This window comes from Bufo gargarizans, chromosome 10 (assembly GCF_014858855.1).
Source record: "Bufo gargarizans isolate SCDJY-AF-19 chromosome 10, ASM1485885v1, whole genome shotgun sequence".
Taxonomy (NCBI): domain Eukaryota; kingdom Metazoa; phylum Chordata; class Amphibia; order Anura; family Bufonidae; genus Bufo; species Bufo gargarizans.
Genome location: NC_058089.1, coordinates 111,963,731 through 112,092,845, shown reverse-complemented (window position 1 = coordinate 112,092,845; position 129,115 = coordinate 111,963,731). Strand labels below are relative to the sequence as shown.

Below are 129,115 nucleotides of genomic sequence, written 5' to 3'. Positions count from 1 at the left end.
GAAAATTGCATTAGGAATAGTATCATGCGTAGGTTCCTATAGTATTATAGTATTAAATGATTTATTTATACACATAGGTATCAATTTATGAGGTAGATATACAATATATAGTTATCCAGAGAATATCAGATATTCAACAACAGGGACCAAGTTACAATTGGATCCCTATAGTGGATATCCCAGATGTTCTTTGTGGAACACTTGATCAGTAACGTTTAAATCCGTATATGGTGCAATCCATCCAACAATTATTACAAAGTTACGTCTAAAAATTCTAAAAATACTCCTGTATATATTATTAATAGGTGACATTGGCGTCCAAAGACACTAAATATTGTGCAAAAAATTAAAGTTCATCCCACAAATTGGTGCAGCAATTAAAGACCACAATAGGTGTATGAATTAAATGAAATATGACAAAAACTAGTGAAAAAATAGTCCATCCAATAAACAATTCACTTCAGGCCTACACTGGTTCAGGCCGTGTGAGATACTCCCTCTACATACAGGGGTTTGATTCTGGGATTTGAAATACAGCCATTTTGGGCAAAGAAATACTTACTTCAGGCCTACACTGGTTGAGACCATGTGAGATACTCCCTCTACATACAGAGGTTTGATGCAGGTATTTGAAACACAGCCATTTGGAATACAGCCATTTTCGGCAAAGAAATATTTAACAGTGACCTCCACAGGGCCGTCCCTTTAACAGTAGCATCCACAGCGCCCTCCCCTTTAACAGTGACCTCCACAGCGGCCGCCCCTTTATTAGAGACCTCCACAGTACCCTGTCTTGTTAACAGTGATTTCCACAATAACCTGCCCCCTTAACAGTGACCTCCACAGAGCTCCGTTCCCTTAAAATGTGACATCCACAACACCCCGCCCCCTTAACAGTGACATCTACAACACCCAGCCACTTAACACTGACCTCCATAGCGGACCGTCCCCTTAACTGTGACGTCCACCGTTCCCTGCCCCTTAATAGAGACCTCCACAGTGACCACCCCCTTAACAGTGACCTCCACAGCAGCCCGCCCCTTTAACAGTGACCTCCACAGCATCCCACCTTCTTAAGAGTGACCTCCACAGCAGCCTGCCCTCTTAATAGTGACCTCCACAGCGGCCACCCTTTTATTAGTGACCTCCACAGTACCCCATCTCCTTAACAGTGATTTCCACAGCACCTCGCCCTCGTGATCTCCAGGCATTATTTTCTTGATTGCGAAAAATTTGCATAAAAACCGAATATTTACGAATATATTTTGTGATATTCTAAATATTCGCAAATTCTTGAAGTGCCTATATTAGCAATTAAAATTTGCAATTCGAATATTCGTGATCAACACTAGTGGGAAGGACCATACAGCAGTTTAACAAGACAGGTTCCAATCAGAACAGGCCTCGCCATGGTCTACCAAAGAAGTTGAGTGGACGTGCTCAGTGCCATAACCAGAGGTTGTCTTTTCAAAATAGATGTATGAGTGCTGCCAGCATTGCTCCAGAGGTTAAAGGGGTGGGGGGTCAGCCTGTTAGTGCTCAGACCATACAGCGCATCAAATTGGTCTGCATGACCAGAAGGAAGCCTCTTCTAAAGATGATGCACAAGAAAGCCCCCAGTTTGCTGAAGACAAGCAGACTAAGGACATGTGGTCTGATAAGATCAAGATAAACTTATTTAGTTCAGATGGTGTCAAGCGTGTATGGTGGCAACTAGGTGAGGAGTACAAAGACATGTGTGTCTTGCCTACAGTCAAGCATGGTGGTGGGAGTGTCATGGTTTGGGACTGCATGAGTGCTGCTTGATGTGGGGAGCTACAGTTCATTGAGGGAACCATGAATTCCAACACATACTGTGACATTCTGAAGCAGAGCATGATCCCCTCCCTGGGCTGCAGGGCAGTATTCCAAGATGATAACAACCCCAAACACACCTCCAAGACAACCACTGCCTTACTAAAGAAACTGAGGGTAAAGGTGCTGGACTGGCCAACATATCTCCAGACCTAAACCCTATTGAGCATCTGTGGGGCATTCTCAAACGGATAATGGAGAAGCGCAAGGTCTCCAACATCCACCAGCTCCGTGACGTCATCATGGAGGAGTGGAAGAGAATTCCAGTGAGAATCTGTGACGCTCTAGTGAACACCATGCCCAAGTGAGTTAAGGCAGTGCTGGAAAATAATGGTGGCCACATACAGTCAGGTCCATAAATATTGGGATACCGACACAATTCTAACATTTTTGGCTCTATACTCCACCACAATGGATTTGAAATAAAAAACAAACAAGATGTGCTTTACCTGCACACTGTCAGCTTTAACCCCTTACGGACACATGACGTACTGGTACGGTACAGTATTACTCATACAGCCAATGCATTCCAATACAGAAGTATTGGAATGCATTGTAAAGGAATATACCCCCAAAAGTTCAAGTCCCAAAGTGGGACACAAAATAAAGTGAAAAAAAAAGTTGAAAAAATAAAGCCCCCCCCCCCAAAAATGAAAAGTTTCAAGTAAAAATAAACAAAAACGTCATTTTCCCCAAATAAAGTAAAAAAAAAGGTAAAAAATAGGGGGGGGGGGAGTATACATATTAGGTATCGCCGTGTCCATATCGACCAGCTCTATAAACATATCACATGAACACCGTAAAAAATAAAAACTGTGCTAAATAAACAATTTTTTTGTAACCTTACATCACAAAAAGTACAACAGCAAGTGATCAAAAAGGCGTTTTCCCACCAAAATAGTACCAATCTAACCGTCACCTCATCCCGCAAAAAATGAGCCCCTACCAGAGACAATCACCCAAAAAATATAAAAATATGGCTCAGAATATGGAGACACTGAAACATCGTTTTTTTTTGTTTGAAAAAAGCTCTTATTGTGTCAAACTTACATAAATAAAAAAATGTATACATATTTGGTATCGCCGCGTTCGCATCAACAGGGTATATAAAAATATCACATGACCTAACCTCTCAGATGAACACTGTAAAAAATAAAAAATAAAAACTGTGCTAAATAAACCATTTCTTGTCACCTTACATCACAAAAAGTGTAATAGCAAGCGATCAAAAAGTCATCTGCACCCCAAAATAGTGCCACTCAAACCGTCATCTCATGCCTCAAAAAATGAGACCCTACCTAAGATAATCGCCCAAAAAATGAAAAAACTATGGCTCTCAGAATATGGAGACACAAAGGCTGGGTTCAGACCTGAGCGTCCTGACCTGAGCGCTGTGTATGCTCGATTCTCCGGCGTCTCACATACGCGGCTCCGGTAGTATGCGAACGCCCATTGTCGCACGTTCCCGGAAGTCTATGTACGGGAACGCGCGACAAGACGCCCTAAAGAAGCTCCTGTACTTCTTGGGGCGTCGGGCGTTTTACAGCGTGATCGTACGCGCTGTAAAACGCTCAGGTGAGAACCATTCCCATAGGGAATCATTGGTTCTTGCCTGTTGAGCGTTTTACAGCGCGTAGGAACGCGCTGTAAAACGCTCAGGTCTGAACCCAGCCTAAAACATGATTTCTTTTTTTGTTTCAAAATTATATTATTGTGTAAAACTTACATAAATAAATAAAAAAGTATACATATTAGGTATCGCTGCATCCATATCTGCCGGCTCTATAAAAATATCACATGACTCTTAGATGAACACCGTAAAAAATAAAAACTGTGCTAAATAAACCATTTTTTTGTCACCTTACATCACAAAAAGTGTAATAGCAAGCGATCAAAAAGTCACACCCACACCAAAATAGTGCCAATAAAACCGTCATCTCCTCCCGCAAAAATCATACCCTACCCAAGGTAATCGCCCAACAACTGAAAAAATTATAACTCTCAGACTATGGAAACACTAAAACATAAATTTTTTTTGCTTCAAAAATGAAATCATTGTGTAAAATTTACATAAATAAAAATAAAGTATACACATTAGGTATCGCCGCGTCCGTGACAACCTGGTCTATAAAAATATCACATGATTTAACCTGTCAGATGAATGTTGTAAATAACAAAAAATTAAAACGGTGCCAAAACAGCTATTTCTTGTTATCTTGCCTCACAAAAAGTGTAATATAGAGCAACCAAAAATCATATGTACCCTAAACTAGTACCAACAATACTGCCAACTATCCTGTAGTTTCTAAAATGGGGCCACTTTTTTGGAGTTTCTACTCTGGGGGTGCATCAGGGGGGCTTCAAAAAATCTGCCTTCCAAAAACCGTATGGCGTTCCTTTCCTTCTGCGCCCTGCAGTGTGCCCGTACAGCAGTTTACGACCAAATATGGGGTGTTTTTGTAAACTACAGAATCAGGTCCATAAATATTGAGTTTTATTTGGCTGTTAACCCTTGCTTTGTTACTGGGAAAAATGTATTAAAATGAAGAATTAGCAAAAAAACTGAAATTCTGAAATTTCATCTCCATTTGCCAATAACTCTTGTGGAACACCTAAAGGGTTAACGATGTTTGTAAAATCTGTTTTGAATTCCTTGAGGGGTGTAGTTTCTTAGATGGGGGTCTCTTTTATGGAGTTTCTACTCTAGGGGTGCATCAGGGGGGCTTCAAATGGGACATGGTGTCCAAAAAAAACAGTCCAGCAAAACCTGCCTTCCAAAAACCGTATGACCGTACGACGTTTGTAAAATCAGTTTTGAATACCTGGAGGGGTGTAGTTTATAGAATGGGGTCATTTTTGGGTGGTTTCTATTATGTAAGCCTCGCAAAGTGACTTCAGACCTGAACTGGTCCCTAAAAATTGGGTTTTTTGCTTCTAAACTTCTAAGCCTTGTAACATCCCCAAAAAATAAAATATCATTCCCAAAATGATCCAAACATGAAGTAGACATATGGGGAATGTAAAGTAATAACTACTTTTGGAGGTATTACTATGTATTATAGAAGTAGAGAAATTGAAACTTAGAAATTTGCTATTTTTTCTAAATGCTTGGTAAATTTGGTATTTTTGTATAAATAAATAAAAAAAATTGACTTCATTTTACCAGTGTCATGAAGTACAATATGTGATGAAAAAACAATCTCAGAATGGCCTGGATAAGTCAAAGTGTTTTAAAGTTATCAGAACTTAAATTGACACTGGTCAGATTTGCAAAAAATGGCCTGGTCCTTAAGGTGAAATAGGGCTGAGTCCTTAAGGGGTTAATTTGAGGGCATTTACATCCAAATCAGGTGAACGGGGCAGGAATTACAACAGTTTGCATATCTGCATCCCACTTGTTAAGGGACCAAAAGTAATGGGACAGAATAATCATAAATCAAACTTTCACTTTTTAATACTTGGCTGCAAATCCTTTGCAGTCAATCACAGCCTGAAGTCTGGAACGCATAGACATCACCAGACGCTGGGTTTCATCCCTGGTGATTCTCTGCCAGGCCTCTACTGCAACTGTCTTCAGTTCCTGCTTGTTCTTGGGGCATTTTCCCTTCAGATTTGTCTTCAGCAAGTGAAATGCAGCTCAATCGGATTCAGGTTGTCATGGTCTTACCTTCTCACTGTTCTCCTTCGTTTGACATGTGCTGGCGGCCATCTTGGTTTCTGGGTTTCTTGTAGCCTCCCACCCTGCGGCTTCTCCTTCCCACTGGGAGGAGCTGGATGCCTAGCTCATATATATAGGAGGTCTGTGGCTTCAGTTCCTTGCTTGGTCCTCCTGTGTTCACATGCTTCTAAGACTGCTGCTGCTTCTGGTTCCTGATCCTGGCCTCGTCTGACTACCCCGTTGGTTCCTGATCCTGGCTTCGTCTGACTACCCTGCTGGTTCCTGATCCAGGCTTCGTCTGACTACCCTCCTGGTTCCTGACCTCTGTCTACGCAAGACCCTGCTTCGGTTTAGCCATCCGTTTGGACTTTTGCTTACAGCTTGATTTTTCAATAAAGCCTTCTTAGTTCCACTTATCTCTTGTTGTACGTCTGGTTCATGGTACCATGACACAGGTCTGGTGATTGACTCGGCCATTGCATAACATTCCACTCCTTTCCCTTTAAAAAAACTCTCTGGATGCTTTTGCAGTATGCTTTGGGTCATTGTCCATCTGCACTGTGAAGCGCCGTCCAATGAGTTCTGAAGCATTTGGCTGAATATGAGCAGATAATACTGCCCGTAACACTTCAGAATTCGTTCTGCTGCTTTTGTCAGCTAGATGTCATCTATGTAACGTTTCCACGTGACAACGTGGTTTCAGAAAAGTGGATTAGTATATAAATATGTATTTTCAAAATGATCCATGTTGCAATTTGCATAAGGGGGGCGTCACGTTGGACCCCCATCGTGGTTTCCTGTATCTGTATTTAGAAATCGTCCTGAAATAAGCAGAAATTGTTGGACAGTACTAGTTGCAGTAATTGTAAACAGAGGTTGACTACCTCAGTGGAGTGTAATAGTCTTTCTACTGCTTGTATACCCTTATAATGTTGTATTGAGGTGTAGAGGCTTGTGATAGGGGTGGTAGATTATTTATAATGGTTAAAAAGGCTGATGTGTCTAGCAGAAATTATTTTGTCTGTTTGACAAGTGGTGTCAGGATTTTTTCTAGAAAGATAGACAGTGGTGAGAGAACAGAGTTTGTGGTGGCCACTATGGGATGTTTTGGGGAATTTTCCAAGTTTTTATGTATAATAGGTAGTACATAGAACACTGGTGTGATTGGATTAGAATTGGTGAATAAAATTACTGTGATTACCCCTTTAGACTTGTAGTTTAGAATTGGTGATTTGTCGTGTGGGGTTCTGAAACAATTTTTGATAAACCTGGGAATCACATAGTTGTCGCTTTATTTCTGCATTGTACTTGCTTTTATCTATAAGAACCAAAGCACCTCCCTTGTCAGCTGTTTTTATTGACCAGATTTCTTTTGTGCCTAAGTGCATTTAGGGCTTGTCGATCTGAGCTGTTAAGGTTATGAGAGAATTTATATTTGCCCCTTCCTGAATTTCTCCATATCCCTCTGAAAAAGGTTGATAAATGTTTCCACCGTTTCCTCCACTTCCCCTTTTTAAACTGACAGGTGCTCTACTACAAATAGACGCTTTCCTTCATACATGTGGTCACACATTCTACTTATTACTGCGTCTTTCCTTCTCTTCCTTCAGCACTGCGGCATAGGTAAGTACTCCAAATCAGATGTTACTGAAAGCATTGTAGGGCATGTTATCTCTCCATTTTGGATATTCCTTCCTTATATTACATACAGAGCCTAACTTAGACTGAAACGAAACAATTGTAAGAGGAATGGGGCCGACTCTAGAACCTTCATCAGATGGTGTCAATAATATGAGTATTTTCCTTGTATATCTTTATCGTGGAGCCAAAGAAATTGTTTTGTTTTATAATCGAGCAATGTGATATTTTGAACATAATCACAGAATGAAGTGGCCTAAATGGGAGGAAGTGCTCAAAACCCCAAACACTTTAGCGTGTTTATACCCGGGGGAGCAATCCCTCCGCATGTGATCCGCTGCTAACGGCAATCCCCAGCAAAAATGCATACGATGGAGGATGTCGGCAACGCCACCACATGCACCACAAAAACATCCTACACAAAATGGAATAATGTGTGGATGAAAATATAAAAATCTATAAAAAATCCATAAAACTGAGACTTTGGCCAATGTATTTCAGCACTTCCTCCCATTTAGGCCACTTCATTCTGTGATTTGTTTCTTGATATATATGGAATGTGCCATATTGAGGGTTTGGCCAGTATTGTCAGTAGCATATTATCGTGGTGCACCTTTTGTAGTGATTTATGGATATTTTGAACATAGCCAATAGCTCATACAAGTATTAAGATCGTGATATATTTTCATGTAAATAGTATTATATTATACGAATAACATACTTTCTTATTTTTCTTAATATTTTTCTCCTTATTTTTCGTTATAATTTGGTGTGTTTAATTGACATATACATATTTATATGCGTACTCTGGTCAGTTTTATACTTACCTCTTCTCTCGCTGTTATGGGCAATGTCTGAAGAATGCCTGCGTGCCGAAACGTAACATATGAATATTGCCGCATGTTAAAAATAAAAATTCTCTACTATTAAGATCATAAAGTCTAATGCTTTGGCTGTATTAATTATTAGAAGCATTATAGTAGTTATTAGAGATGAGCGAATCGAAGCTGACGAATTTCAGGAAAACTTCGATTCGCAACGAATGTGAATTTCCTTGCGCTTTGTGGTAACGAATCGTAAAATGGCGGCTACATATGTGAGGACATGGGGCAAGGAACTCTGGGAAGACGGGATGACCCATAATGCCATGCATGCAGCCAATCAGCAGCCAGCCCTGTGATGTCACAGCCCTATAAATACGGTGGCCATCTTGGAATCAGACATTTATGTTCTGAGTGCAGGGACAGATGTGAGAAGGTGTTAGGGACAGCAATAGGAAAAACCTCATTGTGAAAAAAAACCCTGAAAAAACTATTTATAAGTGCAGGGAAAGGATAGGGAGGAATCATTGCACAGCATCTTAGTGCAGTGAGAGACGTTAGAAGGCGCTAGGGGCAGCCATAGGAAAAAACCTCATTGTGAAAAAAAAACAACAACTGAAAAAACTATTTAAAAGTGCAGGGAAAGGATAGAGAGGAATCATTGCACAGCATCTTAGTGCAGGGAGAGACATTAGAAGGCGCTAGGAGCAGTCATAGGAAAAACCTCATTGTGAAAAAAAAGCGATTTACAAGTGCAGGGAAAGATTTTTTGGGGATCCAAATAGCCATTAGACAGCTCTGTCATTCCAGCAATTTGTTCTTGGGATGCAAGTGCTATGTTGAAAAGCCTTTAGTGTCTTATATCTGTGGAAAAATAAAAATATATACATAGTTCACTTCTGCAGTTATATGTGGTGAAAGCGTTTAGTGGCGTATTTCAGTACAAAAAGAAAAATATATATATGCAATTCACTTCTGCAGCTATAAGTGGTGAAAGCAATTAGTGGCCTATTTAATTCCCAAAAATATATATATACGCAGTTTATTTCTGCAGTTATATGTGGTTGTCATGATGGGGAGTGGGGGAAACCCCCCACCATACAATGTAAAAAGGATAACAGTAGCAACTAGGCCAGGAAGCAAGGAAAAGGGAAGCAGGTCACCTCCTATTGCGTCCCTAATCCTCTCCCTAACTCCTAACCGTATGAGCGGACCCTGATGGTGGGACGGCTCATACCCTGGATACCTAATATCCTGAGTCGCCCTGGAAATCCCTCACATAGGAGCAGGGGAGAGATAACCTGTTCATCCACAACACGGAGGAACAGGAGTCTCTAAAGGCCTAGAAGCAGGGAAAGGGAGAGGCCATACACAGCTAGAGGATCGGCAGGTAAGAACAACAAGACAACTCACTCACCTGACGAAGCCTCCACAACTGGAACCCGTGCATCAGTACAGGAGCCCGAACACACAGCAGGTCACAGTACAAACAACCCACACAGGAATCCAGCATACAACAACAGCCCAGACATGTAACAACCATGAAGATGTATAACACACCCTGAACATAAACCTACACCAAAAGAGCTCCATCACCAAACAAGCTTGAAGATTAACACCTAGCTAACCAAACAGCAGGGAGGCACACCTTAAAGGGGAATTGCACGTGCAAACCAAAAACTCCACGTTGCCACCAGCAACAAGTCTGCATGGCAAACTCGTCACAGTCAAACACCAATAAGACTGTGATAGTGGTAAAAGTGTTTAGTGACGTATTTCAGTACTAAAAGAAAAATATATATACAGTTCACCATTGCAGCTATATGTGGTGAAAGCGTTTAGTGGCGTATTTCAGTACAAGAAGAAAAATATATATGCAGTTCACTGTTGCAGCTATATGTGGTGAAAGCGTTTTGTGTCGTATTTCAGTACAAGAAGAAAAATATATACGCAGTTCACTGTTGCAATTATTTGTGGTAAAAGCATTTAGCAGCGTATTTCAGTACTAAAAGATAAATATATTCTCAGTTTACTTCTGCAGTTATATGTGATGTAAGCGTTTAGTGGCGTATTTCAGTACAAGAAGAAAAATATATACGCAGTTCATTGTTGCAGTTATTTGTTGTAAAAGCATTTTGTGGAGTATTTCAGTACAAAAAGAAAAATATATACAAGGTTCACTGTTGCAGTTATTTGCGGTAAAATTATTTAGTGGCCTATTTCAGTACAAGAAGAAAAATATATTGTCAGTTCACTTCTGCAGTTATATGTGGTAAAAAAACTTATTGGCGTATTTCAGTACAAAAAGAAAAATATGTTCTCAATTCACTTCTGCAGTTATATGTGGTAAAACATTTAGTGGCATATTTAAGTTCAAGAAGAAAAATATATTCTCTGTTCATTTCTGCAGTTATATGTGGTGAAAGTGTTCAGTGACGTATTTCAGTACAAAGAAATATATATATGCAGTTCACTGCTGCAGTTATTTGCTGTAAAAGCGTTTAGTGACATATTTCAGTACTAAAAGAAAAATATATACGCAGTTCACTGTTGCAATTATTTGTGGTAAAAGCATTTAGCAGCGTATTTCAGTACTAAAAGATAAATATATTCTCAGTTTACTTCTGCAGTTATATGTGATGTAAGCGTTTAGTGGCGTATTTCAGTACAAGAAGAAAAATATATACGCAGTTCATTGTTGCAGTTATTTGTTGTAAAAGCATTTTGTGGAGTATTTCAGTACAAAAAGAAAAATATATACAAGGTTCACTGTTGCAGTTATTTGCGGTAAAATTATTTAGTGGCCTATTTCAGTACAAGAAGAAAAATATATTGTCAGTTCACTTCTGCAGTTATATGTGGTAAAAAAATTTATTGGCGTATTTCAGTACAAAAAGAAAAATATGTTCTCAATTCACTTCTGCAGTTATATGTGGTAAAAGCATTTAGTGGCATATTTAAGTTCAAGAAGAAAAATATATTCTCTGTTCATTTCTGCAGTTATATGTGGTGAAAGTGTTCAGTGACATATTTCAGTACTAAAAGAAAAATATATACGCAGTTCACTGTTGCAGTTATTTGCGGTAAAAGCGTTTAGTGGCCTATTTCAGTATCACGGATCAGCGGATGTGAACCCTCTGTGCTACTGACTGGCTGTACCCTGGAGGGGCGGGACTAAGCAACTACCTGGTTTTCGCTAGAGCCGATGATGGTGAGGATAGACTTGAGCCGTTAGGGTAGTTGCCAGGTGCCACTCCAGACAGTCCCAGAGCCAGTAGAAGCTGGTCCAGGCAGACCAAAAGATACCTGAGATAGATACCAGCAGTACAGGTGTGGTAGACAGGCAGGGTCGTTACTAGAAGCAATAAAGCAGAAACCAAAGGATGAGGCAGAGGCATAGCCAGACAGGCAGAAGGTCAGGGCAGGTGCCACAGGTACAGGTCAGGCAATCCTAGTCGGCAACGGGAGAGACAAAGCAAGCAGGCAGGGATCAGACAATAAGCGGAGTCCATGGATGAAGTATAGGTCAGGAACACAAGTGGTTATCAAGCTCTTTAGCAACAGACTAGGACCTTGACACTCAGGCATCTGCGAAAAGGGCTGAGCCTCTTAAGTATGTGTAGGAGAGCCAGGGTTGGTCAATGAGGTCACCTGACTCAACCTAGCCCAGCCCAGGGAGTGATGCATACCGCCCTTAGAGCAGTGACACATGAAACCAGCCGAACTCATGCTGTGTCCAGGGCTAAATGGAAACTGGGGAGCAGTACAAAAAGTACAAAAAGAAAAAAATATACGCAGTTCACTGTTGCAGTTATTTGGGGTAAAAGAGTTTAGTGGCCTATTTCAATGCAAAAAGAAAAATATATACGCAGTTCACTGTTGCAGTTATTTGCGGTAAAAGCATTTAGTGACGTATTTCAGTAATAAAAGAAAAATATATTCTCAGTTCACTTCTGCAGTTATATGTGATGAAAACATTTAGTGGCGTATTTCAGTACAAGAAGAACAATATATACGCAGTTAACTGTTGCTGTTATTTGTGGTAAAAGCGTTTAGTGGCGTATTTCAGAACTAAAAGAAAAAAATATTTTGAGTTCACCTCTGCAGTAATATGTGGTAAAAGCGTTTATTGGCGTATTTCCGTACAAGAAGAAAATTTATTCTCAATTCACTTTTGCAGTTATATGTGGTAAAAGTGTTTAATAGCCTATTTAAGTACAAGAAGAAAAATATATTCTCAGTTCACTTCTGAAGTTATATGTGGTAAAAGCCTATTCCATACAAGGAGAAAAAATATTCTCAGTTCTCTGTTGCAGTTATTTGTGGTAAAAGCGTTTAGCAGCGTATTTCAATACTAAAAGAAGAATATATTCTCAGTTCACTTCTGCAGTTATATGTGGTGAAAGCATTTAGTGGCCTATTTCAGTACAAAAAGAAAAATATATTCTCAGTTCACTTCTGCAGCTATATGTGGTGAAAGCGTTTATCGGCGTATTTCAGTACAAAAAGAAAACTATATTTGGCGCTTTTAGGGGTGTTTAAATTTCATGTTTATTTATTTAGTTCAGCTTACAGTATGTCAGACAGAGAAGTGCCAGACCCTGCACAGGGGAGTGGCAGAGGCCTAAATGTTTCTGGCGCAGGCAGAGGTCGCAGCAGAGTAAGGGGGCGTAGCAGCAGGAGTCGCAGCAAAAGGTCTAAGCTCTGGGTGTCATCTAGTGGTCGTGTCTTGACCAGCAACCCAGTGGTTCTTGATTGGTTAACTCTGTCATCCACTTCATCCCAAATGACATCAGACACCCCAACCAACAGTCGGTGGGTTCATCAGACACAACCCTTAGTTGGTATGGCCCGGGAGCAGGCCCTGTGCCCTCACCTGTCCTCAACCTGCCTCTGACCTTTGCTGTTTCCTCATCCACAGAAGTATTGTATGCTGTGGGCTCAGCTCCACTATATAGCGAGGACGAGCTACTAGAAGACAGTCAGCAGCTACTGCCCAGCCAAGATCTGGAGGAGACATCCGCCACTTACTCCACTAGGTGGGCAAGTAGTGTTGAGGAGAGTGGCGTGGGAGGTGGTGTTGTGAGAACACAGGCTCCTGACCCAGAGACCGTTGAGGAGGACATCCATGACGTGCAGACACTACTCAATGATGATGAAGCCAATTCCACTTGGGAGCCGGGTGCAGAAGGGGCTTCATCATCATCAGGAGAAGAGGGTGGCAGCTTGCCCGTGAGGCAGCAGCTAAGCCAGCAAGGTGGTAGCATGGCTGGGAGTCAGCAGGGTGGCAGCAGTGGGAGGTCAGGAGCCAAACGTGCCCCGGGTAGACCACATGCCCGGGAAGGGGTTCACGGAGGTAGCGGTGGTAGCAGTCAGTCAATGCAGACTGTTGGGGGGAAAATCACCTACTCGGCGGTGTGGCAATTTTTTGTTAAGCCGCCGTAGGAGGTGAACGTGGCCATATGTAGAATCTCTGGGCAGAAGGTGAAGCGTGGCCAGGATGCCAATGTTGGCACTACAGCCCTGCGTCAACAAATGCAGCGTCGCCATACAGTGGCCTGGAAGAACCGTGGCTCCGATGTGGTGGTCCAGCCTGCTGCAGCAACTGCTGCATCACCCAGCGGCATGAACCCGGTTTCAGGCAGTCAAGGCTCCACCACCTCAGCCAAAGGGAGCTGTCTGTCATTCCCATCATCTGCTGATCCCGATGCTCCTACTCCTCCTACTCCTCGTCAGTCATTCCGTCAGCAATCGATAACCGAAGCGATTGCCATGAGACAGCAGTATGCGTCATCCAACAGTGCAGAAGCTGAATGTGCTCCTGTCCAAGATGCTGGTGCTGCAGTCCCTCCCTTTCCAAGTGGTGGACTCTGCACCTTTCAGAGATCTGATAGCTTGTGCCGAGCCAATGTGGAGAGCCCCAAGGCGTCATTTCTTTGCGAAAAAGGCAGTACCAGCCCTGCACACTTATGTAGAACAGAAGGTGGGCCAGACCTTGAGTCTGTCGGTGCCAAAGTTCACAGCAGCGTCGACATGTGGAGCTGTAACTATGGTCAGGGACAATACATTTTACAGCCCACTGGGTGAATGTGGTTCCTGCACAGCCACACCAGCAACTTGGCCAGGTCACGCCGCTTCTGCCTCCAAGTTGTCTCGTTGTTGGTCCTGCAACAATGTCCGCCTCTGCCTCCTCATCCTCCACCATGTCCTCAGCTGGGACAAGTCACATCCTCCACCATACCACATGTGCAGGGCACGGTGGTGTCACACTCTTCTGCACCTGGTTTGCCTTGGCGAACGGAGTCACACAGGGGAGGAACTGCTTTGTGTGATTCATCAGGAAATCGAATCCTGGCTTTCTCGGCGACAACAGAAAATCAGAACCATGGTGGCCGACAATGGGAAGAACATGGTGTCGGCGCTGCGTCAAGGAAGGCAGAGCCATGCACCCTGCATGGCACATGCGTTCAATTTGGTTGTCAAGCGGTTCCTGAAGTCTTCCACTCATCTGCAAGACATCCTAAAAATGGCTAGGAAACTTTGCATGCATTTCAGCTACTCGTACACCGCAAAGCACACCCTCCTTGAGCTGCAGCGGCAGAACGGCATCCCCCAACATAGGCTGATATGCGACGCTTCCACCCGTTGGAATTCCACCCTCCATATGTTGGACCGCCTATATGAACAGAGAAAGGCCATAAATGATCTCTTGATGTCCAAAGGGATAGGAGTACTCCCCTGTGTAACTTTAATGTCAGCCAGTGGCAGCTCATGTGTGACACTTGCCTTTTGCTTAGGCCCTTTGAGGATGCCACATTATTTGTCAGTCGCCAGGACTACGGGATGAACGACATCATTCCACTGCATCATGTCCTGGAACAGATGCTGGTAACAATGGCTGGTCAGGGAACAGGTGACGTGGCGCCTAGATCTCATGGCCACATGAGCCCTGTGGGGGCTGAACTGGAAGAGGAGGGGAGGAGAACATTGGAGCACAGGCAATGTGTAGCGAAATGGGTGGTTTTTCTACTCGGGGGACAGGAGAGGAGGAGCAGGAGCAGCCAGAGGAGCTACAGGGCGATGAGGAAGATGAGACAGAGGACCCAGACAGTGGCAGTATGCAGTGGAGATGGAGGCAGGGAGTCCCTCCAGGTCACTTGCACAAATGGTCTGCTGCATGCTCACTTGCTTGCGTAGTGACAGCAGAATTTTTACCATTTGGCAGAGGCATGACTTCTGGCTCTCCACCTTGTTGGACCCTCGCTACCGGTCCAAAATGGGGGCCTTTTTTAAACCCACTGAGAGGGAGGACAAACTAACCTGCTACAGAGACATCCTATGTAGTCAGTTGGCCGCTGCCTATCTGCACCATCGTCCATTCTCCCGCAGTCTGACCGGGGTGGCCCTCTGCGCTCACGTTCCACTGCCATGGCTGCTGGGGAGGGGTGGGGTGGCAAGAGCAGAACCAGCTCTATCAGCAGGAGCCTGAGTCTACAGTCGCTGATGAGTAGCTTTCTTCACCCGCATAGTGAAGAAACTACTCACAGCAGCAGCAGGTAGACCTGGAGCAGGACCTGAACCAGCAGGTGGTGGCATACTTGGACAGTATCCTGCAAGCCGTCATTGAAGATCTGGGCAGCCAAAGTGGATTTGTGGCCGCAACTGGCCGAGTTTTCCCTGGAAAAGCTGTTCTGCCCAGCCAGTAGTGTACTGGCAGAGATAAACGTCCCACGGCGCAAAGACCAACCACAGGTCACCAGGATCAGGAATCAAAGTAATTTATTGCAGCAATAAAACACGTTTCGGGGGGGATTTGAAAATGAGCGCATTATGAGCAGATTGTATTCCACATTACACTATGGCTGGAATAAAATAATCAAACATATTAAATACTAATCATTTATGTTATCCAGAAATTGTTTGGTGCACTTAATGCCTAACTCATGATTGATATTTGAGTACAGGGCCGTGACATCCAAGGCTATACAGGCTTACGTTTTTTCCCATGTTATTCCCTTTAGTGACTGACTATCAGGGAAGTGGAGTCTTTAAGATATGAAGGTAGGTGGATAAAGTACTTCTGCAGCAGAATATCCAAGTAGTGGGACAGATTGCAAGTCAAAGAAGATATCCCCGAAATAATCGGGCAGCCAGGGGGATTTATAATCTTTTTATGAATTTTAGGCAACTGATAAAAGATTACCATAACTGGATCAAAATTGCAGTATTCTCCTGTAAACTTTGGAATTACAATTCAAAATTGGTTTCTGATGGATAGATCGAAAGTCATCCATCACTAGACTGTAAAAAGTGTCTATGAAATTACCCCTCTGATGAGTGGGATAGAAAGTCGAAGGAGGATGTGTATACATATATGTATGATCTGATATATCCAATTTAGACCTTTCGAGGTCTTCCAGGCGTTATGAATTATTTTATTTATGAATCATGTTTTATTTATCTTTACGCATTTTCAAATGTTTAATTAACTAATATCCATTTACTTATTTAATTTGATCATTAATTGGATCTCACATCGCATGTTACCATAGGCGTCATATTTATATATTTTATTTATTTATACATTTATTTATTTTGTGCATTAGTTGTATGTCTTGCGCTATTTTTAATTATTTCCCCCCTTTTTAGCTAGCTTTTGATTATTTAATAACGTTTTTAACCATTTTTCTATTATTTATTATTCATCATATATTAGTATTTAATATGTCTTATTATATTATTCCAGCCATAGTGTAATGTGGAATACAATCTGCTCATAATGCGCTCATTTTCAAATGCCCCCTTATGTTTTCATATCCACTATGGGTTCAGGCGCCTTTTCACGCAGCGCCGAAGCCCGACATATGCTGACTCCCCTTACTAAAAGCCGCTTCAAGCGTCCTTGTTTCCTGGCAACGGCCGCCAGGTGTGGCCGGCTGCTCCCGTGCTATCAGAGCGTCCCTGTTGCGTGGTGACGGCCGTCACATGTGCCAGCCGCTCCCACATGATCGGAACCTTGATCACATGCCCCCTTACGTCACTGTGCGCTCCCGATCGCCCGGTATGGACGATTGCAGGTGCAGGCCTCCCCCAGGTGACGTGCTATCACGTGATTTCAACTACCATCGCTATATTTTATATACAGCTCTTGTATTTTTATTGCATGATCCAATTATGGTCAGTCCCTCAAATATAGTGTCCCTATACACATATACTTCTGAAACAAGTATTGGGGGGACATCAATTGTTCCAGAGGTTACTCCCCCTCACCCCCTGACCCCAAACAGGCAGTTCTTTTGTGTATAAATGTTTGTAGCTTATGTCTTTTGCATGTGTGCAGCCTTGTGTACCTGATGAAGGGGAGTGATTCCCCGAAACGCGCTGTATTTCTGCAATAAATTACTTTGATTCCTGGATCCTGGAGACCTGTGGTTGGTCTTTGCGCCAAGGGACGTTTATCTCTGCCAGTATGCACCTTCTCCGATAAGAAGACTATTTACCTGTGGCTGCAGACTACCACCCTCCGGGTTCTCAGGACCTATTTTGATGAGCATTCAATAGAGTTGTGCCTATCTTTAGCACAACCCAACAAGGTGAGCCTTGTATTTTATTATACACCACTCTGTATATGCAGAATTACCCTATGGGGCGCACATCTGTTTAATTACAGCATGTATCAAGCCTGTCTACTGAATCGGCCAGTAGTGTGGCATCAGAGAGGGTGTTTATTGCAGCGGGAGCCATAGTTACCCCAAGGAGAACTCGCCTGTCCACCCAAAATGTGGAGAGACTGACCTTTGTCAAGATTAATCAGGCGTGGATCAGCCTGGATTTCCACCCACCAATGCCTGATGCATCTGATTACATCATCCATACCGCCTCACCCAAACCTTGACAAAAGAGACTGGTTTCTTCTGGCTACCTGCCTCAGCTACTACTCTGATGCTGCCACCCTCCTGATGCCACACATCTGATGCCAAGTGCTCCTTCTTTCACCCACCTTCATCAGCAGGTACTGGTATTGCCACCCACCACCCCACTCTGTCACTGGGTCACTTTGTGGTCTCCTGATGCTGCTGCTGCCATCTCCACACTTGGTCACCTTGCCACTCTGTGGTCTCCTGATGCTGCTGCTGCTGCCATCTCCACACTTGGTCACCTTGCCACTCTGTGGTATCCTGATGCTGCTGCTGCTGCCATCTCCTCACTATGTCACCTTGCCACTCTGTAGTATCCTGATACTGCTGCTGCTGCCATCTCCTCACTATGTCACCTTGCCACTCTGTAGTATCCTGATGCTGCTGCTGCTGCCATCTCCTCACTATGTCACCTTGCCACTCTGTAGTATCCTGATGCTGCTGCTGCCATATCCACACTATGTCACCTTGCCACTCTGTGGTATCCTGACGCTGCTGCTGCCATCTCCACACTATGTCACCTTGCCACTCTGTGGTATCCTGATGCTGCAGCTGCTGCCATCTCCACACTATGTCACCTTGCCACTCTGTGGCCTTCTCCTGATGCTGCTGCCATATCCACACTATGGTTAATGCAGGCTGTGTTCAACTATAAGACAGAAATGGTGCACCATAGGGTAATAACATCTAATTAAAAAATAATAATGTCTCCAAAAATGGAGGCTCACCAGAGTTATGCTAGATATAGGCACAACTCTAATGTAGGCACGTGTGGGGTTAAATAAAGCCCCTTGTAGTGGATGGTATGCAGCCAGGGATGTAGGTACTTCTGGTTAGGGATGCCTGGAGTCACTCAGAAAGCCGGTAAATCAACGAGAAAAGGAGTGTCCCATGGCGCAAAGACCACCCGAAGGTTCAGTTGAGATGCAGGGTACTTTATTAAGCAAGCGGTACAATGCGTGTCGGAGATAAAACCCCTTCTTCAGGTACAAATAACTTACAAATAACTTGCGCCGTGGGACACTCCTTTTCTCAAATATCTACACTATGTCACCTTGCCACTTTGTGGTATCCTGATGGTGCTGCTGCCATCTTCACACTATGTCACCTTGCCACTCTGTGGTATCCTCCTGATGCTGCTGCCGTCACCACCTCCATACTCAGTCATTGTGCCACTCTGTGGCCTCTTCCTGATGCTGCTGCCACCTCCACATTCTGTCATTGTGCCACTCTGTGGTCTCCTCATGCTGCTGCCACATCCACACTCTGTCATTGTGCCACTATGTGGCCTCCTGATTCTGCTGCCACCTCCAGACTCTGTCATTGTGCTGCTTTGTGGTCTCCTCATGCTGCTGCCACCTCCAGACTTGGTCATTGTGTCACTCTTTGGCCTACTCATGCTGCTGCCACCTTCACACTCTGTAATTATGCCACTCTGTGGCCTCCTGATTCTGCTGCAACCTCCACACTCTGTCATTGGGCCACTCTGTGGTCTCCTCATGCTGTTTCCACCACCTCCACATTCGGTCATTATGCCACTCTGTGGCCTCCTCCTGATGCTGCTGCTGCCGCCACCTCCAGACTCTGTCATTGTGCCACTCTTTGGTCTCCTCATGCTGCCAGCACCTCTAGACTCGGTCATTGTGCCACTCTGTGACCTACTCATGCTGCTGCCACCTCCACACTCTGTCATTGTGCCACTCTGTGGCCTCCTGATTCTGCTGCAACCTCCACACTCTGTCATTGGGCCACTCTGTGGTCTCCATATACTGCTGCCACCTCAAGACTCTGTCATTGCGCCACTCGGTGGCCTCCTCATACTGCGGCCAACTACAGACTCTGTCATTGTGCCACTCTGTGGCCTTCTCCTGATGCTGCCAACTCCAGACTGTGTCATTGTGCCACTCGGTGGCCTCCTCATACTGCTGCCACCTCCAGATTCTGTCATTGTGCCACTTGGTGGCCTCCTTATACTGCTTCCACCTCCAGACCCTGTCATTGTGCCACTCTGTGGTCTTCTCATGCTGCTTCCGCCTCACCACTATGTCATAGCTCCACTCTGTGGACTTCTCATGCTGTTCCCACCCTCCCCACGTCATGACTGGTCCACTATTTTGGCTTTCGGCCTGGCTGACATTATCATTTATTTGACCTTTCTTCTGATCTGTCAGAAGGAAGGAAAAATGAGACACACAGTGGATCCTGTCTGTGTAGCAGCTGTAAGGCCTGTATGGTCCCATCTGAATTGGCTTATGATTTGGTAGCCAAAAGCAGGAGTGGGTACAAAACACTGAAGACATGCAAATATTCCATTCACGTGTCATCTGAGCAAATAATGACCGAGTAAAGGCGGATGCTCCACAGACAGGATCCGTTTTTTGTGGGTTATTGTTCTAACTGATCAGAGGAAGGGCAAATTAATCAGAGACGTCAACACAAACTTACTGCTGACACCCTCTTAACTCTGTCGGGGGCTCTACTTGTATAAGCGTTTAATAGTACAGGTTCTGTAGACATCTATGTGGAATCAGCTGGCGATGGTGTAAAAGGAGTGTGCTTCTTCTTGGTGCTAGCATCGACCTGTAAGGCTGAGTTGATACTTCAGTTATTTGGTCAGTTTTGTCCAAAGTGCGGCCCTCCAGCTGTTGCAAAACTACAACTCCCAGCATGCCTGGATAGCTTACAGCTATTAGGGCATGCTGGGAGTTGTAGTTTTGCAACAGCTGGAGGGCCGCAGTTTGGACATGCCTGCTTTATGGTGTTCACCCGGATCACACAGATGGATGTCATCAGGGAGAGAGAGGTGAGTGCGGATGCACAGCTCTCTCACTGATCAAGTAAAGAGCTGTATTTGCGGAACATTAAGGAAACAGTCAGGGGCTCTGGCCAGTCCTGCTTATGTCTACCGATATTTCTTCCTTTTTTTCCCAGCAGATGGTGATAGCGGTTAACCATTCCTTCATATGTTTTGCTGATTATGTGAATGTCTTTCTGTCTATATGCATTGATAGTGGAGGACGTTAGTCTGAAGAAGGGGAATACCCCCAAAACACATTATAATTGCACTTATGTTCAACAAGGCGGAACTTTGCGAGCAGTAATTGGGCGCAAACTGATTTTTCTGGGTTTATGTAACCAAAACAGTCAGCAGCTCTATTTTAGTATTCTGTATAAACCTCCTGAACCAGTTTCCTCTGATTCACATGAGGGGAGGTGCCAGGGTGATGGCATAATATTTACCATGGGCATAGCTGGATAATGATGCTAGTAAAACTAGATCAGTAATTATATTGTGATTTGCTCAATGCCAACTAGACATTTATCATTTATGACATTAGATCTCCTCCTGCAACTATCGACTCTGACCTAGAAGAAGAGCGTCCACAGCGCACAGGACATGGCGATTCTGCCGCACATTCTGCTCCTCAGCCTCTTCATTCTGACACCAATTGCAAAAGGTAGGAAACGGGAGGGCAAGATACCAGGGAGTAATACAAAACCCAAGTAATAGTGCTGCACAGCGACCAGCAAATCCAGAACATGGCCACCATTAATACTATAACAATAATTGCCTTATGCTACTGGAGGCAGTATTATAGTAGTTATATTCTTGTATATAGGAGCAGTATTATAGTAGTTATATTCTCGTATATAGGAGCAGTATTATAGTAGTTATATTCTTGTACATAGGAGCAGTATTATAGTAGTTATATTCTTGTACATAGGAGCAGTATTATAGTAGTTATATTCTTGTACATAGGAGCAGTATTATAGTAGTTATATTCTTGTACATAGGAGCAGTATTATAGTAGTTATATTCTTGTACATAGGAGCAGTATTATAGTAGTTATATTCTTGTACATAGGAGCAGTATTATAGTAGTTATATTCTTGTACATAGGAGCAGTATTATAGTAGTTATATTCTTGTACATAGGAGCAGTATTATAGTAGTTATATTCTTGTACATAGGAGACATTATTATAGTAGTTATATTCTTGTACATAGGAGCAGTATTATAGTAGTTATATTCTTGTACATAGGAGCAGTATTATAGTAGTTATATTCTTGTACATAGGAGCAGTATTATAGTAGTTATATTTTTGTACATAAGGGGCAGTATTATAGTAGTTATATTCCTGTACATAGGAGGCAGTATTATAGTAGTTATATTCTTGTACATAGGAACAGTATTATAGTAGTTATATTCTTGTACATAGAGGGCAGTATTATAGTAGTTATATTCTTGTACATAGGAGCAGTATTATAGTAGTTATATTCTTGTACATAGGAGCAGTATTATAGTAGTTATATTCTTGTACATAGGAGCAGTATTATAGTAATTATATTCTTGTACATAGGGGCAGTATTATAGTAGTTATATTCTTGCACATAGGACCAGTGTTATAGTAGGTATTTTCTTGTACATAGGAGGCAGTATTATGGTAACAAATGTAAATGATTTCCAGCCACCGGTGTTGGTAAAATCTATTCAGTTTTATTTCTTCTCCATTAAAAAGCAGTTACAAAATGTTAAGTACAAACCAGGACTTACATTTCTATGATGCATTTTGGGTGCGTGTCTTTAGCACCCTTAATCACCAGATGACTACACCAGTCAGGTTATAGTGGCAAAGGTGGGAGGGAACACACCCAATAGGTATGTTTGACATTGAAGAACACAGACCTCTCCCGAATTAACTCCCTAACCACCATAGGAAATCGGACTGTGTGTGAACAGGAGGCTAAGCAACAAATTAAATGAACACAAGATATACAAAACATAAAATTTAAAATCATTGTACACTGTCACAACAATATACCTGATAATCTCCAAACAGAAATTATTTAATAATGTAAAATTAAATCCTGTTTTCTGTTTAATTCATGGGGGGGGGGGGGGTACATGATTTAAGCTTGAACATCCAAAAAGCCTCAAGATTAAAAAGTTTCCTCTGTAGATCTCCACCCCTCTCAGGTAATCTTACTTTTGAAATGCCCTGTACACTAATGTGACTCACATCCCCTCCATGATTATGTAAGACATGATGGGAAACTGCTGAAATATGGCGTAATGTGTTTTTGTTTCTGTTGTCTTCTTTGATTGCATCTGACAAATGCCGTCTAATTCTAATTTTTAAAGGGCCGGCTGTGCACCCTACATATTGGAGTCGGCAAGTTTTCCAAGTAATCAGATAGACTACACCGTATTGTTTGTTCATGTATGTTTGATTGTCTTTACAAGAAGTTACGTCTTTTGATATGTGAATAGCAGAGCAGCAGGTGCAGACATTGTGGCCACATTTATATGCACCTTTATGTTGTAACCAAGTTTTACTGTTACCAGTGCTGTTATCTCTGAATAAACTGGGAGATAAAATATTACCCAGTGTCGTCTCGCTACACACTGAATTCCCATACCAACTACTTCAGCAAAAGCCGAGTCATGTTTAAGGACTGACAGATGTTTTTTCATAATTTGGCAAATTTTGTTATATTTTGGACTATATGGGGTTGAAAAAACCACTCTATTTCTGTCCTGAGATCTCCCTTTAGGTATCTCCACACCTCTGAGAAATTCAGTCCTGTGTCTCTGACCAACCAGTTTTTGGGCTCTGTTCACACTCCAGTCAGGATAACTGCGTCGTCTTAATCTCTGTGCTATGTCAGTGGATTCTTTTTGGCTATCCTGTTCACATGTGCAGTTCCGCTTTGCTCTGACCAGTTCACCCACAGGTATACTTTTGGTTGTATGTGCAGGATGGCATGATTTACCATGGCGCATAGTGTTACCTGCCGTGATTTTTCTATAGGTGTATGTAATACTCCTCCTTGTGTCTGGTGAGGCTGTCAGCTTCAAATCAAGGAAAGAAATTTCCATAGGATCACAGTGATATGTAAAATGCTAATTTTTGGTGTTATTATTTATGCACTTTATAAAATCTGGTACTGTCGCTACATCCCCAACCCAAATAAACAACAGGTCATCGATGTAGCGAACGTACCCCTGCAGGTGGTCAATAAATGGAATATTGTCAGAGAACAGATATTGATGTTTCCACCGACACATGAAGATATTTGCAATCGATGGCGATACCTTCGCCCCCATAGACGCACCGGATATTTGTAAATAGTACGAATTGCAGAACATAAAATAGTTCTGTGTCAACAAATAATGTATGGCTGTGCATAAAAAATCCCGCAAAAGTGGAGTATAATCGCTATACAGTATGTTAACAAAAACCACTGTAGTGCAGATATAGCTTGATCTTGGGGTATGGAAGTGTTTAATGCCGTAACATCGACAGTTACCCATAGAAACTACACTACGTGCAGAATTATTAGGCAAATGAGTATTTTGACCACATCATCCTCTTTATGCATGTTGTCTTACTCCAAGCTGTATAGGCTCGAAAGCCTACTACCAATTAAGCATATTAGGTGATGTGCATCTCTGTAATGAGAAGGGGTGTGGTCTAATGACATCAACACCCTATATCAGGTGTGCATAATTATTAGGCAACTTCCTTTCCTTTGGCAAAATGGGTCAAAAGAAGGACTTGACAGGCTCAGAAAAGTCAAAAATAGTGAGATATCTTGCAGCACTCTTAAAATTGCAAAGCTTCTGAAGCGTGATCATCGAACAATCAAGCGTTTCATTCAAAATAGTCAACAGGGTCGCAAGAAGCGTGTGGAAAAACCAAGGCGCAAAATAACTGCCCATGAACTGAGAAAAGTCAAGCGTGCAGCTGCCAAGATGCCACTTGCCACCAGTTTGGCCATATTTCAGAGCTGCAACATCACTGGAGTGCCCAAAAGCACAAGGTGTGCAATACTCAGAGACATGGCCAAGGTAAGAAAGGCTGAAAGACGACCACCACTGAACAAGACACACAAGCTGAAACGTCAAGACTGGGCCAAGAAATATCTCAAGACTGATTTTTCTAAGGTTTTATGGACTGATGAAATGAGAGTGAGTCTTGATGGGCCAGATGGCTGGATTGGTAAAGGGCAGAGAGCTCCAGTCCGACTCAGACGCCAGCAAGGTGGAGGTGGAGTACTGGTTTGGGCTGGTATCATCAAAGATGAGCTTGTGGGGCCTTTTTGGGTTGAGGATGGAGTCAAGCTCAACTCCCAGTCCTACTGCCAGTTTCTGGAAGACACCTTCTTCAAGCAGTGGTACAGGAAGAAGTCTGCAAGGTAAGAAAAACATGATTTTCATGCAGGACAATGCTCCATCACACGCGTCCAAGTACTCCACAACGTGGCTGGCAAGAAAGGGTATAAAAGAAGAAAATCTAATGACATGGCCTCCTTGTTCACCTGATCTGAACCCCATTGAGAACCTGTGGTCCATCATCAAATGTGAGATTTACAAGGAGGGAAAACAGTACACCTCTCTGAACAGTGTCTGGGAGGCTGTGGTTGCTGCTGCACGCAATGTTGATGGTGAACAGATCAAAACACTGACAGAATCCATGGATGGCAGGCTTTTGAGTGTCCTTGCAAAGAAAGGTGGCTATATTGGTCACTGATTTGTTTTTGTTTTGTTTTTGAAAGTCAGAAATGTATATTTGTGAATGTTGAGATGTTATATTGGTTTCACTGGTAAAAATAAATAATTGAAATGGGTATATATTTGTTTTTTGTTAAGTTGCCTAATAATTATGTACAGTAATAGTCACCTGCACACACAGATATCCCCCTAAAATAGCTAAAACTAAAAACAAACTAAAAACTACTTCCAAAAATATTCAGCTTTGATATTAATGAGTTTTTTGGGTTCATTGAGAACATGGTTGTTGTTCAATAATAAAATTAATCCTCAAAAATACAACTTGCCTAATAATTCTGCACTCCCTGTATGTTCCCCACTGGAGGTTGTGCATTGCTTGTAATACATGCTTTGTGTCTCGTATAAAACCAGGCATGGATCCAATCAATGGCTGGAGCTGGCTATCAGCCCACTCAGACAGCCTTTCATTCAGTGAATCCATGCCTGAGACTATAGGTCTGAGTGGGGGAGGGAAACAATTTATATGAATTATAGTAGTTAGATTCTTGTACATAGGAGCAGTATTATAGTAGTTAGATTCTTGTACATAGGAGCAGTATTATAGTAGCTATGTTCTTGTACATAGGAACAGTATTATAGTAGTTATGTTCTTGTACATAGGAGCAGTATTATAGTAGTTATATTCTTGCACATTAGAGCAGTATTATAGTAGCTATATTCTTGTACATAGGAGGCAGTATTATAGTAGTTATATTCTTGTACATAAGAGCAGTATTATAGTAGTTATATTCTTGTACATAGGAGCAGTATTATAGTAGTTATATTCTTGTACATATGAGGCAGTATTATAGTAGTTATATTCTTGTACATAGGAGCAGTATTATAGTAGTTATATTCTTGTACATAGGAGACATTATTATAGTAGTTATATTCTTAACCATATTTCTTTTTATTGAAAGAAAGCAGAAGAACAGGGTCGAGACCCACACATGACATTACAATGGTGACAACAAGTGTCCATATGGTCATCAAGCATACACGTCATGTGTAGACAATACAAGCAATCTTGCCTTAGTCAGTAATATACGTTAAAGAAAAAGGTAAAAATGAAAAAAGGGGAAGGGACAGTCAGGAGGGAGAGAAGGGAGGAGGGGGGGAAACGAGGAAGTGAGATAACTTCTGCTCAATCACGTAAAATTTCTATGGACTTTCCATGGGGACCACAATTTTAAGAAGCGAGCACGTGAATTAGTCTCCCAATGCGCAAGCTCCTCGAAGCGGTAAATCTGGTCCACCTTGTCAGTCCACATATGGAGAGTCGGTGGGGAGTCGTTCTTCCACAGAAGGGGGATGAGTAACTTAGCCGCTGTAAGCAGCATCGTAGGAAGATCATGTTTAGAGGGAGTGAGAGAACTGTTAGGGCACCATAATAGCACTAGCTTAGCATCTATTGACATCTTAGTGTCGCATATTTGGTTAACCAATGCCCCAATTGATTTCCAAAACGGTTGAATCTTGTGACAAAGCCACCAAATATGCGACAAAGACCCAATACCTGTTCCACACCTCCAACACGATTCAGGGATCTCTGGGTTTAATTTATGCAAGAACTCAGGTGTCTTGTACCACCTACTGAGAAGCTTAAAGGAATTTTCCTGAATCCTCACACAACGACTGAAGCCGTGTGAGTGGGCCAGGATGGACGCCTTCTCCGGCTCCATAAGGGACATGGAGAGCTCCCGTTCCCAGGAGACCACATAATGTAGCTCTGGGGGTAATGAGGAAAGTATTTCTTTATACATCTGAGATAGCGGTCTAAGAGGAGGCTTAGTAGCCAAAACCTTCTTTTCAAGCCAAGAGGGGGAACTATTACCTGCAAAAGGCCCAGTACACTTTTTAGTGTCTCGTTTAAAATCTGCTAAGTGGAAAAAAGGCGCAGCTTTAACCTCAGGGCGGTCCACCACTGAATCCCAGTTTAAACTGCCATCCGGGAGAAGGACATCTCGCAGAGGAATGTCAGCGAGCTTAGACCAAATCCCGGAGGGGTTTAACACAGAGGGGTGAATGTGGTTTTGTAGTAAGTTAAGTGGCATACCAGGATTAGGGAAATAAAAAATGCGAGACTGAACCATTTTGGACCATTCAACCAACATACCCTTCCAAACCGGAGAGGAGTAGTAGTGATTGGCCGAAATAGGCCTAATGCCCCACAAAGTAAGTAGTTCTTGGTTCGTGAACAGTACATTTTCAAGACGGGAGCAAAGGGAATTGGAGCGACGAGTCATGACAGCCACACATCTACAGAGCTGTACTGCATTATAATACAATTTCACATCTGGCATCCCAAAACCTCCAAACCGTCTATCCCTTGTGAGAACCGAATAAGCTATACGCGGAGATTTCCCGTTCCACAGGAAGCGTGTGAATACTCTCCGTATTTCTGTAAAATATGAGTTTGGCAACCAAATAGGGAGCACCTGCAGTAAATACAGAAATTTGGGAAGAATAAAGGTCTTAATGTAGTTCTTTCTCCCTACCCAGGAGACAAATGGAAGTTTCAAATTTTGTAGATGCGTACGCACTGTTTTCAGAAGCGGTATATAGTTAGGGGAAGCCAGATCCTGTACATTGGCCGATATATGAGTCCCCAAATACACAATGTCTCTGGAGGCCCAAGTGAATGGAGTGGCACGCTTAATAGCATTAATCACCGCTTGTGGGCTGGAGATGTTAAGTGCCATAGACTTCCCATAATTAATTTTAAAATTGGATACAAGTCCAAAGCTCTCGAATATAGTCAGTAATTTGGGCAAGGCCTCCTTAGGATTGGAGATCATAACCAACAGATCATCCGCAAATGCTGCAGCAACATGTGTATAAGCACCGATCTGAAGGCCTTTAATATCAGGGTCCCCTCTTATTTTACACAAAAGGGTCTCCATCACTAAAACGAATAGTGCAGGAGAGAGGGGGCACCCCTGCCTCGTCCCGTTAGTGATGCGAAATGGTGGTGACAATGCACCGTTAACTTTGACCCTGGCAGAGGGGGACGAATACAAAGTATAAATGGCTGCAATGAATTGGTCTGGAAGACCAAACTTCGACAGGGTCCGCGACATATAATGCCAGCCGACCCTGTCGAAGGCCTTTTCCGCATCGGTACTAACCAACACTAAGGCTTAGTTCACACGAACGTGTGTGATCTGTGGCCGTATTGCGGCCCGCAAATCACGGGTCGCAATACACTGCCACAGTTCCGTGTGCATTCCGATTCACGGATGCGGACCCATTCACTTCAATGGGTCCGCAAATCCGGAATAGCGGAACGGCCGCACGGGACGGGACCCCTCGGAAGCACTACAGAGTGCTTCCGTGGGGTTACGTCCCGTACCTCCGTTCCGCAAAAAGATAGCACATGTCCTATCTTTTAGCGGAACGGGCGGATCGCGGACCCATTAAAGTGAATGGGTCCGGGATCCGATGCGGCTGACCTACGGCCGGCGATCGTGCATTGCGGCCCGCTGTTTGCGGGCCGCAGCACGAGCACGGGTCACACACGTTCGTGTGAACTCGGCCTAAGGGCTTAGAGGATCTTTTGGCCCAATTTACAAGATGAAGAAGCCGTACCGTATTATCGGACCCCTGTCTGCCATGGACAAAGCCAACTTGTTCTTCATGGACGATGTCAGGAAGAACATCCTGAAGCCTTGTAGCCAAGATCTTCGCCCACCACTTCACATCACAATTAAGCAGAGAGATCGGCCGGTAGTTACTGCAACAAGTTGGATCCTTATTCTCCTTATGCAGGACAGTGATGTGCGCCAATAAAGAGTGAGGAGCTAGGGAACCTCCAGAGAGAAGATAATTGCACAAATCCCTGAAGCGGGGAATTAAAACGTCCTTAAAGGACTTGTAATAAGTGATGGAGAAGCCATCTGGGCCTGGGCTTTTGCCCGAGGGGATGGACATGAGCACCTTATGAATCTCAGAATCAGTAATGGGTCTAGTTAGCTGAGACGCCTTGGTTGAGGATATAGAGGGAAGGTCTAGAGTCTGTAAAAACGTATCCGTTGCCTCTGAAAGATCACTAGTAGTGGTCCCCTCAGGGGAGGGCAAGTTATATAAGGCTTCATAAAAGGCGCAAAATGCCTTGGCAATATCTGGAGTGGATTTATGTATTTTACCTTTGGAGTCCTTAATAGAGGAAACAAAGGAGTCAGAGAACTGCTTCTTGGCAATCGCCGACATCAGTCTGTTTCCTCTATCCCCATGTGCGTATGCTTTAAAACGTGAGCGTAGGACCAGCTTAGCAGAAGTGACATTCAATAGATTTCTTAAGCGTACTCTAGCCTCAGTAAGATCCTTCAAGCAGCGCTTGGCCTGTGACTCCTTGTGAGAGGATTCAAGGCGAGCAATGTCTGCTAGCACAGCATCTAAGGCCTGCGTCCTCTGCTTCTTCACATGAGCCCCTAACGCGATAAGTTCCCCCCTAATTACTACCTTATGGGATTCCCACAATATGGAAGGAGAAGGAGGGGAGTCAGGTGTATCATTAAGTTTGAAAAATTCAGAAATTAACGTCTTGATTTTGCAAGCGTGAGTGGGATCCAAAATCAAGGTGTCGTTGAGACGCCATAAGCGTTCTTTTCTGTGTGGTCCAGACAGGGAGAAATTAATAATAACAGGCGCGTGATCAGACAATGTGATACTACCAATCCGGGCCCCAGAGACATTGCGTATATGTGAGTCAGACAAGAACAGGTAATCCAATCTATGGAAGGACGACTTGGCATGTGAATAGTATGTATAATCTCTGCCACTGGGATTCAAAGTACGCCACACATCCCTGACCTTCAATTTTCTTAGGGAAGTTTTAAGCCTTTTCAAGAGCCTATAGGACACAGACGGTCTGCCCACTGAGGTGTCCACCGCCGGCTCCAAGGCGACATTGAAGTCGCCCCCTAAAACTAACAGTCCATCAGAGAAAGACGCCAATAAATCAAGGGTCTGAACGAGCCATGGTACTTGGCCTCTATTAGGCGCATATAGATTGGCGAATGTAATCGGTAAATCGCTTAATACACCCTTTACAAAAATGTACCGTCCCTCAGGGTCCGCTGAGGTAGCGGTGTGCTTGAATGGTAGATTTTTGTGCAGAGCCACACTAACTCCTCTACTAGCTGAGTCGTTTGTGCTATGGAACCACTGAACAAATTTCTTAGGGGGGAGGTTGGGGATTCTACCTGTCCTAAAATGAGTCTCCTGCAGGAAAGCAACTGAGACTTTATCCCTCAGGAGAAGAGAGATAATTTGAGACCTTTTGCATGGCTCGTTCAGCCCATGAGCATTTAGGGTGGCGACTACAATCGACGACATATCAACATACTTTCATGAGAGAGATAGTACCAGATACCCAGGAAAGTATTAAAGAGCACGTAGAATGTATGAGCAGAGCAAGGAATATGAGGAAAAGGGGGGGAAGGTAAAAATGAATATAAAGTAAAAAACATAACAACCAACATGTGAAACTGGCAATGAGCCATCACAGATAGAATATCCATCTGAAAAAGAGTGAGTGCTTCACCTATCACCATCCAAGACAGGGTTGGACTGGCGAGGGGGCAGGTAAAGCACCCTATGGTCTGTAACAAAAAGAGACCAACAACAGAAAATATATCCAGCATCGGTAACGATCCGGTCATTACCCTGCAGGTGGGGATCAAAGTTCTCAGTTCAGAGATAACGTCCAGCATACAATAAAGATGTATTACATTTCCTCATGACATCATATTTCCAGCCGCCAACATGGAAAAAACAACAACTCAGGCCCAAGAAACAGAAAAATAGTTCAGGATCTCCTCTGGCCACATGGAAACTGAAAAATGCAGGACAAAGGATGCAAAGCAGACACCCCCATAACCAGAAGAGAAAGTGAAACCTCAGGCCTAAAAACTTATTCTGAAAAAGAAAAGTTAGCATAAATCAGGTGGGGGCCCTCTCCATCTTGCCTCTACCCGGACGCTCCGGTCTGCCTGATGAGGCCTTCTGCCAGGCCGAGATCCGCGGCGGAACCGGCAAGGGGCCATCTTGGTCGGCCGGTAGCCAGGAAGGGATCTCTACAGGTGGGATATCCAGAGAGTTCCAAACTGAAGCGAGGTCAGCAGGGGATCGTATGGTAAGTATTTTACCGTTTCTGGAGACAGCAAGCCCAAAGGGGTATAACCACCGGAATGGCGTTGATGTTTTCCTCAGGACATCCAGGAGGGGCTTTAGCAGGCGCCGCTTCGCCAGAGTCGATGGCGCCAAATCCTGGTACATCTGGAATGGCGATTCTTCATATTCAAGTGTCTCCATCTCTCTTTGCTTCTTCAAGAGGGCCGCAGTGTCCACGTAGCTCAGCAAGCCACAGATGATGTCTCGTGGGGGCTCTTGCGGCTTAGGCCTGGGCCGCAGTGCCCGATGTATCCGCTCCACCACAATACCCTCCGCTCTATCAGGGCCCAGCAGCATGGAAAAGATTTCGCGTGCCATTGTCGGCAGGGCCTCCGCCGCTATCGATTCAGGTAAGCCGCGGATTCGAATGTTGCGCCTACGGCTGCGGTTCTCCTGGTCCTCAAGCTTTAAAAAAGCATCATTCAGTAAGGCCCTGTGGGCCGCCAGCACCTCCGAAGCTTTGCCCTCATAAGCCATGATGGATTCCTGCGCTGTTTCTAGCGCAACCACCATCTGACCTAAGTGCCTCAGGTCATCCTTTATGTCGGATAGATCTTGCTTGATGGGCGAGAGGGCTGATTCCAGGACCCGTCGGAGAGTCCGCTCTGAAATCGGTGGGTCTCTGGGTCTCCTGTCTGAGATATCGGATCCGCTGCACGCATCTGAGAGGTCTCCGGCATCGGAGTCATGGACAGCAGACTCCGCCATATTGGGGCCTTTCTGTGCCACAAGCCGCTGCGTTTTCCGGAGAAACTTCTCCATCTCTGGCTGTTTGGAATAAGCGCAATAAGAATTTACGCGATATGGTGGTGCGGGCCGACATTGGCAGTTCTCGTACTGAGAGACGACAAAGTACATTATCTACACCAAAAAATGGCACCTTCCCCTGTTTGGGATGCATACATTGCTCAAGTGTTATCAAGGGTGGATTCTTCTCACATCCGCAAACTGGCAAACAATTTCCCATTAAGGGATTCTACACATGCAATAGCAACTTTGTCATTTATTTATTGAAGTGCCCGTGTGGCTTGTTATATGTAGGCGAAACTTCCATGCGGATGAAGGATCGCTTTTCCAAACACAAGTCTACAATACGTACTAAAAACTTGCTTCTGCCCATCCCGCACCACTTTGATCGACAGAATCACAACATATCACAACTTCGCTTTCAGATTATTGAACATGTACCGCAACCTCGCAGGGGTGGCGATAGGGTAAAGATGTTGAAGAAGCGTGAATCCTATTGGATTCACACTTTGCAAACATTGGAGCCCAAAGGCTTGAACCGAGAGTATGACCTGCATAGTTTCCTGTAAATCTCCAGGATATTATGCACATATTCTATATCTGTGATTAACCCGTTTCTCTCCCTTCGTTTCATAGCTTCATAGCTTTATAGTTATTAAAAATCTTTTAATTTTCTTTTGCAGAAAATTTGAAGACATCCCAGCGGCACCATTATCAGCATCATCGACATCATTATTATATGTATCAGTATATGGATATACATTGTAACAGGATTAGAATTTCCATGATGTTTGTTGCGGCTGGGATCCTCTCTTCAATTGAATTGTTCTGTATACTTCATTACCATGGTTACCATGATGTCACTTCCGCTTTGGCGGTCTATTTAAGTTTCACCTGTTCACTTAGTTTGTATGTCATATTCATTTGTTTGAGAAAGACTCCAGATGTGAGTCGAAACGCGTCACGGATGTATATATGTGACCATTAAAGACATCAACTTTCTTTGCAACACGCTAGTGAGTGCCGGTTCTTTCTTATCGTTGATGTGAGATCGTTATCTCAGGACACGTGCACCACGCTATTTTCCAGAGTGCCGACTGATCATTATCCTTGGCTGTTTGGAATGTCTCGGAGTCGTCTCTGTACTTCCTCTGACCTTGTCCTTGCCAGGTTTCCCCATAATAAGGCAAAATTATATGCTTAATTAGGGCAAATGAGCCGAACTGCTGGAGGAGCTCAAGCTCGTGCGGCCATTCAGCAGCGTGGCTAGGCTCCGCCCCCTATAGTAGTTATATTCTTGTACATAGGAGCAGTATTATAGTAGTTATATAATTGTACATAGGGAGCAGTATTATAGTAGTTAGATTCTTGTACATAGGAGGCAGTATTATAGTAGTTACATTCTTGTACATAGGAGCAGTATTATAGTAGCTATATTCTTTGACAATTTTCTTTTTATTGAAAATAAAGTCAACAAAGCATACCACAACTGATTAAGTGTCATAGACATCAGAGTACAGCATATTCATTACAAGCGATGTATTACTGCAGAATTACAGCTTGAAGGCTATATCACAATGTTGAATGAACGCTTACAGAAAATGAAATTGAGAAATGTTGTCAGATCCATAAGCAAGGCCAGCATGCTCTTTTGTTCGAGCTTCAACCTTCAAGAATAAGCAAGTATGGCTCAATACGCCTGTAGAGTTGCGGAGTGGTGGTTGGTTATAGAAACAGTAGAAAGTAGGGGAAGAGGGGGGGTGGGAAGAAAGGGAAGTCAGGGTCAGGGCTTAGGGGAGAAGGGGATAGGGCAAAAAGGGAGGGAGGGAACCATAGGGAGGAAAACAAGAACCAAAACCCATCCATGTACCTAGACATATGAAGCAAATCAAGTGTTTCTCAATCGTGGTATCTATTACAGTAATCGCTGAAATAAGGCTGATCGCTACCCACATAAAATTTTGCGGTAAGTACTTAGGTTGCACGTTACCGGCTCAGGTGAAGAACTATCGCAGCACTCCGGACCTACTACTTGTGTAAAGAGTATGTTACTTGACTCCCCTAAGCATGAACCAAGGGGTCCACATTTTCATGTACTTGTTGTGATTCCTGTCCTCCCAACTTGCAAGCTCTTCCATGAGACATATGTGATCCACTTTATTCAGCCACGCCTCTACAGTGGGAGATTCAGTGCATAGCCACTGAATGAGCAATCTGGCCGCCTGAAGCATATGAGTGGTGAGACACTTTCTGGAGGGCGAGAAAGAGGGAGTTGGGAGCCACAGGAGCACAAGGGAAGGAGGGACCTCTACAGTGACCCGTGTTATATTCTGAATGGTGGACAAAACTCCCTCCCAAAAAGGGCGAATCTTCGGACAAAACCAGAAAATGTGGGATAATGTACCTGTGCCTTCCAGACACCTCCAACATTTGTCATCCTGTCTCATACCTCTAATATGTAGTTGCTTTGGGGTCTGGTACCATTGGGTAAGAACCTTGTATGAATGTTCCTGAATCCTAGTACATCTGGAGAACCCGTGTGAGTGTGCGTGCATACGCATAACATCCGTCTCACTCAATTCTAAGTTCAATTCAGTGGCCCAGTGCCTCGCATATTGCGGCATTCCAGGAGAGCGGGGACTGACCAAGGCCAAGTAGCACAGGGAGATCAGCTTGCGAGGGACGGTCTCGGACACCAGCAGTTTCTCAAACCATGACTGTGTTGGACGATATCTATTATTTCCTATAATTGATTTAGAGACAGAGTTAAGCTCAATCTGCTCTAAAAAATTGCATGATTGCGTAAGGGAATGAAGCGGATGTTCCCCCGCTAGATTCCCTGAGGACATGTTCAGAAATTCCTCTGTCTTAAATTTACGCAATTTAAGCCATATTGGTGCAACTTGTTTTGCTTTTGGGCGTGTGGCAAAAGGGAGAAGGTCCGCTGGCATAAAATTGTTGAATTACCGAGGCTGTTCCTCCTAGCAACACTTGTGACCTAAGGTTGGAAGTATTAAGGCCCCAGAGACCCGCCCTCTGAACCGATGAAAGTTGAGCAAGCTCCATTTCACTACCCCAAATTTGGCAGTTAGAGGCATGCAGTTGAATCCACCTTTTCAAGTGTATTGCTTGATAGTAAAGATGAGCATCTGGCAGCCCAAAAACCCCTGTGTTCCTCCTCTGTAGAAGCCTGCTATGGGCTATCCTAGCAGTCTCCCCCCTGCCCCACTCCCCCCCCCCCACAAGAATGTTCTAAACAGCTTTCTGACCTTACTGAAAAAAGACATGGGGAGAAAAATGGGCAGCATTTGAAGGACATACAGGAGCCTGGGCATGATGAAAGCTTTTAAAAGATTCTTCCTGCCCATCCAAGACACATAAGGGACTTTGAGAGAGTGGATAGTAGTTATATTCTTGTACATAGGAGCAGTATTATAGTAGTTATATTCTTGTACATAGGAGCAGTATTATAGTAGTTGTATTCTTGTACATAGGAGCAGTATTATAGTAGTTATATTCTTGTACATAGGAGCAGTATTATAGTAGTTATATTCCTGTACATAGGAGGCAGTATTATAGTAGTTATATTATTGTACATAGGAGCAGTATTATAGTAGTTATATTCATGTACATAGGAGCAGTATTATAGTAGTTATATTCTTGTACATAGGAGCAGTATTATAGTAGTTATATTCTTGTACATAGGAGCAGTATTATAGTAGTTATATTCTTGTACACAGGAGCAGTATTATAGTAGTCATATTCTTGTATATAGGAACAGTATTATTGTAGTTATATTCTTGCACATTAGAGCAGTATTATTGTAGTTATATTCTTGCACATTAGAGCAGTATTATAGTAGTTATTTTCTTGCACATAGGAGTAGGAATGTGCTGACCGCTGGATGTTCAGATTCGAGAGGTTCTTCTGAACTTAATTTCAAAGTTTGGTTCGGGTTCCGAACTTGACCACGAACACCAAACCCTATTGAAGTCAATGGGGACCTGAACTTTGCGGCACTAAAATGGCTGTAAAAAAATGTCATAGAAAGGGCTAGAGGGCTGCACCAGGCCCCAAAGTGGGTGTAAAAGCAGTACAATTACCCTTCAAAAAATTGTGGGTAGGGAAATGACTTAAAATAACATAAAATACATATGAATAAAAAACAATCTTGAACCATTATTATAACTATTATATTTCCCTGTGACGGTGGCAAGTACAGTTATTTTCACACAAAAAAAATAAGTAGGTTTCACCGACCCAATTAGTTGGCTGAATAACTATTATATTTCCCTGTGATAGTGGCAAGTAAAAGTTTTCTTCACCCAAAAAATTGGTTGGTCCAGGGGCGGACTGACAACTCATGGGGTCCCGGGCAATAGGAGATTATGGGGCCCCTGTGTCCACGCCCACCCTCAAGCCACTCCCACATATTGCACTGCCCACATCACCTATAAATATCAATATGTAAATCCCAGAGAACCCTTTTACCTTATGCTATCTGTAGTGTTACATAGGACTGCAAAAATACCCAGGAGCCAAATTAAATTTTTAGTTGTCAAATTTAAAATACATAAATTAGGCTACTTTTACACTAGCGTTTTTTCATGCATTTTGGAGCATTCCGTTCTGTTCTGTTCAGCTTTGTCCCCATTGACAATGAATGGGGAAAAACTGAAGCAATTTTTTCCGGTATTGAGACCCTATAACACAACTAAATACCGGAAAACTTTAACGCTAGTGTGATAGCAGCCTTATAATAAAAACTCTTGGAGGAGAAGAGGAGATGCAGGTCACAGTAGTGAGCCGGCGCTACATATTGGAGAATACAGCACCACATACCTCTTACATCCAGTGACATCTCCTGTCATGTAGATCTTCTCTTTCCTCTTCTCCTCCGTTTGACACAGACCGCCATGACAAATTCTTTCAGCCGCATCTCGTCTCTACAGAGTTTGTTACACAGACATGTTAGATTTGTCATAATTGGGGTCATTTATCAAACTGGTGTATAGTAAAATTGGCTTAATTGCCCATAGCAACCAATCAGATTCCACCTTTCATTCTCAAAGGGAGCTGTCTAAAATTAAAAGTGGAATCTGGTTGCAACTAAGCCAGTTATACTTTACACCAGATTAATAAATGACCCCCAAATGTCCCTATGGTGTCTACAGCAATTATAATGTCTCCTAGAGTGCCCCCAGTAATAAAAACACCCTATATTGTGCTCCAGGTAATAATACCCAGAAAAATAATGTCTCCTAATATGTCCTTGTAATATGTCCTTGAAATGCCCCAATAGTTCCTACCCAATAGCGAAATCCCCCACACTGCCCCACAGTAATAATTGTCCCCACACTGCGCCCATAGTAATAATTGTCCCCACACTGCCCCCACAGTAGTAATTGTCCCTCACACTGCCCCCACAGTAGCAATTGTCCCCCACACTGCCCCCACAGTAGTAATTGTCCCCACACTGCCCCCACAGTAGTAATTGTCCCCACACTGCCCCCACAGTAGCAATTGTCCCCCACACAGCCCCCACAGTAATAATTGTCCCCACACTGCCCCCACAGTAGTAATTGTCCCTCACACTGCCCCCACAGTAGCAATTGTCCCACACACAGCCCACACAGTACCAATTGTCCCCCACACTGCCCCCACAATATTGATTTCCCCCACACTGCTCCCACAGTATTGATTCCCCACAGACTGCCGCCACAGTAGTAATTTTTCCCCACACTGCCCCCACAGTATTAAATGTCCCTCACACTGCCCCACAGTATTAATTGTCCCCCACACTGCCCCCACAGTATTATTTTCCCCCACACTGACCCATGTAGTAGTTTGCTCCCCATGTAGTAATTTGCCCCCTATCATCCCTTCAGTAATATGTATCCTGGCCTCCTGTGCCCCCCGGTAATGTCCCCCAAAGTTGGCTTGGCACACAAAAAAATTAAATAAAAGCCAATACTTACCTGTGTCCTAGACTCCTGGTGCTTACTCGTAGATAGACAGGCGCGCGGCGCACGTCACTGTGCTGCGTCCCGGCATAGGCACATGATGACGTTATCGCGGCCACCTGCTCAGGGAATACTATAGGTAATATCGCGATACGCGACGCTGTGGCCAGCTTAAATAACTTTGCACGGCTGCGGCGGGCCCCCATCCCGGCCGGGCCGTCTGACCACCTCCGAAGTGCCTGACCGGTTAGTCCACCCCTGGGTAGGTCTCACCGAACTAATTAACCTGCTGATTAAATATTATATTTCCCTGTGACAGTGGCAAGCAAAGGTTTTTTCACCAAAAAAATAGGCATGTGTCACCCACACAATTAACAGACTGAATAACTATTATTTTTCCTTGTCACTGATGCAATGGAGTAGGGTTACACCAAACTAAAATGGCAACAGGTCACCCTCAGACTAACAGCACTATTAGGTATGGTATTTCTGTCTCACTGGTGCAATGGAGCTGTATTGCACCCATCAATAATGCCTACAGGTCACCAGCACACTTATTATAAGTAATAAAGGCCTAACACTGTCCCTCACTGCAGCAGCATCCTGTCCCTACTCTAGTTATATCAGAATGGCGGTGCACCATGTGATCCAACATTTTTTATTTGATTTTTTTAAACAGTTTTTTATTAAGTTTTCAAATACAAACAAAGGCAGTGTCGCACTGCTACCATTAGTATCCATTCTTATAAGTGCAAATATTTATCAGTTGTAGTGTCTATGAACATGCAGAGGCTGACAAAAACCCAACTAATCTATCAGTATTAGCTGACCGCCTCCATAGGATACAGTAGCAGCTATTCCCGAGAGAGCCTTGATATTATAGACTGTATAGAATGATATGGTTCCTAGTGGGCACTCGGGGTAGATGCCACAATATCTTCTCTTTCCTAATGTGCAGTGCTACTTTGTGGAAGTGAATTAGAGAACAACACAGACAAATAAAGAAGACTAGAACAAAAACGGAGATGCTCGGGAGTATCTGGGCTCTATGATCCCCCTCTCTCCCGGTTCAGGATAGTAGAACCGGTTCTTCGCCAAGTGTCATCTGTTGCAGAAACCATGTGGTCCCCGAAAGCATTCGTGTATGGCCTTACGGATATGTAACGGCAATATGTTAATAAAACTTTCCCACACTTGAAAGAAATGCTCAACTTGTTTGTCTTTTTGATGTGAAGCCTCCACCCAGTTCATACGCATGATACAGTCCTGATCAAAAGTTTAAGACCACTTGAAAAATTGCAAAAAAATCATATTTTACATTGTTGGATCTTAACAAGGTTCCAAGTAGAGCTTCAACATGCAACAAGAAGAAATGGGAGTGAGACAAAACATTTTTTGAGCATTCAATTAATTTAAAATAACGATTAAACTGAAACAGGCTGTTTTTCAGCTGATCCAAATTTTAGGACCACATGCCTTTAAAAGGCCAAATCTGTGCAAAGATGTGGATTCGTTGTCATTTTCTGTCAGGTAGTCACACGTTGTGATGGCAAAGGCAAAAAAACTCTCCCTTTTTGAACGTGGTCGGGTTGTTGAACTGCATAAGAAGGGTCTCTCACAGCGCGCCATCGCTGCTGAGGTGGGATGCAGTAAGACAGTCTTTTGGAATTTCTTATATGATCCTGAGGGTTATGGAACAAAAAAGTCAAGTGGAAGACCCAACAAAAATTTCATCAGCACTGAGCCGGAGAATCCAATTGGCTGTCTGTCAAGACACTGGACGATCCTCGACCCAAATTAAGGCCCTTACTGGTGCTGGCTGCAGCCCCATAACCATCAGACGGCATCTGAGACTGAAGGGCTTCAAAAACAAAAAACGTCTTCAAAGACCTCGTCTCCTTGAACGCCACAGAACTGCTCGTTTGGACTTTGCAAGAGAGCACCAAACATGGGACATTCAAAGGTTTTTTGAATGTCCCATTTTTTGGGGTTTATTCTCTGATGATAAAAAATTTAACCTTGATGGTCCTGATGGTTTCAACGTTACTGGCATGACAAGCAAATCCCACCTGAGATGTTTTCTACGCGCCACAGTGGAGGGGGCGCCATAATGGTCTGGGGTGCTTTTTTCTTCAGTGGAACAATGAAGCTTCAGGAAGTGCAGGGGCGTCAAACGGCCGCTGGCTATGTCCAGATGCTGCAGAGAGCATTCCTCATGACTGAGGGCCCTCGTCAGTGTGGTAACGACTGGGTTTTTCAACAGGACAACGCTACAGTACACAATGCCACAGGTGTTCCCCTGATCTAAATCTAATTGAGAACCTTTGGGGGTGGATGGCAAGGGAAGTTTACAAAAATGGACAACAGTTCCAGACAGCAGATGGCCTTCGTGCGGCCGTCTTCACCACTTGGAGAAATGTTCCCACTCACATCATAGAAACGCTTGCATCAAGCATGCTGAAACAAATTTTGGAAGTGATAAATAATAACGACGGAGCTACTCATTACTGAGTTCATGTTTGGAAGTTGGATTTCTGTTTTGGGAGGGTTTAGTATTTTTGGGGAGGTGTGTTCCTAAACTTTTGATCAGCTGAAAAACAGCCTGTTTCAGTTTATGCGTTGTTTTCATTAAATTGAATGCTCAAAAAATGTTTTGTCTCACTCCCATTTCTTGTTGTTACATGTTGAAGCTCTACTTGGAACCTTGTTAAGATCCAGCCATGCTAAATATGATTTTTTTTTGCCATTTTTCAAGTGGTCTTAAACTTTTGATCAGGACTGTAGATACATTTCTCCAAGAATAATTTAAAAGGGGGAATTGTGGGCTGTAACCAGACTTGCAAAATTGCCTTGGTGCCTGCTACTGCCACAAAGTTTAGAAATTTCCTACATCCCGGGGTGCAGTTGTATTTATGCCGAACCGAACAACGCCCAAAGTGGGTCACGTGGGGTAAAATTGGTCAAGTGTGTGTTAGTGAAGGTGATGATTTTGTCCCAGAAATTTCTTATCATTGGACAGTCCCATAGACAGTGGTAAAGTCCTGCATTCAAAGTCCCGCATTTAAGGCAGTTGGTGGTGTCATATATACCCATTCTAAACCCCCTTCTCAGAGTCAGATATGATCTGTGACAGATTTGAAGGATCATCTTGCTATGGGGAAATGTTTGTATGAGAATTCCAATGCCCGGAGTATCACTGATGGGATGGCTTGTGGTACCTCTGTCTGCCATCTAGTCATGGGGATGTGGAATAGTCAAATGGTACATGGAGGAAGTTATAATTTGTTAATATTTGTTTCTTCCCGTTATTGGTGTTCGAGAACCATTTTTTTAAGTATGGACTCCATTCAAATTCCGTCAAAGCGGAAATCACTCCAGTGATGTAGCTTTTTGCTTGTAAGTACAGGAAAAAGGGAAGAACTTTGTGTGGATATTCCTTCTGCAGGTCCTGGAGTTGATTAACCGTTCGTTTTTGCGTGTTTATAAGTTTGTCAATGTTGGTGATGCCTTGCGATTTGTCGGAATATTTATGCTGTCTCCGATTGACAGTCAATATTATTTATGTGAATAAATTAGAAACTGTAATGAAGGAGATTCTAATCTATTATCATAAATACTAAGCTAAAACAAGCTTGTGATCTGCGCTAAGTTAGACGACAAAAAGAATGCGGTGATATATCAAAATATATGTTTATTAAATAATAATACGGTGCAAATTAATATATAAGAAAATTGGTGACAATTGAAATTCAATCAATGATATGCAAAATAGTAAGAAAGTCAAAATAATCTAAAGTATATATATATACACTGTAAGCATCCAAAGGGTGAGGTTATTGATGGTAAGTATGTGTCACTGAGGCTGCTGCTCTCAGTGATGTAAATCCTGGAGGTAAATGGCAACCAGTGATGTTAGATTGCTGAGTTTGTGGTAGCTGGAATTTGGGTCCGGGATTTAGGAGTGACTGAAGAGTTTGGGTGGGAAGGTCACTCCCATACTCCATCTCCTGTGTTACCACCTCACCCAGCTGGAAGCTAATTTAAAAGACTCACTGTCAGTGTGTGGATGGTGTTGGTCTGCAGAGGACTTAGGAGCATTCATCTCCACAGTGTTCCTGAGAAGGGAAAAGACAAGGTTCTGCAGAAAGGTGACTCCTGTATTTTTGCCTGTGTAAAATTTGAACTGTTATATGACACATGAGGGCTGAAGATAAGTGCTTTATGTGACTGAACTGTGATGGGCTGAAGCCAAGCCATCTTGTTGGAACAAATTTGAGTTGTGTTTTTTCCAATAAAACCCTTATGTTGCATCCAATCCTGCCGACTGCCTACCATTTGTACAGCTAACCTCCACATATGGTGTCGGATGCGGGCAAGTGGTTGCTAAGGGTAACGGCTGCATAATTTTTTTTGCTCTGTAATCTGCTTATGTCCTGGATAAAGGCTGCTACGTTGTTGCCCAGTGAGACTCCTGCCATGGAGGAGCTGGTTAAGCAGTTTGTGCAGGTCAGTGCTGCCCAGCAGGAAACCAACCGTCTGTTGCTGGAACAGATCACAGTCCTGAGAGAGAGTGTGTCAGCTCAGCCAAGGAATATGGAGGAGTTAGCTGGGACTGTGAATGTAAAAAAGGCAGTGCACCGCGCCTTGCAAAAAATGACCCCAGATGACGACATAGAGGCCTATTTGGCGGTGTTTGAAAGGATTGTGGAAAGGGAGAAACTCCCTGCGGCTGAATGGACTGAGGTTCTGGCGCCTTATTTGACTGGGGAGCCGCAAAAAGCATATTTTGATTTAACGGCAGAGCAGGCCAAAGACTATGATATCCTTAAAGCAGAAATCATGGCCCGGCTGGGAGTCACCTTATCTGTCCGTGCTCGCAGAGTCCATGAATGGCGCTCTCAAATGTTTGATTTGTTACACCTTGTGCGCAAGTGGCTACAACCTGAGACACTGAGTACAGCAGACATTGTCGAACGAATCGTGCTCGACCGCTATGTGAGTGGACTTCCTATGGACATTCACCGCTGGGTTGCTCAAGGAGACCCCAAAACCCTGGATCAATTGGTTTCACTTGTGGAGCGGTTTACGACTACCGAGACCTGTCTGAGGCCTGAAGGTAAACCACAGCAGTTCATGGGATCCTCTGGTGGTCGTCGACAGAGAGCAACCTCCACAGCCATTTCTACCTCTGAGCAGGAGGACCTAGCCAACAGACAAAGCCTGGGTGGCTCCCCCCGGGGAAAGAGGTTTTTCATTCCAAGAAAGGTACCCTCCCATTCTGAAGCCCTACTCGAAGGCCAACCTAAGGTCCGTTGTTGGAAGTGTCAGCAACCGGGGCATATTGCAGCACACTGTTCCCAGGGGGAGGAGCCAATGGAGTGTGGTGCCACCCGCCGCCTCTCCATGTTTGCTCATCCTGTTTGCAGTGCTACACCCCTGCAGGAACCAGGTCCCCAGGAGCGTCAACTCCAGGTAAACGGGGTAAGTGTTGTGGCCCTTTTGGACTCGGGTAGCCTGGTCACCCTCTTGTGTGCTGCCGTACCCCATGACCTGGTCATCCCTGAAAGGCGGGTGGGGGTGGTTTGTATCCATGGGGACACTAAGCATTATCCGCTGGCCAAAGTGACTGTAGAGACTGGCTGCGGGACAGTGACCCATGAAGTGGGTGTGGTACCAGACTTATTACATCCATTGATTGTGGGATGTGATTTTCCGTTGTTCTGGGATCTCTGGTCTCATTCCCACTGTAATGATACGCCTGTTGCATGTTCACCTTCTTTCAGCCCAATTCCTTTAGGGGGAGAAGCCCAAACAGATGCTGTAGGGGTGACCAATGAGGTATCAGACAGTTTTCCCCTTGCAGTATTGGCTGGGGATGAGGGTGAGGAGTCTAACCCTGAGCAGAATGTACCGGACTTGGAAGTGTCTCGGGAGAACTTTGGGACTGCTCAGTTACGAGACTCCACCCTGAAACATGCATGGGAAAATGTAACTGTACTAAATGAGGTACCTCAGGAGCCTAATGCTGATCAAAGGTTTCCTCATTTTGCTGTCAGTGATAATTTACTGTATCGTGTTACTAAGATGCGTGATGAAATTCTGGAGCAATTGGTGGTACCCATACCTTATAGAAGGATGGTCCTTGATATGGCCCACACCCATTTACTTGGGGGTCATCTGGGGACTGATAAAACAAAGGAAAGAATCCTGCAAAGGTTCTATTGGCCAGGTTGTTACCAAGAGGTTGAAAGGTTTTGCCAATCCTGCCCAACTTGCCAAGTAACGGCTCCTGTGAGTCACTTTCGGAGCCCCTTGGTTCCCCTGCCAATAATTGAGATTCCATTTGACAGAATAGCTATGGATTTGGTGGGGCCGTTAGTTAGGTCTGCCCGAGGCCACCAGTATATTTTGGTAGTGCTGGACTATGCCACTAGGTATCCTGAAGCCATTCCGTTGCGGAATACCTCCTCCAAGAGCATTGCTCGGGAGTTGGTTCATATATTTTCCAGAACTGGCCTACCAAAAGAAATACTGACTGACCAGGGTACACCTTTCATGTCCAAAGTTATGAAAGAGCTTTGCAACCTGCTGAAAATTAAGCAGCTAAGAACCTCTGTATATCATCCCCAAACAGATGGCCTTGTAGAGAGGTTCAATAAAACCTTAAAGGGGATGTTGAGAAGGGTAGTAGAAAAGGATGGGAAGGGACTGGGATTGTCTGTTGCCATATCTCATGTTCTCCATCCTAGAGGTCCCCCAGTCCTCCACTGGCTTCTCTCCATTTGAGTTATTATATGGGAGACATCCCAGGGGATTGCTGGATATTGCCAAGGAGACTTGGGAGAGTGAGGCTACCCCTTACAGAAGTGTGATAGAACATGTGGCCCAAATGCAAGATCGCATCAGCAGCATTATGCCCATCGTGAGGGAACACATGCAGAAGGCCCAAGAGTCCCAGAGCAGGGTGTACAATAGAGCAGGCCCGGGTGAGGCAGTTCAACCCTGGGGACAGGGTACTAGTGCTGGTTCCCACGGTAGAAAGCAAATTTCTGGCCAAGTGGCAGGGTCCTTTTGAAGTAGTAGAAAGGGTTGGAGAGGTCAATTATAAAATACATCAGCCTGGGAAAAGAAAGCCCATCCAACTCTATCACGTCAATTTAATCAAACCTTGGAAGGATAGAGAGTCCCTGGTAGCAGCCCCAAAACCCCAAATGGATTGTCACACAGATATTGAAAAGGTTGCAATAGGTGACACCCTGTCCAAACCCCAAAAACAAGAAACCAAGGAGTTTCTACAGCAGAACAGGGATATCTTTACGGACCTGCCAGGCACTACAGATGTCATTCAGCATGAGATAGTCACTGACCTCAAGGTAATGATAAACATTAAACCATACAGAATCCCTGAGGCTCGGAGACAAGCAGTCTCTGAGGAGGTAAAGCGTATGTTAGCTCTGCAGGTTATTGAGGAATCCAAAAGTGGGTGGTCCAGCCCCATTGTATTAGTGCCTAAACCAAATGGGACCTGGCGGTTCTGCAATGACTTCCGCCGTCTAAATGAAGTCTCTAAATGCGATTCCTATCCTATGCCCCGGGTGGATGAATTAATTGAAAGGTTGGGACCAGCTAGGTATATTACCACACTTGACCTCACCAAGGGGTACTGGCAGATTCCCCTATCAGAGGAGGCAAAGGAAAAGACTGCCTTCTCCACCCCAGACGGGCTCTTTCAATATACCAGGATGCCCTTTGGGTTACAAGGGGCACCCGCCACTTTCAGAGGGCAATGGACAGGGTCTTGGGGCCCCATAGAAGGTACGCAGCAGCATACTTAGACGATATTGTGGTCTTTAGCACAGACTGGGAATCCCATCTAGGTAAGGTACAGGCCATACTGGATTCCCTCAGGAAAGCTGGCTTTACTGCTAACCCGGAGAAGTGCGCTATTGGGTTGGAGGAGGCTCGCTATCTGGGGTATATTGTAGGTAAGGGCACAATAAGACCACAGGTAAATAAAGTGGAGGCAATTCAGAAGTGGCCACAGCCTCGGACAAAAAAACAAGTGAAGGCGTTCTTGGGGATTGTTGGCTATTACCGCAGATTTGTCCCGAACTTTGCCTCCATTGCAGCACCATTAACAGACCTCACAAAAGGGAGAAAGTCAGTAATGGTACAGTGGTCTCAAGAGACAGAAAAGGCGTTTAAGGACCTTAAAAAAGCACTATGCAGTCAGCCTGTGCTAATCGCACCAGACTTCTCAAAAGAGTTTATTGTCCAGACCGATGCCTCAGAGGTTGGGTTAGGCGCAGTAATGTCACAAGAGGTAAATGGGGAAGAACACCCCATCATATATTTGAGTAGAAAACTCACCTCCTGTGAGAGAAACTACTCAATAGTGGAGAGGGAGTGTTTGGCAATAAAGTGGGCCCTCGTGGCTTTGCGGTACTATTTGGCAGGTAGGAAGTTCCGCTTGGTATCTGACCATGCCCCTTTAAAATGGATGTGCCGAAATAAAGGAAACAATGCAAGGGTAACACGGTGGTTCCTGGAGTTGCAGGACTTTAATTTTGTGGTAGAGCACAGGGCAGGGAAGCTTCATGTTAATGCTGATGCCTTGTCAAGGATTTACTGTCTATCAGGGTCAAGTGCCCAGTCCCCTGGCCTTGGGCAGAGGGGGGGGATATGTAAGCATCCAAAGGGTGAGGTTATTGATGGTAAGTATGTGTCACTGAGGCTGCTGCTCTCAGTGATGTAAATCCTGGAGGTAAATGGCAACCAGTGATGTTAGATTGCTGAGTTTGTGGTAGCTGGAATTTGGGTCCGGGATTTAGGAGTGACTGAAGAGTTTGGGTGGGAAGGTCACTCCCATACTCCATCTCCTGTGTTACCACCTCACCCAGCTGGAAGCTAATTTAAAAGACTCACTGTCAGTGTGTGGATGGTGTTGGTCTGCAGAGGACTTGGGAGCATTCATCTCCACAGTGTTCCTGAGAAGGGAAAAGACAAGGTTCTGCAGAAAGGTGACTCCTGTATTTTTGCCTGTGTAAAATTTGAACTGTTATATGACACATGAGGGCTGAAGATAAGTGCTTTATGTGACTGAACTGTGATGGGCTGAAGCCAAGCCATCTTGTTGGAACAAATTTGAGTTGTGTTTTTTCCAATAAAACCCTTATGTTGCATCCAATCCTGCCGACTGCCTACCATTTGTACAGCTAACCTCCACAACACACACAACTATGCCTTAGTATACCAATACCCCTCAATTATATTTTAAATCAATTTGATACCTGATTTCTCTCAGGCGACAAATGTCTGATTAAACCCAAACTTGGTTTATCTTTTATCTATACAGATATATATCCATAATCAACCATACCGGAGATGATACCGTGTTTTCACCAGTATATTTTCAATCTCCCTGGATTGGATTAAGTTTTAGGATGATGCTGCAGGTACACCTCAATCTTATTCCAAAACAGATACTATACACAAAGTTTGGTTAATTGAATATATATATAGATATATTAATTAATTATCCTATAAAATATAGGTAAGGTTATACTATACCAAAAATGTCAGCTAGCAGAAATCAGTTTCAATGGTTCTAAGATGGCTGCCTCCAATGGCTGAAAAGGTGGTCAGGGCTGGATCTGATGGATTAAGATGTCTTCTTCAAGATGACCATCCCAAGCTGATTCAAGAAGATGATGATGCTGATGATGATCTGCCTGCTGATGATCTGATCTGATCTGATGATGGTTTGATCCTCGTCCCTCTGTCAGCCCATACCATCTTTTTATCCTATCTAAAATGGGAGTGGTCTAGTTTAATCAACAACTAGTGACATCATTTTATAACTAATAGGATCTCCCCTAGGGATTTTGCAATACATTTCTTAATTCTATTCTACCACCAGATGGCACCAGAGGTCCACGTATAAATTTTTGAATTAATTTGGATTTTACTTATTAACTGATTTTAAAAACAGGATTTGGAATGTCTAACAGGGAAACAATGAACTGTTGACTTTTACCCAGCACTCATATATACACTTTGTTAACGTCCAGTCTAGTTACACAATCCAAAGTCATACCCTATTCATGGATTATCCCTGTCCGTTTGGGAACCACCATAAGTGTTACTTAGCCATTGTCTCTGTGTAAATCCATTGTTTGTTCTTGAACATTTGCATCTATAAACCTAAGAACAGGTTTCCTAAAACGGAAGTAATTCGTTAACTTACACCTTGATGATAGAAAGAAATTCCCCTAATTCTTATATATATATTTATATATCGTATATATATATACATATATATATATATACAGTACAGACCAAAAGTTTGGACACACCTCATTCAAAGAGTTTTCTTTATTTTCATGACTATGAAAATTGTAGATTCACACTGAAGGCATAAAAACTATGAATTAACACATGTGGAATTATATACATAACAAAAAAGTGTGAAACAACTGAAGATATGTCATATTCTAGGTTCTTCAAAGTAGCCACCTTTTGCTTTGATTACTGCTTTGCACACTCTTGGCATTCTCTTGTTGAGCTTCAAGAGGTAGTCACCTGAAATGGTTTTCACTTCACAGGTGTGCCCTGTCAGGTTTAATAAGTGGGATTTCTTGCCTTATAAATGGGGTTGGGACCATCAGTTGCCTTGTGGAGAAGTCAGGTGGATACACAGCTGATAGTCCTACTGAATAGACTGTTATAATTTGTATTATGGCAAAAAGAAAGCAGCTAAGTAAAGAAAAATGAGTGGCCATCATTACTTTAAGAAATTAAGGTCAGTCAGTCCGAAAAATTGGGAAAACTTTGAAAGTGTCCCCAAGTGCAGTCACAAAAACCATCAAGCGCTACAAAGAAACTGGCTCACCTGCGGACCACCCCAGGAAAGGAAGACCAAGAGTCACCTCTGCTGCGGAGGATAAGTTCATCCGAGTCACCAGCCTCAGAAATCGCAGGTTAACAGCAGCTCAGATTAGAGACCAGGTCAATGCCACACAGAGTTCTAGCAGCAGACACATCTCTAGAACAACTGTTAAGAGGAGACTGTGTGAATCAGGCCTTCATGGTAGAATATCCGCTAGGAAACCACTGCTAAGGACAGGCAACAAGCAGAAGAGACTTGTTTGGGCTAAAGAACACAAGGAATGGACATTAGACCAGTGGAAATCTGTGCTTTGGTCTGATGAGGCCAAATTTGTGATCTTTTCTTCCAACCACCGTGTCTTTGTGCGATGCAGAAAAGGTGAACGGATGGACTCTACATGCCTGGTTCCCACCGTGAAGCATAGAGGAGGAGGTGTGATGGTGTGGGGGTGCTTTGCTGGTGACACTGTTGGGGATTTAGTCAAAATTGAAGGCATACTGAACCAGCATGGCTACCACAGCATCTTGCAGCGGCATGCTATTCCATCCGGTTTGCGTTTAGTTGGACCATCATTTTTTTTTCAACAGGACAATGACCCCAAACACACCTCCAGGCTGTGTAAGGGCTATTTGACCATGAAGGAGAGTGATGGGGTGCTGCGCCAGATGACCTGGCCTCCACAGTCACCGGACCTGAACCCAATCGAATCAAGATGGTTTGGGGTGAGCTGGACCAGAGAGTTAAGGCAAAAGGTCCAGCAAGTGCTAAGCATCTCTGGGAACTCCTTCAAGACTGTTGGAAGACCATTTCAGGTGACTACCTCTTGAAGCTCATCAAGAGAATGCCAAGAGTGTGCAAAGCAGTAATCAAAGCAAAAGGTGGCTACTTTGAAGAACCTAGAATATGACATATCTTCAGTTGTTTCACACTTTTTTGTTATGTATATAATTCCACATGTGTTAATTCATAGTTTTCATGCCTTCAGTGTGAATCTACAATTTTTTCATAGTCATGAAAATAAAGAAAACTCTTTGAATGAGAAGGTGTGTCCAAACTTTTGGTCTGTACTGTATATATATATATATATATATATATATATATATCACACATCTACCGGTAATTATTAAAACCCACGCAATTTTAAGACATATCATATATAACCTACAATCCATACATATGAGGATTAATATAAACCTTACAATGAATAATACAATTAGATTCTTTCTATTCCGTGAGAATCACCAACACTCAGCACATTGCTAATCCAGTGTCTTATCTGGGTAAATACATTTTATTAGACCCATCTAAATTTCTTCTCACACAAGATCAGACTATGAAACCTTCCTAAGTTTTATAAACAAAAGTCTTTAAACATATCTAATCTCCAGTTAGTGATTCTAAGTTCACCAGGGTTTGAACTTATATTAACCTCTTGAATAAGACAAAATCATATATATATATATATATAAACAAAAAAATGCTGTTCTTAATGTTCCTATTCATATACCTGTATAAGCTTTATATGATGGACTCTTTTTTATACTCAGAAGTTCTGACAAATCCCCCCCCCCCCCCCTTCTTCCCACGTTAGTCAAGGATCCCCTTAAGACCTAATTGGGAGAAGGTCGGAAGAATTTTCATGTTCATCAATATATTTTATCCGAGTCTTTTGTTGCATCATAAAGTCATATCCTGGAAATGTATACCATCACAGAGATCCTGTGTCCAATGGTTTTATCATGTAAGAAAAAGCAAAACTTGTCACCAATCATGCCTATTATTGCTGTGACTTTTTTCCCATGCACAATGTACCAATGTGGTACCTTCCCCAAGCTAAAATGGGATATCCTGTAGTTTTCATCCAATGTGTGTCTTTGGATCCAATTTCGCAAAGATTCTTGAAGTAAAATCTTCTTTGCCATCATTCACAATCCTGGAACATCTGAAAAACGACTGTAGATTCGGGTTGATTATTAGTTCTGTCTTGGACTGAATATCTCGGATCAACACCATCCGCACGATATCTGTATCTTTGTTGTCATCATCGCCGCCAGGATCACGTCTTGGTTCAAACCATCCTTTTTCTATAAAAGAGAATGAAAGTATGAATACATATTCGTTAATATTTTAAAATATATACAGTTTCCCTACCATTGCTATGTAAAATGAAACATCTGTGAACTGAGAGAAACCAGAATAACGCAATCCTTTTTCATTCTCTTATTCAGCATCGCCTTCTATGATTCTTAGTTGGGATCTCGGATGACATACTCGCAATTGATTTACATGGACCCATTTCTCTATGAAAGCATCTTTCGTATCAATTTTTTATAACCTTATAAACTACAGGTGATATTTTATCAATGACATCATACAGACCTTTCCATGATGGGAGAAATGTTCTTTCTTTTACCCGATCCAGGGCAAAGTTATAGAGATACACTCTATCTCCTACCTCATATTCCTTTTTGGTAGTTTTTAAGTCATAATAAGTCTTGTTACTTACGGCGGCTTTCTCAAGATTCCTCTGCGCGAAAGCAAACGCATGTTGAAGATACTTACGAAGGTCCTCCACATACTGATGTGTCATGGCTTCATCGATCAGGTTATGATCTGATGTGCGATACAACAGATGTTGTGGAAGTATCATTCTCCTTCCTTTTATTAGCAGGATTGCAGGTCGTCATCTGCACAGCTGAAGACTGTTGTGGGCTGTAAGACAGAACAAACATGTCTCCCCTCCCCGTTGCCATGTGGCTTTGGAAGGGTTAAATTATTTTCATGGGAAAGACCTTTGTGTTAGTTTCCCCATTATTACATACACTTAAGTCTTCAGCATTTACAACATTGGACATACTTACCTGCTTCCCCCCATTTATAATTGGGGAGGATTCTCTACAGGAGGAGCTGTTCCTAAAAAAGGATTTTTAGGGTTAGTAGAAAATTCTTTGGACAACTCTTCATACCCGCTGCATCATCACTCCAAACTGGCTTTGGATTTGATCCATACGATCATATAAATTACTTTTCTTTTTCACATATCCTTTTGGAGGTTGATTTTGGGACCTATATGATTGAGATCTCCTAGAACCATCTGACTCAGCACCAATTTGAACCCTTTCCGGCCCATGTTGAAATCTCCTGTAATAATTTCTCTGATATCTTTGGAAAGGAGGAAACCGCCCATTCCTAAACTCATTCTTATTATTTGAGTTTTCAGCAAATTTTAGGGCCCTTATTATCATCTGACCTAGGCTAAATTTTATTTGGCTGGGATGACCTAGGAGTTTTTACAACCTCAGCATAACTCCTTTTGGGTCTCTCAAATCTTCCCTGATCTCTTTTTAAATGAGTTTCAGCTATCTCCTCATTGGCTTTTTTAAATCTCCTGTCTGGAGACTCATCGCTAGAGTTGTACTCTCTGTTAGCAACCATCCAGAGTTTTTCTGGGATGTAATCCCTAGCCAAAATAAATTTTATTTTATTAGGCAAAGCATCATAAAACAACTGGATGAATTAACGGTTTTCAAAATTGGGATCTTTTTAAGATAGACTATAAGCATTTTTAAGGACGGACAAAAATTCCCTGGGACTTTGATTTGGCCTGCACTTCAGTATAAACAGGGCCCTCCTTGCAGCAGTAGCTGACTTATAGGGGCCAAACTCAGTCTTAATCTCTGACACTATTTCTGACCAGGTATATTTGCCCATATCTCTGAGGGAATTAAAGAAATACCGGTGTTTTGGCTCAAATACCCAGGTAATATATTACATTTTCTGTCTATCCTTTTCTAAATGTAATGTTTTCATTGCCTCTTCATATGTTTCTAGATGATTAATTATTGAGGGTGATCTTTTTTGATGAATTGATCCACAGTTTCTTTTAGAAACTTGATCACTTTGGTGGTACGGTATCTATCAATAGGCTGATAGGCTTTCTGTGACAAACTTTTTGTGGACCTAGGGGGTGATATGGGTTTTAACTTAGGAAGAGAATGTTCTCTCAGAGACATTAGTTCTTCTCCTTCAGAAGGGCCACCATATTCGCTTTCTGCATCTGACCTCCAGAGTGAATGTCTAACCTTCACTTTACTGTCAGACTCTTCCTGTCTATGCAGCAGAGATGTTACATCACTGGCCGTTTAGCTCTTTTTGCAAATTTCTATTGTCATTATACAATCTTTTGCATTCCTTTTCTAGATCATCATTAGATTTTTGACATTCAGATAATTCACTAGAGATTTCACCTCATTTCCATTCAAGATTTTTTATCAACTCTTTATGGTGATTATCTCTGTCACAATATAAATGTGCAAATTCACCAGAAACTGTGGCGGCCTTAACTTCAATCTCACTTATTTCTTCAGCCTGTTGCCAATTTTTATATTTCGCCTTTTCTAATCGTTTAGCGAATTCACAAATTACAAGCATGAATTCAGGCCAAGATTGAAGGATCATCGTATCCTTATCCTTTTTGTGTTTAGCTTGAGCAATGCTACAGATAAACTCAGCAAACCTGAATTCCTTAGTCCAAATATCATCAGGATATTCTGCAACTGTCTCTTGCAGAATAGCTCCCCATACTGTTAAATCCCCTTTGATTTCTAATCTATCTTTAATATGCAGTAATACTTGATCTTTCATTATTGCTTGCCTTTCTTTATTTTGCATATCAGGCTTTGCTTCTGCACCAGCCTGCAAGGCCTTTCTTGCCTCACTATTGCCTTCAGACATTTTTTACATTTTGCACTACAAGTACCACAATAATTTGATCAAATATATATTTTGCACCCCAAATTTTGTGTCAACTAGGCAGATCTCGGTGGGACCTCCAAAGATTAAGATGTCTTCTTCAAGATGACCATCCCAAGCTGATTCAAGAAGATGATGCTGATGATGATGATCTGCCTCCTGATGATCTGATCTGATGATGGTTTGATCCTCATTCCTCTGTCAGCCCATACCATCTTTATATCCTATCTAAAATGCGACTAGTCTAGTTTAATCAACTAGTGACATCATTTTATAACTAATAGGACCTCCCCTAGGGATTTTGTAATAAATTCCTTAATTCTATTCTACCACCAGATGGCACCAGAGGTCCACGTATACATTTTGGAATTAATTTGGATTTTACTTATTAACTGATTTTAAAAACAGGATTTGGAATGTCTAACAGGGAAACAATGAACTGTTTACTTTCACCCAGCACTCATATATACAGTTTGTTAACGTACAGTCTAGTTACACAATCCAAAGTCCTACCCTATTCATAGAACATTTGTGTCTACAAACCCAAGAACAGGTTTCCTAAGACTGAAATAATTTGTTAACTTACACCTTAAAGTTAGGAAGAAATTCACCTAATTCTTATATATATCATACATACAGTACAGACCAAAAGTTTGGACACACCTTCTCATTCAAAGAGTTTTCTTTATTTTCGTGACTATGAAAATTGTAGATTCACACTGAAGGCATCAAAACTATGAATTAACACATGTGGAATTATATACATAACAAAAAAGTGTGAAACAACTGAAAATATGTCATATTCTAGGTTCTTCAAAGTAGCCACCTTTTGCTTTGATTACTGCTTTGCACACTCTTGGCATTCTCTTGATGAGCTTCAAAAGGTAGTCACCTGAAATGGTCTTCCAACAGTCTTGAAGGAGTTCCCAGAGATGCTTAGCACTTGTTGGCCCTTTTGCCTTCACTCTGCGGTCCAGCTCACCCCAAACCATCTCGGCCCGGTGACTGTGGAGCCCAGGTCATCTGGCGCAGCACCCCATCACTCTCCTTCCTGGTCAAATAGCCCTTACACAGCCTGGAGGTGTGTTTGGGGTCATTGTCCGGTTGAAAAATAAATGATGGTCCAACTAAACGCAAACCGGATGGAATAGCATGCCGCTGCAAGATGCTGTGAAGCCATGCTGGTTCAGTATGCCTTCAATTTAGAATAAATCCCCAACAGTGTCACCAGCAAAGCACCCCCACACCATCACACCTCCTCCTCCATGCTTCTCGGTGGGAACCAGGCATGTAGAGTCCATCCGTTCACCTTTTCTGCGTCGCACAAAGACACGGTGGTTGGAACCAAAGATCTCAAATTTGGACTCATCAGACCAAAGCACAGATTTCCACTGGTCTAATGTCCATTCCTTGTGTTCTTTAGCCCAAACAAGTCTCTTCTGCTTGTTGCCTGTCCTTAGCAGTGGTTTCCTAGCAGATATTCTACCTATGAAGGCCTGATTCACACAGTCTCCTCTTAACAGTTGTTCTAGAGATGTGTCTGCTGCTAGAACTCTGTGTGGCATTGACCTGGTCTCTAATCTGAGCTGCTGTTAACCTGCGATTTCTGAGGCTGGTGACTCGGATGAACTTATCCTCCGCAGCAGAGGTGACTCTTGGTCTTCCTTTCCTGGGGCGGTCCGCATGTGAGCCAGTTTCTTTGTAGCGCTTGATGGTTTTTGTGACTGCACTTGGGGACACTTTCAAAGTTTTCCCAATTTTTCGGACTGACTGACCTTCATTTCGTAAAGTAATGATGGCCACTCGTTTTTCTTTACTTAGTTGCTTTTTTCTTGCCATAATACAAATTCTAACAGTCTATTCAGTAGAACTATCAGCTGTGTATCCACCTGACTTCTCCACAATGCAACTGATGGTCCCAACCCCATTTATAAGGCAAGAAATCCCACTTATTAAACCTGACAGGGCACACCTGTGAAGTGAAAACCATTTCAGGTGACTACCTCTTGAAGCTCAACAAGAGAATGCCAAGAGTGTGCAAAGCAGTAATCAAAGCAAAAGGTGGCTACTTTGAAGAACCTAGAATATGACATATTTTCAGTTGTTTCACACTTTTTTGTTATGTATATAATTCCATATGTGTTAATTCATAGTTTTGATGCCTTCAGTGTGAATCTACAATTTTCATAGTCATGAAAATAAAGAAAACTCTTTGAATGAGAAGGTGTGTCCAAACTTTTGGTCTGTACTGTATATATATATATATATATATATATATCACACATCTAATTCTTAAAACCTACCCAATTTTAAGACATATCATAATATAACCTAAAATCCATCCATATATAAATCTTACAATGAATAATACAATTAGATTCTTTCTATTCCGTGAGAATCACCAACACTCAGCACATCCCTAATCCAGTGTCTTATCTGGGTAAATACATTTTATTAGACCCGTCAAAATTTCTTCTCAGACTATGCAAACTATGCAGACTATGCAAACCCTCCTAAATTTTATAAACAAAAGTCTTTACACATATCTAATCTCCAGTTAGTGATTCTATGTTCATCAGGGTTTGAACTTATATTAACCTCTTTAATAAGACAAAATCAAATATATATATATATATATATATATATATATATATAAAATGCTGTTCTTTTACCTATTCATATACTTGTATAGGCTTTATATGATGGACTCTTTTTTTATACTCAAAAGTTTTGACAGTTTGCCAGAGTATGAATGTTGGCTGGGAAGACCTGTTCTGAAAGGAGTGGTTCCTTACTAATGTCTGATGCACCAAAAATGATGTGTTTACACAGACCTCTTTCCCTGCACCATGTTGTCATGAGGAGAGGATTCATTTTTACAGTTTGGGGGAGATTCATGAATTAGATATGCAGTAGGTCCGATAGTGTTATATGTGGAATAAAGGCTTGGTCGGGCGTAACCAGAGTATATTTCGGTGTAGAGTGTAGCCAGTCTCGCACCACTCTCATCAGAGCTGCAATATTGTATAATCTAATATCAGGAAAGTTTAGGCCCCCATTTAGTTTGGTTGTTGTAGTATATGCCAAGCTATTCTAGAGCGCTTCCCATTCCAGATAAATGTCCTATATAGGTAGTTTATCCTCTTTTCGTCTTTAGGCCTAAGGCAGATAGACAGAATTTGGAGTATATACAATAGCTTGGGAAACTCTGACATTTTAAGAATATTTGTCCTCCCCACATATGCAAGTGTGAAAGGGTAGACTCCAGAGAAGAAAGATAGGGTCCTATGTTATATAATTGTGATGGGTTTTTGGGGACAGAAACCCCTAGGTATGTTATGGTCTTATCTTTCCATGAAAATGGGAAGGCCCTTGTCCATATCGGTCTCCTAGGTCCGCTCACTAGTAGTGCTTCTGTTTTGTCCAGGTTAATGGTATATCCTGATAAAGTACCAATATCCTGGATCTCAGCCAATAAAATTTCGAGTTCATTTTTGGGATCGGAGATCCATCAGCAGGACATCGTCCGCAAATGCTGCCCTCTCATTTACGTATTACGAATCGTCACCCCACGAAAGCTATGCGTGGATTGAAGATGGTATAGGAGCGGATCCAGGGACAGATTAAACAAGATTGGGGAAAAGGGGCATCCTTGTCTCGTGCCCCTAAAGAGGTCATGTGTTTTGATGTGGATAAGGGACACCATATGGACTATCCTCCTCATTTTCTCATGTACCATTGGGATATTTTCTTTAGGCAGGGATTCTAATTCCAGGGCATAGATTATTATAAGTGGGACTGCCCCCTCCAGGGAGCGCTGTCCCACTTGTAGGTAGGGAGAGTATAGGTTTATGGACAGCTTCCCATAGTGCCTACATGCTGATGTGTATTTATTCATTTCCATTTTTCATCATTATTTTTGGTTTTCCGGATGAATATCTAACTGGTATCCTGGAACACTGACAGATCCCCATTCTGGATGTGATATCATTCACCGGGAGAACCTGCAGTAACCGCATTGGCTATTTGTCATTACCACCGCTATTCCATCAACAGTATCATGAGTCAGGGCCGGTTCTAGGTGAAATGGGGCCCTGGGGCGAAAAACAATAAGGGCCCCCCCATGACACTTGCTGACTTTAATGTCCCGTATTGACTCTGAAGATTTAGTTTGTGGACGTTCATACACAAGAAACTGTATATTGTGTGGCACAGTGTATGCTATATGTGTATAACATATTTCACATGAAAACTTACAGTTACTTGGCCCTTGGGGATCTCGGACACAACTTCCACACTTGGCTGGGGGGCTCCGCGGAGCTGATGTTGTGTTTTATCCTAATGAGAAAGATTTAATAATAAGGATTTGGAGAAAGGGTAGAGGGAGAGCAGAGCAGGGAGAGGCTGGTGCTGCTACTAGGGGGTGATATCATGGGGGAGTAATAAAGCCCACCATAATGCCCCCCCAGTGGAAATACTTCTCCTTATACTGTGACAATGCAAAAAATACCCCCTTGTAATGCCCCCAGTTGAGCTAATAGTTCCAAATAGTGCCCCCATAATGTGCCAGTCTAAAATACCCCTATATAGTGCCCCCAGCAAATGCCCCCATAGTGCTCCTCTCCCCCTCCCTCCCTCCTAGTGCCTCCATAATGTACCAGTATAAAATGCCCCATATATAGTGCCCGTGTAGATGCCCTCAGTGTCCCCCATAATTTGTAAGTATAAAGTACCCCTTCTCAGTGCCCCCGTACATGACCCCATAGTACTCCTCTCCCACCTTCCCCAAAGTACCCATCATAATGTGTCACAGTATAAAATGCTACTGTACAGAGCCCCCATATAAAATACTCCTTTGTGCCCCTATAGTGCCCACCAATAATGTGCCAGTAAAATGTACCACCATAGATGCCCACCAATCATGTGCCAGTAATAAGATCCCCCCACCATCTTGTCCCAGTAACAAGAGCCCCCCATATCATGTGACAGTAGCCAGAGCCCCCCCCCATATCATGTGCCAGTAGCCAAAGCCCCCCCATATCATGTGCAAGCAGCCAGAGCCCCCCCACCATGTGCCAGTAGCCAGAGCCCCCCCCATATCATGTACCAGTAGCCAGAGGCCCCCCATCATGTGCCAGTAGCCAGAGCCCCCCATCATGTGCCAGTGACCAGAGCCCCCCTCCCATATCATGTGCCAGTAGCCAAAGCCCCCCTATCATGTGTCAGTAGCCAGAGGCCCCCCCCTATCATGTGCCAGTAGCCAGAGCCCCCCATATCATGTGTCAGTAGCCAGAGGCCCCACATCATGTTACAGTAGCCAGAGCCCCCCATCATGTGTCAGTAGCCAGAGCCCCCCATATCATGTGTCAGTAGCCAGAGGCCCCCCATCATGTTACAGTAGCCAGAGCCCCCCATCATGTGTCAGTAGCCAGAGCCCCCCATCATGTTACAGTAGCCATAGCCCCCCATCATGTGTCAGTAGCCAGAGGCCCCCCATCATGTGCCAGTAGCCAAAGCCCCCGATATCATGTGCAAGTAGCCAGAGCCCCCATCATGTGCCAGTAGCCAGAACCCCCCCATATCATGAGCCAGAGGCCCCCCATCATGTGCCAGTAGCCAGAGCCCCCCCTCATGTGCCAGTAGCCAGAGCCCCCCCTCATGTGCCAGTAGCCAGAGCCCCCCTCCCATATCATGTGCCAGTAGCCAGAGCCCCCCTATCATGTGTCAGTAGCCAGAGGCCCCCCTATCATGTGCCAGTGGCCAGAGACCCCCCTATCATGTGTCAGTAGCCAAAGGCCCCCATCATGTTACAGTAGCCAGAGCCCCCCCATCATGTGTCAGTAGCCAGAGGCCCCCCCGTCATGTTACAGTAGCCATAGCCCCCATCATGTGTCAGTAGCCAGAGGCCCTCCCATCATGTTACAGTAGCCAGAGCCCCCCCATCATGTGTCAGTAGCCAGAGGCCCCCCCATCATGTTACAGTAGCCAGAGGCCCCCCTATCATGTGCTAGTAGCCAGAGCCCCCCCTATCATGTGTCAGTAGCCAGAGCCCCCCATATCATGTGTCAGTAGCCAGAGGCCCCACATCATGTTACAGTAGCCAGAGCCCCCCATCATGTGTCAGTAGCCAGAGCCCCCCATATCATGTGTCAGTAGTCAGAGGCCCCCCATCATGTTTCAGTAGCCAGAGCCCCCCCATCATGTGTCAGTAGCCAGAGGCCCCCCATAATGTTACAGTAGCCAGAGCCCCCCCATCATGTTACAGTAGCCAGAGCCCCCCCATCATGTGTCAGTAGCCAGAGGCCCCCCCATCATGTTACAGTAGCCAGAGCCCCCCCATCATGTGTCAATAGCCAGAGGCCCCCCCATCATGTTACAGTAGCCAGAGCCCCCCCTCATATCAGTAGCCGCCAGTATTGTACAAAAAAAATGTAATATTAAAAGTGACATTTTAAGGGTATTCATACTAGCTTCAGTGATATACATTATATACCTACCCTTTATTATCTACAAGTTTAGTGATTTTGGACTTAGGCTCTGGACTGCCCAGATGCCAGCTCTTCCGCTGGAATGGGGTTAGGGAATTCTACCCCCAGGACCTGGTTGCGGATCAGCTGTGGAGAGGAGGAATCGCTTACGTCCTCCTCCTGGCATTCCTGCGGGGTTGGTTGGGCATCTGTACCGGCCATCCAGCATCCCTGTAGGTCTGGTGTATAGACCGCCGTCCCATCCACACCATCGGAGTTAGGGGTGCTGTCCCCTGTGGTTAGGGAGAGGGACCAGTTGTCTCTTCTCCCTGCAAGGTACACTGCCGCTGGGGAAGGGAGAAGATGCTCTCCTCTCCCTGCAAAACATACTGCCACTGGGGAGCAGGACCAACTGTCCCTACTCCCTGATACTCCAGCTGCCATTGGGGATCTGGGCCAGCCGCCCAACATCCCTGTAGGGCCGGTGGAGAGACCTTGTTCCCATCTCCACCTGCCATATAGAGTTCCCTCCAGAACCTGTCTATCAGGTCCCCTACCTCTGTAGCTGGTAGTGAAATAGGGGGTACTTCAGCCGGGTCTTCCCTGCCGCAGGACTTTAAGTCTGGGACTGCCACCCAACTCTCCTGCAGGGTATTCTCAATTGAGTGGAGCAGATGTCTGTACTCTTGCTCCAGCCCCCACTCCAGTGTCCAGCCCCCACTCCAATTACCAAGTCTGGTCTCCCCTCGTTTGGGTCAGCCCAATATTGCATACCCTCCCTGAAGTCGTAGATGTCCCAACGGGTCTTTTCAGGGATCCCAAACTCCGGTTCTGTGAAAGCTTCCCACAACAGACCAGGGCTATCGTAATCATACCCTTCCGGGTTGTTGTGCTCCACCGTCCAGGGTGTATGCCGAGCTGTATACCACCAAAGCGCTTGGTAGGTATTCTCCAGCCACAGCTCCTGTCGCACCTGCAGCTCGAGCTCCTTCACCCATTCCTCCAGGGACTGCTCTCCCAGGAGGGACATCCGCAGGGCCTGTCGCGTTTGCCATCGCTGCTTCTCGTTGGGGAGTCTCTCGCCCCGCCGACACTGTACGCCCTCCAGAGCCTCATACCAGACGCCTTTCCAGAATGTATCCTGATCGATTAGGTCCTCCTCCTCATCGAGGGACACTGTCTGGGTTCAAACTGGTTCCATACTGCTGTAGCCAGGGGCGCTGTACGGGGAAAAGCGTTGCCCTAAATTTTGCAAATCCACGAACAGTGTCTCTGAGCTGTTTCCTTCTCACTAGGACGCCATCCCACTGCTGCCACCACTGTAATTGATCTCTTAGAACCCCTGACTGGGTACCTCCATTGATGGATGCTCCTAGTGCTTCCCAAGGTCTCCAAGCACTCCACTTGACACCATAAGCACTGCAGACCCCACGAACCGCCGCAACTTGGTTGGGGTCTCACCGTCTCCTCGCTACCCTGGACCTACAACAAGGCTCCAGGCTCCAGTGGGTGAACCTCTCTTCATTCAGAGAGCGATGCAGGAACAAGCTCTTAAAAGATCTCAGTGATTATAGCCAGGAGAGTATACAGCGTATAGCAATCCCCAGGACAGATGCAGCCTTTTCCCCCCACACATGGGGCTCTATGTTGAGGATAAAGCAGGAAATCTTTAATGGGGCTACATGTCAGCCTTTTATACAGCAAGGGAGACTCCCCTGGGGACCTTATGGAAGACTGAGACTGTTTATACATTAGCCAATCACATGCATTTACAGTATGGAAGGAAACACTCCCAGCAATTGTACATATCCCCCTCCCCCTGCCTATGATACAATTACTAAACACAATGGGCTAACTTAATACCTCACAGGCAGAAAACACACATTTTTCCCAAATCACAGAAAACACTTCAAAACCCCGCATATCCCCATAAATTATACATCCCTGATAGCTCTTATCTGGGTAAACAACATATCCATAAATCACCCAGATCCGAGTAGGGGTTCCCAAATTCCATGGAAGTCATAGACTGCAAGCATGGCTTTCCTGCCCCAAACAGTTCCACAGATTTAGGCTGTGTGGCCGGTCTACCTTCTCCTTCAAGAATGTACAAATTGCACAAACGGATCCGTTCGTGCATACTTTCATTGAAAGCATCTTGTTCGGTAGATACCCTTTGCCGAAGCACATAGTAAAAATACACGAACGAGCCATTTTACCGAGGAGTAACAAAGTTTTAGTATATGTGCCATAATCCTGAGGCTGGCAAACAGTCCCCTCCAAAACCCAATGGCGAGGTTACTTTTGCCACATTCTAGTACATAGGAGAACTATTTTAGTATTTATATTCTTGTATATAGAAGGCAGTATAATAGTAGTTATATTCTTGTACATAGGAGGAAGTATTATAGTAGTTATATTCTCGTACATAGGAGAACTATATTAGTATTTATATTCTTGTACATAGGAGGCAGTATTATAGTAGTTATATTCTTGTACATAGGAGGCAGTATTATAGTAGTTATATTCTTGTACATAGGAGCAGTATTATAGTAGTTATATTCTTGTACATAGGAGGCAGTATTATAGTAGTTATATTCTTGTACATAGGAGGCAGTATTATAGTAGTTATATTCTTGTACATAGGAGGAAGTATTATAGTAGTTATATTCTCGTACATAGGAGAACTATATTAGTATTTATATTCTTGTACATAGGAGGCAGTATTATAGTAGTTATATTCTTGTACATAGGAGGCAGTATTATAGTAGTTATATTCTTGTACATAGGAGCAGTATTATAGTAGTTATATTCTTGTACATAGGAGGAAGTATTATAGTAGTTATATTCTTGTACATAGGAGCAGTATTATAGTAGTTATATTCTTGTACATAGGAGGCAGTATTATAGTAGTTATATTCTTGTACATAGGAGGCAGTATTATAGTAGTTATATTCTTGTACATAGGAGGAAGTATTATAGTAGTTATATTCTTGTACATAGGAGCAGTATTATAGTAGTTATATTATTGTACATTGGAGCAGTATTATAGTAGTTATATTCTTGTACATAGGAGGCAGTATTATAGTAGTTATATTCTTGTACATAGAAGGAAGTATTATAGTAGTTATATTCTTGTACATAGGAGCAGTATTATAGTAGTTATATTCTTGTACATTGGAGCAGTATTATAGTAGTTATAGTCTTGTACATTGGAGCAGTATTATAGTAGTTATATTCTCGTACATAGGAGAACTATATTAGTATTTATATTCTTGTACATAGGAGCAGTATTATAGTAGTTATAGTCTTGTACATAGGAGGCAGTATTAAAGTAGTTATATTCTTGTACATAGGAGCAGTATTATAGTAGTTATATTCTTGTACATAGGAGGCAGTATTATAGTAGTTATATTCTTGTACATAGAAGGCAGTATTAAAGTAGTTATATTCTTGTACATAGCAGGCAGTATTATAGTAGTTATATTATTGTACATAGGAGCAGTATTATAGTAGTTATATTCTTGTACATAGGAGAAGTATTATAGTAGTTATATTCTTGTACATAGGAGCAGTATTATATTAGTCATATTCTTGTACATAGGAGCAGTATTATAGTAGTTATATTCTTGTATATTGGAGCAGTATTATAGTAGTTATATTCTTGTACATAGCAGTATTATAGTAGTTATATTCTTGTACATAGGAACAGTATTATAGTAGTTATATTCTTGTACATAGGAACAGTATTATAGTAGTTATATTCTTGTACATAGGAGAAGTATTATAGTAGTTATATTATTGTACATAGGAGCAGTATTATAGTAGTTATATTCTTGTACATAGGAGCAGTATTATAGTAGTTATATTCTTGTACATAGGAGCAGTATTATAGTAGTTATATTCTTGTATATTGGAGCAGTATTATAGTAGTTATATTCTTGTACATAGCAGTATTATAGTAGTTATATTCTTGTACATAGGAACAGTATTATAGTAGTTATATTCTTGTACATAGGAACAGTATTATAGTAGTTATATTCTTGTACATAGGAGCAGTATTATAGTAGTTATATTCTTGTACATAGGAGCAGTATTATAGTAGTTATATTCTTCTACATAGGAGCAGTATTATAGTAGTTTATATAGAAAATTTTTTTTGTTTCTAGACCAAAATGATGAAAGGCCATTAGTGACCACGAAATATGGAAAACTACGAGGTGTTACAGTGCCGGTAAAGAAAACATCAAAAGACGTTGATGTATTTTATGGAGTCCCTTATGCAATACCTCCAGTCGGACCTCTGAGATTTGCTAACCCAAAACCTCCTGAGCCCTGGAGCTCTGTTAGAGACGCCTCCAAGTATGCCCCCATGTGAGTCCACGTATTTGTGGTGCAGTTGAATATAAACTGTATGTTCTTTGAGTTCCAAGACATTTTAAGAACTTCTAAGGACAATTTTCTCTTGACTGTATATACATATAGTACAGCCCAAAAGTTTGGACACACCTTCTCATTCAAAGAGTTTTCTTTATTTTCATGACTATGAAAATTGTAGATTCACACTGAAGGCATCAAAACTATGAATTAACACATGTGGAATTATATACATAACAAAAAAGTGTGAAACAACTGAAAATATGTCATATTCTAGGTTCTTCAAAGTAGCCACCTTAGCTTTGATTACTGCTTTGCACACTCTTGGCATTCTCTTGATGAGCTTCAAGAGGTAGTCACCTGAAATGGTTTTCACTTCACAGGTGTGCCCTGTCAGGTTTAATAAGTGGGATTTCTTGCCTTATAAATGGGGTTGGGACCATCAGTTGCCTTGTGGAGAAGTCAGGTGGATACACAGCTGATAGTCCTACTGAATAGACTGTTAGAATTTGTATTATGGCAAGAAAAAAGCAGCTAAGTAAAGGAAAACGAGTGGCCATCATTACTTTAAGAAATGAAGGTCAGTCTGTCCAAAAAATTGGGAAAACTTTGAAAGTGTCCCCAAGTGCAGTCACAAAAACCATCAAGCGCTACAAAGAAACTGGCTCACATGCGGACCGCCCCAGGAAAGGAAGACCAAGAGTCACCTCTGCTGCGGAGGATAAGTTCATCCGAGTCACCAGCCTCAGAAATCGCAGGTTAACAGCAGCTCAGATTAGAGACCAGGTCAATGCCACACAGAGTTCTAGCAGCAGACACATCTCTAGAATAACTGTTAAGAGGAGACTGTGTGAATCAGGCCTTCATGGTAGAATATCTGCTAGGAAACCACTGCTAAGGACAGGCAACAAGCAGAAGAGACTTGTTTGGGCTAAAGAACACAAGGAATGGACATTAGACCAGTGGAAATCTGTGCTTTGGTCTGATGAGTCCAAATTTGAGATCTTTGGTTCCAACCACCGTGTCTTTGTGCGATGCAGAAAAGGTGAACGGATGGACTCTACATGCCTGGTTCCCACCGTGAAGCATGGAGGAGGAGGTGTGATGGTGCGGGGGTGCTTTTCTGGTGACACTGTTGGGGATTTATTCAAAATTGAAGGCATACTGAACCAGCATGGCTACCACAGCATCTTGCAGCGGCATGCTATTCCATCCGGTTTGCGTTTAGTTGGACCATCATTTATTTTTTTAACAGGACAATGACCCCAAACACACCTCCAGGCTGTGTAAGGGCTATTTGACCATGAAGGAGAGTGATGGGGTGCTGCGCCAGATGACCTGGCCTCCACAGTCACCGGACCTGAACCCAATCGAGATGATTTGGGGTGAGCTGGACCGCAGAGTGAAGGCAAAAGGGCCAACAAGTGCTAAGCATCTCTGGGAACTCCTTCAAGACTGTTGGAAGACCATTTCAGGTGACTACCTCTTGAAGCTCATCAAGAGAATGCCAAGAGTGTGCAAAGCAGTAATCAAAGCAAAAGGTGGCTACTTTGAAGAACCTAGAATATGACATATTTTCAGTTGTTTCACACTTTTTTGTTATGTATATAATTCCACATGTGTTAATTCATAGTTTTGATGCCTTCAGTGTGAATCTACAATTTTCATAGTCATAAAAATAAAGAAAACTCTTTGAATGAGAAGGTGTGTCCAAACTTTTGGTCTGTACTGTATATCAGCTTTTATTTATTTTGTTACACGCTGTATATTTTCATTCCATTGTAACAATGTGAACTATTCTCGGGTCCATTATGTAAAATATCAGTTAAAATCTATTTTACTTCCAACTTGTAATGTAACAAGACGGGAAAAACACAGAGGGGGTGAAAACTTTCACACGTAGTTGTACACCACTTTAGTGATACGTATATTTGCAAGACCAATGACCTAGATGGAGATACATTTCATTGTCTCTGTATATATCAGGTGTCTACAGATAGAACTGCCGCCGATTAATCCCTCCTTACAGATGCCCCCGATCTCAGAGGACTGTCTGTACATGAATGTGTATACTCCAGCCGACAGAAGCAAGAAATCCAAATTGCCTGTAAGTGCCAGGAAATCAGAGGGAAATACTTTGATACTTCTTGCAATATTATAATTTAGCTATGTTTTTTTTCCAGCATAACTCTTGCCATGCTTGGACAGATGCAGATGCTTAGAACATGTTGGGAGTTGTAGTTTTGCAGAGAATTTCTCTTAAACGTTGTCTCTTGGTCTTTATGTAGCTAGTAAGTGCAGACACAATAGCATCATTCAGGGCAGATACCATAGATCCCCACTATGTACATGCCGTCTATCGCCATACATGTGAGTGATGTCATCTGCCCCTTACAGACAGTCACCTTTCATGAGGTTCTCAAATATGACACAGTGTCCCTTTAAGAATTATGGTTTTCCAATATATGTTAATCTGTTCCCCTTTTCCCTAGGTCATGTGCTTTATACACGGTGGTGCGATGGTGTTGGGGACGGCCAGTACATATGATGGCTCTGTACTTTGCGCCTATGAGAACGTAGTGGTTACAACCATACAGTACAGGCTGGGGATCCCAGGATTCTACAGGTAAAGCTCTATCACTGCTATATAATGTATGTTAAACATTCCTTATGACTGTACTGGTTACATATAGGGTTAATTTACACAAAATATTCCGTAATTAAGTAAATATATTTAATGACTAATCTTCTACTAAGTATCCATCTGTATTAAACTCCAGAGCAGCATTCACAATTCTGCTGGTTGAAATTGAAAACAGTGAACAGACATTAACCTTAACCCTTTATCTTAGATGTTATAATGTGGCAGAGAAGGGGAAGGGGAGGATGTCACGTACACCATTGCCTTGTCCCCTCGCCTTCCACTCAGGCTGAAAACTGAGCATAAATACCACCTGCCCACAGTCCAGGCCTCCCAAACACACTGCCGCCATCTATTGCATGCAAATTACATTTGGAGACAATAGAAACCCCAACAGCTATAAAAAGAAAAGAAAAGAAAAGAATCGCACATCCAGCTGCTATGCTCTGATCTCATCCCGGCTACTTTTGCAGAAACAGTACTAAATAGCGCATGTGTACCGCCTCCTATGCTACATGCTAGATGACGCATTAGTGTACATTTTACTCAAAAGGCATAAGCCCATTCACCATGCCAAGGTTGCCTCTATGAGTGGGTCCTACTCTAAAATTGGCAGGTCGCTGCCAACAGCCCCAAAAGCGCCCCACTTGCAAGCAAGCACACAATAACCCAACCGTACGTTTTCTGCAATGGAGCTAGGCTCAGAGCACGAGGCAAAGCTTTAGGCTTTGAAGGCTATGGACACTTTTAGGGCAATTTTTTTAATTATTGCATTTTACTCATGTTAAACTAAAAATATAAATTTTTCTATTGCTCTTTACTAAATATATATATAGAGAATATAAAAATATCAGCAGTTTTTGTGATACTTGCGGCTCATGTGAAGTCTTATCTCTGATCTTCTGACCTTATAAACATTCATGTAAGCCACATTATTATCAGTTTGATAAGAGTTTAGCTATAATGAGTGTTTATGAGGTCAGGAGATCAGAGATAAGACTTCACATGAGCTGTCAGCTGAATGAACTCAGGAGGGACACTCTGCAAATAGACTGAGTTGTAACCACACGTATCACAAAACTGCTCCCTCTGCAACGCTCAAACTGGACCTGATTATGGAAGTTATTAATCTGTAGGTTTTATCTGGAATGAGTTATGGCTTATGATAAATGAACTCACATTCCTGGTATTCAGTTGAAATGCTTACTTACCGGTTCAGGGGGCTTGGGTGCAGAGATGGGGTGCACCTCGGTTTGGCAGGTGCTAATCGGAGTACAGCAGGGCAGCTTTATTCCGGCTCCCAGTAACCCAATTCCCAGTCTCATCAGGAATCTGCAATCGGATTATCACAGGGGATGTATATTCCCCTCACTGGTTCAGACTGGGCGGCACAAAGGGTCTTCCTTGTTACAGACACTGATACATAATGGGGGCATCACAGTATAGAGAAGCACACGACTTGTACATAACATCACATGACAGATACGACATGTTACTGGATAGAGGCCGGTCTCTAGGACACGACCAGATCCCTAATATTGCTAAAGACAACGTCGCACCATTTACAAAACATTTGCATAAAATCCTCCACAGATATTAGAGACTACAAGGTAACGGTAAGTCCCGGCACAGGGGCGGTTAGTATAGTCTATGTACAATATAATCAGCTGAATATGATGTAATTCAGCTCTGAAGTTTTCAGTGGTTGTCGGCTTCAGACTCAGTCTTTGTATACAATGTACAATTTTGTTTTTACTTCAGTACTGGAGATAAGAAATTTCCTGGTAATTACGGGTTTCGGGACCAAGTTGCTGCCCTCCAATGGATACAGGAAAACATTGCAGATTTTGGTGGTGACCCCAAGTCCGTCACTATATTTGGTGAATCTGCCGGTGCGATGTGCGTCTCCGCTATTGTAAGTTCTCTCTAGTGTTTGTTGTGTTTGTTGTCTAGTTATATCTATATTGAGCATCGATCGCTCCTGGGAAGCTTCCCATCCTGTGTCTGACTTCATAAGAATGTAATTTACTCACCTGAATTCTCCTTCTCCTTGAGTCTGAGGTGGCACCCAGGGCATTTATTCCACTCTTGCCAAAGGACAGACAATACATAAGTGGCAAATGAAAGGTAAAACCCAATCGACACCATCACTGTGAAGTACCCCAGACCTGGGAGTACCATATATAGGTATATTGCTATATTATTGTATGTTTGGCCGTATATTCCATTACTGTAAGTAAATGGATGCCAGGAAACATGAAAAACCAGCCTGCTTTCCTCCTGGTAGGAGTGGGCTGGTCCTGCTTCCTGCCAGGAGGGGAGTTCCAGAGCTGCCTTGGTGCGGAGAGGAAGCACATGTCTGAGCTCCTGCTCCTAAAAAGGACTCTCCAGAGAGAACAACAGCTAAAACCAATCCTCAAATACAGCCTTGAGAAGTCAGTCAGCACAGTGACAAGCTGAGACCAGCATTAAAAGACATTGCTGTGAGGTGAGGGATTATGGCTAAAACAACAATCACCTAGGATTAGGGATGAGCGAATCTGTGTATGTTCGAGTTTGACGGGTTTGGCCAAACTTTGTTTCAAAGTTTGGTTCAGGTACCCGAACTTGACCCTGAACCTGAACCCTATTGAAGTAAATGGGAACCCAAACTTTGGTGAAGTAAAATTGCTGTAAACTAGCCATAGTAAGGGCTAGAGGGCTGCTAAAGGAGGCAAAATGGGCGAAAGAGCTAAAAAAAACTGCCCTGTAATAATTAAATGTGGATAGGGAAGTGACTTGACTTAAAATAACATCTAAAAAAATAATAACCTTAAACCAGGAGGCGGAGATCCAAGTGGGGTAGGAAGTTGAGAAGGCTGTGGACGTGGTGGTATAGGTGAAAGATGCGGAGGAGGAAGCCAAAACTGTTTTTGTGTTTTGTTTTTGTCTGTTAATTCTGTGCGTGACCTTTAGCCATGTTTTGGGGTGCGGACAGTATACTTCCCTACTGTGCCAATAAAAGAAATAATAATCTTGAGCCAGGAAGTGGAGGTCCGATTGGAGGAGGAGGTGGATGTGGTGGTGTAGGTGGAAGAGACTGAGGAGGCAGAGGAGGTAGCCAACATTTTTTTTTGTTGTTTGGGAAGGCCCCAGAATATTGAGAAATGGCAAACACAACGCACAAACTGTGCTGGAGTATAACAATGGCTAATTGTGGCTGGTATACTTCTCTACTCTGGCCAAGGTACGGACAAGCCCTGTGGGATCAGAGCCTGGTTAATTTTAATGAGCGTGAGCTTGTCCGCGTTGGCTGTGCACAGACGGATGCACCTGTCCGTGATCATACCCCCTGCAATACCTAATACAAGTTCAATTCATTTGCCGTAGGGCAGGCCAGCACCTCCAAGGCATAAAGGGCAAGCTCGGGGCATGCGTCAAATTTAGAGGCCCAGAAGTTAATTGGGGCAGACCCATCAGTCATTTCGTGCAGACCTGTGCACATATACTCTTCCACCATGTTGCTGAAACGCTGCCTCCTGCTAAGATGGTCCATATCAGCTGGTGGTGCTGGATGTTGTTGCGTGCTGACAAAAGTTTTCCACATTTTGCCCATATCAACCCTCCTTTATGAGGTGGTAGCGGTGTGCCAGCTGCATTGGTGACTTCCTTCTCTTCCTACACCTCATGCTTCCAATGATCCCCCATTGTCAGGTGGGAATGCTGTTAGTAGCGCGTCTACCAGCGTGCGCTTGTATTAATACATCTTCCGATCACGCTCAAGTGATGGAAGTAAGGACAGCACATTGTCCTTGTAGCGGGGATTCAGCAAGGTGGCCATCCAGTAATCAGCACTGGTAAGAATGAGGGCAACTCGGCGGTTGTTGCGCAGACACTGCAGCATGTAGTTAATCATATGTGCCAGGCTGCCCAGAGGCAAAGACAAGCTGTCCTCGATGGGAGGTGTATTGTCTGTGTCCTCTGTATTCCCCCAGCGACGCTCCATTGATGCCGTGAGCTGTTTTAGGTGCCAACCTGCTGTGAACACGGTTCCTCCTCATCATCATCATCCTCCTCATCCTCCAAAACTGTGCCCTGGCTGGACAGTTGTGTACCTTGCCGCCGTTGGTGCAGGAACCCACCCTCAGAGCCACCTGTGAACGACTGGCCTGATAACTGTGGGAATGATCTCTGTTCTTCCTCCTCTTCCTCCTGTGCCACATCCTCATCCATCATCGCCTGAAGCGCTTTTTCAAGGAGGCATAGAAGTGGCATAGTAACACTGATGGTGGCGTCATTGGAGCTGGGCATGTTGGTGGACTACTTGAAACAGCTTAACACAGCACACTCGTCCTGCATGGAGACCCACTAGTTGGTGGTGAAGTGGTGCAGTTCCGCAGAACAACTCACCAATGTGTGCTGCAGCTGAAACTCCTGCTGCTTGCACAGTCTCTCCAGCATGTGCAAGGTGGAGATCCACCTTGTGGGTACGTCGCATATGAGGCGGTGAACTGGAAGGCAGAAGTCACACTGCAGCGCAGACAGAGGAGCAGCAGGGTCAGAAAACCTAAAGTGCACACAAACTGCCTGCACTTTCTGCAGCAGCTCTAATATCTCGGGCTAATTTTTCAGGAACCTCTAAACCACCAAATTCAGCACATGCACCAGGCAAGGGATATGCATCAAACCGGCTAGGCCCAGAGCTGCTATGAGATTTCTCCTGTTATCGCACACCACCAGGCCGGGATTGAGGCTCAGCGGCAACAACCACTCATCGGTCTGTTCTTCGATGCCCGTCCACAGCTCCTGTGTGGTGTGGGGTTTATCCCCCAAACAGATGAGTTTCACAACAGCCTGCTGTCGTTTCTCCCTGGCTGTGCTGAAGTTGCAGGTGCAGGTGTTACGCTAACCAGATGAGGAGATGGTAGAGGAGGATGAAGAGGTGGTAGAGGAGGAGTGGAATAGGAGGAGGAGGCAACAGGTGCCACCGAGAAACGTCCAGCATTCCTCAGTGGCGGTAGGACATGTGCCCAAACCACTTTCCGCCTCAGGCCCACAAACCACTACATTTACCCAATGGGCAGTTACGGGGCTATAACATCCATGCCCATGCTTACTGTTCCATGTATCGGTGGTTATGTGGACCTTGCCACTGATGGCGTTGCGTGGCGCACACCTGATTTTTTCTGCCACTTGTTTGTGCAGGGTAGGGATGGCCTGCCTGGATAATTAGTGTTGTCTGGGAACCACGTACTGTGGGACAGCCACCGTCATCAAGTTTTTAAAACTGTCCGTCTCCACCAGACGGAATGGCAGCATTTCAAAGACCAGGAATTTTAATATGCTGGCATTCAGGGCCACGGCTCACAGTTGAGTAGGGGGGTACTTCCTGTTTCTCTCCAGTGTTTGGAGAGTTACATTCAAGTTACAAATCCGGAGACTGCTATATTTTATCATTTACCAAAAATCCAAAAGGATGCCCCCCACCCACCTGGTCGACCCATTATTTCTGGGATATCCTCTCTCATCTGTAATTTGTCCCATTACATTGATGGTTTTCTACAAAAATATGTTGTCCAATTATTATCATACCTTAAAGATTCCAATTCCCTGATACAGCTACTCAAAAACGTTGAATGGTAGGGCAGCTAACATTGGCTGACCCTGGACGTGACGGTCTTGTATTCCAATATCCAGCACAACCAGCATGAAACGGTTTTTGGACAGTGACTCTCTGATGCTGGAGGAACAGAAAACATTCATCCTGAAATGTATTGAATTTATCTTGACTCACAATGTGTTCAGGTTTGAGGATTCCCTATACTTGCAGATCAAGGGTACCGCAATGGGCACGCGATTTGTGCCCAGTTTCGCTAATCTTTTTATGGGGGTATTTGAGGATACTTTTATTTACAGCTCTGGTTACTGAGCAAATAATATTGTTTTTTATCATCACTATATAGACGATCTAATCTTTATTTGGGATGGAGACATCACCTTGATTGACATGTTCATTAGACATCTTAATACTATGGATTGGGGTATTACCTTTTCAGGTACACACAACTATTCCACAGCTGCATTTTTTGACCTGGAATTGAACATCACCAGTGGAAGAATGTAACAGTTATTTAGATTTTTCCAGTGAACATCACAAGAAGTGGAAAACTAACATTCCCTTCAGCCAATTCAAGCGTGTGAGACGAAACTGTACTTTGGGCAGTCATTTCATCTCTCAAAGTGAAATTATCCGCACCTGATTTCTACAGAAGGGCTACCCCCCTGGGATCATAGAAGCAGCTTTCAATAGAGCCAGGACCCCTGCACAAAATGTCTACTTAAAATTTAAAATAGTACCATGACTAAGACTAGCGCTGAAAAATCATATAACATGAATTTTATATGGGGGTATGGGGATTGAGGTAGAGACTTTGAAAGTGAATCAAGCTTATTCTCACCTCTCTTAGCTCTTGATTGATCAAGGGCAATCTTTTCTTGTTGGGAGCACACTCCCTGGGCTCACTTGTCTACCTGAACCTTCCCTCAACCAAAACATTAGGCAAATAACTTTCCCTGGGATAGGTTTTTGTCCAACAACCACCACCTCAAGGCCTGTCTTCTCTGCAATAAAGGATTTACCATATAGATTGGAGATATCTCTGTTCCAAGCCTTAAATAGAAAGGATTGTAAACATCTGAGGTGAGCTTTCACTCTGGGAACTACCACTGTGGAGAAGTAATAACCTCAAGGATTCTGGATCAGATGTTTGAGGTTATCACAAGGTTCTTCTCTAGTGGAAGAAAAAGCTTCATTGCTCTCAAATCCAGAAAAGGCTAAGAAACTTCAGGGAGGTTACTGGGAAAAGTGCCAACTTCTGGTAATTTATTAAAACTCCTTAACACTATGGACAACTGATGATATTATCCACAATTATATCCTTGAAGACGGACTTGATGAACCAGTCATCCTTAAACGTTAAAAAGTTAGTCAGCACATCCAATAAAATTAGATAAATGCCCATGGGCGCTTCAGCGTGGCTGAAAATACAAAAGCAGAAACACAATGCAAATGCGCTCTGGAGTGATTCATTTTACAGAATGTGATGGCTGACTTTGTCTTTTGTTTTTGTAGAATGCATTTACCAAGGCTGTTTTTAATTAGCAGTATTTAGCTGGAGCCTGCGCTCTCTGAATAAATTTGATGCAGGAACAAAAAAAAAACAACTGAAAAATGGCCAGCTCTGTGCTGCTGTCAGTGAATACTATTATGCACTAACAGCTTATGCCTGATTTTCAAAACAACATGGTGCCACATGGCTTCCCTCTACCTTCTGGTGCTTTATCTGGTGATGTGCTATCTTGGCACTGTGTGTTTTTTTTAATTTATACAGTAGATTCATTGAATTAATTTGGGACCATACTTGCCTGTTGGTACAAGGAGAGGAGTCATTATAAAGTCGGGTCCCATCTAAAAGAGATCACCTTGCCGTGGTGGATGGGCACAAATGATTTGAATCAAAATGTATGTGCTAAGTACCATACTGTCACTGCCTGTGGTGGGCGCCGTGACATGGTTGCCACACATGCTGTTGCCTTCGGCAACGTGGTGTTGTGGTTGCATGCGGAGGGCAGTGTCACAGCCTATGTTGTTTGTGCCATGACACGTTTGCCACTCATGCAGTTGCCTGTGGCAATGTGTTGTTTATGCGCGTGTGAGCGATTTCCTTTTTAGTTGTTTCCCTTCCCTGTCTGGTGTGCGTGGGGTTAATTCACTGGCTGCTTTGTGGTGGCAAAGTGATGAGTTGGGTGTGGTCTCACGTCTCTTTATATCCTTTGGCTTGGAGGCTGAGATCAGTTGGTTTGTCTGCCTTGCATGTGAGATGCTTGCGCTGTGCATGGATGAGATCTGAGGGCCATCCAAGTTTGACATCAATGTTCTCAGCAATGTCATCTGCGATGTCATACTGTGTGTTTCCTCCTTTCTTCCTTCCCCTCCTGGTGTGTAGTTTATGGTGTGGGTTTGAGTTGGAGGTTTGTTATACGTCTGGGTGTTTGTTTCATGTAGGTGTGTACTGGCCTGCATGGACGTTTGACGTTTTCCCATTTTGTGTGTGTGTCCTCCAGAAGGGGGTTGGTTTCCCGGAGGGGGAACTACCCTACAAGACAGTGTGCTGTCCCGCCTGGAGCTTCCGTGCATCTGGTGTTTGCATGGAGGTCCGGGTAGATGTTGGTGCTGTCTTTCCCTCTCTGCTGCGGCAGGTAAGGGTTGGTTGTTTCTAGTGTTCCGTTGTTAAACTGTGTACTTACCTGCCATGCAGTTGCTGCATTCTGTCTTTCTCCCTGTCAGCTACTGGGCCTCTGGAGATGCTTGTCATCTGTGGTGATGGATGAACAGGAGGTCTCTGCGCTGTCACGATGTTGAGGGCAATACAGGGATTCCTAGACTTCTAGGTTCGTGGGTATGAGCCCCCTTACCATTGAAGGCGGCTCATACAGCCAGGAGACTAAGTCTATTTGAGGGAAGCTTTTGAAGGTAACCAGCCCCCCTTTCCCTGCCTATGGCCTAGTAATTGGTGACATTGTATGGTGGGGAGTTTCCCCCACTCCCTTCCGTGACACGTACCTTATATTAATTTATATAGTGAATTTAACATTACCAGCATCTATAATCTATATATTTAGTATTTGTTGCATTGAGTGTTATTGCATTGTGTTTTTTGCTTTTTCAGCCACAGTGATGCACATCCATGCCTTTACCTCTTTTTATAGGATGTGCTGACGAACGGGAAATGTAGAGTCTATGCTTTGACTTTCTTCTCCTGTTTACGAAAACTTCAGATAAGGGCTGGAGATCTGTAATATTCAAACATGATCAGCCAGGGCAATAAGAACAAAAGCCCAGGAGAGAAGAGGAAAATTAGAAGATGTCCCAGCACTACCTTGGTACAGGGGAAAATCTTCTGCATACCATGTCAAGCCAACGTCCCTCACAGGACCTGCACAAATGGTGGGTTATGTCATAAATCGGCTCAAAAATCCAGTGCAGGTGCACTTACTTCCTGAGGCCAGTGCTGGGAGCGCAGACACTGGCCATTAACCCAAGATCGTGTGCAGAGGCCCAGGACTGAAATTCCCACATCAGTGCCGTGGGGGTGCTGGAGCAAAGCATGGACAGGGCAAACTCAACCCTGGTATTGCAGCTCAGCCCCATTGACTTGAATGGTCCCAGGTATTGCACCACCGCAGAACTAATACGGATAACCTATCCTGAGGAAAAGTGATACATATCTTTTCCTGAATGACCCCTATGAAGCCTCATTCACACAGCACGGATGCATGCTCTATTTTGTCTGTGTTCACGGATGCATCACACCTATTATAGTCTAAGGGTCTGTGAAAACCACGGATGCCATGCGTGTTCCATCCGTGTTTCACGTCTCATTAGGAAGAGATGCTTTGAAAATTATTTTTCAGCTGTGCAATGTCAGTGAAACAGGGATAACACACGGACAGCAAAAAAGGGACACATGGACCCCACACAGATCCATCATGGAAATATTGGCAGAGGCATCACTGACCACCTTTTCACGGATTTAAGCATGGACGTGTGATTGATGCTTAAGGGAGAAAACACGGACATGATCTCTGCTCTATCAGCAGTAACCTCCCTCTGTGGCTTATATAGCGTTAGTGAGGACAGCTGTTACACTTTTCATTGCTTCTTGTGCATTAATTGCCCTTTGGCAGGAGTGGAATAAATACTCTTCCGAAAATGAAAAGGAAAAGTAATTTCAGTTCATAGAGATATATTAGAAAAATGCCCAAAGGACAATTCCCCTATGTTTTTTCTATGATCGGAAGTGGTCTGATTGTTCTGTCTGTGCCATAAGCAGAATACAGAACAATGCTCAATCATTGAAGATATAATAACAGAAATAATGAATGTGCCCGATCCAAGGGTTTAGGATGAGAATAATCTGAATTGTCTTTCTTCTAGCTGCTCTCTCCCTTAGCCAAAGGTCTGTTCCACCGCGCCATCGCAGAGAGCGGATCAGTAACCTACCCAGGCTTTATAGCCAGCAGCCCTGAAGAGCTCGTCCCCTATCAGGAGGTAAGTACAGCCTATCTAGAAGGAACACTAGGGCTTGAAGATGTCTCCATGAGGATGAGCCAAGAGGTCGTATACGTGTATGGGGGAATAAAACCTTTCACTTTTTTATATAATCTGTTGGAGTGAAACGTTACATTTTATGCTTCATTAGAAGGAACATTAGATACAGTGCCTTGAAAAACTGTTCATACCCCGTTGAACCTTTCCACATTTTTTCATTACACCCACAAACTTAAATGTATTTATTGGGATTTTATGTGATAGACCAGGGATCAGCAACCTTCAGCACTCCAGCTGTTGTGAAACTACAACACCCAATATGCTTATTTCACTTCTGTGGGAGTTCAGAGAACAGCCAAGCAATTGTGCATGATGGGAGATGTAGTTTCACAACACCAATAGTGCCGGAGGTTGCTGATCCCTGTGATAGACCAACACAAAGTAGCAAGTATATGAGAAGCGAAAAGAAGACAATACATGGCTTTGATTTTTTTTTATAAATTACAATCTGGAAAGTGTGGCGCGCATTTATATTCAGCCCCTTGAGTCAATACTATGTAGGACCACCTTTCGCTACAAGTCTTTTGGGGTATGTCTCTACCAGATTTGCACACCTAGAGACTGAAATTTTTTGCCCATGCTTTTTGGCAAAATAGCTCACGCTCAGTCAGATTGGATGGAGAGCGTCTGTGAACAGCAATTTTCAAGTCTTGCCCCAGATTCTCAGTGGGATTTAGGTCTGGACTGGGCCATTCTAACACATGAAGATGCTGTGATCTAAACACTTCCATTGGAGCTCTGGCTGGATGGTTAGAGGCATTGTCCTGCTAGAATGTGAACCTCTGCCCCAGTCTGAAGTCTTTTGAAGTCTCTATCAGATTTTCCTCCAGGATTGCCCTCGATCCATCTTCCAATCAACTGTGACCAGCTTCCTTCCCTGCTAAAGAAAAGCATCCCCACATCATGCTGCTGCCACCTCCATGTTTCGCGGTGGAGAAGGTGTGTTAGGGTGATGTGCAGTGTTAGTTTTCTGCCACACATAGCATTTTGCATTTAGGCCAAAAAGTTCAGCATTGGTTTATCTGACCAGATCACCTTATTCCACGTGTTTGCTGTGTCCCCTACATGGCTTGTGGCAAACTGCAAACAGGACTTCTTGTGGCTTGCTTTCAAAAATGGCACTCCAGATTTATGGAGCACTCAACTAACAGTTGTTCTGTGGACAGATTCTTCCACCTGAGCTGTGGATCTCTGTAGCTCCTCCAGAGTGACCATGGGCCTCTTGGCTGTTTCTCTAATTAGTGCTCTCCTTGCCTGGGCTGTCAGTTTAGGTGTGCAGCCATGTCTTACTAGGTTTCTAGTTGTGCCATACGCTTCCATTTTCGGCTGACGATTAAGAACACACCTGTGTTCGAAAACGCGTCAACTATGCTAGGGTGGAGGATTGTGTCTATGTGAGTTATTTGCTACAAGAAGAAATAAAAGTGCAACAAAGTTTTATTGTGAGTGCTGGAACCGTTTTTTCCTATTTTTCATGCAAGAGATTTGCCTGGTTCCTTCCTTGCACAGGGCTGTGAATTATGGTGAGCTGAATTTCTTTACTGACTTACTCCCTGACCTGTCTGTTGTGTTCCTTGGTTTTCATGATGCTGCTTGATCACTAATGTTCTCTAACAAACCTCTGAGGCCTTCACAGAACAGCTGCCCAGGTGTACTCTATTTACTAATTAGGTGACTTCTGAAGGAAATTGGTCACACTGAATTTTATTTAGGGGTATCAGAGTACAGGGGGCTGAATGCAAATACACACCACACTTTTCAGACTTTTATTTATAAAAAAATTTGAAAACCATGTATGATTTTCTTTTCACTTCACACGTACTTGCTACTTTGTGTTTGTCTCCAATAAAAATGTGGAAAAGTTCAAGGAGTGTGAATACTTTTTCACGGCACTGCACATACTATGACTTACCGGAAATACGTCTCTATTAGGCTACTTTCACACTAGCGTTCGATCGGATCCGTTCTGAACGGATCCGATCATATTAATGCAGACGGAGGCTCCGTTCAGAACGGATCCGTCTGCATTATATTGGCAAAAAAAAGCTAAGTGTGAAATTAGCCTGAGCGGATCCGTCCAGACTTTTACATTGAAAGTCAATGGGGGACGGATCCGTTTGAAGATTGAGCCATATTGTGGCATCTTCAAACGGATCCGTCCCCATTGACTTACATTGTAAGTCTGGACGGATCCGCACGCCTCCGCACGGCCAGGCGGACACCCGAACGCTGCAAGCAGCGTTCAGGTGTCCGCCTGCTGAGCGGAGCGGAGGCTGAACGCCGCCAGACTGATGCAGTCTGAGCGGATCCGCATCCATTCAGACTGCATCAGGGCTGGACGGAAGCGTTCGGGTCCGCTCGTGAGCCCCTTCAAACGGAGCTCACGAGCGGACAGCCGAACGCTAGTGTGAAAGTAGCCTTAGGTGGATTTCTGGCACAGATTGCAGCGCAAAGGTTATTTGCACCGCAATCTGTGACTTTTCCCCACTCACGCCAGGTCTAAAAAAGTGGTTGTGGTGTGGGCGGTCAAGGGGACTGGTCAGCAAGCCCATCTCATTTACCATTTTCTATGCCTGTTTTAGGCATAGAAAATGGTCTAAATCTACGTCAGCATTGAAGCTGGAGTAGATTTAGTAGCGCTGGTGGACCCGCCGAAGTTAGGTAGAGGCCGGCGCCTCTACATAACTTTGGTGGACCACCGCCAGTGCAGGGCCTTATTTAGACCGGCGTCTAAAACGCCTGTCTTAATAAATGACCCCCTACAACTACTAAATAGATACTACAACTACTAGACACTATTTCTGGTAGATAGATACTTCTGCTATTACTAGATAACATAATTACTACTACTACTACTACTAGATAGATATTACTACAACTACTACTACTAGATACTAATACAAGATGGATACTTCTACTAAATAGACACTACTACTACCACTAGATAGATGCTACTACTAGATGGATACTACTACTACTGGATAGATACTTACTACTATATGAATACTACTATTATTAGGTAGATACTACTACTAGATAGACACTACTACTACTGGATAGATACTGCTGCTACTACTAGATAATACTGCAACTACTATTACTTGTAGTATATATTACTACTAGATACTACTACCTCTACTAATACTACAAGATAAATACTACCACTTAGATACTACAAATACTATATAGATACTACAAGTTCTATATAGATAATACAACTACTAGATAGATATTACAACTGCTACATAGATGCTTATACTACTATTACTAGATGATACTTCTCCTCCTACTACTACTACTACTACTACAAATAATGCTAGATAGATAATTTTTGCTAATAGATACTACTACCACCACTACTATTACTACTACATGCTACTACTAGATCAATAATACTACTACAACTACTAAACATTACTACCACTGCTACTACTACAACAGATAAATATTACTACTACCTGTATAACAGAGTACTATGGCTACTACTACAACAGATTAATACTACTACTAATACTACTAGTAGATAAATAGATACTGATACTAGTAGATAGATAGCTGCTAGTACTGGATAGATACATACCACTACTACTCCTGGATTGATTCCACTTCTACTACTGGATAGAGAGATACACTACTACTACTAGTAATATGAAAGATATTTTGACTACTACGAATACTAGATAGATATAGCTAATAGATACTACAACATAAATAACAGCAGCAAACAGGTCAACAAACAAACAAGAGGAATAAGGGCCCTGCTCGCAAGAGCTTACAATCTATGAGGAAATGGGGGTGACACAAAACGTGTCACATTAGGTAAAAAGTGATTGTTTTATACAATGGTCCGGCCATCTTAACACAATTGAGGAGTAGATGCAAGGCTTCATGAGCCAGTCACCAGCCGATATCTGTAGTACTGAGTGCATGACGTGTGGTGGATACTGATAGATCACATTCAGAGGAATAATTCTGAAGGGGGAGGGGAATGAATGGTGAAGGGTTAGATTACGGATGCGATAGGCTAACCTAAAGAGATGCGTTTTTAGGGAGCCTCTAAAATGATGGATGTTATTGATTAAAGGGGTTATCCAAATTCTCAAACCCCCCACATGTGACGGGCCCCATAACCGGTAATATACTTACCCCGCTTCCGACGCCGCTCCCGGTCCCCGCACCACCGCTGCTGCTTCTCCTTGCACACGGATGAAAACATCCTTTGCCGGGGGGGGGGGCATGCAATAGGTCGATGGGGATGAGCCTCCCTAGCATCGCGGGTGACGCTAGGGAGACTCGTCCCCGCTTGCCATTGGCTGCTCCCCCCACCCCTTCCCGACACGGATGTTTTCATCTGTGTGTAGAGAGAAGCAGTAGTGGGGGTTAGAGAAATTGGATAACCCCTTTGACCTATTTTCTTGGGGTAGAGCATTCCATAGAACTGGTGCAGCTTGGGAGAAGTCTTGGAGACGGAAGTGAGAGGTTCGGATTAAGTTGGATGTCAGTTGTAAGTCATTGGCTGAGCAGAGAGCACAGGTGGGATGGTAGACAGAGATGAGGGAAGAGATATAAGGGGCTTCAGCACTGTGGAGAGCTTTGTGGGTGAGAATGAGCAGTTTAACCCCTTAGTGACCACCCATACGTGTTTTTACTGACGTAAACAAAGAGGGTTTTAGCTAAACGGCTGGCTTTAATCAATCATTATATGTACTTAAAATGGTGCATTAAAAACTATAACTTGTCCTGCAAAAAATAAGACCTCATACAAGTACATTTATGAAAAAACAAAAATGTTCTAGCTCTTGGAATGCAATTTTAAAAACATATGCTTGGTTACTAAGGGGTTAAATTGAATGTTATACTATATGGGCAACCAGTGTAATGACTGGCACAGGGCGGAGGTGGTGAAGTAAACATCAGTGTTATATATATATAACACTGAGGCAGCGGGCCCCGGATTTATGCTAGTGGGTCTTTAATGCAGTAAACAGGCGTCTTTTCTCATCACTCCCCATGTCCATTATAACTTCCCTTCTTGATGAGTCTTCTATTTGCTTGAAGTTAAGGCTGAATCAGACCCCACTCTACTTCATTTCCACATCTTCTCAGTGGCTGAGGAACATGATTTCCCTTATGTTGACCTTTACAGTTACTTACGGTGTCTGTATTTTTTTCTTCCTGAGTTCCAACCCAGAGAATCTTGAAAAAAAGACTTTCAATTCACTGTAAAGGCAAACCGTGTTCGTCAGCCACTGTAAAAATTTGGAAATGAAGGACAGTGGGATCTGCTGTAGCCCTAACTTCAGGTGAAGAGAAGGCTCATCAGGAAGGGAAATTATAATGGACATAACATTGGGAGTGGTGAAAAAAGAAGTTGTGTGCTTTTAACACATATTCCATTTAGTTCATTCCAAGTCCTAGCTTTAATATTTTGATTACATTTTACCCTTTATCACAGACATGTGATAAACATAGGATGTTTGAGTGTTAGTATCTACTCTGCAGGGGCGTTGCTAGGTCAAAACATTCGGGGCCTGGGCCCCTGATGTTTTGTCCCAGGCCCCGAATGTCCTTCCTGCCAGCTAGATACAACTGTATTGCCATCCTCAGGAGTGTGGCGTTGTTACATTGGCTGAAATATGAAAATAAGACAAGAGATAACACTTGGTATCTGCCCATTGTGCATTGTTTTACTAACTGTGGTATGTGAACTATGTAAATATCTAACTAGAGGCACCATCTTGTAATGGTGTTCTCTAACAGCAGAATATATATGCATATATGACGTAGCAAAGAGGTGAGTTCTCTTGGGTAGGATGGAACCTTTGTGCTCTGGAGAAGATAAGATGTTGTCTGAGAGCTAAAGTATGTGGGATCTTTCTTAGCTGAATTCAAAGAATGTAGTCCACATCTCTATCAGTACCCCCTTGGACCTCATTCTTTCCCTAATGAAAGCCTAGCACATCTGTCCCCATACTTCAAATCCTCTTTGCCAGCTTCCATGACAACCTAGCGTAGTGTATAGCCTCCCATGACACTGGACTTAGCACGGGAAAGTCAGATGTCAGTCCCTATGGTCGATGATCTCCAGGTGGCGTTGCAAGCAGGGGGTGAAGACCAACACTAAGTGGACTTTGTCTCCCATCCTTATGGAGGTCTCCCATGAGCATATCCGGGTTAGCCTCAGCCACGACTTTGAACAAAAAACTCCTAATGCAGGGGATGACACATCAAACATTTAGCGCAAATAGCAGAATTAAAGATAAAATTCAGGAATAGGAAGTAAGTCCTTTTAGGGCATTTATGACCTGGTCATTGATTAGTGTGAACATAAGAACTATAAATACTTGGAGTCTTTGGGCTATACTATTAATGGGTCACTGGGCTAGAAGTATCGGACTGTAACAACTTTGTTCTTCCTTTTGCACACCTCTTCCCCAGCCCAGAAACCTATTTTTACTATCTCAATAAGAATCCATATTCTTTTAGTTAGGATCAGCAGTCACACAAGGGGGAACAAGAAACATCCTTTCAAGTCTCCCGACTCAACACTTTCTTGAAATGACTTGAATTAGGCTACTTTCACACTAGCGTTCGGGTTTCCGTTCGTGAGCTCCGTTTGAAGGAGCTCACGAGCGGACCCGAACGCAGCCGTCCAGCCCTGATGCAGTCTGAATGGAGGCGGATCCGCTCAGACTGCATCAGTCTGGCGGCGTTCAGCCTCCGCTCCGCTCGCCTCCGCACGGACAGGCGGACAGCTGAACGCTGCTTGCAGCGTTCGGGTGTCCGCCTGGCCGTTCGGAGGCGTGCGGATCCGTGCGGATCCGTCCAGACTTTCAATGTAAGTCAATGGGGACGGATCCGTTTGAAGATGCCACAATGTGGCTCAATCTTCAAGCGGATCCGTCCCCCATTGACTTTACATTGAAAGTCTGGACGGATCCGTCCCAGGCTATTTTCACACTTAGCTTTTTTTAGCTAATATAATGCAGACGGATCCGTTCTGAACGGAGCCTCCGTCTGCATTATTATGGGCGGATCCGTTCAGAACGGATCCGCCCGAACGCTAGTGTGAAAGTAGCCTTAGGCTTTCCTTCAAGCTTCACTGATGTGCTTGTGATCAAGAACACTTGGAATGGACCATCAAACCAGGATTTGAGGACAGGACTTGGCGACATGAGGGCTTCTATAAGAGATCTCACTGCTTTCCCATTTTGATGGGTTTACCTGAAGCAGTCAGGAAGTCTATGGCTTCCCAAATGGACCTGGAATCAGCGTAAATGTTGGCTGCTTTTCCATCTGCATATCTGCAAGCCATCTCCAGAGCCCTTAGCTCTGCTTCTTGGGCAGAAATGTGTGGTGGTAAAGACTATGCGTTTTAGTGTCATGTTTAATCACCACTGCCCAACCTGTGTAGTACCTGCCATCCTGGCCATATCTCGATCCATCCACAAAGAGCACATGATCTGGATCTAATAGCTGATTTACCAAATCCCACTGTCCCTTGTGACATTTATCTACAAACAGTCTGAGCCTCTTCCTCTGGATCTGGAAGCCTTGCTCCAGAGGCAACAGGGTGTCTGGATCCAAAATATTACATCTTTGAACAGTTCAGGCGTCATATGAATACCCTTTGTCAACGAAAACACCCATTACATTAATCAAGTTAAGTGGGTAATCGTACATCAACACAATAATATCCCTGATAGGCACAATATTTTGATGAATAGATTGATGGAAAAAGTTACAATAGCTGGAATTCTGTGATAGAGAAACAAGTCTATAAAGATAATATTATCTAGAATGGTCCCATATATTAGTAATTAGTACAAATAATCAACACAATGAATCCATGATAGTACTTAAAATACTTGATCTATAAGCTTCAGGAAATAAGTTTGTGATACGTCATGATCGTCTATAACAGTGCCAATTGTGAGAAGCCAAGAAAGGTAATACAATCTAGAATAAAAGTCGATGACATGATCCTATGTGTTAGTAGTAGATTAAAAAATCAACACAATAAACATATGGTTGGGATCAGTTATTAACTGTTAATTTAGTAACGTTTTGGTGTATTAAAACACATACAGTACAGACCAAAAGTTTGGACACACCTTCTCATTCAAATAGCTTTCTTTATTTTCATGACTATGAAAATTGTAGATTCACACTGAAGGCATCAAAACTATGAATTAACACATGTGGAATTATATACATAACAAAAAAGTGTGAAACAACTGAAAATATGTCATATTCTAGGTTCTTCAAAGTAGCCACCTTTTGCTTTGATTACTGCTTTGCACACTCTTGGCATTCTCTTGATGAGCTTCAAGAGGTAGTCACCTGAAATGGTTTTCACTTCACAGGTGTGCCCTGTCAGGTTTAATAAGTGGGATTTCTTGCCTTTTAAATGGGGTTGGGACAATCAGTTGCGTTGTGGAGAAGTCAGGTGGATACACAGCTGATAGTCCTACTGAATAGACTGTTAGAATTTGTATTATGGCAAGAAAAAAGCATCTAAGTAAAGAAAAACGAGTGGCCATCATTACTTTAAGAAATTAAGGTCAGTCAGTCCGAAAAATTGGGAAAACTTTGAAAGTGTCCCCAAGTGCAGTCACAAAAACCATCAAGCGCTACAAAGAAACTGGCTCACATGCGGACCGCCCCAGGAAAGGAAGACCAAGAGTCACCTCTGCTGCGGAGGATAAGTTCATCCGAGTCACCAGCCTCAGAAATCGCAGGTTAACAGCAGCTCAGATTAGAGACCAGGTCAATGCCACACAGAGTTCTAGCAGCAGACACATCTCTAGAACAACTGTTAAGAGGAGACTGTGTGAATCAGGCCTTCATGGTAGAATATCTGCTAGGAAACCACTGCTAAGGACAGGCAACAAGCAGAAGAGACTTGTTTGGGCTAAAGAACACAAGGAATGGACATAAGACCAGTGGAAATATGTGCTTTGGTCTGATAAGTCCAAATTTGAGATCTTTAGTTCCAACCACCGTGTCTTTGTGCGACGCAGAAAAGGTGAACGGATGGACTCTACATGCCTGGTTCCCACTGTGAAGCATGGAGGAGGAGGTGTGATGGTGTGGGGGTGCTTTGCTGGTGACACTGTTGGGGATTTATTCAAAATTGAAGGCATACTGAACCAGCATGGCTACCACAGCATCTTGCAGTGGCATGCTATTCCATCCGGTTTGCGTTTAGTTGGACCATCATTTATTTTTCAACAGGACAATGACCCCAAACACACCTCCAGGCTGTGTAAGGGCTATTTGACCATGAAGGAGAGTGATGGGATGCTGCGCCAGATGACCTGGCCTCCACAGTCACCGGACCTGAACCCAATCGAGATGGTTTGGGGTGAGCTGGACCGCAGAGTGAAGGCAAAAGGGCCAACAAGTGCCAAGCATCTCTGGGAACTCCTTCAAGACTGTTGGAAGACCATTTTAGGTGACTACCTCTTGAAGCTCATCAAGAGAATGCCAAGAGTGTGCAAAGCAGTAATCAAAGCAAATGGTGGCTACTTTGAAGAACCTAGAATATGACATATTCTCAGTTGTTTCACACTTTTTTGTTATGTATATAATTCCAAATGTGTTAATTCATAGTTTTGATGCCTTCAGTGTGAATCTACAATTTTCATAGTCATGAAAATAAAAAAAACTCTTTGAATGAGAAGGTGTGTCCAAACTTTTTGTCTGTACTGTGTATAAATATATATATATATATATATATATATATATACTGTTGAGAAACACACATTTGTGTACTAGTCGTTGTCTCTCTCTTACCTTTTTGAGAAATTTGGACTGAATTCTTGAGCTGAGCTGGGTGGGCAGATGTCTTTTCTCATCCCTATAAAACTATGTGAGAACCAATTTGCTTATCCTTAGTCAGGATGAATATAAACATTCAAGTCAGCAAACAGAGATATACCGAGGTTCAGTCCTAACCAGACTGTGGCCTTCTTCCAGCACATAAGGATTTAACAGAGTTAAACCACACACTTCGTAAGTTATCACATCTAACTCTGCGGGCAACAAAAATGTTCTTGGGTTGTACTTTCATGAGGATAGATGTAGTATCACTGTCACTTTGTGGTTCGGGGCTATCTCAGAGCCTTTATCAAGCATGGCTTGTACAACTGCTACAGCTCTGATGCAGAAAGGGGCACCTCTGGCCACGGCGTCAGGTCTGGCCGAATAATATGCCACAGGGCGTTGTAGCTGCTGGCCATGCAATTGGGTGAGGACAGCTGAGGCATGGCCATTCACTTCTGTACAATGCAATCTAAATGTGATAATCTGATAGGCTCAGTGCAGCGATTGTGGCGAAAAAAAAGATAGGGAGGCGCTCATAGAGTAATAGGTTCAATAATGGATATTTAAAATCAAGGCGTCGAGAAATGTGCTCACCTTATGTTGTTGTGCATACGTGGGCACAACACTCGTGAGGACAGGGGGTCGGTGCAGCCGGTATCTTCTCAGTCCTCGTAGGTGGAGTGGCCAGGTCTCCAGAGGAATGATTTGTATTGCAAATGGGAAAAAAGATTGTTGGTGCACTGGCGTAGTACACCAACTGATACCTTTTGGCGCAATAACACAACCTCAGTAGATAAATAAGAGGGTCTTTTATTGATAAGTGACAACGCGTTTCGGAGTTGGTACACTCCTTTTTCAAGTCTGTGGAATCCGTGCTCTGGCTTGAGCGCGGCCTCGCTCTAGCCACAGCACGGATTCCACAGACTTGAAAAAGGAGTGTACCAACTCCGAAACGCGTTGTCACTTATCAATAAAAGACCCTCTTATTTATCTACTGAGGTCGTGTTATTGCGCCAAAAGGTATCAGTTGGTGTACTACGCCAGTGCACCAACAATCTTTTTTCCCATTGGCTCAGTGCAGGGGAGCACAAACTTGTCATCCTTAGGCCTAAAAGGCATCTACCACCTCATCTGTAAGGTGGAAAGGACTAAAAGACAAACAATCATAAAGAGGCTGCATCAAACTTGCGTATCTAAGGTTTGCAATAAGGAGCAAGGACCAATAATGATATCCTCAGTGCTTCTCTGGGAAAAGGGATGTCTTCCACAGTTGGTCTTCTTACATTCAGGGATGAGATGTTTCACCCCAGGAAGGCATCAGTAATGCAACAAAACGGACCTTTTTTTTTCTCTCACTTACAGCCATGTTGTAAAAAATTACAGGAGTGACATGGCCGCAGTATACATACTGGGCGAGTCCTGGGCTCCCTGCGGCAGCACCACCCAGGTATCCTGTTTACCCTCATGTGTGAAGACAAACAAATACCAACTGTCTGAATGTAGTGATTCTGAAAAGAAAACATTTGTCAAATCAGTCACAGTGGAGTGGGTAGGGGTAGTGGGAACCTGAGCCAACAAGGTGTGTATTGGGCACAATGGGGCTGTTACAAACTGTGGCTTCATTGACAGCACGTAGGTCACGTACCATCTGGTATCGGGTTAGTTTGCCCTTTTCTTTTTCACAGGGTACAAAAGAGTGTTAGAAGGGGATACAATCTCCTTGATAACCCGTTTTTCAAAAAGTCTCGGACTGTTTGAGATATGGCATCTGACCTGGGAAGTTGGGCGCCAGGTTTCATCACCACTTCCACAGGAGGAACTGGGAGCTTGCCAATATCCGTGGGTCCAATAGCCCACAGATGGCCCGACATTCCCCCAGGCAGGGCTTCCTTCTCATCTTCCAGGAGTACTGACAAAAAGATGGACCAGGGAGTTTTATCAAGCAAGCAAATCTGTACCCAGGAGGCAACAGGGGACGTTACCACTGACCAGCAACCAGGCAAGCACTTCTTGGGTAAGGCCAAATCTAACACGGATGGGTTCTGTTGAAAGGGGAGTGTACTACTTTCCCATCCACTTTTACCCAAGGACTGGTGTTCTTGGAGATTAAATCAGGGGAGGCCATATTTGCTGGACAATTGTCTTTGCTGCTCCAGTATCAATCAAAAACGGGACTACTGCTTCATCACCCAGAGTGAGGGATATCATTGGGACCGGACTTAAATCTGCTAAATGTTTAAAAGCACAGCCGATACTGGAGGTACTGGATTGCCTGTTTCCTTATCTTGGTCTAACTTTCCCCCTTACTTGTGTTGTCCTAATGACAGAAACATAGGTGTCTGTGGGGGACGGACAGTGATCCAGGCAACACAGAATACGATCCTCTCGTGTGGTGTGGACGAAGAGTGCCACACACAGCACAACTCTCTCTCTCATCTGGGTTCTGGGTCCCGTTGACTCTGCAGGTCCATCTCCCAGGACCATTATAGGGTGGCAGACCTACTGTTTGCTTTTTCTGTTGGGGAGGTGGTTTAACATTATCCTGATAACATTCACAACCCGACTTTCTCTGTCTCTCTACACCTCCTCCTCTATAAACTGTCTGTTCTGTGAGCTTGTTATCTTTCAGCCACTCTGTATCTCCCTACATGCTTTTTCTCACTACTACTCTCAGTTTACCATCGGAGATGGGGGAAGGAGCATGTTTACACCTTTCATTAGCTTGCTGATGTTTTTCTCTGCCTGTTTACATTCTTTAATAATTCTGCAGTATCTCATCTCAAGGTTAGCATTTTTCAGTAACATCATATGAAAGACAGAAAAAAACAGGACCCTGTCCGGGCTTAAAGCTACAGTTTACCACAGTGGAGACCATCTCCATCACAATCCCTTCCTTTTGCGGTTCTAGCAAATGTGCAGGAGGGGGGGGACATCACTTTACTTTACTTAAAAAACAAAAACATAGAAGTTAAAACATTCCATCTGAATAAACAATTGAACAATACTACTGGTCATGACTAATTATAGGTATATGTGTATCCTTCATGTACTGACTCGAGTGGTGCTACTTGTAACTAAATAACTAAGATGGCCGCTGGGCAGGAAGTAAAATTCCCTCAGTTAAAATGGCCACCGTGCCTGAAGTTACAGGAGTTAAAATGGCAGCCAGGCCGGAAATTGGATTAGTTAAGATGTCCGCTGGTGAGGAAGTTACCTCAGTTAAGATGGCTGCTGGGGGGTGTGGTAGGGTCTGACAGTGCCATCTTGGAGGGTAGTGTTAGTGGCGTCATACATTTCTGTCCAGCCTAATTTCTTATACTTAATTATTTTCATGTTGACGGTTTTTTATAATATCAAGAATAGAATGTTCTAAATTCAAGGCCGAATGTCCTGTGTTCACCCCTGTGAGAAACTTTTTCAATAATTTCGCTCCTTTTTGGCCTAAAGCCAGAACACACACCCCTCCCTGTGTGATGATCTCTTTCATTCTCGACTTAACTCATCATCATCACATCAGTAGAGCTGATTTTGCTCACAGTAAACTTGGCTGCGTGACCTTCCTCTACTAGTCCGTTTTCTAGATGGCAACACACAAGGTCAGATTCCTGGTCCACACAGACATAACATTCAATGTCGAACAGACATATAGAACACTTTCTCATACTTTTGCAAACACAAGTGTTTGAACTTATTACTGAATAACATACAAATAACATACATACAGTTGCAATAATAAGTATGTGAACCCTTTGGAATGATATGGATTTCTGCACAAATTGGTCATAAAATGTGATCTGATCTTCATCTAAGTCCCAACAATAGACAATCACAGTCTGCTTAACCTAATAACACACAAAGAATTAAATGTTACCATGTTTTCATTGAACACACCATGTAAACATTCACAGTGCAGGTGGAGAAAGTATGTGAACCCTTGGATTTGAACCTCCTTTGGCAGCAATAACTTCAACCAAACGTTTCCTGTAGTTGCAGATCAGACGTGCACAACGGTCAGGAGTAATTCTTGACCATTCCGCTTTACAGAACTGTTTCAGTTTAACGGTGTAGAATTGTTATATAGGCATCCGATGAAACGAATGCCATGGGTTACCCATGCTGTGAGAGATATGGTAGGAATATGATATTCCAGTGCAGTTATAGAAAAATTGATACGGGGAATATGAGATTTTTTGGAAGCTATAAGATAAGCCCAAATAAACATTGTAGCCTGCACGGTGCGTAACGACATATTGTGCCGGAAGCGCTTTATGCTATATGCTGCCAACACAGCTTTCAGAGACTGGCCTCTGACATAAGTCTCCTCAATTTGAAGCCATCTCTGTGGAGTAGTCGGTGACCACCATTCCAGCTCCCGTTCTGCTAGGTTGGCTAAGTAATATTTATAAGATTTAGGAACTCCCAGTCCTCCACGTCTTATTGGGTGGTGCAGAGCTGTTTTTGCTACTCCGGGGCATTTATCGCCCCCATATAAACCTCATCAGATCAGTCTGAAGTCGTGCAATCAACCCTTTAGGTAATTGGAGTGGGAGACATCTAAAATAATACAGTATTTTAGGGAGGGATAACATTTTAGCTGCATTAATGTGGGCTATCCAAGATAAATGTACTTGAGACATTTTAGCATAATCCCGTTTTAATTCAGCCTTTAGATTATTCAGATTTATAGATATGGTCTCCTCTACAGAATGAGCTAATTCTACCCCTAGATAAGTGATAGAAGATTCAGCCCATTGGAATGGGTGTTTCTGTTGTATTTGGCCTCTGGCATCGTCTAACACATAGAATGCTAATACCTTGGTCTTCCTAACATTTAGCTTATAATATGAGCAGTGTGAATATGAATTGAGAATGCGCATCACGGCATCTAAAGACTTCTCTGGGTCAGTCAGGACAAGGATTACATCATCAGCATAGAGGCCAACAACATAAGAGAGATCCCCTGCTGTGGACAATTCTCAATCATTACCGCTAAGGGCTCCATAACCAGTGCAAAAATCAGAGGTGACATTGGTCAGCTCTGCCGAGTGCCATTTGTGATTTGGAAGGAGTCTGAGAGATAGCCTGAGGCCAACACTCTAGCAGAGGGTTTGTTGTATAAACCCATAATAGCTGAAAATATGGGACCACAAAAGCCAAACTTTTTGCGGACCTGATGCAGAAACCCCCAGTGCACCCTGTCAAACGCTTTTTCAGCATCTAAAGAAGTGAACACTGTGGGAGTCCTGGATCTGTCCGCTAATTGAATAAGGTTGACCATGCGCCTAGTACCATCCTACACTGTCTTCCATGGACAAAACCAACCTGGTCTAGGTCTACTAACAGGGGTAGAAAAGCATTAATGCAAGAGGCCAGAATTTTGGCATACAGTTTTAAATCTGCATTCAGTAGTGACATAAGACGAAAGTTTGCGGGTTCAACAGGGGGTTTACCTGGTTTTGGAAGTGTGATAACAGTGGACATTACCATTTCTGAGGGAATTGTACCTGAGGTAAGAAAGCTGGTATACAGAGCGGCCAAGTGAGGGGTTAATTGCATATGGAAGGTTTTATAATAGTTGGAAATGAAGCCGCCTGGGCCTAGGGCTTTGCCTAACGGTGTGGCTTTAAGTGCTAAAAGGATCTCACCTTCAGTTATTGGGGCGTTCAACGATGATAATTGTTCACTAGTTAAAGAGGGGAGAGTACAGTAAGTGAGTCCAGAAAAGCTCTAATATCCTCTTGAGTGGGTTGGGGGGTAGTGACATCATCACAGAGATTATACTGTATAAGCTAGCATAATGGGAGGCGAACGTGTTTGCTCTCTCTTGTGGGTGGGTGATCAGTAGACCATTATAATTTAGTTTCTCTATCCTGGTTTCTGCTGCCCTACGCTTGAGTCTGCACACAAGTAGCGCTCCTGCTCTATCACTCATATGATAAAAGGATGTCTTTAGTCGACTTAGCACTCTTTCATGTTTATACAGAAGAAGAGACTTTAAGTGCAGTCACAACCGCTGAAGTTCTGCTAAGTGAGATGGGGTGGGGTAAGACTTGTATATGGTATTACCTGCTTCAAGTTTTCTGATGGTATCTGACAATTCTTGTTCCCTGTTTTTCTTAAGGCGTGCAGCTGATTGCAGCAGGATTCCTCTCATGTATGCCTTGTGTGCAAGCCACAAGGTGGAGATGGAGACCTCCGAGGTGTCATTAAAGCTAAAGAACTCACGTAGACGGGTACAATACTCCTCCACTCTTTACGCGCTCTTAAGCAGATATGAATTGAGCCTCTGTGGCGAAACTAACCTCGCCACTGGGTTTTGGAGGGGCCTGTGGGGTTTTGAGATGTTTTCTGTGTTTTGGGGGAAAATGTGTGTTTTCTGACTGTGAGTGATTAAGTTAGCCCATTATGTTTGGTAATTGTATCACAGGCAGAGCAATTGTGTTTTGGTAATTGTATTTTATTGATTGCGTCAAAGACAATTATATTCTGTTATTGAGTGTGACACGGGCAATGCCATTGTGTTTGTTGAATGTATAGTTTTTAAGTTTAAACTGTAAAACTGTAAAGGATTGGCTGCTATGTTATGTCCTCAGTTCCCAACCAGGTCCACGGGGGTGGTACCCTTGCTATAAAATGTGTATATAAGTCAATGCTTGTGTGTTCAACAAAGAGTTCCTGCTTTACCCTTCATCATGTTGAGGCTGGTGTTTGGGTTACTGATCGACACTGGGGAATGCTATACGCTATATACTCCCCTGGCTATAACCCCTAGCTCTTGTAAGAGCTGTTCCTGGTTCCTGTGGTTGTTACGGTGTCGAGTGGAGTGCTTGGAGTCCTTGGGAAGCACTAGGAGCATCCATCAACGGAGGTACCCAGTCGGGGCGCCAGGAGATCACCAGGGGATCCGTTACAGATCCCCCACCAACCCCACAGGAATACCAGGAGGAGAAGGTAAGCAATCCCTCCTCTCCACAGCTGATCCGCAACAAGGTCCTGGGGGTAGGATTCCCTGACCTCATACCAGCAGAAGAGCTGGCATCTGGGCAGAGCGCAGTTAGCCTCTGCCCTCCCCTATCCTCTTGTCCAGAGGCTGACTCCCCACAGGCTACCCCAGCGGAAGAGCTGGCATCTGGGCAGAGTGCAGTTGGCCTCTGCTCTCCCCTATCCTCTTGTCCAGAGGCTGCCTCCCTGACCACCACCCTGGATCTTAGCTTGCTGGTGGCCTTCAGAGCCATACGCCGACCGTTGCCACGCATATGTAAGTGACTAGCCTTCCATACCCCTTTGGGATAGAAATTATGGGGGCCTATCTTTATGTCACGCTATTTATTGTACATTTTGTATGTTTTATGTTATCTGCAGACTCAGTCAACCTGCCTGCAGTGTCCCCTGATGAATCCTGGGTTTTCCTGGGAGGAAACGCGTTGGGACGCATTAGCACCACGGGACGCATTAGCACCACCGTCACTCTACTCCTCAATCAGGTTTTTGGTGGCGGGGTTATATGTTGTGTTTAACATTGTGTATAGTCTATTTTTCTACGGATCAGGCTGCCAGCATTCGGACTGCTTGCACTCTCCCTGTGTCTAGGGCCTCATTAGGGTCATTTACACAGGACGAGAGTTCCAGTCGGGGCCACCCCTTGTGGGGCTTTTTTGGACCCCGTCCCGTGGATTACCTAGTAGGGTCGGACCAGGCCAAGTAGGGAGGCAACAGGGCTAGTTTACCTTCCTCAACATAGCCATACCCGACCTACCACCAGTGGTCTTGCCCACCACACACAGTACACCTAGACGGGATTGGCGCCTCTGTGTTCCCGCCATCCTATCAGTGTACCTCTGTGTATGGTGTACATGTTGTTTGTCTGTAGGGGCTGGTTTTATCTCCCTATAATCAATAAAGTTTCATGTTTTACTTAGTTCACTGCCCCTCTTAGTTTTTTTCTGCCTCCCTGACCCCATCCCAGTGGAAGAGCTGGCATCTGGGCAGAGTGCAGTTGGCCTCTGCCCTCCCCTATCCTCTTGTCCAGAAGCTGCCTCCCTGATCCCATCCCAGCGGAAGAACTGGCATCTGGGCAGAGTGCAGTTGGCCTCTGCCCTCCCCTATCCTCTTGTCCAGAGGCTGACTCCCCACAGGCTACCCCAGCGATAGAGCTGGTATCTGGGCAGAGCACAGTGGGCCTCTGCCCCTCCACTGGCACCAGGGCAGAGTACCGCTGATCCCTGCCCACAAAGCAACCTCCACTCCAAGCAAGGGAGCAACACAGAGACCGGGAGTACCAGTTACCAACATAACCTTGGTGGACTCACTGGACAGAAACAGGCTACCAAATTCAACAGGTCCAGTATTTGGTTGTGGGTGGGCTGTCAGACTAACTCAGGTACCGACTGGCGTGAGGTCAGGTATCTGGTTAGTCTTCCCTGGGAGGGGAAGATGTGTGGCGAAACTAACCTCGCCACTGAGTTTTGGAGGGGCCTGTTTGCCAGCCTCTTGCCTCAGGAATATGGCCCATATACTAACTTTGAAGGAGAAGACAGACCGGCCGCACAGCCTAAATCTGTGGAACTGTTTTGGGCAGGAAAGCCATGCTTGCGGTCAGCCAAGTGTGACTCCCATGGAATTCGGGAACCCCTGCTCGGATCTGGGTGATTTTTGAATATGTTGTTCACCCAGATCAGAGCTATCCATGGATGTATAAATTATGGAGATATGTGTAGTTTTGAGGTGTTTTCTGTATATTGGGGAAAAATGTGTGTTTTCTGCCTGTGAGTGATTATATTAGCGCATTATGTTTGGCAATTGTATCACAGGCAGAGCCTATTGTGTTTTGGTAATTGTATTTTGTTGATTGCGTCAAAGACAATGCCTATTCTGTTATTGAGTGCGTCACAGGCAATACTATTGTGTTTGTTAATTGCGTCACAGGCAATGCTATTGTGTTTGTTGAATGTATAGTTTTTGTGTTTAAACTGTAAAACTGTAAAGGATTGGCTGCTATGTTATGTCCTCAGTTCCCAACCAGATCCATGGGGTGGTACCCTTGTTGGAAAATGTGTATATAAGTCAATGCTTGTGTGTTCAATAAAGAATTCCTCTTTTACCCTTCATCATGTTGAGGCTGGTGTTTGGGTAACTGATTGACACTGGAGAATGCTATACGCTATATACTCCCCTGGCTATAACCCCTAGCTCTTGTAAGAGCTGTTCCTGTTCCTGGTTCCTGTGGTGGTTACAGTGTCGAGTGGAGTGCTTGGTGTCCTCGGGAAGCACTAGGAGCATCCATCAACAGAAGTACCCGGTCGTGGTGCAAGGAGATCTGTTACAGCCTCCATTGTGACGGCAACTGGTTAGGAAGACCATTGTCAATTTCAAGTGAGACCTAGTAGCACACCCAATGTCTGACCTGACCACCGTATGCAAGATCTCCCTAGATACTAAGAAATAGTCAATGCGGGATTGTGAAGAAGGGGATGATGAAATATGCGTTTAATCACGTTCACTGCCATGTTGATATCTCCATATGTCATTTAAGGATGTATCTTTAAGCAAGTTCTGTAAGTCTTCACGTCGGGAGTGTGCACTTGTGTGGCAATCTAAATCAGCATTGACAGGGATATTAAAATCTCCACCCACTACCACAGCCAATTTCGCCACCTTCTGAATTTTCCAAAATAGTTTGTGGGTGAAGGTTTTTTTGTCGGACATTGGGTGCATACATAGAGACAATAGTATATTTAGCCCCCTCAATTAAGCACAATAAAATAACACAACTTCCTGCAGAATCTGTGAGACATTGCTGAGGAGTAAATGCTACTGAGAACCTAACACATATAAAGGTCCCAGCTTTCTGCTTTTTAACAGATGGAGAGTGGAAAATGTATGGAAAGCGGCGGTGTGCACACCTATGCTGGTCAGTTTCTAACATGTGGGACTCCAGAATCAGGGCCACATCGCATCTAGACCTCAGCAAGTCAGACCACAGCGGCGAGTTCAAACCTCTCACATTATTAGAATACATTTTTAACCCCATATTGAGAGAGAAGAGAGCATATCTAGCAGAGTCCGCAAAATGATCACGATGCACAAAAACATGGCGATCAGGAACCAACATAGTGTAAGGTAGATGGTTGGGTACAACAAGATGTCTGCTCGTGGGGTATCACCTCTAGAAAGCAGAGCAGACTAAGTGGGGGGAGGTATATCAGATGACATACACTTACATGACCCGACAACCAAGCATCTTACAGGACAATAGAGAAAATTACTAAACTCAGACTTTCTCCCAGGTCTCCTAGTCCAGGGTGATTCTATCAGGTCTGGAGATGGCTTCCTTGTTCGATTGAAGCGAAGTGGGGAGCAGACCCCAACTGTGTAGCCTTTGTGCTGCCTCTTGAGAGGAAATGCAGACATGTTGTTTGCCTTCATGCGTGATCAGGAGTTTAACGGGGAAACCCCAGCTGTAACGGATGTGTTGATCACGGAGAGCTTTAGTAACTTGGGCAAATTCCCTTCTCTTGGCTAAAGTGGCTGCAGACAGGTCGGGATAAACAGAGATGCCTTTAAATGAAGCTGTGGGAGTAGATCCGTGCCACAACATCACGTGGTAAGGTAGGGTCCAGACCTTTGGGTTTCGGGAGGCGGTGAATATAGTCTATAAGCAGATCCCTGTCGGTCACATTGACCACCGCTTCTTTAAGAAGGCCTTTAAGGAGAGGCTCCAAGGCCTCAGAGTCGACTGATTCCGAAACCCTGCGTCTTCTCACATTATTCCGCCTGTGGCGGTCTTCTATATCTTGCATCTTGCTCTTAACAGCAGCCAGATCTTCTTCAAGTGCCTCATGAGCATCAATAAGAGCGTTGTGAGATGTGGCAAACTCCGCCAGCTTTCCTTCCACATGCGAGGTGCGTTCGCCTAGGCCTACATTCCCTCAGGAGATCCATGATGTCATCCTTGAGGGAGGAACGCAGGGATGCCATCATGGAGCGCATGGTGCCTTCAGTCAGCAGGATGGATGGAGATCCCGAGGATATAAGCTGGTCTGTGCCCGACAAGGTCCCCGGAGATGAAGCGGGAGAGACCGCAGGTGGATGAGCCGGGGCCGAAGAGACAGAGCGGCCTGGGCTGCCAGTCGCTGGTCTTGTGAAAAACTCTGTGAGTTTTTTCGGTGCTAGTCTCTTACGCAGCTTACCCATCACAGGAGACACTGGTGCCGCTGTAGGGTGTCTCTAATCCTTTTGAGCTACTTCTGTGAGCCGCTTTAAATGCCTAGGAGCGGAGGTGCCATCAGCAGGCAGGCCACACCCCATCCATGATCCTTTATGACATACACACAATGTGTCTTTTTGAATCTTTCCCAGACTAGCTTCCTCGGAGCTCCCTCCCTAAATCAGGGTGCCACCGTACTAGTACTCCTAGGGTTAAGATTCCCATGGATTTACTCACTTCACACACACAACCAAGACAGAAGCAGGCACCTTCCCCTTCACGCTCCCAAGCAAAGCTCACCCCTACGCAGTATATGCACTCTGGCTCCCACGTCTGCACCGCCAGCCGTGAATAATCCACCTGCCGCCTCCTTAGGGGAGATCACTTAAGATACCCCAGTCCAGGTCCTGCAGGTCTGACGCCTCCTAAGGGGAAATCACATAAGATGCCCCAGTCCAGGTCCAGCAGATATTTACCGTAGTCCCCCTGGGCTACTCAATCTGCTACCTCCTAAGGGGAGATCTGTAAAGATGCCCCAGTCCAGGTCCAGCAGAAATCAACTGTAGCCTCCCCCCTGCTGCCAGGGGAAATCTCTTGCTCTGCTTAACCATTAACTGTGAAGGTGCCTGACACAAACCACACTGACAAACACACACAGTAGAGCAAACTTAAACTTTCTGGATTCTAGGAACTCAGGATTTTACATCAACAGAAGTTGCTACTACGTAACATCAATAGAAGAACAGATTATCACAGCACAGTGGAGCAGCAAGAGCCAGGTGAGATAACAAAAATGTTCCCACCTTGTCTCTGAGGCTGCAGTCCTCCTCAAGCATGGTCCACCGTGCTTTGGGAACCCCAAAAGTTCGGCTAGCGACGTTACTTCTTCTGAGCCCCACGTTGGGCGCCAATTGATAAAGATGCCCCTAATCAGGGCCAATCACGTTTGGTCTACTGCTCCAAATTAATAGTAACCAAAGGGTTTTACGTGCACGGAAGAAAATAACTGTGACACACACACTGGGTTTAAAGCTAATTCTTGTTTATTACAGGAAGTACAGCAGTTTATATAGACATCAGAGAGGCATTCGCCCTGAGGCATGTGCCATTGTTACATTGGCTGAAATATGAAAATATGACAAGAGATAACACTTGGTATCTGCCCATTGTGCATTGTTTTACTAACTGTGGTATGTGAACTATGTAAATATCTAACTATAGGCGCCATCTTGTAATAGAGTTCTCTAACAGCAGAAAAAGCATATATGATATAGCAAGGAGGCGTGTTCTCTTGGGTATGATGGAACCTTTGTGTTCTGGAGAACATAAGGTGTTGTCTGAGATCTAAAGTATGTGGGAGCTTTCTTAGCTGAATTGAAAGAATGTAGTCCACATCTCTATCAAGGTAGAACATGTCTACCTGATGCTCTGCTGGGTGTGAGAGTAGTTTATTTTTTTGACAAGGCAAAGGGCCTTTTAGGCTGAGAACCTGTGCCTGGGACGGAGAGTTTGCCTGTCGCTAGTGCAGCGGGCAGGTTCTGCGCCAGGGGTCTCTCCTACAGGTGTTATGTAAAGTTTTAAGACTTTTTGTTGTGACGCCAGTTGCATTTCAGCAACGAGAGGCTAAGTTCCCATATGTAGCAGGTGACTGTGGAACCCAGGTGTAAGAATGCCAGAGTGGTAGGAGGATGGCCTATAGTGTCCCTTTAAGTACGGCCTTTGCACTTGTCATGGTGCTCCTACCTGGATATCCGGAACCCTAAGCGTAGTCGTCCGCAGCAGTTCAAATATGGTTAACAGTTGAGGAATTGGTTGAATAAATTGAGTCCAGACTGGTATTGAAGTAGTTAACAGCTTTACTTGCAAACATTTTCATCAAGGAAAAAACTTCTAACTTTATCTTGGTTACCAGCAAGCTTTAACATGAAGTTCTGGCAGGAAAACACTCTCAGCGCTAGTACATCTGAACTATTTCAGCTCTGCTATGTTGGCTAGATTAAATAGGAACTTTTTCTAGGCTGCTTTCGTCTGTAACTTCTCTCTTTGTGTGACTCTATCTCTATCTTGATCTGTACCTTATCCAGGGAACCTTTCCTTCTGGCTTCTGAGGCTTTCAGCTTGGGCCTCTATGCCCAGCAGAGCAGGCAGTGCTCTGCTGGCTAACACAGCCTTCTTCTTACAGAGGTTAAGCTAGACACAACCTCTCCCCAAGATGGGGTGGGTTAAACTGAAACGAATTTCTCACTAACACTGTACTCCCTCTCTAGAAAAGGGGCTAGAATGGAAGAAGGGTTCCATTCTAGGCAACTCAGATCTGAAGTGCCGCCATCTGCTGGTGAACCAGCCACAATGCACTTAAACCAATACAAAATAGCAAATACAGTTACACATTGTGTAGGATATGGCAATAAATACGCAAGATGAGATAGGATCAACCATTACAGATAGTGGAGGGGCGCAAAAGGTGTTAATGCCCCCTTGGCGTTACATTAGAAGCTGCCGTCTTGCCGAAGTGCTGGAGACTGGAGACAGAGGAGCAGAAACAGAGAAGAAACAGAAGCCTAACATGATTTGAGGCCTCAGTTCTCCCCAGTGATAGGTCATGGCTGGAGTCTTGCATCTTTGGAAGATGAAGGCCTGCAAGATCCCCTGAGGCACAAGACCAAGATGGATGAGTGGGCTCATCCATTTGCTGGACCATCCTAGGCCTGAAGACCCCATGGTTAATGTCTGCCATTACCACTGGAACCAGAGATACTCCATGCACAGATGCCAGCCATTGCCTCTGGACCCAGGAAGCACTCCTGTTCAACAACCACAGGGCCTGCATCACCAACAGTGGCCACTGGAGGTCACAGGCACTTTAGTTATGCTGCACCTGCAGGAGTGAGCATCAGGAGCAATGCAAGGATCCACTCATCGATTAGGGAGAAGAGGAGGAGGAATTCCACTCCATTATTTAAGTGTCTTCTGTCAAGCAAGAAGATACAGGAACCCAAAGATCTTCAGGAGTGTGAGATACCTGTTTTTGTCTTTTTTTAATGGGTCCTCTTTTGCCACCCTCATTTACCCTGCTGTATGGGACTCTCTCTTTTATGACCAAGTTGCACTTGCAGTACCATTCCCCATCCTTCCTCAAGTTTGTGTTCCATCCTACCTGAGAAGGGGGGTGGGGGCAACATTTAAGCTAAACATACAAGGAATAGACTCTGACATACTAGAGCTTTGCTTCTGGGACTATTCTTTAAGAGCTACATGTGGGGGAGCCATTGTTTCTTACAACATTTAAACACCTTTACCGACACCAGGACTCAAAGGCACTTCAGCAGTGCCAGCTTGGGAACTTTGTTACTGGGACACTTGCTAGACCCAGCTGTGGAACCCTGGGACTCTGATGCACTAGAGTTCCACAGCCTGTGACCTGTTTATATTTAGAATAGGGTAGCTAGCACCCACCTTGGTACCATCATGGACTGAGCCTCCTCCACCACTAGCAATAATGTTCCCTTGGTTGTTTGGTATGTTAGCCTAAGCAATTTGCTGGCATGTAGGCACTTATGCCCTTAAGGAGGCAGTCAATGTGAAATGCAGCTTTGGGTATTCTATGCCAGACTACCAGTAGGGACCATAAGCACCTCCCAGGGATGTCCTGCCTTTCACCCACGGTGTAGTACCTCTAACCTATATAGTTTATTATATAATGTATGGTATTTTATTTTATGTTATCTTATGAATTTTTCTTGTAATTGGCTGTAACTACCACCAGTAAGGAATGATTGGCAATAGTTGGCAAGAAACAGGGATAACCACCCAGTTCCTTCCCTCTTGGTAGGAGTGGACTGGTCCTGCTGCCTTTCCGGAGGTGAAGGGGGGGGGGGGGGGTTCCTGATGAGAATCATAGTGGAGAGGAAGCACAGGCTTGTGCTCCTGCTCCTGTTACAGGCTATCCAGAGAGATCAAAGAAATAGAGACTCAAGTGAATCCTTGAGAAAATAGACAGCAGAGTAAACAGCTCTATTCAGCATCTAACACACTGCCGTAAGGTGAGGGACTACGGCTAAAACACCCATCACGCAGACTACTACTAGGTTAGTGCAGAAGTAGTGGTAAACTCAGTACTGGTGCGAGAATATTGCACTTACTGCTATTGGATGTTCTACGTTGTAGTTAGTAAATAATTTTTTTATTTTTTTTTTACATTTGACTTCTGGCCTCATTCTTCATACTACATTTCAACTACACTGATCACCAGGGAGCAACGGCCTGAGGGAATACACTGGGACATAACATCAGGTCCACTACAACTCCCATCCTCTGGACAGGCTCCTCCTGGGCTTCCTGAACTATTATTACATACTACTACTAATAGATACTTCTACCAGCAGATAGATACTACCACTACTATTACAACTAATACTACTGAGTACTAGATACAGTGTCTTTTACTACTGGATAGATACTACAATAACCACTTTGTGGATACTACAAATACTAGTCCACCCACCATTCTTTCTCTGGGAATGGTATCTGATGATATTTTTTTTCTATTCAATCTGAGATAATATTGCTTCTAATAATTGGAGGCTGAACGACCTCCACAACCTTCACGATTCTCAATTTTGCACCTCCTGTCGAGGGCAGTGAGAACCACAACCGGTCCAGAAATAAATATATACAATATCTGAATATTATATCTGTTTTCCTCTGCAGTTAGTAGCGAACATATCAGGCTGTGATCTCGCCTCCTTAGCCGACTGTCTGAAGAAGAAATCAGAAAAGGAGTTTCTCGCTATCACCCAAACAATGGTAGGTGTTGTCATCCCACAATATTACTCCATGGGAAACTCTCAAAGAGGCATCTTCTATAATTGATACATAACATCCACCCACAGGATAAGTGATAAATGTCAGAAGGTTGGGGGCCCCATACCAAGCATTATACTCGGAGTCCTAAACCTCCCAGTCCTTCTTACTGCATCACCATGAAGAAAAGTCTGGATGAAGTGTTGGTCACACAGGTGCCCTACCACGTCATATAAAGACTGTGGGACTGATCGAGATGGCCACGTGCAGTGCTCGGCTGTCACTGACAGTCCCATAGACTGTTTCTTTGTCCCAGGTCTCAGTGCACATACCCACTGATGCACCTACTGCAGGTCGGTGTCTCATGTGCTGTCTGTCTCTGCAGGGCATGGCAGCTTTTCCTGGATCAGTGGACGGGGTTTTTCTACCTAAACCAGTAAAGGAGATGATGGCTAACAAGGAAGGAAACAAGGTTCCGCTTGTCATTGGAGTTAATACTCAGGAGTTCGGCTGGGCACTTCCACAGGTATGAGCAAAGCTAAAGAATGACAGCGCTCCCCTTAGGCTAGTTTTACATACAGTTGCAAGAAAAAGTATGTGAACCCTTTAGAATTATATGGATTTCTGCAAAAATTAGTCATAAAATGTGATCTGATCTTCATCTAAGTCACAACAATAGACAATCACAGTCTGCTTAATCTAATAACACACAATTTTTTTTATGTTACCATGTTTTTATTGAACACACCATGTAAACATTCACAGTGCAGGTGGAAAAAGTATGTGAACCCCTAGACTAATGACATCTCCAAGAGCTAATTGGAGTGAGATGTCAGCCAACTGGAGTCCAATCAATGAGATGAGATTGGAGGTGTTGGTTACAGCTGCCCTGCCCTATAAAAAACACACACCAGTTCTGGGTTTGCTTTTCACAAGAAGCATTGCCTGATGTGAATGATGCCTCGCACATAAGAGCTCTCAGAAGACCTACGATTAAGAATTGTTGACTAGCATAAAGCTGGAAAGGGTTATAAAAGTATTTCCAAAAGCCTTGCTGTTCATCAGTCCACGGTAAGGCAAAGTATCTATAAATGGAGAAAGTTCAGCACTGCTGCTACTCTCCCTAGGAGTGGCCATCCTGTAAAGATGACTGCAAGAGCACAGTGCAGACTGCTCAATGAGGTGAAGAAGAATCCTAGAGTGTCAGCTAAAGACTTACAAAAGTCTCTGGCATATGCTAACATCCCTGTTAGCGAATCTACGATACGTAAAACACTAAACAAGAATGGATTTCATGGGAGAATACCACAGAGGAAGCCACTGCTGTCCAAAAAAAACATTTCTGCACGTTTACAGTTTGCACAAGAGCACCTGGATGTTCCACAGCAGTACTGGCAAAATATTCTGTGGACAGATGAAACCAAAGTTGAGTTGTTTGGAAGAAACACACAACACTATGTGTGGAGAAAAAGAGGCACAGCATACCAACATCAAAACTCCATCCCAACCGTGAAGTATGGTGATGCTTTGCTATCATCAAAGGAAAAATGAATTCCCAAGTTTATCAAGACATTTTGCAGGAGAACTTAAGGCCATCTGTCCACCAGCTGAAGCTCAACAGAAGATGGGTGTTGCAACAGGACAACGACCCAAAGCATAGAAGTAAATCAACAACAGAATGGCTTAAACAGAAGAAAATACGCCTTCTGGAGCGGCCCAGTCAGAGTCCTGACCTCAACCCGATTGAGATGCTGTGGCATGACCTCAAGAAAGCGATTCACACCAGACATCCCAAGAATATTGCTGAACTGAAACAGTTCTGTAAAGAGGAACGGTCAAGAATTACTCCTGACCGTTGTGCACGTCTGATCTGCAACTACAGGAAACGTTTGGTTGAAGTTATTGCTGCCAAAGGAGGTTCAACCAGTTATTAAATCCAAGGGTTCACATACTTTTTCCACCTGCACTGTGAATGTTTACATGGTGTGTTCAATAAAAACATGGTGACATTTAATTATTTGTGTGTTATTAGTTTAAGCAGACTGTGATTGTCTATTGTTGTGACTTAGACGAAGATCAGATCACATTTTATGACCAATTTGTGCAGATATCCATATAATTCCAAAGGGTTCACATACTTTTTCTTGCAACTGTATGTAGTAAGAGATACAGCAGAGAACATCAACTATAATGGGGTCTAGAAGAGATCTGGAAAATTCTCGGCATTGTATTTAAAGTGGGCATTCCGGTACCGTCTGCCAAATCTGGAACCAGAGAGCTCCGGCAGGCCGTCTCGGCATAGAACCTACCGCATATGTGATACTAGCATTACAACAGCAGCCAAGGATAAATTTTGCAACAGTTTTTCATGTCCTGAACACGTACAGTGGGGGCCCCATTCAGTTATGTCCACCTTCAGCTGTAAGTCTAGAGGGCCGTGTGGTTACCACTGAGCACATGCAGTACAGTGTATGCAGGGTGATGACCAGGTGATCGTTTGACCTGCCGTTCATTTGGGATCATATTGGCTGCTTACTGCATCAGTTACAGGATGAGCAGCTCTGGAGCACAAAACGCTGCTCTAATAAAAAATATTGCGCAGACTAAGAAAAATGAAAAATTCATGAGCCGGAGAAGGTTTATTATTTGGGTGGAGTGATGGTAATATTCTTATTATCTTTTCATTTAGCTATTTGGTATAACAGGGATAACAGAAGGAATGACAAGGGAGACAATGATCCAGAAGGTCCAAGAGGCTATACCGGTGAGATGAGCTCATGTACTCTAAGTTCTTCGTCTTATTATCCGATTAGTTTTCATTGTGGTTAATGTCCATTTTCCAGGATCTGAGTCTTGACGTCATCCCTTTTGTTGTTGATGAGTATATTGCTAACATCACTGATTCACTGGAGATTCGTGATCGCTTCTTGGACTTGTGTGGCGATCAAAAGTTTGTTATACCGGCTCTTGAGATTGCAAAATACTATCGAGGTACAGTCCACTCACATAGTAGCTGATATGTAGAAGTAGTAGGCCTTGGTCCCCCATTATGCCCCAAATACCCGATGCAAGTACAATTGCATCGTGCGCTCATGTGACTCCTGACCATAACCATAATATTAAATGTGTTGAAACCGCTACCCGTCAGCCATAACTTTAAAATTATTGATAGCTGAAGTGAATAATATGGTTATCTTATGACAATATGTCCTTGCAGTAAGTGGACAGTCAGTTCTTGAAGTGTAAGGTTCTGAGTGACTCTGAGAAGGGCCAAGTTGTGATGTCTAGATGGCCGAGTCACGTTATCTCCAGAACAGCTGGTCTTGTAGGATGTTCCTGGTTTGTAGTGTTTAGTACCAACCAAAGGTGCTCCAAAGAAGAAGAACCAGTGAACTGGCACCAGGGCAACAGATGCTCAAGGCTCATTGATGTAGGGGGAATGAAGGCTAGCTCGTCTGGTCAGATCCCACAAAAGAGCTACTGTAGAGCAAACGGCTGACAACATTCCTACTGGCTATGACAGAGAGGTGTCAGGACACACATTGTAACTGCTCAGTGGACACAGGGTGGTGATATCACTCATGCTTACCCCGGTCCTCCCCAAAAGTGCCTACAATGGTCACATGAGCATCAGAATGGGGTCACAGAGCAATAGAAGAAGACAGCCTGGTCTGATGAATCGTGTTACATCATGTGAATGGTCGGGTGTGTGTGCGTTATGTACCTGGGGAAGAGATGGTGCCAGGTGCACTACAAGAACAAGGCGGCCTGGTCTGATGAATCATGTTACGTTATCTGGATGGCCCGGGGGCATCTGTTACCTGAGGAAGGTCTGAAGGACATTTCAGGAATGAACTGAGGAACATGACAAGTCTGATTTAGTAAATTGTATTCCCCATAAAAGAACAATTCTGGAACTTCTTTCCTTCGCCGTCTGTGTTGTGATTTCCTCTTTATTCCGAGTAGAGATTTATGAATGAATGGACGGCAGCTTGTCACTAGTTGGAGGCTGTGTCCCTGCGCTGGCAGCACTGATTGGACGGTGTCACCTCAAACGTCTAGCACCCGGTGACATGTTACAACATGCAGTTATATGTAAAGATATTCCAGAAATGTTATTTTATGTGCAAAGCAAGTTGTTAGACAGAGATGTCAGGAGAGATGACGGGTCCTTGTTCAGCCCATGTGCACAGTAATACCACTAGTCCCAGTCTCGGGGTCCTCTCAGTCCGCTCCTGTGACATTTCATGCAGTTATTGTATGCACCTCCAGAGCTGTGGCAGTGTATGGCGTTATATGTAATACATGGACAGCAATGATCTCCGTATACATCACAGGCTGATTAATTATCATGAAATGGACAGATAACGTGTGGTCTTCTTATGTCTCTTTAGATCTTGGGCCTCCCATCTACTTTTATCAGTTTCAGCACCCACCATCCTCCCTGGCTCGCGAAAGACCATCATTTGTGAAGTGCGATCATGGAGATGAGCTCTTCTTTGTGTTCGGAGGAGCCTTGCTGAGGGACGGTGCATTTTTTGCTGGTGAGAAGTCTTTTACTGTTACCAGTTGTATCATGTGTTTGTAAAGGAAGGGGGGATCGGACCTTACAGTAAACATCTTCTTGGCCATGAGTGGTATGTGTGGCTCCTGGCTCTAGGATGAAGGAATCAGGTGGACACATCTGTAACTTAAGGCTACTTTCACACTAGCGTTTTTTGCTGATCCGTTATAGATCTGCAAAAATGCTTCCGTTACCATAATACAACCGCCTGCATCCGTCATGAATGGATCCGGTTGTATTATGTCTTCTAAAGCCATGACAGATCCGTCATGAACACCATTAAAAGTAATTGGGGGACAGATCAGTTTTCTATTGTTTCAGAAAAAACGGATCTGTCCCCATTGACTTACATGGTGTGTCAGGATCCGTCTTGCTCCGCACCACATCACAGACAGAAAAACTCTGCTCGCAGCAGTTATTCTGTCCACAATGGGGACACAACCAAACAGAACGGAATGCATTTTGGTGCATTCCGTTTAATTCAGTTTTGTTCCAATTGACAATGAATGGGGGGCAAAACTAAGCGTTTTCTTACGATATTGAGATCCTATGACGGATAAATAGCGGAATTGAAAACGCCAGTGTGAAAGTAGCTTTAGGCAAACTTTACTTTAACATTCATTAGGTACATTGTCTCTTTAAGTTGCAAAAGGCAAATGTGACACCATCAGTTTAAGGCCACCAGGATACGTTGCGTAATATGTGCATTTCTTCCTGTGCGGAAAAACCACCGCCTATTACAGTACCAGCAAAGTGCATGAGAGTACACAAATCTCATGTTCACTTCGCAGATTTTTTTTCCATGCGGAAATTGACCTGTTGAGCGGATTTCTAAATAAATAGCATGTCAATTATGTTTGTGGTTTTAGCTGCGAATTTCACCCTTTTCAATGGAAGGTTGAGATCGGTGGGAAAAAAACACCTCAAATCAGCATGTAAACCAGTGCGGATCTGATGTGTGTTCACAGACTCATGTGCAGGGGGCCTGAGAGTAGTCTTGAGAGAATCGAGCTTCGGATCATAGATTCAAAGTTGATTCTTTCAGAAACTTCGGTTTTCAATGCTGTTTCTGTACAGCATTAAACTGTATTGGCTAAACTTCTTCTTGGCTGAGGTGGCACGAGACTTTGGTGAACTACTTTGGTTTTCCTATCTGTGTATTAAAAAAAACATTTTAAAATAGCAATCCGAAGTGGGCTTTGGTACCAAGGTACCAGCCATGTACCAAGCCGACTTTGGATTCCTATTTTAAAATGTTTTTAAACAATAGAGAAAGTGAATACAAGGCACTAACTAATGTATTGTGATTGTCCATAGTTGCCTTCTTTGCTGGCTGGATTCATTTTTCCATCACATTATACACTGCTGGTATGCAGGGGTTACGACCACCAGTGCAATCCAGCAACAATGGACGTACTTGCACACTATAAGAAAAATCTTTGGCGTAGGCACTACTCTTGCATTCCTGCCCACCAGAGAGGCCAGGACCTTTTTCAACAGTATGCAAGGACAGCCACCACTGCTAGATTGTAGGGTGGTCGTAATCCCTGGAAACAAGCAGTGTATAATGTGATGGAAAAGAACGAATCCCGCTAGCAAGGGAGGCAATATGGACAATAACAGTACATTAGGAAGTGCCTTGTATTAACTTTCTCTACATGATAAATGCCATTTGCTGAAGTGAGAGACAGCCCCCTTTAAGTTAAAGTGTTATCCAAATTGATGATATTTATCTTCAGTGAGTGTTTATGAGCTGTCAGGAAGCCAGAGATGAGGGCTACACATTGAGCCATTATTGCAGCTCCCTGATGGATTTACTGAGAAGGAGAAGCAACAGTCTGCAGATTCTGTGAAACTGGAAAGCTATAGAGGAAAAACTGCTAACAATTTTTTTTAAAGAGAGGACAATTGAAAAACATTGATTTTCAGTCCCAAATAAGTAGAATGAAATAATTAAATAACTCTTATCCATAGTGCTTGAGGGTCTTATGCATAACAGACCCGGTGACCCGAAAGGACTTTTAAACCCACACATTATCCACCGGTAATAGTACAATCAGTATATAATAATAATAATAATAATAATAAAAATAATTCAGTTACTTTGTAATATACTTTGTTTCAGTTCCTTGCCATTTTCAAGATCTCTGCTTGATATCAGTGAACAGAGCCATTCTCATTTACATTCAGATGCTGACAAACCATAGTCCTTCTTAGGGTACTTTCACACTTGCGTTGTTCTTTTCCGGCATAGAGTTCAGTCTTAGGGGCTCTATGCCGGAAAAGAACTGATCAGGCATATCCCCGTGCATTCTGAATGGAGAGTAATCCGTTCAGGATGCATCAGGATGTCTTCAGTTCAGTCATTTTGACTGATCAGGCAAAAGAGAAAACCGTAGCATGCTACGGTTTTATCTCCGGTGAAAAAACTGATTGTATCAGGCTAGTATCAGGCTAGTATCAGGCTCAGAAGGAGTTTCTGCTGCTGTGAGAATTGTAGGTCAGTTAGTAATAGTGATGTCCTCTTTTCTCAGCACCTGCAACCCCTGAAGAGGAAGTCCTGACCAGGAAGGTTCTAAAATACTGGACAAACTTTGCTCGGACTGGGTAAGATCATAACTCTGATTTGGACTGACCACACATTTGCTGCTTGTCACCTTATTATCTGCTCGTTACTTATAATGCCACATTGTTCTCTGTAGGAAACCCAATAGTCCCGACCTCCTAACATGGCGGCAGTACGGCAGCAGAAGAATACTATATGGGGATTAACTTAAAGCTGAAATTGTCTTCAAAGCTGAAGGAGAGAGAGTACAAGTTCTGGACTGAGACCCTTCCAGATAAAATCCAGTCCCAGAAAGCATCTGGAGGTGATCGCACAGACCTGTAGATCCTGACATAGAAGCTTCCTACCCATGGAAGAACCAATCAGCGAGAGGAGTTACAATGCAGAAAACATTCTGTCATTTGTCAAATTCTTAATAAAGCTTACTTTCATGGAATTTTGAAGTTGTTTCACATTCATTAGGGTGTATTCAGATGGTGCAGATAAAACCGCATCCAAAATGCTGAGAAAAATGCATCTTGTGTGTAGTGTGGTTCTAGTTTCTACTGCAGCATGATCTAGTGCAGGAGGAGCTGAGCAGATTGATATATATATATATATATGTGTGATAGTGGCTACAGGACTTTAACAAGTGGCGAGGGTCTGACCTGTCCTAACTATCGATACTGGACCTGAACTAGGATGGCTGGTGGAGTGTCCTTAGCCATGTAACGAGGGTAGGCCTATAAGGGGGCACACCCTAGGTGAGATATAAGAAGAAGGGAGGATGGGAGGGGCACTGAAAAACGCATGTGCGGCTGGGGAGAGCGTGCCGCCGTATTTAAGGTACCTCCTCCCCCTCCCACAAATACAGGCTGACATGTCAGCCTTAGCTATTTGTGGTCGTGGCTACGGATGATGAGGAACCTGGACTTTAACGAGTGTCGAGGATCTGACCTGTCCTAACTATCGAATACTGGCCTGAACTGGATGGCTGGTGGAGTGCCCTTAGCCATGAACGAGGGTAGGCCTATAACGGGGCAGAAAGCAAGCCATGTAGTGTGAAAAAACAATTATTAAACAAGTGCAAACAAGTCATAAAACCATACTACAAAAAGCCTTGGATATTTCCGTGTGAGGATTCAGAATGTACCGAGCATAACACGAAGAGTGCCAGCGGTCCATTTTTTGAATAATGTGGCCTGGAACATTGTGTTTTGAAGCCACGGATGAGGCCCCAATGCGGAAAGAATGCCCTGAAATGGTTTTGGGGTCATGACCTAAACCGAACACTAGTATGCGGATGTGCGAGATGAACTGTGATGAGGTGATGGACCTGACCTTGAATGGAAGCAATGGGCTGTCCGGGTCAGAGTCACCCAAAACCATCAATAACTTCTGGAAAACCCGGACGGGGCACCATTCGTTGGAAGTCTGGAAGTACTTAATATCTACCGGCGGCCCGACAGGATGTTTTGGAAGAAAAAAGATACAGTATCAAATGATCGTTACACCAGACTAGCTGACCCCTGGTTAAACCTTTGACTTTGGCAGAAGTTCAGGTGAATTCCCTTGGCCTAAAAAAAAACATAAAAACTAAGATACATGGCCGCTTTAATGACTGTGTTGGGAAGGAGCCCAAAAGGATTGCCATCTAGAGAGGTGGATAATTTTCTGAAAAGCTCTCCTGATACTGGCTGTCTGCTTGTGACGGTTCCCCCGCTACTCTTCTGTATGCCCCTGAGGGTAGCCTAAGACATGCAAACCGACCTGCTGTCTGGATCTTCTAACATGGAAAAATGATGGACTCCGGCCAGATACAATTTAATGGTGTGGGAAAGTTTGAGTTCAGTGTGGCAGTAAGCCATAAAAGCCATGATGTACGTGATCTTGTCGATATTATCTCTTGGGTGAAGGAGTGTGAAACTGTTAAAAACGGTCCAGCCGGTTTTATAATTTCTAGCCATGTTAACGGACAGAGTCTTTTGCACAAGGGACTTGGCTGAAGAAATGTAAGATTTTAATCCATGATCAGGGTTTGGAAAGCTGGAGGGGATAATCCCACTTGTTCCGCCTCCAGCATTGCCTGGAAAAAATTATGAAAATTAAAACGCGACAAAGCATCTGCAGTGACATTTTGTATGCCCTGAATGTGCCTGCATGGTACATGAAAATAGTGGCACAGGGAAAGCCAGACCAGCCTACGGACAAAAGACATAATAAAAAGTGACTTTGATCTGCCCTGGGTGATGATGTCTACTACCGCCTGGTTGTCAGTGACGAAAACTACCGAAGAATTGGCCCATTGCCTGCCCCATACTTGAGCAGCCGCTATGATTGGGTAGACCTCTAATAATGGAGAAGACTTTAAAGAATTCTTAGCTGAATAGACTTCTGGGGGCCAGGAACCTGCGAACCACTGATTCCCGCAAACTGCCGCGAAACCCCCAGAAGAGGCGGCGTCCGAAAAAAACGTGGCCGATGCGGGACCCCATTAAGGAACAAACAGGGAGACTCCATTCCAATTAGCGAGAAACATATTCCACATGGCCAAATCGGCAATCCCTTGGCCGTCTATGCATATGGGGCTGTCTTGCTCGGGGGCTGAGAGAAGCAACTGCAATAACCTGGACGTGAAAGCCCTGTCTTGGGGCATGATTCTGGTAGCAAAATTGTAATTCTACTTTTGTGAATACTCTTGAACCTACTGATTTGGAGATGGCTTCCTTAATTTTTTAGAGCTTCTCCTCTGGTAGCCTAGCTTCCATTTTAATGCTATCTAAAACTATACCCAAGAAGGTAATTACCGTCGAGGAGCCTTCTATTTTTGAAGGTGCAACCGGGACACTGAGTTCTGAGAAGACTTGGAGAAGGGATTCAAGTTTACTAGGTCTGCAGTCTAGTTTTTCTATCAACAGGAAATAATCTAGATAATGGTTGACCAGCGGACAATCGCAACGGTTGACCAAGATCTAATGCAGAGCCTGCTGCGAATTGGTAAAAAAGCCAGGGACTGCTCTTGGACCTGAAGGTCAAACAGTTTGCAAAATAGTAAAGATCTTGCCACTTAATGCCATAAAACTTCCAAAGCTGTGGTCGGACAGGCAGCAGCTTGAAAGCATCCGTGATGTCTGCTTTGGCTAACCAAGCCCCTCTGCCTACCTGGAGGATGAGTTGGATAGCTTCATCGACTGAAGAGTATTGCATGGAGAATTTGTCAGAGGGAACTAGGGAACTGAGACTAGGAATGCTAGAACCATGAGGCGCGGAGAGGTCATAAATCAAATGTTTTTTATTGGAGAATTTTTTTGTTACAATACCGATGGGGTTGATCCTCCAATAATCAAAGGGGACAGTGGTAAACGGCCCAATGATAAACCCCTTTTCCAATTCTGACTGAATTAAAGCACCTACTGAGTCGGGATCCCCGGCAGATGACAGGAGATTGGGACCCTCCCAAGTGGACTGGGGAAGAGCGAATAAACCCATGTGTAACCCTTTAGTGAACCCGGATATCAAGAATTGGACGAACTGTGGATTATGGTGGTCTTGGAGAGGTGCTGCTAAAAGGTCCACATTAACCCCGGCTAGTCATGTGGTCCTGGAAGATCTTTGGGGGGTGAGCTCTAAAACAAATTGAACATACATGAAGGGCTCTACACTTGTAGTTACAGACTGAAAGGTTATAGTTGTTGCACACTTGGCTGTTACCCAGAAAGACTATAGCGCGGCCCAATTTGTCTGTGGATGGAGCAGGTCTTTGCTGAAAACCAGAGATGCTAGGAAGAAATCTACCATGAGAGACTGGGAGGAACTAAGTTAGGGCACCAATCTGATGAGTGGAGGATAGACTGCATGATGTACATGCTGGGGCCTTGAGGCCCACGAAATGCCGACAAAAAAGCTCCATGTTCCATGGAAGCCCAGTTGGTGACATACAAGAATTGAGCAAGAGTGGCAGCAGCCTTAGCAGAAAATAAGCGGTGGTAGTCATAAAAAGCATGCCCACTGTACTTGAGTCCTAGATCTGTGACCCTGTACAGATAAGTGTCCAACTCCTCTCATCTCTCAGGTTGGGCTGAACAGATTATGTCCCTGTATAAACTATAGGCCAGAACAAACTCTTCCCTGGCGATGGTTTTGTTGTGGCTATGAGAATAAAAGCTAGGTTAACGTCCTCCCCCCAGGATGTCTTTCTTGATGTTGTCAGGAACAAAATGTGACGGAGCTACCTCAGGCGTGTTTGGGACCCTACCTGGAGAACGTGATGTAGAGGCAACTGGAATGGGAGGGGCAGAGGAACTAAATGCCAGTCCCCTAGATTCTACCGCAATCAGCCTAGCCTGCATGTCCGAAAGTGAGGTGAAAATGCTGTTGATCATGGAATGCAGCTGTGCCAATTACAGTTGAATAGTAGACATGGAGACTAGCTCCATCGGTGGAGCTGTTGGCTCAGACATCAAAAGTCTATATAGCTCTGCCTTCCGGTCAGAAGCTGGATTATGAATCCCTCTTTTGTTACTGCCGTGATCAGCTTGGGTACCAAGCTGCTCACAGAACTAACAAAAGAGGGATTCATGCCCAGAAGCGGAAGTTTCTGAGACAGATGAGGCTTCCTCGATGTCTGATATGTGCGACATACTGCGACTGTGAGACAATAATGACAGCAATTAACGGACATACTGGAAGGCCCTGAAGTTTAGGAGAGAGACCCGAGACCGTGAAGTGAGGAAAGAGGAAATGAACTAGTGATGGTGCAGGTGGCTAGTGAACAACTATCTCGTGGGCGCTTATCTATAAGGAACCTGGGGAAAGGAAGGTACAACAGTTCAGAGGAAAGTGAACTGAACGGAGGAAAAAAAGGGGGTAAACTATGGAGAAAGGTGTACACCAATGTGAAAAGAGTATGTCTGGATGGTACCTGAAGAAACGAACCAGTAGAAAACAAAGATGAGAAAAAACACCTGGCACCGGACACAGGGGGATGAAAGTTAATTTGCATGAGCCTGAAAGTGACTGACAGCACAAAAGAACATAGGCCTGAGTAACGTACCAGACAACAGGAATTAACTAGAAGCGTAAGACCAGATAACGTGACTGGCATAGACTAACAAATAATAATCATAAACATGAAAAACATAACAGGCAGCAAACGTTAAATGATTTATGAACGTAAGCCTGGATAACGTAACAGGCACAGACATTAACAAATTTATAAACGTAAGCCTGAATACTATAACATGCAACAGAAATAAATGAATTAAAACGTAAGCCTGTATAACATAACAGGCAACGGAAGTTAATGAATTAAAAACATAAGCCTGAATAACGTGACAGGCACAGACATTAAAGAATTATAAATGTGAACCTGAATTATGTAAGAGGCACAGACATAAACAAATTGATAAACGCAAGCCTGAATAACGTAACAGGCAACAGAAATTAATGAATTAAAACTTAAGCCTGAATAATGTAACAGGCAACAGAAAATAATGAATTATAAATGTAAGCCTCAATAATGTGACAGGCACAGACATTAATAAATTAAAAACGTAAGCATGAATAACGTAACAGGCAACGAAAATGAATGACATCCTGAACGTAAGTTTTATGAAAGTAAGCCTGAAAAGCGTAAACAGGCAATAGATATTAACAAATTTAGTAAACGTCAATATTGAGATAGTGTCACAACCCTTGTTCATGGTCGTGACTCCTGTAACCGCATGCAGTTGCCTGCGGTCTTGGTGTTGTTGTCAATCACAGGTGAGGGCTATAGTATGTTGCCTCACCTGTGGTTGCCGCTGGCAACATTGTGTATGTGGCAGCAGAGCAGCCTGAGCGGTGCTAGGCAGCTTGCTGCAATAGGCATGCGGTTGCCCCTGACAACCTCTATTTATAGGTGTGCCTTTTATCGGTGTGCACGGGGTGTTATATGTGTTGTGTGCACTTCCCCTTTAAGTTGATGTCTTCCCTTCCCTGGTGTTGGAAGGGTTAACTTCCTTCCTACTGTGTGTGTGCACTGGGTGTGTCTCACTGTGGGTGTGGCTACTTGGCCCTATAAAGCCTCAGTGAATAGCAGTAGTCAGTGGGGGTGCTTCAGCCATGCTTTCTGGAGACATCCTCCTGGTTACTTACCATCTGCCAGTGAGGGCCACCCTGGTGGTCATAAACGTTATGTCTGGTGTTAGTTTATGTCTTTATGGTTTATCTGTTATTGCAGCATATGGTTTACTGGGTTCCCGTGTGATGTCTGTTGTGTGCTGTGTCCTTTGTGTTGGTTGTGGATAGCAGCACGTGGGTTCCAGGTTGTGTGTCTGTGGCGGGTAAGTGTGGTACTAGTCTCACTTACCTGTCATTGCCAGATGTCTGTTCTTGTTCCCCTTTCTGTGAGGCTTGGCCAGTGAGACTCCTGTTCGTCCGTTTCTAGGAGGAACAGGTCGTCTTACCCTGCTCCTAGTCCAGGGCCACCCTGAGGGCTAGCAGGAATATCAGGTTCCGGAGTATGAGCCCTCCTACCTTCAGGGTCGGCTCATACAGGCTAGGAGATAGGGTCAGTATTAGGGATTGTATAGGAGGTGACCTGATCCCTGTCCTGGCCATGCTCTGACCACCCATCTGCTGGCACCGCACGGCTGAGGGTTTCTCCCATCCTCAGCCGTGACAGATAGAGCCCAGTAAACCTCAAATTTGACGAATATGATACTGCATGGACTGGAATAGATTATCGTCTTTGAATCGATTAAGTAATTGAAGGCCCATTGGGAAAGATAGGAGCCTAAAGCCCCCGTATATGGATATATATTTATTTTGATATACCGGTATATATATTTATTTATTTATTTTTTGTGGGAGTTCTTTTGAGAGCAATGACTGTAGCTGTCAGTTGGTTTTCTATTAAATACTCAGGCATGATACTGAACTGGCCATCCGTCTTACTATAGCAAGCATTAGTGATCTGGACATGCGGAGCGTTGTCTGGAAACAGAAGTACTGATCTTAAGCTGGAGAACCTTAAGAGGGACCACACTGGGGTGCTGTAAGCTATTCTGCATATTAAGATTTGTAAAATTTAGTGATTGTATCTGCGCTATCACATAAGTCCTTTCTCTGTGTACATCAGTGCACAGAGCCGCTGCTGGATACCTAGAAAAATCGGTTGCCTCGATCCTCAAAGAATATATATATATATCAAAAAAGGTGTAGTATCAGCGCAGGAATAAAAGACATGGGGCAGAGTCAAGTAATAAGTACCTGTTCAGTCGAGTGTGGGTTTCTAGTATGGAGTTTGATCTTCACAGCACTAGACAGTGCAAGGTGGATAGTGAATCTTCCTGCTCAACTTCAAAAAACGCGCCGGCAGCAGGCGCGCGCACGAAGGAGCGTCATGGTAACGGAATCCGAAAGAGTAGCGTGTGACGTCACAGCTGTAGCTTGTGATGTCACAGCTCCTTCGTGCGCGCGTCTGCTGTCGGCCGGAGCGACGCGCGCGTTTTTTGAAGTTGAGCAGGAAGATTCACTATCCACCTTGCACTGTCTAGTGCTGTGAAGATCAAACTCCATGCTAGAAACCCACACTCGACTGAACAGGTACTTATTACTTGACTCTGCCCCATGTATTTTATTCCTGCGCTGATACTACACCTTTTTTGATATATATTAATATTTGTGGTCGGGCAGAGGGACTTAAGGAAGCATGGTTAGCAGGGCAGAAAATGCTGGGGGCATACACCATGTGACCGCAACACTAGGAGCGGCGTACCAGAGACCAGGGTGGTGAAACCAACAGCGGCAGACAAATCAGTCAGCCGTGCGAAACCGGGAGCGTATCACACGTGCAAGGAAGCCGACTGCCACGAGTGCAGGTAAGGGAAAGTTCAAGGCTGGGAGGGAGAGAGAAGGATAACCAGTGTGCCCGAAGCTGCGGAAGCGTTACCTTACCTGCAAGCCCGGCCAGCGAACAAAATCAGAGCGGCGGTCGAAGTGAGACCAGGTCGCCCGTACCATGAAAAACTGGCCAGCTTAGGGTGCCGCAGCCTATGCATACTTACAAGTGTCGAGCGCACTCCCGCGTAGCTGCTGCTGACGAGAGCTGCTTGGACCAGGGATGAACACCCCCCTACGGCACTGAGAAACGCAAGTGCGGCTGGGGAGAGCGTGCCGCCGTATTTGAAGGTACCTCCGCCCCCTCCCAAAAATACAGACTGACATTTCCGACTTAGCTATATATATATATTAGCAGAAGGACCCGGATTCACACGGGTATATTTCATCTATTTTATTTAATATTTGTGTGTGTCGTTAAAAGACAGTATCCACTACAACAGTGACATCTATAGTACCCTGCCCCCTTAACAGTGACCTCCACAGCCCCCACCCCTTAACACTGACCCCACCCCACAGTGCCCCATCTCCTTAAAATGGGCCCTCCACAGCAGTCCACCCCCCTAACTTTGACCTTTACAGCAGACTGCCCCTTTAACAGTGAGTTCCACAGCACCCCACCCCCTTGACAGTGACCTCCACAGGGGCCCGCCCCTTAACACTGATAATAGGTTACAATCCCCTTAACTGACCTCCAACATTACAGGCCCCCTTAAAAGAGAATGCCCCTTTAACAGTGACTGCCACAGTACCCCGCTCCCTTAACAGTGACCTCCACTGTACCCCATTCCCTTAACAGTGACCTTACAGTACCCTGCTCCCTTAACAGTGACCTCCACTGTACCCCACTGCCCCTTTAATAGTGGCCTCCACTGAAAGAGCAAAACATTGAGAGGAAGTCTTAAAAAAGTTAACATTTATGGAATTTTGAAGCTTTCTTTCACAATCATTAGGGGGTATTCATTCTCCTGTATGCTATGTGTAATTCTGAGTATTTGTTCTTATTCAGTATATATAGACAATGCACAGTACCACTTCTGTCCTGTATACTGGGTGTAATTATCAGTATTTGATCTTATTCAGTATATATGGACACTGCACAGTACCACTTCTCCTGTATACTGGGTGTAATTCTCAGTATCTGCTCTTATTCAGTATATATGGACACTGCACAGTACTACTTCTCCTGTCCTGTATACTGGGTGTAATTCTCAGTATCTGCTCTTATTCTGTATATATGGACACTGCACAGTACCACTTCTCCTGTCCTGTATACTGGGTGTAATTCTCAGTATCTGCTCTTATTCAGTATATATGGACACTGCACAGTACCACTTCTCCTGTCCTGTATACTGGGTGTAATTCTCAGTATGTGCTCTTATTCTGTATATATGGACACTGCACAGTACCACTTCTCCTGTCCTGTATACTGGGTGTAATTCTCAGTATGTGCTCTTATTCTGTATATATGGACACTGCACAGTACCACTTCTCCTGTATGCTGTGTGTAATTCTCAGTATCTGCTCTTATTCTGTATATATGGACACTGCACAGTAACACTTCTCCTGTGCTGTATACTGGGTGTAATTCTCAGTATCTGCTCTTATTTTGTATATATTGTCAGGGATCGCTCAGTCTCAGGGGGTCGCCATCACAGACTTCTTTGCAGACCAGAGGATTAAGCGGCCAAACTGTGTTTTATTGTAGCACATCAGCATAAAACATAAGTAAACAAAAAAAAATCCTACCCATCTGGGCTCTAATACAACTTTCTTTTCCCTGACTCACCTCTAAATACAATGTCTCAGGCTCCAAGACTCAGCAGGTCAGCCCACCAGAAACAGTCCACACGAGAAAGAAATTCAGCTACTCTAAGCCACAGGGTCTCAGCCCACCTGACTCTGACCACACAAGCCTTCAGGCTTCCCTCTCTGTAAGATAACTTCCTCTTCCCCAGACTGACACACTGATGGCTGGTTTTATGCCAGACTGATTAGAGAATTCTTCACCTGCAATCACCTGTCAGGGAAAACCATTACATGGAATTAGGGAGGATTGGGAGGTCCCACTACTAAACTTACCATCCCAATCCAAATAAAATCCAGCCCTGAATAAATAAACAAAATAGCTTCATAGTCTCATTTAAAAAAAAATTGTAACTGACTATGCAGCTATTATAGCTGAGTGGTTAAGTGCCTTGCCTCTAAAAACAGAAGGTTGCGAGTTTGAATCCCGACAGAAACTTTTATGAAATATAGGCTAAATTAGATTTAAATACACTGGGGTGTCCCCAAGCACTGACTCCATATATGGACATAGCTATATATGGAGTCAGAGCAGGGACTCCTAAGCCTAACTAGAGTCCCAACACCCTCCCCTCTTCAGAGCAAGGGGTGCCTGGGGTTCTCCCATTGACTTCCATTGTGCTCGGGTACTTGGTAGAACAATCGAGCATCGCAAAGTATTCTACTTGAGCACACAAGCACTTTGGTGCTCGCTCAACACACTATTCTTGACATCTTTCAGAGGACTCTCAGGTTTCTCATTTTCCTTTGATTGAGGCAACCTGTTATCTTGAGAAGCTCTTGACTCTAACTCTTCAAGCTTAGTCCTCATTTCTTCCACCTGGTGCTCGAGAGCATGCTTAGACTTCTCCAACTCATAGACGTTCTTCCCGACGTCCTCCATCTCAACTCTAAGTTGCTTGTTCAGCCTCTCTAAATCAGGTCGAGACCCAAGCAATTTCACAGGACCTTGACATGGCAGCCTCACTCTCTGAGTTGCTTTCAGTCACACTGCATACATCACATATACCACTCATTTTATTATTAATTCTGACCTCTAGGGGCACACGGGAGCTAATCCCCACATTGGACACTTCTTTAGTAACCATTGTAACGGCACCCCGGGCATAAAAGGGGGTAAAAGCCATTTAAGAGATATTCCCTTTCCAGATGCAAAGGCAGCTACTAAAGACCCCAATCTCCCGAACTGGAAACCATATGAATGCTGCATACAGCCGAATAGGAAAAACCATATGAAAGGTTTACACTCCTAACAGTCAAGCTGGAACAGCATACAATAAATCCCCCCAAGAACGAGAGAAGGCGCCGTGTTGAGGGTCAAGCAGTGGACAGCCAGAGCTGTGTGTTTATTGTTGTCATGGTCTTACCTTCTTACTGTTCTCCTTCGTTTGACATGTGCTGGCGGCCATCTTGGTTTCTGGGTTTCTTGTAGCCTCCCACCCTGCGGCTTCTCCTTCCCACTGGGAGGAGCTGGATGCCTAGCTCATATATATAGGAGGTCTGTGGCTTCAGTTCCTTGCTTGGTCCTCCTGTGTTCACATGCTTCTAAGACTGCTGCTGCTTCTGGTTCCTGATCCTGGCCTCGTCTGACTACCCTGCTGGTTCCTGATCCAGGCTTCGTCTGACTACCCTGCTGGTTCCTGATCCTGGCCTCGTCTGACTACCCTGCTGGTTCCTGGACCAGGCTTCGTCTGACTACCCTGCTGGTTCCTGATCCAGGCTTCGTCTGACTACCCTTCTGGTTCCTGACCTCTGGCTTCGCAAGACCCTGCTTCGGTTTAGCCATCCGTTTGGACTTTTGCCTTACAGCTTGATTTTCAATAAAGCCTTCTTATTTCCACTTATCTCTTGTTGTACGTCTGGTTCATGGTTCCATGACATTAGGACCAAGCCATGAATTCTGACGGTACAGGGCCATCCTCGCTACCTACGCTGGTTGCCAGACTTGATCAGCAGGATCGGTTCGCTGTGGCGTTGCAAACCCTGCTTGAACGCACGGCTCATTTCGCTTCCGTTGCCGATGGGTCGGTTGTCGCTCCTGGGCCCGCTCCTACTGCCGCTCCGGTTGTTGCGCCAGAGTCTACCCTGACACCTGTTGCTGCGCCTGCGGTGTCTCGGGGTATGACCGGTTCTGCCCCCCTTCCACAGCGCTTTGGGGGAGAGCCAACTCAGTGCCTGAGGTTTCCTTAACCAGGTGGGCATTTATTTCGAGTTGCTGCCACATGCCTTTCCTACTGAGAGATCAAAGGTGGGCTTCTTGATCTCGCTGCTCTCGGACAAGGCCTTGGCCTGGGCCAGCCCTTTATGGGAGAACAACAATCCGGTGGTTGCCGAGTTTTCCGGTTTTGTTGCTTCTCTTCGGAAGGTATTCGATGTGCCGGCTCGTGCTGCCTCTGCTGCGAAGCTCCTTATGTCCATCAGACAGGGTTCACGATCCGTAGCTGAATACGCCATTGAGTTTCGTACCCTGGCAGCAGAGGTGGGCTGGAATAATGAGGCTCTGGTCGCTGCTTTCTCTCATGGTCTCTCGGATGCCTTGAAGGATGAGGTTGCAGCTAAGGACCTACCAGTGGAGCTCGAGTCTCTTATTTCTTTCCTGATTTTGATTGACACCAGACTCAGGGAGAGACCTTCCTTTAAGGAGAGCCTGCGGAGGTCTTCTAACAGATTGGCGCCTACGTTTGCTGTCCCACCCGTGCCTCCCTCTCCTCCCACGCCTCCTGGGGATGACTTGTCTGGGGGTGAACCCATGCAGCTGGGGTTTGCTCGCCTGTCCGAGGGGGAGAGGGTACTCCGGAGACGCGAGGGCCGATGCATGTACTGTGGTCTCGGTGGGCATTTTCGGTTGGCATGTCCCGAACCGTCCGGGAAACGCTCGCACCTGAGATCCTGTCGGGGGCAGATCTTGGGTGGAGTCTCCTCGTCCCCGGTTTCCCGTGTTGACAAACCACTGATCACTGTTGTCCTCTCCTGGGTCGGGGGCTCGGTGACGACCCAGGCGTTGGTGGACTCTGGTGCTGGTGGTTTGTTCATTGATAGTGTGTTCGCTGCCGCCAATTCCATTCCTCTGCAGCCTCGAGGTTCCCCACTGGCTCTTGAGGTGATAGACGGCAGACCCCTTCTGCCGCCACACGTGACTCATGAGACCCTTCCAGTGGGGATAGCCATTGGTGCCGTTCACAGAGAGTCGTTCTGTTTCCAGGTGATTTCGTCTCCACACTACTCGGTGGTCTTAGGGTACCCCTGGCTCCAGAAGCATAATCCGACTTTCGATTGGAGATCGGCCGAGATCCTCTCGTGGTCACCGCAGTGTGGGGCTAGTTGCATCCATGGGCCTGTCAAGTTGCTGTGTACTTCCTCGGACTCTCTGTTGCCTCCTGAATACGAAGAGTACCGGGATGTATTCGATAAGGTGCGCGCGGTTGCCCTACCTCCGCACCGTCCATACGATTGTGCCATAGAGTTACAATCTGGTGCCGTTCCTCCTCGTGGCAAAGTCTATCCACTGTCGGTAGCGGAGAATGAGGCCATGGAGGAGTACGTGAGGGAGGCGCTTTCACGCGGACACATTCGCAAATCCTCGTCCCCGGCAGGGGCTGGATTTTTCTTTGTGAAAAAGAAGGGGCGGTGAGTTGAGGCCTTGTATCGATTACAGGGGTCTCAATCGCATCACGATCAAGAACGCTTACCCGATACCCTTGATTTCCGAGCTGTTCGATCGCCTCAAAGGGGCCACGGTCTTTACCAAACTCGACCTGAGGGCGGCATATAACCTGGTAAGGATCAAGGCGGGCGATGAGTGGAAGACCGCGTTTAACACCAGGACCGGTCATTATGAATCCTTGGTTATGCCCTTTGGGTTGTGCAATGCGCCCGCAGTCTTCCAGGAGTTCATCAACGATGTTTTCCGTGACCTGTTGCAGCAGTGTGTGGTGGTCTATTTGGATGACATCTTGGTATATTCTGAATCCATGGAGGCCCACATTATGGATGTCAGACGAGTGTTGCAACGGTTACGAGAGAACAGGCTGTTCGGTAAGCTTGAGAAATGCGAATTTCACCGATCCCAGGTAACCTTCTTAGGTTACATCATTTCCGTTGAGGGGTTCTCCATGGATCCTGAGAAGGTTTCGGCTGTCTTACAGTGGCCCCAGCCCAGTGGTCTCCGTGCCCTGCAGCGCTTTTTGGGCTTCGCCAATTATTATCGGAAGTTCATCAGGGACTTTTCTATGCTAGCCAAGCCTCTCACGGATCTGACCAGGAAGGGCAGTAATTCCAGGTCTGGCCGCTCGAGGCCATCCGAGCTTTTGAGGCTCTAAAGTCCGCCTTTGTGTCGGCTCCGATTCTGTCGCATCCCAACCCTGGGTTGCCCTTTGTCCTCGAGGTGGACGCGTCTGAGACGGGAGTAGGCGCCCTTCTGTCTCAGCGTAGAACACCAGAGGGTCCTCTGCTTCCTTGTGGGTTTTACTCCCGGAAACTGTCTTCCGCGGAGTGCAACTATCAGATTGGTGACAGGGAGTTGTTGGCCATCGTGCAGGCCCTTAAAGAATGGAGGCACTTGCTCGAGGGTTCGGTGGTTCCGGTTCTCATCCTGACGGACCACAAGAATCTGACCTACCTTTCTGAGGCCAAGAGATTGACACCACGTCAGGCCAGATGGGCTCTGTTCTTGTCACGTTTTAATTACGTGGTCTCCTACCTACCCGGTTCCAAGAACATCAGAGCGGATGCCTTATCACGGCAGTACTCCGAGCTGTCCGGGGAGGAGTCGATTCCGACTTCGGTCATACCTCCGAATCAGATCCTGGCCGCCATTCGCACCAGCCTGACCTCTCCCCTGGGTGAGCAGATTTTGGCGGCTCAATCTGGTGCTCCCTCTGGGAGACCCAACGGCAGGTGTTTTGTGCCTGAGGAGTTGCGCACTCGGTTGTTGCGAACCTACCATAACTCCAAGGCCGCGGGGCATCCTGGAAAGAATCAGCTGTCCTGGGCTGTTTCACGTCTGTTCTGGTGGCCTTCTCTACGTTCCGACATCGCCGCATATGTAGCGGCATGCTCCGTTTGTGCCCAGAGTAAGTCCCCTCGGCACCTTCCGTTGGGCCTTTTGCAACCCATAGCCACCGGGGAGCGCCCATGGTCATACCTGGGGATGGATTTCATTGTGGACCTCCCTGCATCCCGAGGCCATATGGTCATTCTCATGATTGTGGATCGGTTTTCCAAAATGTGCCACTGTGTTCCTCTCAAGAAGTTACCCTCTGCACAAGAGTTGGCCACGATTTTCGCCAGGGAGGTCTTCCGGTTGCACGGTTTGCCCAAGGACATTGTGTCGGATCGGGGGAGTCAGTTTGTGTCCAGGTTCTGGCGCGCCTTTTGCTCCCAGTTGGGGATTCATCTCTCTTTCTCCTCGGCCTACCACCCTCAGTCCAATGGGGCCGCAGAACGATCCAATCAGGCCTTGGAGCAATTCCTTCGTTGCTATGTCTCCGATCACCAAGACAATTGGGTTGACCTCCTGCCTTGGGCTGAGTTTGCCAGGAACACGGCGGTGAACTCTTCCTCTGGGACGTCTCCCTTCATGGCCAATTATGGGTTCCAACCTGCCGTGTTACCGGAGGTATTCTCTCCCCAGGATATTCCGGCTGTGGAGGATCACCTTTCCGTCCTACGTGCTTCTTGGGTACAGATCCAGAGGTCCCTTGAGGTCTCTGCGCAGCGCCAGAGACTCCAGGCTGATCGCAGACGAGCGCCCGCTCCTTCCTACCAGGTCGGAGACCGTGTATGGTTGTCCACCCGCAACCTCAACCTTCGAGTGCCCACTCCCAAGTTGGCGCCTCGCTTTGTTGGTCCCTTCCGAGTGCTTCGCAGGGTAAACCCGGTAGCCTATGCCCTTGCGCTTCCTCCTGGCATGCGGATCTCCAACGTGTTTCATGTCTCCCTGTTGAAGCCATTGGTGTGTAATCGTTTCACTTCCTCGGTTCCTCGGCCCCGTCCGGTCCAAGTGGGTAATCGTGAGGAATATGAGGTGAGCAATATCCTGGACTCACGCCTGGTCCGCGGCCGGTTGCAGTTTTTGGTCCATTGGCGTGGTTATGGTCCAGAGGAGCGTTCCTGGGTTCCCTCCGCAGATGTCCATGCTCCTGCTTTGCTCCGAGCCTTCCACACACGCTTCCCTCAGAAACCGTTCCTTACTCCGCGGAGGAGGGGCCCTTCAGGGGGAGGTACTGTCATGGTCTTACCTTCTTACTGTTCTCCTTCGTTTGACATGTGCTGGCGGCCATCTTGGTTTCTGGGTTTCTTGTAGCCTCCCACCCTGCGGCTTCTCCTTCCCACTGGGAGGAGCTGGATGCCTAGCTCATACATATAGGAGGTCTGTGGCTTCAGTTCCTTGCTTGGTCCTCCTGTGTTCACATGCTTCTAAGACTGCTGCTGCTTCTGGTTCCTGATCCTGGCCTCGTCTGACTACCCCGTTGGTTCCTGATCCTGGCTTCGTCTGACTACCCTGCTGGTTCCTGATCCAGGCTTCGTCTGACTACCCCGTTGGTTCCTGATCCTGGCTTCGTCTGACTACCCTTCTGGTTCCTGACCTCTGTCTACGTAGACCCTGCTTCGGTTTAGCCATCCGTTTGGACTTTTGCTTACAGCTTGCTTTTCAATAAAGCCTTCTTATTTCCACTTATCTCTTGTTGTACGTCTGGTTCATGGTTCCATGACAATTGTTCTTATATACACATTCTTACAAGTAAGTACCACCCACAGGGGTTTGTAAAACAACCAGTAACCCCGTACAATACACTCAGACACTCCCACATAAAATCCTCCCCTCTGCCTGTGTTACAATTACCTTACATAATGGGTTAATGTAATTATCACAGGCAGGAGAATACACAGTTTTACACAATGTCTTCTGTCCTGGAGACAATTGGGAAGTAATCCAATTTATCTCCAAGGGCAGAGGCAAAACTCCAATAGCCACATGGTAGCAAAAGACAATAAAAGACATAAGAATATTTAACTGTGCAGTAATTGCATAAAACAGAGACATTTAACATATCCCCAGATAGCTCAGGTCTGAGTGCATTCAATTATTAGGTGAATGGAACTCAGACTACACGAATACAGTTCAATTGCCATGGAGCCAAATTCTTTGCAGGGGAAAAATCAAGTGTTTCAACATGGAGCCATAGTCTAAAGGAAGCAGGCGGGCAACCAGGCTTCTCCAATGCAATGTGGCGAGATTGGTCTCTTCACAACCATAGAACACTGTGGAGACTGCACATCCTCCTCTGGTACATGTGGTACACCCTCTTGCATTGCCACACTTTCCCGCACATTTATCACAGTGGGTTCCCTCAGCTGTGTGCTCTCAACACTAATCAGCATTTTTACATCATATACATTTTTACCAGCAGGGGAAGCTTCTCCACTAACCACAGCCGGCAAAGGAAAAGGGATGTCATCATTATTATATATTGTCATTATTTCTTTCAAGTAACTTGACACTTTCACTTTGCACCTTCTCTGCACCATTGTTTTCAATGTGCAGCTCCCTCACATTATCATTTAAAGGGACAGGTACAGGTTCTGCAGGAGTTTTGTCACTTTCTGCAGAAGTGTCTCCATTTCTCCACAACTCCCAGAATAAGGGGAAATCAAGGCCCAACATTACATCATGCCTGAGCGCATTTGCAGCACCAAGTTCATAAGTCCCAGTTCCCACTGGAGTCTCACACTCAGTGAGAGCCACCGGATAGTCCTTACTATCCACATGATTGTCCTGCACATAGTCTCCAGCTTCCAAGCTGGCATGTACCAGGCTCACCAGGCACCTTGCGTCCTCCAACAATGCCTGGACTGAACTGCCATTCACCACAATGTTGCACATTTTCGATGCAGTCTCTAGTCCCGGTGTCTCAACACCTCCCGGCCCAGCAGGTAGCAACTCCAGGACGTCACAGGTTTGTCAGTTACAGGAGGGAGGGGATTCCAGGAACATCCCCACCAAGGTCATTATCCTTCTCCTGGATATTAGGAACCTCCCACCTTTGATTCCTTGTCACATGACTCCTGACCATAGGACAATCAGGCACACACTTTCCGACTTGACGGCTTCTCCAGCAGCACAGTCTCTGTTGAGGGACAGCTGCATGCTGTCGTGGTTGGTTGCTCCCAGCAACGGCCTTAGGGCACCTCCGGACATCGTGTCTAGGACTCTGTATACACTTGCATGGAACATTTGGACTCCTGAGAGCCAAACCGCTCTCTATCTCAGGTTGTTCCTGTTGGTTGCCCTTAGCAACGGCACACATATTTTCCTCTGATTCTACAGCCGCACGATTTGTAGCATTTTCTTGCCAAAATAAAGGAAAGTCTTTGCCCAGCACAAATTCCGCTTTCAGGGTCTTATACTTCAAGAGCTCCCATTGCACAGAGCCATAGTCTGTTACAAAGGTCAGAGACACAGTGGTATCGGTCTCTGACCCCCTCTTCATAAAGTCTAGAATTTCGGTCATGATTCGAGACACTTGTTGGCGGGACTCTAGCGTGACCCACAGCTGGCATCCCCCAGTCACTAACTCGCATGATCGTTTACTTTCTTTATCAGATCTCTTTATCAAAGAATCATCCATTGCGCAGTCTTGCTGCAGGTGGGTCTGCACAGACCTGATAGTGACTACCACAAAAAATAAAAAATAAAAATAATTTCAACAGGTCAGCCTCTTTGACTTGGCCCTTTAAATCACCGCACAATTTTTTCTCTTTGCAACACAGAAACCGCGCTGCACCTGCTCCGCCAGACAAAGAGGCTCCTGTCCCTTTAACTCCAACACAGCAGTAATCAGCAGCACCTGCTCTTTTCTGTCATGTCATTGTCCCTAGCA

At 44.4% G+C, this 129,115-nt stretch overlaps 1 protein-coding gene across 1 annotated transcript; it reads left to right on the top strand.

Annotated features, from left to right (window-relative positions):
* The first annotated feature begins 21,156 nt into the window (after positions 1–21,156).
* Positions 21,157–111,003, top strand: LOC122920151 (fatty acyl-CoA hydrolase precursor, medium chain-like). The gene is made up of 13 exons (XM_044269375.1): positions 21,157–21,346; positions 64,602–64,806; positions 66,796–66,916; positions 67,302–67,435; positions 69,212–69,365; positions 77,427–77,540; positions 103,345–103,440; positions 103,823–103,963; positions 106,127–106,201; positions 106,281–106,428; positions 107,832–107,981; positions 110,536–110,608; positions 110,704–111,003. The coding sequence occupies exons 1-13, from the start codon at positions 21,286–21,288 to the stop codon at positions 110,771–110,773; spliced, it is 1,542 nt and encodes a 513-aa protein (XP_044125310.1). The 5' UTR covers positions 21,157–21,285; the 3' UTR covers positions 110,774–111,003.
* Positions 111,004–129,115: the final 18,112 nt, after the last annotated feature.

Bases quoted from the DNA above. Each gene is read 5' to 3' on its own strand.
- LOC122920151 (XM_044269375.1), top strand. From the start codon at position 21,286: ATGGCGATTCTGCCGCACATTCTGCTCCTCAGCCTCTTCATTCTGACA. The intron at 67,436-69,211 runs GTAAAGCTCTAT...TTTTTACTTCAG, and splicing joins GGGATCCCAGGATTCTACAG to TACTGGAGATAAGAAATTTC. The intron at 103,441-103,822 runs GTAGGTGTTGTC...CTGTCTCTGCAG, and splicing joins TCGCTATCACCCAAACAATG to GGCATGGCAGCTTTTCCTGG.